This window comes from Thermobia domestica, chromosome 3 (genome assembly GCF_964235325.1).
Source record: "Thermobia domestica chromosome 3, izTheDome1.hap1.1, whole genome shotgun sequence".
Classification (NCBI taxonomy): domain Eukaryota; kingdom Metazoa; phylum Arthropoda; class Insecta; order Zygentoma; family Lepismatidae; genus Thermobia; species Thermobia domestica.
In genome coordinates, this window is record NC_137456.1 from 276,960,042 (window position 1) to 277,104,220 (window position 144,179).

Genomic DNA, 144,179 nt, shown 5'->3' on the forward strand with positions numbered 1-144,179 from the left:
CTGTAAAAATACACGTTTCCGCTATTTTTCTTGTTTTATTTTTTTTTATCTGTCAAAAGTATTAATTTTTGTTTACGTACCTTATTAATAGTTAACGAACTTAAAAAGTCCACTACTGAATTCTCTGTGTCTGTGTGTCTGTCTGTCTGTTATTTGCGAATTTTTCAATTTTGAGCCCTCCATCGTCATAGAGCATCAAAAACTACCTGAGGAAGTGACGGACTTTTTCGCGTCACTCTTACCCGTTTCCGAGATATTGGCCAAAGTATGTCCAATTTCGGGAGATTTAAGTAGCCATATCTCGGGAACCATAAGTTATAGAGAGACGATATTGGCATTGATCAATACCTAAGAGGGTGGTGAATATTTTGGTACCAATTGCCATCTATTAATATTGGTACGAAAATGTTTACCATCCTCTTACGTATTGATCAACACCAATATAATCTCTTTATGACTTACCGTTCCCATGATATTGGCCAAACTTAGCTCCGATTTCGGGAGATTTAAGGAGCCATATCTCGGGTACCGTAAGTCATAGAGAGATGGTATTTTGCGAATTTTTGCAAGAAACCGAAGAAAATGCTGAAAAAAAGATTTGCTTTTACATGTAGAACCTAGATTTTCTCGCATGGTCTCGCAGTCTCGCACATATTCTGGGTCAAAATTTTGCAATGTGTTATTCTATGGCTGTTAATGAATGATGATGTGATATTCTGTCCGAAGGCAGGTATTTGACCTAAAAGTCCCTTGGCAAGGTGAATTCATGGTGGTTTACCATTGCTTTCCATGGGATGAATGTTCATAACATCCTAAGGAGACGGAACCTAGAGTTCAACATGGTATCCAAACTTGTGTCCCCTCCGCTCCAAATTAAAAGAAAAGTTGTGCTGGAATTTGATTGCTGGACCATTAATTTTCGTCAAATTAATAGCATAATTTACAGCAAAACCAACATAAATTGTTGCTGGATGCAACATTGTTTTCCAGCTTAGAGGACTCTAGAAATATTTGGCTCTTTCTAAATATCGTCGCCACTATCAACATTTACACGTTTTGGTCGTTTCCTTGAAGGGTGATTTTCCATTATACAGATGTTTTTATACCACCAAAAGCGCTTGTAGACAACAAAAGAACTCCTCACAACACAATACGACCCAATTCTTTCGGTTCGTTCGCGCTTGTAGCAATGTTGCATTATCGCATTTTATCAACTTTCGCTTTCAACTTATATAGTGTTGCCAGATCTAGAAAATAAAATTACTGACAGATATAGGGCCATTCCTACCATCTCCCACCAAACCTATAGGGCCATCCTACCAAACCAGTGTTTGAATTAAACTTCTGAACTAGAGGGGGATGTTTTTGATAAATATATAGAAAGAAAATACTTATTCCATGTAAAAATATCATGTTATTTCTGCGAGCCGGGCCGGGGATAAACTTTGACGAGAGGGTATTTCCCCGCCATCCCCCAACATTAATCGCTAGTAGTAATGTGAAAAAGACAGAAACAACAGAAATATCACATTTCGCAGCAATAGGGAGTCTTATTCGCTTTTCAGACCAAAAACAGAAGTTCATGTATTCGTGCGCGCCCGCGTGTATGTGTTTGTGTCGCAAAATAAAGTCCTAAATCGATGCTGTAATAAATTTCCAATTTACAAAGCTTTTCTTTTTTAATGATGTTTAGAAACTAAAGAAGGCTTTAATTCTGAAAATCAACCTTAAACAATAATAAATCTCATAAAATGACTATTGCCCCAATCACTTTTTTGTTCCTGGAGGCATTAACGCTCAACTTAGAAAACTCAATAAATGTAAAATCACTAAATATACAATTAAATGTAATTCATAAATGTTGCGAGACTGCGAGAAGTCTCGCGAGACTTCTCGTGCGAGACTTAACCGAGTCTCGTCTCGCATGGTTTAGTCTCGTCTCGCGTCTCGCATGAAATTTTCACTTGTCTCGTGTTGCGATACGAGACGCGAGACGGGACGAGACTTCTCGCGTCTTGCGTGCATCCCTAGTCACTATATAGAGATAGAGTTTGTAAGTAAAGCTTCACAGCAGAGATTGATTGATTTAGGGTGACTATAATTTGAACAGCTAAAAACAGGATTCTATTAAAAAGAAAAAAAGAAAAGAAAGTAAATGCTTATTTGGAATAAATTAATATTTTAAAGTAAAACGGTACTTTAAAATGAAAGTGTGAAACAAAACCGTGTTTATAGTGTAGTTGGAAACACAATAAAGCAGTATTAACTAATTGATCTTTAATTATATTAGAACAAAACTCCATATTGATGTTTTGTAGTGACAAAAACATCTATGCTAAATTACTGTCATTAACTGTGAACTTATTAATAATTGAAGTAATCTATTTACACTGAGTTCTCCCATCATACTTGCTTGAAGTCCATATTATATTCAAGAAGTCAGATTTAAAGCGTTTTTCACAGTCCTTTGCACCTTTCAAAAACAAACCGCGTAACTTGATGTTGTATCACTGCGCGCACGACTATTTGCTGATTGGTGAAGAGGAAATTGTTTCGTCTGTTTCCCGCAATATTTCTGCTGCAGCACGTGCATGTATTTCTGCTACTGCGATGTGCATTACTCGTCTTACTCTCACACCATTGCCGTGATATAGGGCAAAATACCCAATACTATATAATCCCCCCTCCTTTACGAACAACTGAACATTGTTATTTTTCTCCAAACTGTAATTATAGATGAAATTAGAATGAGTTATGTCAAATTATCAACTGAACGATAAAGAGATGGCGCTGGTCTGTAACAGCAAGCATATTTATCATTATGGGAGATTATTTCTTTTTCATCTACTACCTAAATCGTTAAGCATATCTATGAAAAACAGATGGTACTTTTCCCCCTTTAGTTCAATTTATTGATGTGCTTTCTTAGCATGCGAATGTATAAATACTAACTTTAGTACTACAAAGTAAGTAAATAAATATTCTATGAGAACATGAAAATTAGCTATTATAGGTCTTAATTTCCTTCAAGTGAATTGAACAACGTTGATATCGTTTGATAAAGTATTTGCTTTTCTTCTGCATTTACGGGTTTGCCTTAATAAAAGAATAACTCGGAGCAGCAGGTAACCTGCTGGCTTCCTTGGGCGACATCTTTAAATTGTGGCGCGCACTTCCTGTGTTTTGTCATTTGTTGTAACACTTTTCCCTTACAAATTCGATTTTGGTTCAAGATTTCGATCCCATATAGATACATACTTTGAGTCAAAACCTAAATGTTCTTACTGTGCCTTAACAATACATTAATTACCATAATACATTGTATTTGTTGTGTACTATTTGCTCATGGAAGAATAAACTGTTGTTAGTCTCATTTTCAATGTTGCTAACTAATAGTTATTTTTCAGTTTTTCACAAAGAATGGTTGTCAAACAGTTGTCATTTCATGAAAATGGGCTAAGAAAATGAAAAAGAGAAATCAAGTGAACTCGCTGCTCTTGTTGAAGATAATAAGTTCCTTATAATATTTCAGATCTTTGTTTGACCTTTCATTAGAGATGAGGAAATAGTCAATTAAAAAAAAAAAGAGAGAGAGAAGTTAAAGAGGATAAAACCTGTTTTAGTGATTCATTACAAAGTAATATGAGGCTAATTTTTCAGCTATAATTTGTATATTGCCTTTTTAAAATGCGATCAGAATAAATGACCATTTAAAAGATGCAAAAACCGAATATTCGGTGCCAAAAATGAAATAATGTACAAAGGAATCTTCAACATTTAAGAATTTTTATAAAATTGGATAGGAATGTTCATAACTTTTGAGTCTTATTTTTTTATGGCTGCAGTGAAATTAAGAGGAGGTACTATGTGCATGTTAAATAATGTGTCTTTATTCCTATGTAGAATCTAAAAAGTTTCTTGGAATTTGTTGAATAAGATGTCGATAGAGTCTCCATACTCTCATGACTGATATTAGTTTATGGCGTAACTTTTCTGTTAGATATCAAATGAAAGGATAAGTCACGAGGATTCAAAATATATTTTATAGGTATTTTATTACATATAACAAAGGAAATAAAATAAAAAATTCTCTCTTCAACAAATAACTAAACTCAGTAGTTTTCAAGTTCTTGCAGAATGAACAATTGCTTGTTCCAAACACTCGCTCGCCGATAATGGAAACGTACAAGGAGCTCAATTTTGAAATAAAGTGAAATGAAATTTTTCGAGTTTTACGTCCCACGATTATGCAGGCTAGGCTAAAGGAGACGGTGATGATGAAAACAAGAATGAAATGTTGGATTGAAGAAAGTGGGAGGAAACTGAAGGACCCAGAGGAAACCCACGCACACGGGGTTTGTCTACCACAAGGTTCACTTGGCGCGAACTGGGATCGAACCAGGAACCCCATGTGTCAGAGGTGAAAGCTCTACCACTGAGCCACTGCGGCCCCCAAGAGCTCAATTTTGAATAGAAGTCGTGAGTACAACTGCACATGTTTCTAGATCTGATAATTAACTCCTTTGTGGCTATATGATCCGCGTACTCGTCGTCGGGCGCGAGACCCGCGTTCGATTTCCGGAGGAAGTTCATGTAGTTCGGATCACTCGTTCGGCTGTAGGTCCAAATCTTATAGAACCTTGTTGTTGAAGGGGACTATAAACTTTAATCCATCCATCCAATCATAGATCTGCTAGTAGGAACACTGAGTCATCATGTAATAGTGGCTATGAATCCTAACATTTTAGGTAGATTCTCAGCTAGAGGAAACGTTAGGAGTGGGGATAGTAAGTTTTAGTTATAATTTACACTGGTGGGAGAAATTCAACGTTCTGCCCTTCTTCCTCATGATGCGTGTATGAGTTTATATAGTAGTTCAAGGATTCAGGAGAGCAGTGCGTACGCCACTGCAAATGAGAGAAAATAGTTCCTGATTCTCTTATCACAAGCCCATGCCATTTAATTTTTAATCCCATTGTCCCCCCCCCCCTTCAGTTTGTTTATTCATTTCTTAGCACAAAATTGCATATAACATTTTAATTAGTTGGCAACATTTGTGCACTGCAGTCTGCATTGTTTACAAGGGGTGAAAAGCTTCGTGAAAATCAGATTAGTAACATGTAAGTTAGTTAAACTATACTTGCTAAAGTTGAAGCAAGCAGGAGTTCAGTAACCAATGCTGAACCTTCAACGTTGAAACTTTACAATAACTTCAGATGTTATTTTTGCACATGAATATTTGGGTTCGAAACATTTCTTGATGAGCTTAGAACCACAGTCTGTTGAACGAAATGAGAAATGATTGATTATGTATCACTGTGTGAAATGCAAAACATCTGCTGCCACGAGCATTTTGTTCCTTCTGTCCTTACTAAGAAAAAAAATCCTTCCTTCGAAAATAATGTACGTACAAACCGTTGCAATGGAACCAGTTGCACTAACCGCCGATTTATGGTTTTTCGGTTTTAGATGATTGTCGACAATGGAAAATCGACTTGAATATTTTCCACAATGTACATCACTGTCTGTCTTCCCTGTCTTAATAAATGGATAGAGAGATTGAAGTTCTGAATTTAGAACACATTTTTGTCTTCCAGGTATGGTATCTCGAAGAAAAATCACAAACTATAAAGAATTTTCGCAGGCTATACCTCGTCCTTTCTGTCTGTTCACACCCATGTACTTAGACAAATAACACTACTGAAGGAAGCGAAAATACTCCGCACCGCAAGTCACAAATAGGTAAATCAAAATCATTTGTATCATAATAAAAAAACAATAGTACACTTTTTTCATTTGTGTTATAATTAATTAGACACGTAATTCATATTTGCGCTTGTGGTTTATTTTTATGAACAGTGAAACTCCGCGTAGCACTAAAAATTTGTTGTTTAAAATCGATTTTCGGAATGTGAGATTATTTTAAGGAGAGCTTGTAGTAAACTTAAAAAGTAATGCCATTTGAGGAGGTATGGAGACAACAAATGTGTTTGATTGCACTTTAGCATCTTACTATACGGGTTTTCTACATATTTGTAAGATGTGGATGTGCACTTCTGTTTATGATCTTTTAAAAAAATTGAGCCTTTTTCGCTGAGAAAAATCAGTACTGTTTAAGCAGCTTTCTGATATTTGCCTCAAACTGCTTTGAAAAATAATTATACATATATTGCTATAAAAAAAATAAAGAATACGAATCTCTGAGTATAGATGCTGAGTTAAATTTTAGCCGGAGGTGGAAAATGTGGAACAAAATACACAAACTTATTGTCCTTATCTGGAAGTATGAGGAATTGCTACAAGAGGGAAACAATCAATCATCGTTGGAATTCACAGGAAAGGCGACAAAGTGGATTGTAATAACTATCAAGGTATTTCTCCTTTTACAGTATCCTATAAAACATTCTGAAACCATCTGTTAGCAAAATCTACCATCGACTAGATATTTACTATTCGCCAAGTACTCGGAAAGAAACGAGAACTCAACACCCTGGTAGGTACTATTTATTGATTTCGGATAGAACATCGACTTATCGAATTTGGTATTCCTAAAAACTAGGTAGATTAATAAAAAGTGTGTTTAAATTAAAGCCAAAGTAAAATCCGAATTCGTGTACACCAGCTTTGACGTCGAGAATAGCCTGAAACAAGGATTGAGTTATTGATATTATTGTTCAATTTTGTTCTGCAATACGCTATAAGGAAAACTTAAGATGGCAAAATAGACACGATAAGAAGAAGAAGAAGAAGAAAAAACTACTCCGTGTGGTACATTGGGTCGTTCAGAGCACAAGGGAATCAAGCCACATTTATAAAGTTTTGAGAAAAACAGAGACATACGTAGTTTGTATATAAAGCTTGTGTACATAAGAAAGTTAATACTGTTTGTTCTATTGTAACACTATTTTCTACATTATAGCTATCTTAAATTAAATTTTTAAGCTCTGAAAGAAGCTTCAGATTAAGATCTGAAAGATGAAGTGTGCCCAAAATAACCAAAATGACCAAAATAACAAAAATGACCAAAATGAAACTAGCTTCTTTTGTGCACAGAATACATCATATTAATAATCAAATGAAAGAAAAAATATTTATTTTAACAGAAAAAGAATAATAAGAAATTTACATAGCAGTTGCAAAATAGCCTTAAATGTTAATTAGTATCATTACCTCGCATTCATCGTTCAGCCAGGTAGATATTACTCAGTATGTTATTTGCAAAAGGATAGCGCTATCCTGTTCATTTCAGTGTCCCAGGTCAGAAACACCAAGAGACAGAATATATTAGCAGGTCGCAAATGATTAACTTCTGAAAATTTAACACGTATCTTTTCCCCACCGTTCTTTTTTATATGCCATTTTTTAAGGCAGTGGCAATGATATTCTCACTTAACATATCTTTCGCTGCTGTTCTAACCAGAGCTAGCCGTATGAGATATGTTTTCAAAAATACGTGACCACCATGCTGCATAGAAAGAAACAAATGGAGAGGAAACAAATCTTAAGCAACTCCTTTATCAACAGTGGTTAAACCACGGAATCTGTGATGCGTCAAATGAAAACTATTACAGAGCCGTAAATAGGGTATTTGATCCAGATTTCAAAACAAGTTCAGGTCACTGTGTTCACGCTGGGTATATGACCTTCAGTATAAGGAGAAAAAAAAAAGGCTATGAAGTGTTTGAAATGTTACAAAAAATCCTATAAAGTATCAATTTCACGTAGTTTGAGAAAAAGTAACGATCAATCTTTTAACGATTATCAATTAAAAATTAAAGTCCTGGAAAATTTAATTGATTAAATTAAAAATTAGTAGGCGGTATTCAGAAAGAATTCGTTAACCAAGCTTTAGTTAGTGTTGTACTAGCTCTGTACTAAAGAGGGTGTACTTTTTGGTATACAGAGTCTGCTTGGGGTCAGTGACGTAACTAGGGGCACAAATGGGCCTTGTGCCTCGGGCGCCGGATTGGGAGCGCGCAAAATTGGGCAAATATCTGGGGGAGCTTTTGGTTTGGTAGGTCAGAGGGGCGCTAAGATGAGTTCTTGCCCCGGGCGACAACTAGCGTGGGGTTCATCTACTAAGCTGATTTGAGTCTCTCGACTGACAAGTAAAGGGTCCAAATGGATGAATCAAGTTGCGGGATGAAACATAGTGCAGCTGATAGAGGATGTGAAAATATGTGTATGTGGAAAGTTATAGCGGCTGAGCGCCATAAGAAACGGAGGGGGAGGGGCTATGCTATATTATTGAAATACATCAAATAAACTGTTGAATCGTGAAAATAGTGAAAGATAGGCAATGCAAAAGGTGATAGTTTCACATATTGGCAAAATAAGAATGGGCATAGTTGATCATGAACCTCCGCCGCCATCTTGAAATCCTCCATTTTGAAATTGTGATATTTTATTTGCAATGGAAAGGTAGTCATATGATCTATCAAATAGGGCCAGCATGTTCTCAAAAAGTCAATTATGAACTTTAGTGATCGTTATCTGCAGTGCCGTAACAAAACTGTTCGGGGCCCCGGTGCAAGAGGATATTTGGGGGCCCCCACAAGCGAACGAATTTTTCAATATAATAGTAAAAGCAGCGAACAATATTACACACACATACACTGAAATACTTTTCTCCAAAGCAGTGGTTCTCAACCTAATTTCTATCACGATCCCCATTTTATCACATCCTCTTGCCAGCAATCCCCTTTTTCTGGTTTGTAATAAGCTTGTGTGGGATTTTTAATATATCTGTTTCGGAGATCTTATGATATCCATCTGTTTCTATAATAGTAGAAACCATTTCTTGTATATAGTGGATACAGTAACTTATCTAAGAGCGAATGAATTAAAACCAAATTTGGTCAGTTCACTCATATTACAAATATCGAATCCGATCCTCTTTCATTCAAATTGATTTTTAAACAACTCTGCACCTGTTGAAGATGTTTAGTAGACCTATTTGTTGTTCTAAACAGTATGTATAAAAATAAAAATATGCCTATCAGAACAAAATTCAAAATTCTAATTACATTTATCTCTTCCGCTATCTTCGCGACTCCCATGAAACCGTCCCCAAAATAATCTTAACTAATAGAATAACATAAGATAGAAAACTTATATTTACATACTACAGCATTTCACAATTTACGATAATTTTACAGGGCTTTTAAAAAGAACAGTACCATATCAATCGTGCAAAGTAAGTGAAATGTCTTTTCAATATTAGTCAAAAAAAAAAAAAAAAAAAAAAGGTATTAATCACATACATTTTTTAAGAAAAAAGTAAGAAATTATATTTACAGAGAAAAACATCAATGGTTAAGAAATAAAAAGGAATATCAGGGATGCTGCACAACTGCTGAAACAATTTCAAAATAAACTTATTGTAATGGATTTAAATATTCAAACATGCAAGGTACCTTACAATACAACAAAAATTTAAAGTCGTTTCAGAAAGCTTTTTCTTCTAGCTTTAGCATCAGCAAAATCTGAAGCAAACTTGTCTATGTTTAGTCTTGAAGTTTGTTTTTGTTCTACTTTTAATATAGCAACATTTGTTAACCGTTTTTGTAAGGTATTACTTCTCAAGTAGTTCTTTATGAACTTTAATTTCGAGATCGAGTATTCAGCAGAAGCCACACTTACTGGATTTGTTTGAAAAGTTACACACAAGCCCGCATTTAGGTAAGTGCTATTCTATGCTCGAGCACTGGGCGGCAGAATTTAGGGGACGGCAAAACTTCGGATTTTTTTTTTTAAATCCATATTTTATTGTTCCAATGATAAGAGTAAATGTTCAAGAAATTCAATCATAATGCAAGTGAAATTATAAAATATAAAAATGATTTAACAGTTGATTAAGAATTAATTGAATGCATTTTCTTCGGACAGTAAGTTAAAACCTACATGAATAAATTACATGCCGGTGTTGAGAGAATGTGTTCCCAATGAATGAGTAGTTAGGTTCGTTGCCTTGTAATCAAGGGGTGCCGAGCTCTATTCCTCGTGGGGACACAAGTGGTTCGGATCCCAAGTTAAGCTGTAGGTTTCGTCCTTAGTACATAATCATCATCCCATAGAAGGCAACGGTAAACTACCATGGGTTCACCTTCCCCAGGGACTTTTGAGTCAAACACCTGCCTTCGGGCAAAACACGACATCATAATCATCATTGAGAGAATTAGGCCATTTAAAATTACGTTGCAACTTTTGTAAGTTGTTATACCTAAGCTGCTACTCAAGAAGAGCTGGTATGTTTGCAAAATCACGACTTGTTTTCTTGTTTGAGGCATAAATTTGTGCAGGTAAGGGGGGAGGACAAATTATTTAGAGCACATGAGCACACAATATATAGATACGGGCTTGATTACACATGCAGTAAGCACAACAGGAAAAGGTGTAGAATACCCATTCTCCACTAAGAATAAAGCTATTTTCGAAGGTTACCTATTTTAGCCCTTTTATAATCTCTGAATACCAGTATTTCCCGTGGAAAATCTGAGCTTACATCACTACTGTACTTTGCAGTAAAGTCATATTCAGATTTCTGAAGGTCTTCCTCAAATACAGACAACAATGTTGTTGGGGTGAGAAAAGAAAAGCTATTGAGCACTTCAATCATTCCGTGGAAACGGGTGCTAAGTTGTGACACAATACATCCAGAATAGGATAAAATACAATGACACGAAATATATCTTCCGATATATCTAGTCTACTATCCGTAGCCAGTTCATCAAAATATTTCTTCGCAAACATTTTGCGTTTCTCTTGAAATGTTTCTGAAATACTCAATTCCGAGCACAGGTCTTTTGTAGATTTTACAAGCTTGTCATACTTTCCTCGCAAATCTTTCATTTGCTGAAGTGATTTCTTCAGATTTCTCCGCAGAGCAATACCAGACTGCAAACTTTTGTAAGTTACATACATGGACATTAGTATCTTTTTTAAATGACTAGCATTAACATAAATTCAAATGTCTCTGTCATCTTTAATGTCTCACCTGCTCTCAACTTACCTGTTCTTTTTTTAATACTTTTCAGAGAAATTGCTGTAAGGGATTTTTGAACATCAGCAATTCTGTCTTCAATGCAGCTAACAGGTTTTGTTTCCCACCTAATTGTTTTTTTCACAATTTTCGTCTTTAATTTTGAAGCCATTTCATCACCAAGAGTTAAAAGTGACCATCTAGGAGCACAAGTACTCAGTGCCGGTCTGGCTAGGTCGGCTGCTCGGCGATCGCCGAGGGCCCGAGAGCCTTTGGGAGGGCCCGGACGCATAGGAAAATAAATATTTAAAACAAAAAAACTTAATTATCAGTTGTTTAGAATACAAAAACAGAATTAACTACTGATAATTTTAAAACACAACAAAATAGTTTAATGTAATGCTTGAAAACCAGTTAAAAAAACAACCAGTACCAGATTTACACATAACAAGCTATAGCTTAAGGCGCCAGTCTTGTAGGGACCCCCAAAACATTAAAAAAGTAAATTGGATATAATGACATTTTTTCCTATCTAACTTTAATTTTCAGTTCACAGTTCATACGGTATTTTCTCTAATAGCATTACCTAGATACAGTACCGAAAACTATTTATCTGTTATACTATTTCCCTTCGGACTTTATAGTTGCCGCATTTTCCTTTGTGACAGTTTTCATAGATTTATTGTTCCTTTCTTTTCGTATTATTCACAGGTTTTCCTAACATTCTCTAACATTAACATTGTATTAATTCCCGACAAAAACGACTGAAATAGTTTACTAAACTTTTTTTTTTTTTTTTTTTTTAAATTCCAAGATATACAAGAACGGTTTGTACCAAACAAGACTCTACTGCTTGATTGTTCCTGGTTAGACCCAAAAAGGTACGAGGATATAGTTGCAATGGAGGTAGAAGATTTTCCAGATGATTGCTTGCAAACTGTTTCTCAATTAGCAAACGTGAATAGAAGTGAGTTGTTGTTAGAACTGAAACAGTTTGCAAACTAGTATCGTAATTTGAGTGCAGATTTTAGTGGCAAGTCTGAAGAACCAGAAGAGAAAGAAGTGTGTAAATTTGTGAGAATTACAAGTAATGATGGTGATGGTGATTCAGATGAAAGTGTGACATCTGAAGATAAAAAGAAAAAAGTCTGAAACTCAATGTGGTACTAAAAGGAAATGTTTCAGATGTCTCTCATGTATATTTCCCATTCTCTAGAACTATCGTCACACTCTGGATTATTTAGTAATTTATATACTGTGTTTAAATATAGTATAATGACCATTCCATCCACTCAGGTGATTTGTGAACGAATTTTTTCGAAATTGAAAATTGTAAAAAACAGACTCAAATATTCTTTAAGCGAGAACTTACTATCTCCTTTAATGTTGATGAATGTTGAGAGAGACTTGTTTATAAATTTGGACAAAATAAAGTCATTGATGGAATTGCGGTGACAAGCAAAGTTTTGAAAAGAAAATTAATGTATTGAAATGTTCCTGATACTTTGTAATTCCTGTGTGTGTGTCTGAGTCATTTACAATTTTACAATTATGTGCTTTATGATATTGTAATCATTCATTAGTAGTAATCAATAATTTGCCTGTTTGTATTAATATAAATCTAGAATAAGCTTCACTTTGTTAGTGCATACCAATATTTTCGTCTTTTTACAGTTATGTGATCATATACATGTTGTAATACATGTTAAATATTTGTCATTAGTTCTCATAGAATAAAAAAAATGTTTATAACTATACGGGTTTCGCATAATTTTGCCATATCAACATATTTCTCTTTATTTCACTCATAGCCTCATTACATCATATAGTAGAATGCTGAACTGACGCCGAAACCTATATCATGATTTATATCTACGTTATATTGCTTAAGTATGTTTTAACTTGTCATTTATCGTAACATAGATAGATTTAAGATACTTCAGAAACTTTTTTTTTTCGTAAACAAACCTTTAATCATTGTTGTAAGTACCGAAGATACGCTGTGAAAAGTTTCTCGGTCAGTGGGCCCACAACCAACTTTAGCCGAGGGTCCGTGCTTGCTCCAGACCGGCACTGCAAGTACTAAAAAAAGGAAAATATATTGAAGAGCATAGAAAAAAAAAGGTAAACGTATGTGGAGACTTTCGCAGCATCGGCAATAATAAGATACAGATTATGCGCACAGCAATGAACATACGGAGCGTTGCGTTTGGAGTAGTATTACTAATTCTTGCTTGTAAACCCACAAACTCCACTCATTACTGATACTCCATCAAATCTCTGCCCTTTGCACCGTTGTATGTCGATTTGATTGCTGAGTAAAATTTCCCGAACGAGATGTACATAGTTCTCCACATAGGAAACAAATAACATAATACAAGTATTCAATAATAAACAGGTTAGCATCGGCTACTGGGCTTGGGGGCCCCAGAAACAGAAAAGAATGTTACCAAAATTGCTAGTTATCTAGAATTTCACAATGATTATTTCTCACACATAAGAAACGAATAACAGAATATAAGTAGGTCTACTTATTCAATACTGAGTAATAAACGAGTTCAGTGGGTCGCTAGGTTTGGGGGTCCAAAAACAGAAAACATGTTACGAAAATACTCATAGTCTAAAATTTCACAATGATTACTTCTTCCACATAAGAAATAAATAACAGAATATAAGTATTCAGTACCGAGTAATAATCGAGTTTAGCGAGGATCCCTGGGCTTGGGTAGCCCAAAAACGAAAAAACAAAAGCTACGAAAGTTGTAGTCTAGAATTTTACCACAATGATTATTTCTTACATATAAGAAATGGTCCTATAGGTTTGAGGGGCCCCAAAACAAAATATATATGTTACTAAAATTGTTGGCAATCTTAAAATTGGCAATTATTTTTTTTTCAAAAAAATGAAGTGGAGTAATAACAATATAAGAAGTGAATGACATTAGAAGTATTAAGTACTGAATAATAAAAGGGTTCAGCGAGGACTCTAGGCTTGGGGGCCTCAAAAATAGGAAAAAAAATATTACTAAAATTGCTGGCAATTTTAAAATTGGCAGTTATTTTCTCTCGCACATAATAAAATATAATATAAGTTTAATGTATAATGTAAGTATAATAAAATACAAGTATGAGTAATAAAATATAAGTATTCAGTAGCCTACTGAGTAATTAACGGGCTCGACGGGGCCCCGATGCGTTGCACCGCTTGCACCGCCCATTGTTACGCACTGGTTATCTGTGCTTACAGTTCATCTTTATAGTTACTTACAAAAATCTAGGAGACTGACACTTGTATGTTGAAAGTTTGGATTATCATTAAAACACATGTAAGTTAAACATATCCACAAACCACGAAAACTAACCGTAAAATATGATATCCAACAGTGAAATTTGATGATAATAATAATTAGAGACCGGATTTTAAGGTGCAAAAATGTGGTAAGAAAAAGGGAATAAAAGGTGCTGAGAAATCATTCAAAAAGGTGCAAAAAAGGTGCTATAATAGGATATCTTTATCAATTGGTATAGTATACAGTTACGTGAACATTCTTTATTCATTACACCAGCAAATGTTGTTAAAAACTTGGCTTTAAACATTTGACATAAATTGCAAAATTGTTTTATTTAATCTCAGACTTGTACAACATTCAACATTCTTGTAGTTAAGACCAACTCGGTGTTAAAAAAATAAAAATAAAAATAAACATTAATTTAGCAATGTTGTGGCTTGAGATATCGTTACATACTACTGGGTTTTCAGAAACTGGTTATACTTGAATATGCATAACATTTCTATGTTTTCGAATATAGTTTCTGTCGGTTGGAGCTCAGGAGATCCTTGTATGTAAACCTTCGCTCGAAATCAACGGAAACCAGTGATGCATATCTTGTAAGCACATGGACGAGAAGCTCAGTTGACGTTGCAAAGGTTTCTACGTCCTGAATATTTCGCAAATTCAGTTCAAATTTGTCCCTAGCAAATCCGTCAAGATTGCGTCTAAATTTATGGAATATTATGTGTAAACCAAATTGAAAATAGAACATACTGTTTTGTACAAATTAAAAATAAAAGAAAGAAAAAAGGGGCAGTAAAGGTGCTGAAGGCTAAAAGAAGTAAAAAAAAAAAAAAAAAAAAGGAGAATTTCATTAATTTAGCAAAACAGGTAGCAAAAAAGGTGAAACATTCGCAAAAAAGGTGCAAAGACGCGCGTTCATTTCAGTTCACTTTATGCCCGAAAATACATATTTTGAACTTTGGTTGTTTAACAACTGCATTTTTAGGAAAGGTGCTGCACCTTAAAATCCGCTCTCTAATAATAATGTAATAGTATACAACTTGGATATAAATCCTGTAGTTTTTAGACTTAAAGTACGACTTATATATAACATCATAGCAAACATATAACTGAAAACGTATGTTTTGTAATAAATAATGCATCTACACATATTTTCCGTATAACTGTATACAGGGTGTTTCAAAACAACACCGACAACATTTGGGGAGGTGATTCCTGACACCAAGATAAGAAAAAGTATAGACCAACGTGGGTGCATAAATGCTTCCTTTCGGAGTTCTAGACTGTCAAAAACATGAAAGAAAAGAGAACTTTAAAGGCCTATAGCTTCGAAACTATGGGACCTATGTAGTCGGGTCAAGACTTCATTTAGGAACCAGTAGGTGCTCTATCCAAATAACCAGGATTCAGAATCCTGCGGTACTTCTGCAACAATTCTTATAGAGGTAGTTGGTGAGTACTTTAAATTATATGCTTGTAGCAAAACTCCCTCTATAAAAATTGTGCGGTAGTACAGCAGGATTCTGAAACATGTATTTTTGTATAGCCCACATATTGGTTCCTTAGTAAAGTATTGACCCGACTACGATAGGACCCATAGTTTTGAAGCTATGGACCTTTTAAAGTTCATTTTATCATGTTTTCGGCAGCCTATAACTCCGAAAGGAAGCATTTGTACACCAAGGTTGGTCTATACTTTTCGTCTTATCTTGGTGTCAGGAATCACCTCTCAAACGTTGTCGGTGTCGTTTTGAAACACCCTGTATAGGCAGTAAGGGTCTCACATATAGATGGACGTATATAACATATAGCTAACGTATGAAACATACGTATACGTATGTAGTATATGGAAGGCTGTTAGATGTCAGACTTCCTGCAGCGGCATATTGTAACATCTAAGCGAGAAAAAGGCAGTACGTATGTAGCATATGGATAACGTATGCTCCGTACAGATTTCCGTAGTAAACATATGGATTCCGTATATTTGTACAATATACCGCTGTCCGAATAATGGACTTTTCTCAGTGCAGCTTGGGACCAACGGGTTTACCTTACAGAATAGGATGGGCAACAAAAGCATTAAATAAAATTGAAAATCAAATCTTATTCCAGCCGTATTACGTACGATGCATAAAGTTATGAAATGAACAAAACTACACATTTTCTTTAGTTAGAAGCGGCCCGCCAATTGGTCATCATTGCTTTAGCAATTGAAAAACGAAAAATGAGTATATTAACGCTGACTTGAAACAACAACAACAACAAAAAAAACTTTCATGTTGCTTCTCAGTGAGGTGTCAATCTCGTTTTCGGTTGCTAGTTCCTAGACGTCTGTCTAGGCATAGAAAGAACGTCACAACTTCACTCGTAACTCGCGAGTTCTGGCATTTGTTTCGTATCTTTCTGACTTCAGTCCCTACTAAATCTATATGTTTCGCGTCCTACCACTTATTGTAATTACCGTCACTCAATTCCAATCGCAAAATATTATCTAATTATGCCATTAAGCAATTACCAAGAAATCTATACGAAAATTTCGCTGAAAAGATGGGTATTCTCGCTATGTATAATATCACTCATTCCTAGCTGTTCTTACATCTTCATTTTGCATCTTAAAAGAATTAGAAATCAATTTTAAATAAAGCATATCTTACAAATACCTAAATCGTATTTGTTGTGTTAATATAGCACATAATGACGCGTTGTGCTCTCGGGGGTGGGGGCAGGGTTTCCAACTCTAAAAATAAAAAAAAACCGGCACCCCCTCAAAATTCCCTCTGATATAGGTCTAAATGTGAAGTATCTTTGTTCGGACCCATCCATGGGAACGAAATGTACTATCGTGAACAAAAGTGAATTAGCACCTGTATTCTGCATATCGTTAATACATTCACTAAACTGAAATCGCACTGAAATACATTGGTCATTTTATTGTATTTACCAGTAACTGCCACTTCTTTAAAATTATCGCAACAGACGAAGAAAAGTATATTAATTCTTACGTGAAAATTTTGGATTTGGAAAATGAAATTTATTCTTTAAACTTGTACTTCAACTACCGGTACAGGCAATTGCTTTAAGAAGTCCTTTTTCAGTCTCAATAAATGTGTAAAATTCCTTATAAATAAATTACAATCCCTGTCATCTCTTTAAAATTATCTAAACAGATGATGGTGAAAGATGACAGTTTGGATTTACAGAATGAAAGATACTTTTTAAATCTATACTTCGAACTACATACACATTTGAAAAAAATCGGTCGTAAAGGGACTGGCTTTAATCAAAATAATAGCAATATTTCCGGCCAGGCCGGCCAATTGGCAACCCTTGGGGCAAGAAAAGTTTATGGGGGCCAGGCCTCTCCTCTAGTCCTCGCTTGGCTGCGGGATGCTGTACTATATTAAGGAATTTTACCAAATGTGCAAAAATTATTATTAATAATATAATAATAATAATAATAATAATAATAATAATAATAATAATAATAATAATAATAATAATAATAATAATAATAATATAACGTGCTAATAGTCCATCCCGGTACTGTTCGTCTGTTTCAACCGTATTTTGCACAAATGAGGGTATTGATATGAACTATTTCATTATACAATATCATAAACTAGATAGCCTATCAGAGCAATTGAAATAATAAATTGGAACATCATGAAATAAGATAAAACTACTGTAACCTCCTTACCATGGATGACCAAAGGGGGCAGGGGGACGCGCCCCCTGGCTCACGAAAATGTATGCGTAATATAGCAAACCACCGTATATTACCTAACAGAAATACCAGACGTAATTTACGTAGCAACCATGGAGATGACTCCCGCCTAGAAAAGTTTCATCGGGCGCCACTGCTCCTTACTGATATACAGCTAGTTCTTTCATGACATCATGTCAAGAGAGAGAAAATATTGCTCCGTCTTCTTTCTCTGTCTCTTTGAACTTATATGTTCTTCTCTTCCACCTTTTTCTGTGTGGAATTCTTTGTTTATTGTATTAGTAAAAATCGGGACAATATTTTGTGTTCTCTAAAAACGGGACAATCCCGACTGATCACAGGTCTTTTCCTCACCTTGGATTGGTGCACAGCTGACAAGCTGGAATAACCTGTAAAGCGCCTCTGGCGTTTCTCAATTACTTGCAATTTAAACAGTGTTGGCAGTCAAAGTTAAATAATAATCATACACATGATTTCCGAGTTTATTGTGCTATACTTTTATTTTATCCTTGAATTAAGGCACAATTCTTAATTGTTAAACGCATGCACATACAGTATGTGAAGTTGCTTAATGATTCATAGATCCTACCAAATTATATATATATATATATATAAAAAATACAGTAGTTGTTCTTCACTCATACGGTGTACTTAAAGCAGGGATAATTATAAGGTAATGACTAAAATAACCATGGAATTTACACTGAGAAAACTATGGTTTGCACTTATATGAACAAAAGTTTTTTTTTTTTTTTTCACACACAATTGTGGTAATTAGGTCATGATGAGAGAGCTTCGTGAATATTCCACAAGCAGGTATTGTTAGTAGTCGTAACTTATATAAAAAAAAAAAAAAAAAGATGGTGTACTTGTGATTTACACAACAAAAGTGAATCATTGACAGCAGTGATGTGCCGTAAACTGTAATTTTACGTCTACGCGATTGTCTACTGTAGGCTAATCTATACGTAATCTACATTACACCTTTTCCCGTGTAGACTATGTAGACAACCACTATCAAATGTAAGGAAGAATTTCGTTGCTCATTTGTTCATATTTCCTCATTCAGTTGTTTTGCTTCGGTGCAGCGAAAGATTAGGGAAACGACTAACATATAAAAAGTAGAGGGAATTATCTAATCTGTATGTTTACTCTGCTCTGCACATACCACTTCCTTAGATTTTCCACTTCGAGTACTGCTTTTATAATGAAATTTACAAAACTAATTCTCACCTGTGGGCTTTCAGTCTTGAATCTGCTGTGTTTGCCAATTTTTTCTTGCATATTTTACAAAATGCATAATATTTTTCATTTTCCTTCATCAAGACGAAACTAAGTATTCGAAAGTTACTATTCACAGATCTGGGCATTTTAGTTTGTACGCAATTTCGCAAGGTAACGACAAAAGAAAGCTCTTTTATTGTCCACGACGCCATATTAAATTACGTGTTGTTGACATATTCTACATAGTCTACATTGTTTACATTGTCTACGCATAGTTGACACGTGAACTTAAACTGTCGTTTTTTACGCGTAGACGCACATCTCTGATTCACAGACACAAACTTTTATCCAAGAATGTCTCATTAAAAAAGAAAAGAAAAGAAAGAAGAAACTAGTCACTCATATCACTTTGGAAACCAGTGGCGGATCTAGGCAGAGGGCGGGGGCCTTAGATAGGTCCCTCAGTTTTTTTTGAATGACAAAAATAATTTAAGCTGTTATTTATAAATTTTTGAAAGTTTATAGTAGACTCATGATATGCCTATCGTAGGCTGGGTTCTGGCTGCCCCCCCCCCCCAGTTTTTACCTTCTAGATCCGCCACTGTTAGAAACCTCTGAACCCATAGTTGAAGAATGTGATTCAAAGGATTACAGTACAACCCCTCAAATCCGAACTAATTGGGGCTGAAGCCTGTTCGGATTTCGGGGGGTTCGGATTACCCGGGACTGAATTGGCGGTAAAACAACGACTGAGGTTAGACAGGGTGGCCCAGTGGTCGAAAGGGCAGTAACCTTGACTGGCGGGTGTACACTCATGTCCAAAATGATTGTCGCATATCTATAACTGTCTTCTTGTAAGAATATAATTAGATAATGATTTTGAATAAGCATTAAGTCTAAAAATGTTAAAACCTTTAAAAAACTAAAATTGTGTGATTAAATCTATTTTCTTTTCCATTTTCCAGCTGTAGTTATTTTTTTCTTCTGAGAACGTGTTCGGATTTGCCGGGTTTTCGGATTTCCGGGGTTCGGATTTGAGGGGTTGTACTATATTTTCATTTCTTTCACAGCTTTCTTGCAAGTTTCATCCATAATATCGTATCTGTACTTGTGAATAGTAGTCCTTTAAAACAGCAGTGGATAGCTAGGATTTTCTTTTACTTTCTCTTCTTTCTTAACTTTGTTCTTCTTACTTAGGGGCACGGTGGCTCAGTGGTAGAGCGCGCACCTCTGGTGCGTTGGGTCTCTAGTTCGGTTCCCGACCAAGTAAGTTTGTGGTGGGAAACATCGTGTCCGTGGGTTTTTCCGGAGTACTCTCGTTTCCTTCCTCATTCTCATTCTACCAGTTCTATCATCATTCACTTGCCTTAGCCATAATCATATACAGTTTAATGTGAAATCCAAACCATATGAGTTCTCACCGGAAATTGAATGGATTTCGCGTGCTGAAGACGTATATGTTAATCATATATCCATGGGGAAACTATTGTTAAAATCAATAATGATACAACTTACGAAAAAGTAGAATGAATTTATGCGTTAGACTTTAAGTTATTTGAGACGTTACGCTAGGATTCGGGCCCTGCTTTGCCTTTGGCACAAATACTTTAATATTACACCATTTTATTCATTATTTTCTATTTCTCAGCTTTTGTATTAACCTGCAGAAGATACTCGTTGAATGTAAAATAATAATAATAATAATAATAATAATAATAATAATAATAATAATAATAATAATAATAATAATAATAATAATAATAATAATAATAATAATAAAATAGTGGACACGACTATGTTTTAAGGTCTTGACAACCTCGTCATCATTTAACCAAAGGCGCATCTAGCTCGGGGTCGGGGACCTACGACCCCAGTTTTTTGAGCGTCAGAAATAATTAAAGCTATTAATTATATATATTTGAAAGTTTATAATAAGTACAAATGAGTTATTATTGAACTTTATATTGCCTTTTATTCTTTATTGGAAAAGTTTGGAAAATTAGATACAATTTCAGTTGCAATTTTTCTGTTATGCAATGTGTAAAACAATACTCGAGGTTCACAATGTCAGCGTCCAATCTAGCCATAATATTCATCGAGAGAGAGTTGGAAACGTCTGCAGGATTCATGAAAAATTGTAAACTCATAATATACCTATCATAGTCTGGGTTCTGGCTTCTCCCCCCCCCCCCCCAGTTTTTACCTTCTAGATTCACCACTGCATTTGACAAGTTTCGCTATTGCCGCTCAACATTGCCTTTCTTGAACCCTTTTAAATGCTGTTTTTTTTTTTTTTTTTAAGATAAATTATAGACTTATTGTCAAGCAGCTACAGCATCATCCCTATTTATCCTAGGATCATGGCTCGTACCTCATTGTCTTAAGAATAGAACAGTCTTTCAAACGGTGTCATTTACATTTTCCTATCGTATCCCTAAGGCGGGAAATTTTTTAGAGAAACCGGGAATTTTTCCTTTAAAAAAATAAGCCCCTCTGAACCCCCTGCGTTAACACACTGATCTCAAAATCAACTAACAATAGTAAGGGGTGTACTAAACGTGTGTACAAAATTTCAAACTTCTCCCTTGAGTAGTAAGGTGGCTCAGTGGTAGAGTGTTCACCTCCGGTGCTTGGGGTCCCTGGTTCGATTCAAGCTCGCGCCGTTTGGACTTTGTGGTGGACAAACACCGTGCTCGTGGATTTTCTCGGGGTTCTCCCGTTTCCTCCCACTTTCTTCATTCCACCATTTCATTCATATCTCATCATCACCGTCTCCTTTAGCCTAACCGGGATAACCGTGGGACGTAAAACTTAAGATTTCCTTTCATTTTCATTTTGAATAGTAAGGGCGGGAAAATTATTTACCAATGAGCCCCACAATGCCCCAGATTACGCAGAAAGATCGAGATGTAATACAAAAATTTTCTGAGATATCTGTTTATCCTAGAGACATGGTTCATACATCATTCTCTTCAGAATAGGACAGCCTTTCAAACGGTATTATTTACATGTCTACGTCGTGTATCTCAGCATTAAAATCTCGATAAAAGGGATTTTTTGTTAAAAAATATCTTTTTTTAAATCTTTTTGCCTCTCTGGACCCTTTGTTTTAATGCAGAGATCTGATTTTAAAAAATCTGAAAAATCTGAGAAATTTCAAAAAATAATAAAAATAGGCCTAAAAATTCCCTCAAGTTATGACGTCATCACAACGCTGTCTTGACGCAGAAAGGCGTGAAACCGTACGTAACGTACTGTACGATGCCTCTATGTTTTAGAAAAAAAAAAAAAACGATGTACAAGGCTTTATTGGTACTTTTTTAACCGAATAATAAAGACACTACCCTAGTATCTAAAAATAGGCACTAAAACTTAAAAGGTTTTTAAAAAATAAAATAACAATAAAACTCACCGGGTAAGTCATTCTTGGAGGACTAGTTCACCGGTCATGGATTAGAGTTTTAGCGTCCCGTTCAGGGCCGATAAGATGTGGAACTACAGATTAATGTGGAATCTGAACCACATGAGCTCACACCGGGAATCAAACCCGGGTCTTCCGCGCCAAATGCAAGGATGTTAATCTTATAGTCACGAGGAAGCTTTTTATAGCAGAGATTATATCTACTACCGCTAACAATGAAACGTGGGTGAACTCGCTAAAGATGAAGTGAAAGAAGCAAGTATAGGTAACAAGATGCTGGCTGCCAAGTGACAAAATACTATTTTCCTTTGGAAATAGTTAAAGAAATCGAGAGCTAATGGATAATAAGTACTAGGCACTGACTGGCATAACTATCATGGCCGCCGTCTTGAATCGAAATCGAAACTCTTAATTAGGAAGTGATTATTCTGATATCACATTGTATTGAAAATTGAAATTCGAGTACACCTAATTACTGTCTTCAGTTTTCCATTTGTATTCTGATTAACAATAGACAATAGATCTAACATGAAATTTATATGGAAACTGGTTGAAGTGAAAACCAGTACAAACCATAATTTGATTGCAATTATATCATGGCCATGAGATAGAAACCAATAGTTAACATCACCAAGATTCAATTTACGGGAACAGTATTGAAGTAGAACAGTTTCAGTTTCACTGGAAAAGGGGCACCTTTCTGGATTTCGTATAGCTGATACAAAAAGGAATAATAATAATAATAATAATAATAATAATAATAATAATAATAATAATAATAATAATAATAATAATAATAATAATAATAATAATAATAATAATATATTTATTTTTAGTGCCATGAACAGCCAGATAGCAAAAATACAGCACTTAGTCATAGAACTAAGGGTTATAACACACATCTTATATTCCTTTTAATATTAATAATATATTTGTTTCGACGATAGGAGGTCATTGTTTATCCTATAATGTACACATAATTTTATGACTTGTGTCTTGTCTGAACAAACATAATTACTTCATTCTTCATTAAAATAGCTAGTCAATTATCTTAAAATTGTCCTTAAAACAAGGATACCGTCAAACATACAAATATACTATAAAAAATATACATACCTATTAAAATCTATACGTCTGTTCAATAAATACAATTATCCCGATAATATGTTAAAAGAACTTGTCAGTTTTCTTAAGATTATAGAATAATAATAATAATAATAATAATAATAATAATAATAATAACACCTCTCTCGTTTGCATATTCTAGACACTAAATTTTTGAAACTTTTTCAAAATGAACTTTCATTTATCTTGAAGATGTTTCGTACATTAACATTAACATTAATCTCCATCTCCAAACTTCGAAACTCGACATATATTTATACACACACACTATTGATGTAGTATAAAGTTTTGATCTTATACTTTATCTGTACTATTCTATTAAAAATAATGTACTCTGTAATTCTATAATTTTTTTTCTGAGAATATAGGGAAAAATTAACAATTACTTATCGTCTTTTCGGGTGTAATATAACATAGATTCAATTCTACATAGACATAGTGTCTTATTGTATTGGACCCCTCAAACTTTGGGTCACTCTCAACAGAAATCTCTGGGCTTGCACTTCTAAAGGGTATAGATTAATTAGGTGGCCACATACCGCCAGGCCACACCATCACTGCGAGCCTGCCCTCGCAACAGTTGCAACAGGTGCAACATGCATTGCAGCAGGAGCAAGCGTTGACTAATAGGAAAGATGTTAAATGCAAGACCACACGTGGCAAGGAGACAATGGATACCATTCAGAGACTTGGCTGGGAGACACTGCCATCCACCATACTCGCCGAACCCTGCGCCATTAGGTTACCATCTCCTCCGTCCCCTGGACAACCGCGTCTGTAGGAAATCCTTCGACAATAAGGAAGAGCAGCATGCACTCACAGATTTCTTTGCATCCTAGATCATGAGCGCTCGAAGGGGGGCAGGGGACCTGGCTCACGAAAATGTATACGTATATTAAATACTAGAAATACCAGACGTAATAGAGCAACCATGGAGATGGCGCCCCTAGAAAATTTTCTTCGGGCACCACTGTCCTAGACTCACTGTTTTATATAGCCAAGACAATGGGCAGTTGTATGAATGCTAGCAAAGAGTGCTGGATGCGGATGCCTAACCATGCTCAGTTATCTGTTTCTGACAATCACGAATGGCAAGAAAATTTTAGCCACCTTGTATTGATATATATGTATATATATAAATAGAAGAAATGTATGTTACAATCGAAACCGTAAAGTTTTCTTTTATTTATTTATTTATTTATTTTGGTAATTAATAGACTGGTTTGCGAGGTATTTTGTTCCTTAACGTTGGAGTATTTCTTCTTGTACAAATTTGAATTACACTGTATTAGGCTATAGCAACTTTAGGTAATACCAACACATAATAAATGTTACATTACATTTATTGCTTGCTCTCACTTACCATTTCCCAAAATAAATAAGACTCTCAGTTTATTTATGTTCGTAATTAAGATTTTGGACCTCTATGCAATTAGCTATCCTTTGCAAATGTATTTATTCACACGCCTTGGTCCTGGTGACTTCAACTTTCGCCTATTCAAGATTCGCCTAATAACCCCAGGAATGGAATTTACAGATGTTAACTCAAGAGCAAGTGTAGGCGAATCTTGAATTCAAGATTTGCCTAATGCGAAATTATGTTGGTAGCACTGACAAGAAATGACACAAAAATTTGTAGTTTCTCTCTCTATATATATATGAAAAGTACATATTAAAACAGTAAGCACAATTATAGTATATGACTAGATATTACGGGTCATATGCAGAGTCGTTCTGACGCGTGATTAATGCCACACTAAAGAGTTCGACTAACATATGTTCTCTGCAGTAGTCAGTCCTTTAGCATGACGCTAATCATAAGTCAAAACGACTCTGCATAAGGTGATACATGTTTGACATCGAGATATGAAAATGTTACATGAAGTTACAAAATGTATTACGGAAAATATAAAATGAAGAACATAAATTCTACGAGATTTTGCATACATCATAAAATAAAATTAAACAAAGCACCAAGAATCAGTATAATCACTGTTACGGTATATGAATAGATAGTATACGCTTGACATCGTGCACTGACATTAAAAATGTTAATTTTTAATTAATTGCAAACTTGTTAATCCAGTATGTAGGGGTCTGAACCCAGAAAGAAAATAGTAACTTAATGAAACTTGCAGGACAGCTTCTTTCCATCAAGTACATACATATACTAAAACTGCCCAGAAAATCTGCATTAAACTTCACCCAATATGACTTCCGTATCTAATTTGGTCGTCACCATCTATAGAATAATCATATTTACCTTGATTTCTTACCTTAGGTTCAATTATACGGCCATGAAACATAACAAAATATTTTGAAAATCAAATTTTCTTTTGTTTGATAAATGATACATCTCTGTAGGTTAGATAGATATAAAATTACAAATGATAGAGTAGCCTTGAGTCCCTTAATCTTGTATCTGTTTCTTTCAAGCGTATTTTTCTGATTATTTAAAAACTCTTGCATAAAGAAGGCAATAAAATACGATACATGAAAATACAGGAGGAAACATGGATGATGCTATATTGTTTTTACATGAATTTTCAGGAAGTGACACGACTTTGTCTCTGATCCAGAGAGGAAAGAAAACTTAGAAACTACTCGAGAGATAGGCAAGTCAATTGCAACAGTTTGTGAGTTTATTCTACAAGTCTACTGCGAATTCTCAAGAACTAGTAAAAGTGGGATAGCATTTCCAATTATATTTTTATGTATCGCATGATTGTGACGCACTGGCTTTCTGTCGATATTTTACATACAGAAGACTTATTTCACATCAGTCACTCTTCCCTCAGTTTTACCTATAAGAGCAAGTGCGAGCAGACGACTCGTTCGTTTTGAAGGTGTATCATTAGGAGCAAACTTGGCTTGAGCAAGATATTTGCGCAATTGATTAGGGATTGGAGGAGAAAATGAAGAATGCTACTGAATTACTTGTACTGACATACCAGCCCCAAAATTCTTTTCTGAAGCTGGTGCATTGCAATTGCAAATGTAAACTCTTATGTACTTACTTCAACAGTTCATATTCTAGATTATTTTATTCAGACATGTGCATTAATTGTACGGAATCATATTTTGGGAATCAAAAAACAACAGGATCAAGGTAACATGTTGGCGTTATCTTGGCTTGAACTACCCTCCAATTATATGCGTACATTACTTTTATGAATCTTTCGAAAATCCTTCTTTCTTTTTCTGTTTAGTTTTTGAGTGTAATATGTGTTAATCAAAATTATATGCTAATCAAATTATTTATTTATCTTTCCCACAAGAACGTGTGTACTATGTAACACAGAGTCCAAATAAACATAAAACCAAACATATCTTACTGGACACAAAACTCACTATTGTAATCTAGCTCAATAACTTAATCTCATTTACTCCATTTCGTACAAAACCCCGAAATCTTGATTACGAATTAATCAATCGTCTTAATCGTAACAATTCTTCTTTTTCATTTCTACATACTAACTCCTCTTAACTTAGCAACGATCAGTGCAATATTAATAAGCACTTTGTGCCACTCTTCAATTCCAACAATATGTATGAAATAACTTTCCTGTTCTGAAAGAAACAAGAGTTTTGTTATATGAAACTTAGATTACTAAAATATAAACGTTCTCCTTAAAACTCGTTGTTTCACAGACATTTTTCATCTGAAGCAGCAGTGGGTTTGATCCAATCCAACCATATCATTCATGTCCCAGTAAGTATGTGCCAGAGTTGGGTTAATTTTTGTGTCTTTTATGTTATAAATTATTTCTATCGTTTACATAAAAAAATGAATTTTACTTAAATAACGTTTTCCCTACGGATTATTTTGCTCGTAAATAAGTTTACAGAAACTTCCGTAGGGGCGGATCCAGGATGGACTTCTGGGGAGAGGCGATGGCTTGTAATACTGCTACTTAGAGCTACTTTTAAGAGCTCAAAACTCTGGGATGAGTTTTATTTATATATAAAATAAGAAAATTTCCTCTTCTGGGGGGAGGGGGAGCGATCGCCCCCAGGATCCGCCCTTGAACTTCCTTATAATGTCCTATTATTCTGGAATGTATATACCATGTTCTGTATATATCAATCGTAATTATGGCATATTGACATATTTTCTTTAATTGTTTCTAGGCGGTTAGCGTACGCGCCATTGGCGTGGGAGACCCGGGTTCGATTCCCGGCGGGAGCTCATGTGGTTCGGATTCCACGTTAATCAGTAGGTCCACGTCTCATATAGCCTCGCTGCTGAAAGGGACGATAAACTAAAATCGACTCAACTCTTTAATTGTTTCACTTATGTAAATATTATATGTATGTAGCCTATAAACAGAAAAATACGCTTAAAAAATACAAGGTTAAGCAACACAACCCTACTCTATCATTTGTATACACAGATGAATTATATATCAAAGGGAATATTACTTACAAAATATTTCGTTTTAAGTTCCAATACCGCAGAATTGAACCTAAGGTAAGACTTGATCAAGGAAAACATGATTGTTCTATAGACGGTGGCGGCTAAATTGGATATGGCAGCCATATTGGATGAAGCTCAAGAGGGAAGTTCGGGGACTTCTATGATATACTTTATTTGATAAAAGGAAAATATCCTGAAAATTTCATTAAGCTACTAATTTTTGCTGGGTTTGTCAAAATTTTCCCCTAAATGGTGGACTATTTAATAAGAGAGCAAAAATAGTTTCAAGAGGAAATGTTAACTAATAATGAGATGCAGGACTGCCAACGTATGCGAGCTAAACCAAATGTTTAAAAAAGTTCAACTTTCGCCTAAGAAGAAAATTAACTCTGTGCCATCGTTTTGATTGGCGTTTGCATAGCTAGTAGGTATTAGGCGAAAGTTGAAGCCCCTTTGGCCCTTGGATGCTTATCATGGTGCAATAATAGGGTATTTGGTATTGAAATCCTTCTTGAAATTGATAAAGCCAATGGGAGATATTTTGTACATCTAGCAAGAAGCAGAATTGAGTAAAATAGACTTAATTAACTGTAATTTGGTAAATTAAAATGCAGGAATTTCGTTAGGATTGGGAATTAGACTTCTGGGCTTTCGGCTATGTTAGCCCGTAATACATATCGTCGCAAGAGAACCAGAGGGACGTTACTCCAAAAATGCTGTTTTCGTTTTCTTTATGTTTGGACATAGTTATGAAAGCCCCTGTTGGTGTAAATGGAACGTAACGCCATCTGTTCTCCTTGTCAATTATCTGTTGTAATGAAGCTCAATTACCATCTTATTAAAAACACATCTTTCTAAGAAAGTAATATTTTTGTCCTCTCGCCTGCAAACCTACGAAAATGTAGTTACGTTCTTCTGATTCTCATGCAACGATATGGGAGATGCTGTTTCTCGCCGATTTCACTGCCCGGGGAATTTGGGAGGAAGAACAGAATGGGGAAGGAAAGTGCGAGCTGAGAATACTATGTTAGGTACCATCCCGGCATTTGCGTGGTGTGCATGAGGAAAACCCGGAAAAAACTTCATTCAGGACAGCTGGCTGGCCTAAAAATCTGTAACACCTTTTCGAACGAGTGTCTTCACCGGGAATCGAACGCGGAAAGTTTAAGACGAGCACCGCCCGCTTTAGCGCTCCCTGGCTACGGGTCTGGTGATGATAATAAGCAAAATGATGGAATGAAGAAATTGGAAGAAACGGGAAGAACTCATACGAACCCCCCCTTCCCACACACACAATGATTTTCAAATACAAATCTCACACAATATACTATTATGATGAACATTTTACTTCAGATACATTATGATATACGATTATTTTCCTGTGCTTAGGTCATGTTGTTGTTGATTGAGTTTAACGTCCCGTTCAGCAGCGAGGCTATATAAGACGTGGACCTACTGATTAATGTGGAATCCGAACCATACGAGCTAGCGCCGGGAATAGAACCCTGGTCACCCACGCTAAAGGCGCGTACGCTAACCGCTTAGCCACGGAGAATCTCCTGTGCTCAGGTCAAAAGATAATATTGTTGGGAAAACCGTAGTTGCGAAAGCATTAAAAAGAATTATGAATGTTTGATAGTACAAAGTTATTATCGACCAATATTGTGGTTTCTAACAGTTTAGTTAGTACTAATAACATAGTCACTACTGAGCAGGGAGGCCATTTGGTAGGCCAAGGTTTCGAGCAGGGAGCTCGACCCCTACGCCCTCATCAAGCTCCTCTATTGCTACATCAGAGGTTTGAAAAATCTTTTTTTTTTTTTTTTTTAAATACAATTTACACTTGTTTTCCATTCTAATGTGCTTGTGCTTACAATATTCGAAAGAGTTTGATATGCACTTCAAAAGTTTCCTAATCCACGCCGGTAAGGTTTCTCTCCCCCATTGTCAAGATTAGTAACAAAATAATATTTGTATCCCATGCTTGGACATTCGATTCTAGCTACAACTTTATATATGGGAATAAAACTTACCTGATGCCCTAATTCTTGCATGCAAAAATTAGAACTTCAGGATAAAGTTTTCTTCCTTTAGTTTATAGAGACGAGATTATAATTTTTAACGATATGACTTTCCTAAGGAGCCAGCACTACCTCCAATTAAAATAAATAAATAAATAAATAAACTGTCGCTTGCTTCTAAAATGCATAGCATCACTAATTTTATTTGCATACAATGTGAAGTTTACGCATACAGTAGCGTTTTTCTAGAGTACTGGCAACGATGACTGGGAAATCGCAAACCAACTGCGTCTTTGTATGACCTTGACTGGCGTCTATGGAATCTAAGCGTTCATGCCGTTCGCTGGTGCACTCGGTTTGTTTTGATTAAATGTCCTGCATACAACAAACAGCTGAGTGTCATAGGTTATTTATCTGCACATAAACAATATCTACACGACATGAAATGAAGAATCTCATAATTAGATGAGGGAAGTTGTAAAAATGCAATTAAAATGAATATTTTACAGTAATCTTCATTTTCTTGCACTTTAGTCTTAAACTTATTTCTATGGGTGTGGTGCATCGTTCTTTGTTCTTAGATTTTTGAGTCGTCCCACTTCTGATAGAGGGGAATAATTTACTTTCCGGGACTCCGACAAGCATGGCATGTTTCAGTTAGTGATGTCAACCGGCTCGGTTGCGATGAGCCACCGGCTCGGTTCGGCTCGGCTTGGGTGAGCCATCGGCTCGAACCGGTTCGGTTCGGGTGAGCCATCGGTTATGCTCGGTTCGGTCCAAATGAGCCGAGGGCTCGAGCCGGCTCGGTTTGATGAGCTGTTGGCTCGGCCCGGCTCGCACTAGTTCAGTGCGCTCTTCGAAACATCACATTATAACTAAAGGTACAATTAAAAAAAAAAAAAAAAAAAAAAAAAACTACAGTTGTTGTGGGTAAAGAACCCATGAAAGATACAGTGCACCTTTTACATACGGCGCTCCTGCGAAAACTACAAACATAAACGGTTTTTATCAGGGCGGGATTAAGGGGGGCTTATGGGGATATAACCCCGGACCTCCAGGTGGATTGGGGCATCCACTCTGATGAAAATCTCAACTGGCTATCTAAAAAAAATCGTGAAGATACAATCATCATCATAAAATAAAATATGACCAAAACTATTGAAACATATTCCCTTAACATTTTTTAATATAATTTCACAGAAATGTATTAGGTGAAGTCAGCAGGGCCACATATTTTTTCTAACCCTGGACCTCCATATGAGTTAATCCAGCCCTGGGTTTTATTTATTCTTCTGCATAGCACAGTTCTGTGATACAGTGAATACTTCAAGTTACTGATAGCGAGCTAGGATCGGACTAGGAATCTCACGCGATAAAATTCAAAATGCGTGTATAGAACTATAGAGTTGAGTTGAGTTGATTTTGAGTTTAACGTCCCCTTCAGCAGCGAGGCTATATGAGACGTGGACCTACTGATTAACGTGGAATCCGAAACACATGAGCTCCCGCCGGGAATCGAACCCGGGCCTCCCACGCCAAAGGCGCGTACGCTAATCGCTTAGCCACGAAGGAGCTCTATAGAACTATAGAATAGGGTTTTTATACATATTAGTTCATTCCACAATTATGCTCCTAGGGTAAGGGAGACGGTGTTGATGTGAAATTGTTCAATTAAGAAAGTGGGAGGGAACTTGAGAACCAATGCACATGTTGTTCGTTCAAGTTGGCGCGGACCAGGGACTTCAAGGACCATAAGTGAGCGCTTTACGTCTGAATCACCGTGAACCCCCTAATATATATATATATATATATATATATATATATATATATATATATATATATATATATATATATATATATATATATATATATGTATGTATGTATGTGATGTATATTCTTAATGTGCTTGAATTTATGCTTACGTAATCCATTCAATAAATTAATAACATAACACAAATAAGATTTGCACGGAATTAATGCGTAAACCACAGTAATGGAAGCATTACACACAGTAGACTCTGAGATAATATTTGAACTTACCGAAGAAAGTCTGTTTAATGTGTGTACTGTAACTGAAAGTGACTTCGTATATCTTTCACCTCGGTGCGTGTGCGTCCGAAGCTTGTGTGGTTCATGTGTGTGTGTGCTCACTTCTGTCCGCGGTGATATTCTAAATATATCTCTTCTTGGAAGCTCATTTTTTAAAGCCACTAATAGAACATGAGCTTTTATAGTTACTGTGTTTATTGTCATTATATGTATGTAACACTATTTTAGATCTGCAGGAGTTTGTTTTATCAAAAATAACACTTAAAATGTAATTTTTGGTTTGGCGTTCAATATTTATGCCTTTTAAGCTTAAAAAAGACAGATGATTAATGGAAATGAATAATTATGAACTAATTGGTGGAATGATAATGTAAGAGGAGACGAGAAACCCTGGAGAGCATATAGACACGATGTTGTTCATTACAAACTCTCGTGGCGGGGATTGAATCAGGGACCCATAGGAGAGCGCTCTAAGACTGAGCCACTCCACCTTCTTTATTAAACGGGACATCTCTAGCGCGTAAACTGAAAGCTATTCTTGAACACAGGAAACATGCTCTAATGCAGTGTGCCGTTTCTTTCTAAATTTTATTCTTAATATTTCCAAAATGAGAGATATTTGCAGACTGTCGAAGAAAAAACATGAAATGAAATCTTTAAGTTTTACGTCCCACGATTGTGCCGGTTAGGCTAAAATGGTGGAATGCAGAAAATGTGAGGAAATGGGAGAAGCCCGAGAAAACCCACGAGCACTGTATTTGTCCATCACAAAGTCGACACGGCGCGCGCTTGAATCGAACCAGGGACCCCAAGCACCGGAGGTGAACGCTCTACCACTGAGACCCCACGCCCCCGCTGTTGTCGAAGAATACGTCAGATACACATTTATTATGCAGAAGAGAATGTAACAATCGAAGGCTTGACCTTTTAATAATTATTCATTCTGTTTTCTGATTCTAAAAAGTTTTTCCGAAAGCAATGGCCTACTTTGTTTCTCTGCTTTATGTCAATAATGCACTATTAAATTCGCTAATAGGGGGCATGGTGGCTGAGTAATACAGCGTTTACCTCTAATGCGTGGAGTCCCTGGTTCGATCCCAACTCGCGCCAAATGGGCTTTCTGGTGGACAGGCACTTTGTTCATGGTTTTTCTCGGAGTTCTTCTGTTTTGGAGGCGGGGAATGATGTCCCCCGCGTTCCCCTTCACTTTTATCTCAGGAAAGGGCCAAAGAAAAAAAGAACACTTTAGGCATATCAATTTGATTTATTAAAAACACAATTTATTAAAAAAAAAATATCGAGATGCACTGCTTCTCAGAAGTGAAGCTATAAATTGTCGCCTGTCAGTTGTTGTTAATACTGCTCTTTCGACATAACCCTGTTCTTCATTTCGTTCGCCAGATTAAAAACATGCCGCGGGCGGATAGAACCTTTCTGAGGACCGCATCTTGCCCGTGCCCAACACTGTATTAAAAGTTCCTTCCTGTTTGGCATAAAGACCCTGCAATACTTTGTAGAACATTTTTGATCTTGTTAGCTTTAGGCAGAACAGGATTCCTGTTCTGTCTAATCTTCATAAAAAGGAATATTTAGATTTCAGGGAAATTTAATAATATTTTTCTTCCCTTATAATTGCAGTTGTTTTCAAGCCTCCTTTATTTAATTTATATCACATCACGCAACTTTAACTTCATTTTAAATTTGGAGACATGTAAATTTTACTTTCTCTATTAGTCAGAAACTCTGCTTCAATTTTCTTTTCCCGAAAAAATAAACAAAAGGCGCTCTGTTATTGGCTGGGAGCATGGCCTCTTTTCCAATCAGTGAATTTGATTTGAAATAATGAATATATTGATATGTGTCATTATCGAACCACAAAGTAGTGAACAAAATTTGAAAATAGAATAATTAATATAAGAGAAGGTTATCGATTTGTTCGATATTGTTTTAGGAATTCGACTTAACTTACTCTTATGGAATAAACACAGTATTTATTCAAGGTAATATCCGAAACTATTCAGCATTTTTACATTTTTTTAAACCATTAGACAATACGATTTTTTCCGAATAGTGAAACACTACATTATTATAACGCTTGACCCCCACACAACTAAACTGAGTTTTTATATGCACACAGACCTTACTGTGCTCATACTAATAATGGTTATTAGGCGGTGGGCAGAGATCAGTAGATTAACTATACCGCAAAGGAATGTTTGTTCGTGATTGATCTAGGGGGCGCGGTGGCTCAGTTGAGCTCGTCGTCTCGAGCTGTTCACATCGTGAGTAGTGTTGGTCCCATTAGAGTGCCTGATATCGCTACTCATACGTTAGTTGAAAAGACTCGTGCTTTTTCCACAAGTTTGTGCTTTAGTGTGCTCGGTGAATTCTCACCCTGTGTGTACAGTGTTTTGCAGTGTAATAGCTTGTAGTAGTATGGAATATAAGAAGGACTTACAATTTCAATTAATATTTGACCGAAGATATAGAAATGTAAAACCTAATGCTAGTCAAGTATATCAGTGGTTGGAAAATAAGTTTCCTCGTATCTTCGACAACATTTGTGCGCTCCAGTTACATGCGGAATCATATAGCATATATGTTAAGTTTAAAGATTTACAAGCCTATGAACATTTCGCAGCAACAGCTCCTTCGTCTGTAGAATTCACGCATGTGTCTGGGGAAACAAGCACAGTAAGGATAGTCCCCGCTGATGACCCCATTCGGTTGGTGCGTATATATGACTTTCCTCTTGAATTACCGTTATCATTCCTAGAAGATCATTTCAAAAGTTATGGTAAAGTGCGCAAAGTGGAACCACAATTATGGAGTGCCCCTTTTCCCCCTGGCATAGACAGTGGCGTACGTATTGTTCATATGGAAATACATAAGCATATACCATCCCGTATCATAGTGCACGGTTGTAAGGTGAGTGTGTCTTATGAAGGGCAGCCTATTACTTGTTTCAGATGTCAGAGCAATTTTCATACGATAGCCACGTGCCATTTGAAGAACGCAAAACCAACTACGGCCGCCCCTGAACAGACGTCTTTACACATGACGGAGATTGGCAAAGTGCATCGCTCTTTTCCCTCTTCTGGCCCGCCTTCGCTCTCTGTCCCTGCCCCCCGGGCCCCTGCTCAGAGTTCCTCAGGCTTGCCTTCATTGACTGATACCACCGAGTTTCCAGTGTTAGTACGAACCCCCGAAGTGAATTCATCTCTAACAAATAATGTTCTAGTTATGGAAGATTCTGAAGTGAAACTGCGACCCCCGCCTTTACAGAATACGCCTGTGGATGTCATGGAACTTGACTCGACTCGTCCGTCGGAGCAGGAAGTGTTAACAGTTCAGTCTGGTTCTTCGTCTGAAGTGCAAGACAATAATGTCCCGTCTTCAGCTGAACATACTGTTACTTCTGTGCAAGCTGATTTTTCTTCACAACAAAAAAGAAGGAAAGTTACTCGAACGTCTACACGAAAGAAGGAACAGTGTGCCCTTGATGTTACACGAGGGATAGACCAAGCTGAGCCACGCGAATTACGATCACAACATCGGGCAATATCTGACTCAGAATTGCCCTGAGGCGTGGTGTGTTTACTCTTCGCTATTGACCTTCACACCTGCTTTCCAGGGCTTCGTCCGCATTGTCTGTTATGAGGTATATGGCAGTGTTAGTTTTTGTGTTCGTACAAAAAAGTTCACTCGGTTTGTTTTCTATTCGTCTCAAAATGCGTCACTTTACTAGTGTTCATGGGAAAGAATTCCTTTCACCTTTGTAAGTACTTTTTTCTTTTTGTTAAAGTTTTCTTTTTGAGTGCTTTTATAATGTTACCAGTAAATTCATTTAAGTTAATATCACTCAATATTCATAGAATCAGTTCCGATCATAATAAGGCCCTTCTAAAACAGTTCATCGAAAGCCGCCGACCAGACGTGTGTTTTCTACAAGAAATAAGTTCTCTGCTTACATCTTTGGATTTTCTTACCAATTATCAAGTTATTATTAACCGCGACCAAGAGACTGGGGTTGCGATTTTGGTGCGAAAGGGTCTGAGTTATGATCGTATTGTGTTAGCCCCCGAAGGAAGGGCTATACGTTGTTATATTCAGAACATTTGTTTTATAGCATTATATGGTCCTTCTGGCTTTACACGTACAAAAGAGAGGAACGAGTTTTATGCAACTACCATTCCTTCTTTACTTCCTCCGGGAATTCCTCATTGTATAATTGCCGGAGATTTCAATGCAATTGTAGATCCCCGAGATTCTCTGACGCCTACCACGCCTTGTCCTACTTTGTCAGAGCTTATTCGTGTCCTAAAGTTAAAAGACGCTTTAGTTGTGTCAAACTCTAAGCATGTATTCACCCACTGCACTACTACGACGAAGAGTAGAATCGACCGCGCTTACATTTCAGAGAGTTTATGCACTGCGGTGATACAACAAAATACAATTCCTGTGGCGCTGTCCGATCATGCCTCGATTGAAGTAGCCTTTAAAATGCCTTTCTTGCTACCACCGGCCCGGGGCCCTTCCTATTGGAAGATTAATAATGACATCATGTCTCGCCCGCAGGTTGTAGAGGAATTCTCGCGTCGCTTACCTTATTGGTGCAGCATGCAGCGGTACTACCCCTCTGTTATTTCTTGGTGGAATTTATATTGTAAACCTAAATTACGCAGTTTTTTTCAATGGCAAGGGCGGGTCGCGAGGGAAGACGACCACCATTTACATGAATTTTTATATCAAGCTCTCTGTGAATTTTGGAATGCTCCGCCTTCTCTGGAGAACCTGGCTTGTATTAACGGTATCAAACACCGATTGAAAACTATTTACTCCCACACGTCGATTAGTGCGTATTTGTCGGAAGACTTTTATCATCGCTTTCCGGAGGAGACTATAACTATTTATCATGTTGATAGGATTTTGCGACAACGGCGTTCCACCGCCATTCATTCTCTCATTCTGGGAGATGGCACTACTACTACTAATTGTTCGCAGATTTTACAAGAGTTCACGCGCTACTATACAGACTTTGCACGTGCGCGTCCCATAGACTACTCATATGCCCCGGAGTTTTTGTCCACGTTATCTCACCATCTCACGGATGACGAGTGTCAGACATTGATCAATCCCATTAGTGCGGAGGAAATTTTCGCAGTCCTCAGGCGGGCAAAGGGCAGTAGTGCCCCCGGAGAAGACGGATTAAATATCCAGTTTTATAAACAGTATTGGTCTCACCTCAGTCCCTCTATTACCGCTTTATTCAATGCTTGGTTACAAGGCGAAGCAGTGGGTCGTAATACCGCTATCTTAGTCCTCATTCCGAAATCCCGCACAGCGCATTATGTTCAGGACTATCGACCTATTGCTTTATTGCCCGTCGATCTTAAGTTGTTCACTAAAGTGCTTACAGCCAGACTTCGACCAATCATCCGTCACTACATTAGTCCTTATCAGGCAGCACTCCATGGTACGCATAACCTGTCATATACTCTTCGTTCTTTGCGCGATATTTTTGCTTATTTTCATTTTCGGCAGGTGCCTGCGGGTGCATTAGCTGTAGATTTAGAAAAAGCGTACGACAGTTTGGATCACAGTTTTTTGTTGCAGGTGCTGGAAGCCTGGAGGTTTCCTTTAGCCTTCCGCACAGTCATTAACAATTTATATACCACGGCCAATTTCCGTATACAGATTAACGGACACCTGTCCCCTCTTATTCCGCTGAAACGTGGATTAAGGCAAGGATGTTCTTTGTCAACGATACTTTTTGCACTTGCATTAGATCCTTTACTTCGACAGTTGGCCACCCTGCACCCCCCTGGACCCTCCCGTTTTTTGAGTCAAAATATATTCGGGTATGCGGATGACGTCACCATCACCGGAGTGGATCCTGTTCTTATGGCGCGGGTTTTTGCAGTGTTGCAACGTTTTGCACTTTGTTCCGGATTACAGTATAATGTACAGAAAACTAACCTATTAAAGTTCAATGGTTTCCATTTACCTGCTAACGAGCCCGGGGTGCCGTGTGTACCTCACGTCACTTCCTTGAAGATCTTAGGTATCCCGTTTACGTCACAACCTACTCCCCTTTTCGAGGAGATTTGGTCCCCGTTGTTGTTACAAATTCGGCAGCTTTTGTTTTCACAGCGTTTCCGTCGCCTTCATTTAATTCATCGTATTCACTTTATCAATATTTACATTGCACCCAAGCTGTGGTACCGGGCTCGAATTTTCCCCTTACCGGAATTGTTCGCTAAGCGGTTTGACTCCTTATTCCTATGGAATATATGGCGTGGCTTCTATTTTCGTATTCCACGTGCAGGACTCTATCTTCCCCGTTCACAGGGAGGGTTGGGTCTAGTACATCTCAGATTGAAATGTCAAACTCTGTTTATGCTCGATTTCTACGCGGCAGTTGCTATTAACGAATCCTTCACACAGCAATGGATACGATGTTTTTGGCCTAGTTATGAATACCCTGTGAGCCCCCCGTTTATTAACTTTGCTGATTGTTGTCCGACGTACATTACTTCACTAATACGTTATTGGACATACAGTGGTGTGGTTCTCTGCCCTACAGGATACAATTCTCGCACTTTGTATAACTTCCTTCTCTCGTTGCCTAACGATCAGATTATTCTCCGAATTCCTCACCGATATCCTCAGACTACGTGGTCACAGGTATGGGCTAATATCTTTGCCCCGGTATTACCTTCATACCTACAGGTTGAATGGTTTCAAGTGGTGCATCAGTTGGTGCCTACGCGCTCTCGTTTATTTGAGCTGAAACGTGTTCCTGACCCACTGTGTTCTCGATGCACCAAAGAAGATACTCTATCCCACCGGTACGATCAGTGTGTGGGTGCTCCAGCTATCTGGAACTGTCTCACGTCCTTCTTAGGACGAATTTGTCGTCGACCTCCACACCAGTTCACAGTATCCTATGTTTTGTTTCCGGATTTTCGTTATTTTCCACAGACCAAACACCACGCTGTGCTTTTTATACTGGCTTGTACAATTGTGTATATCCATCGCCATGTGCCTTTGCTGGATGCTCGCACCTACTTGGATTTTTTAAAACGCACTCGCCGAAAGCTCTTTTCCCCCGAGTTGGACAGGCAGTATTTTAGTAGGTTTTTAGAAGTGGTGTTGCAGTAATCTCCTTCCTTCTCGTTTAAAAAAAAAAAAAAAAAAAAAAGAAAGCTACAACTCAGGATGTAGGTTTATCTTTTCGTTTCTATTTTTTTGTCGTGGTTATTGTTATACTTACATTTTCCTTTTCTTGTATGTAAGACATATTGTATTGTAGTACCCTAGGAGTCAGTCTGGTTCTTGTACACTTTTTGTATAAAGACAAGCATATGAACAATTAAACTAGTGGCTCAGTGGTAGAGCGTTCACCTCCGGTGCTTGGGATCCCTGGTTCGATCCCAGCTCGCGTCGTGCGGACTTTGTGGTGGACAAACACTGTGCTTGTGGGTTTTCTCGGGGTTCTCCCGTTTCCTCCCACTTTCTTCATTCCACCATTTCACTCATTTCTCATTATCACCGTCTTTTTTAGCCTAACCGGCATAACTGTGGGACGTTAAACTTAAAGATTTCATTTCATTTCATTTCGTAATTGAAATACGTAATATGCAGTGTTATCTATTATTCCCATTTATACAACTACAAGTACAATATGACAGGTAGGTATATACTGTATTTCTAGGTAGATAGATCTATTCTTTGAACGCTGTATACTACCTATGATTTGGATAAAATGTTTGTAGAATATCATTTAATATTTCATTGTAGCAATTAAAATCTACATCATTTTAATTACGTTACTACACGACATTTATATTTTTCTTCTTAACTATTTAATATTTTTGTTAATTTGTGTGTGCTTAACCTTTTAGTGCATGAAGTTACCTAAAGGTAAATTCTATGAGCGTATAGTTTGTTATTTGGAACAAGATTTACAACATTTTAAGTGACTGTTACGGATTCCACCTAAGATTTAGTGGATGGGAGGTGCCACCCGAATAATTGCATCGCATCCACAGGAAACACTTGCAGTCATACATTTTACTAACACTTTTAATAAATAATTTGTCTTTCATACAATATTTTCACTTTGCTACTTTGGTTAACAGTTTTAGTTGTTGACAACAAACTAATATTTCTTTATCAGTCGTGTATTTAAAACGTTATTGTCTTTTCAGTAACAATGTTAGACTTTAAAGCACTTGCTCTGCAAACCCAAAATTGCCAGATTTCGAGAGCAATAACGCTCTCTTAGGACTGTTAAACGATCGCGCAAGCGCAATAATATTATGTCCGCAAAAGTTGTGGATGAGGGGTTATATTAAATTGAAACTTAATAATCACATCTGATTTTCGAGATCACATACATTAATGGGCTAAGTGAAGCACTTATAGTCCCACATTAATATTAGATGTATAGTTAAATGATGCTATTGGCAGATAAAACTGTCGATGAGGGGAGTTCTGTCTGTCATTCAGCTGGTTCGTCTGAACCGCTTGTTAAAAAAATCAATTCATCTTTCTCTAGATCGGGATCTTTCGAAAAAAATATTCAGTTCTATTATTTTTGAAAATCAATATACGAAACAAAGATACTATATGAGTTAATACTAGTCACTGTGACTAGTACCATAGTATCATTGGACTACTACTACTACTACTACTACTACTGCTGCTGCTGCTAATAATAATAATAATAATAATAATAATAATAATAATAATAATAATAATAATAATAATAATAATAAGTCAACTTACTATACTGATCATATGATAGAATCAGTTGTTAAATATTAATTATAGAACCAATTGTTATATTTTATTCATAGAACAGGTTGTTAAATACTATTCATAGAACCCGTTCTTAATATACTTATCATGGAATCAGCTGAGTTATACCGCTCCAAACACATGTATGTTGCAAGAAAATACGGCCCATTTCGCGTATAAGGGTGAAAAAAAAAATGACCGTCACAACAAAGCCTTGCATGATGAAATGATTCTGATTACATGTTTGAATTCAGGAGGACGAACTGGATCATGATTAGCATTGACTTCTTTTTGTAAAAATAAATAAATAAATAAATAAAATAAATATGTTGATAAGTTTATGACTGGCTGTAAAAATTAGGTGTTAAATTAAAAAAAAATATTGTTTTGTTTTCGAACAAAACAATCAAACAAAACAAAAATAATAGAAAGAACTCATATTAATCAAAGTGATATGGAAAAATTTTAATGTCTAGATCAGGCTTTCCACGACTTCCCTTTTATCATATTTTCTTGACAACATATCTTAAATCATGTAATTTCGAGGACTTGTTGTAATTACATCTACTAAAAGTTATTCGTGCAATGCTATAAAAGAGAAGAAAATCAACAATCAGTTTAAATATTGTCCAGAAATACGCCATTTTCAGCAGTGTTGCGAACTTCATCAATGTTTATCGTATCTCCGGAACGGTTTGAGATATCGAAGTTATGTAAACGGCAAAATGATTTGTTTGTCAATTGCAAACCACACAAATAACTAGATATGGTACTTATCTAAGCATTTTTTTTCGAAATAAAGCCTTTCGAAAAAATCAAATTTGAAGCCCTTGTAACTAAGTTGTTATTCATTCAAAACATGTCATACCATGACCATAGTATCCAACGCTAAGGTAGACCTACTTCCGATGTGCATTGTCTTAGAGGCTTCCAAACTTTTGATATTTGTGATATTATAACATCCTTAGTTTGCAACGCTGAATATAAATGCAATATTTTAAGTTTTCGTTTAACATGTTGATTTGAAATATGTAATAATCTGACATAGTGCCATTTGAAAAAAAAATATACTGTAATGGCAACACTGTTCACCGAGTGGTGTTGTTTAATACGTAAAACGATGTCCCCCTTCTTATAGTTGTTTCATGAAAAGTTTCACTTTTCTCCCTCTTCTGGTTTCTCCGTTATCATGGATGTTCCAGGTAAATTATCCACCCTGTATATATTTACAAACACTTTTATTAGTTATTAATATTTAACTACGTAATATGAATACTCTACTTTCTGTCACTTACTTTTGGTGGATGTTGACCAATTATTAATTCATTCTAATATTCCAGGAAGAAGCAAGTGCATAACTATGCCTATATTGTAAATCAAACGGCAATAAGTGTTGTCGGATATTTCTGCTTCTAACATCTTGATGATGGAGATTTTTTAAAGAGGTAACTAGGAACAAATCCATAGTACTAATGATCAAGTTTCGCAATACCACATTCTGCCTAACTACTGTACTTTTTGCCTACAAATACTTTAACTTTAGTTTATTAATAATTTTTATTTCTTCAATCAGACCCACCCTCTTCTTTTACGCACATAACTCATTTGTTTACTTTGTATATAAAACTAGCAGCGTTCACCCCGCTTCGCTGCGGTCACCCCCGAACGCAATAAACTTTGTTACTTAGATAATTTTTACTTTTTCGCTTTCAAATTGCAGTAAATTTTAACATTATAGCGCCTGTCATTTATGTTAACCCGCCGAGTCACACGGTCATGCGGGTTGCATATAAATACGTTTATTTTTATACCTATGATGAACTAACAAAGGATTTGTACGTAATGGACACCTGAATGGTCAATTATCTCAAGACACTGGTAATTAAAAATTAAAGTGATATGATAAAAACCATCTAGGGTCCAAATCCTAATAACCCCCCAAAAATGAAAGAAATTGGTTCAGCCGTATTAGCGTGATGAGGGAACAAAGGATTTGTACGTTCTCTTTTATATATATAGATTATTATCTTATAAGAATTAAAATGTTTTTGTAAGATATGCATTTCTATTTTAGTTCTTACTTTTCAGCTGAACACAAACAAGTTGCTGGCTCGAATATTGCGACTTCCTTACAATCTGTCCTGCATGGTTAAAGAAAAATTAGTTTGATAGGAGGCAACAAGCGAAAAAAAAGATAGTTTACAGGAATTTGTACCAGAATTTCGAGAGGTGAGTCTCGTCTTGTACGTAATCTAATAGCTAAGACTGTTTCAAATGAGACATTGTGGGCCTTATGCAGAGTCGTTTTCACGAATGATTAGCGTCATACTAAGTGCCTGACTACTGCAGGAAATATATGTTAGTCGAACTCTTTAGTATGGCACTAATCACACATCAGAATGACTCTGCATAATGCCCTATAAGTTTAGAAGTATCTAGGTTTGATAGGAACATCCTTTTAATATGATTTCGTTCTTAAGCCCAGTACACAATAATAGTAATAAGAAGCAACAGTTAAATGATTAAATCCAGATTGTGTTTAAATTTTGTTGGGATTTACTTCGTTTTGGTTGTTTTGTTAGTGGAAAGCTCAGTAAATCAATCAGTAATCGAATACACTATATGCAGAGTTGAATGCCAGAGTAGTCTATGTGCCACATTCAAACTTTCAAGAGAATTTGACCTTAAGTCCAATAAATTTCAATAAGTTTTAACAGTGTAACAAGAAATCACCATCTTTTCAGTATTGAATAAGTCATATTCGCAGTGATTCCAACCTGAAACTTTAGAAAATCCCATCTCAAGAGGCAGAAATTCCCATTTTGCTCTTGAATTTCCCACGTGACACTGCTTACGAAAATTTACAAACTTAAGCTACCGTATGACTATTTTTTTTATTTATCCGTATGCTTTGACCTTCTACATTTATGAGTAGTTTAGGGTTAAGAATTCCTTACTAGAAAGAAAAAAATAATATAAAAAATCCCACAAAATGGAATTTTTCCACGGGTTGGCATCACTGTATGTTTCGCAATAGGTTAACGTCTTCTTGGTTAAAGAATGACATCTAGGAGCGGTTCGTGAATCTAACTTGGAAATTTCTGTTTTCGTGCTTAGGAGACTTAAGCACTAAATCCTCCATATACCGTTAAGAATTAATTGAGAACAAGATGAGATCACTCGACCTATATTCTCATTTGAAATTTTCAAGTTGGTCCCGGAGCCCCATGATGGGGGCCCTGGGGACACCGCGACAACACCATTCCATGTTGCCTATGGCGTTTTCCTTTCTCAGTTTTTGTTTCATCTTTTTCTACTCAGCCTTTTCCGATTTAAAGTACTGGAAATTTTATCTGATACAGGACCATTTTGAGGGTCCATCTTAAAAACGGTGGCCCATATCAAAAATTGTTTCTTTCAAAAATTGTTCAATTTTCCAAGCTCTTTCGAACGAGGTATCGAATGTAGAAGGTCAAAGCTTACGGATAAATAAAAAAATAGTGTCATACTAGCTTAAGTTTGTAAATTTTCGTAAGCAGTGTAACGCGGGAAATTCAAGAGCAAAATGGGAATTTCTGCCTCTTGAGATGGGATTTTCTAAAGTTTCAGGTTGGAATCACTGCGAATATGACTCATTCAATACTGGGAAGATTGTGATTTCTTGTTACGCTGTTGAAACTTATTGAAACTTATTGGACAAGGTCAAATTCTCTTGAAAGTTCGACCTTTGTTCCCATTTGAAAATTTCACGTACACCCTCTCCCCTAAATATTGGGGGCTAGGGGAACCTCGTGTTTGACTCATTTTTTAGGCCCCTCAGTATTGTACATTAACTCGTAACATTTTTCTTATTTGATGAATAGTTCGCAAGATATTGGCTTGTAACCCTGTAGATATATATACTCACCCTGTAGATATATATACAGGGTGTTTCAAAACAACACGGACACCGTTTGGGAGATGATTCTTGACACCAAGCTAAGACAACAAGTATAAACCTACCTGGGTGCACAAATGCTTCCTTTCAAAGTTATAGGCTGCCGAAAACATAAAAAAATGAACTTTAAAGGTTCATGGCTCCAAAACTATGGGACTTACCGCAGCCGGGTCAAGACTTCACTTAGGAAGTAATATGTGTGATATCCAAAAATCCATGTTTCACAATCCTAAGGTACCGGTACTCACTCAACAATTTTTATATAGGGAGTTTGGCTACGGGCATATAATTTAAAGTACTCACCAACTACGTCTATAAAAATTGTGTCAGAAGTACCGCAGTAATATATATTGTAATGTAGCACGTACTTGTGTTTACAAACACCTAATATACATGTGTGTGTTATTTATATTATATACATTTTACATTTTCTCAATGAAGTCTTATTTTGAAGAAAATGCACAGAATAGGCAATATTAGGCACTAGAGCAATTATTTAGGCAGTAAGGGGCGAAATAGGCAAAATAAAATAAAATTGGCTTAAATAGAAACTATAACCCTCATATAAACTTTAAAATGTTATTTTTGATCATATCTTTAATATTAAAGAAAAATGAAATGAAATCTTTAAGTTTTACGTCTCACGGTTATGTCGGTTAGGCTAAAGGAGACGGTGAATAGGGATGCGCTCGAGTCGAGACATGTCTCGAATCTCGACTCGACTCGACTCGAATTCGAGTCGAGACACACTTTGTAAAATTCGAGACGAGTCGAGACAAACGTATTTCTCGACTCGAATTTTCGAGTCGAGACACGAGTCGAGTCGAGACGGCTCTTAAAAATCTCGACTCGACTCGAATGTCTCGAAAATTTTTCTATAATTTTTAATATTATTTTGAAGAAAGTATTTACTCAGAAACAGCCTTGAAACCAATTCCAGCTTTTATTCCTTCAGAAAGGTACAGAACGCATAAAATTAATAGTTAATCTTTAAAGATCAAGATTTAATTTTCAGCTTAATTCAGTTAATTAGAACTAATAGTTAATGTTGTTGTATTTGGTTGTACTGCAAATATAATGATAATAATAATAATTGATTATCTAGTTTGTATAAAACTATTATCCGTAGTTTAAATCTAGTTTGTATAAAACTATTGCGATAAAGTGAACTTCATAAATTCTCTGAATGAGCAGTTGATAGTCTATAGTAATTTAGCATAGTTATAATTATTGTTTTTGTTCCCATGAACGCAATAGGGCTACGTAACTTCTGGATTATTCGCTTGCCCAACTATTTTGAGGCTTTAATATGTTGCAGCATATCAAGAGCTACGGATAATATATAATGAAACATTTGTTGTACATCACATATTGTGATACGAGACTATTTTACATAGTATATCTTATCTAATATAAATAAAATAAAGAGTTTGTTTGTGTGTTTGTCTGTCTGTTTGTGTGCGACCTGGGGACCAGACGAGTGGACCGGGAGTTCCCAAAATTTGGTCACGGGTACCTTGGTCCAGGCCCCAGATCAAGACGAAGCGTTTATTTTTAAATTTCGAACCAGGGGGGTCTCGGAGGGGACGTTTACTGGGACCGACCTGGGGACCAGACAAGTTGACCGAGAGTTACCAAATTTTGGCCACGGATACCTTGGTCCAGGTCCCAGTCTAAGGCAAAGCGTTTTTGTCAAAATTGTAACCAGGGGGGTCTCAGGGGGGCGTTTACCGAGACATGTAGTAAAAGTAATCCAAATTGATCGACATTAGTGTCAAATCCATAGTTTTCACGGTCGCTGAGATCAATGGTGACACTTCCATCAGCGATGACTTGCAAATTCAGCTACCACTGTATGCGGGCCGGGTGTCAGCGGGTGAGGAATACCAAGACATGTATAAAAAGCCCATATTGATTGATACTAGTGTCAAATCCATAGTTTTCGCGGACGCTGAAATGAATGGTGATACTTGCACAGGTGTTGACTTCCAAATACAGCCCCCATGCGAAGAATGGGTATATTAAGCTAGTATTACAATAAATGGACTGCTTGGATGCCAAGAACTAGTACAGATAAGTACCTTTCACTTCTGTGAATAGGTATTTTTTAAAGGATTTTTGCAAACACTAAATTATAAAACAATGAACTACATACAGTAGTTATGGTTTTGGTTCCCAACATAAAAGAAATATGAATTGTTCATGAGATATTGAACTTTAACTTTCACTCCTGGAAAATTTCAATTTTGGAGTTAGGCCACTTGGCATCGAAGCAGTTCACTGTAAGATAAATACATTCCGCACATTAGTAACATAGTTGTTCAGGAGCCTTCGATTTCCATCCTCTCAAATGAAAGCTGAACGATTGCTTGATACATGCTGACTATATAGGAGAAATAGTGTATTAAGTTTTCGAGCTTTGGTGCGTATCCGTATTTACACTCTGATATAACTTTAAGTTCACACTCAAATCGAGCTAATTGTTTAATACATTTCGAAAGCTTTTGTTTATATGCAGCTCATTAAGGAAAATCTATTTCATAATCGTAACATTTATGTAATAAGAAACTATGAACGTAAAGTGGACTCGACCTAGCCTCGTGGCTGCTGTGACTCAGTGGCACAGCTTTCACCCTTGGTGTGTGAGGACTCTGATTCTGTGTGTGTGTGTGAACTCCGTGGCTAGTGTACACGTCTTTGTCGTGGAAGACTCGGGTTCAATTCCCGGCGCGAGCTCATGTAGTTCGGATTCCACGTTAATCAGTAGGTCTACACTTCATATATCCTCGCTGCTGAAAGAGACGGTAAAGTCAAAATCAACTCAACAATATATATGTGTGTGTGCTTATGTGAATTTCCTCGTGGCTGTATGGTTAACACATACACCTTGATCACGGGAGACACTGGTTCGATTTACGGTGGAAACTCATGAAGTTGTTACCGGTATTCCACTTTAAACTGTAGATCCATGCCTCATATAACCATACATATAATATATATGCCTTTGATACACTTATTTTCCGACTTGGAAGCCATCGAAAATTTCCGGACACAGAGTCCCGTAGACCGAAAATGAGAAACATGGCTACAGAGTAAAACTGCCATAAAAATTTAAGCTTTTTAGGCTAACTTAATCCTTATATATAATGCAACTAGCTTGGCCAAGTTATAATGGAGGAAATGCTATCATTTGCAACACTCTGAGAATAGAAAATGTTCGCCAGGTATTACTATCCTCCCCTCTCCTGCAGAATGAAAACCCTGACTAAAACTCAATATTATATATATATGTAACTATTTTGTGCAATGTAACAAACAGTGGCGGATAGTATTCATGTTTTCTTGCAGAGGTCCTTACGAGGGTTCGCTTCCATCTTCCTCTCCCCAAGAACTAAGATAAATTAAAAAATTGCGATTACTTGTCAATCTTGTACAAAGGACGCAATTAAAGTCCCAGTGTAACACCCCTTCACATTTAGATTTTTGCCCTGGAAGAAAACCAGTTATTATTGTTTCTTGATTTCTCAGTCTCACCTACATAAACATACGAATAGAATTAAAGGATAGGACATGTTTAGAGTGCTTGCACATGACATCTAACTATATTTCTCATCAAATGTGTCACAGATGAAAATGTCCGTTTGTACTGCCTCTATTTTCTGGTACACATGTTTCATTTATGTTATGTTGCTAAAATTCGTTAGGAAACAAGTACAGACTGCGCCTGTGTGCCTGACAAAACGTAAATGTACTGGATAATTATTTCTTGGGGATGCGGCACAGGATCGACACGGCACAGGATCGACACGGCATACGACCGACAATTCAGCTCAGAAACCTGTTTCGGTCCTGTGCCGTGTCGATCCTGTGCCGTTTTGGTCCTATGCCGTGTCGATCCTATGCCGTTTCGGTCCTGTGCCGTTTTGCTCTCACGCCGCTACTCTGAAATAATTTAACTTTTAATCATGTGCCTAAAAAAATAATATTTTTATTATCTGTTTAATCTTTGCTCTTACAAATTATAAACTCCTGTCGATTCTATGCCTGTGCAAGTTATATGCATAGAATACGTACGATCGAAACGGCATAGAGCCGACACGGCATAGGACCAAAACGGCACAGGATCGACACGGCATAGGACCGAAACGGCACAGGATCGACACGGCATAGGAACGAAACGGCACAGGATCGACACGGCACAGGATCGACACGGCACAGGATCGACACGGCGCAGGACCGAAACGGCATAGGACCGAAACGACGCACGATCATCGCCACTGCGTAGGATTTATAAAACCAAAGATTTATTTCTCATAAAAGCAATGAGAGCCCTGTCAATTGATTTTAAAATATAAGAATTATAAGATATTTACTATATGAATATTAATAATTGTGAGTGACGAAAGAATGATAGTGCTAAATGGACAAAATATAATTTCTTGTGTGCTTGGTTAAAAGCATTTCTATATGTATGGGATACTTATATTTATTATTATTATTATTATCACTATTATTATTATTATTATTATTATTATTATTATTATTATTATTATTATTATTATTATTATTATTATTACGTTTTAACTCGTTTTGAAATCATGGCCTGATTACACTAGAAAGCGAAAGCCATGAGAAATGTAAGCTAAGTAGTAATATGGAATACTTTTAATGTTGCTCACTAGAGGAAACACTGCTCGCATGTCTTCTCGTCTCGATATCGAGACCACAAGAGATTTTTTAATAAGAAGCTCAGTTGGGAAGTAATAACTGAGCCGATGGCTCGAGCCGGCTCGCCTTGGGGTGAGCTGGCTTGGTTGGGATGCTCATCTGCTCGGTTCGGCTCATCTGGGCCGAAGGCTCTAGCTGACTAGGTTCGGTGAGCTGTTGGCTCGGCTCACTTCTCGGTTCGGGTTGATAGTGAGTGCGCTGTGAGCCGAGCTACTCAAGTTGTTGACAATTGTAAACTCGGGGCGAACAGTTTTGAAGATATTTGGCCAGTGCCCTATAACTTTTAACAATGTTTGGCTTGAGCCCGAATACTCAACCTAAATCCTCAACCCAAATTCACAAGCTCGTGAACAATATCCTTGACTCCTAGAATTCACGACTACCGAGGTTAGCAATCAACTAGTTTTTTAGTATTGAAATACAGACCGCGTATCTTTCATGTTTAATCACAGTGTTGTTATAATTATAATTATAATTATTATTTATTATTATTATTATTAATAATAAAAGTTGTACTAGTAGTAGTACTAGTATCATTGATAACCTATATTGTCTATGCAAGATACTTGAAGAGAATACTCGAAACTACACACCAGATTTGGCTCGACTCGACCCTAACGTTGGTATAAAGGAGAAACCAAGCTCTCTTGAAGCAAAGGAAAAGAATTCTAGGTGTAAATAGAGGAACCGGGCTCTATGTCCCGCCTGCACACTTGATTATAAAGAATTCTCCACATGACCCAGGGATTCCAAATATTGTGTGAATACATATGGGGCAAAAGTAAGCTGCATTAAACGGTTTCCTCCTCGTCATATGTAATTCCGTGGAATATGGTACTTCTGTGCACAGAAGCAACAAAAGTGGAGAAACAAGGGATGTTTTACACGTTGCATAACGATACCAAGAAGTGCGCTGGAACAGTATACTTGATTTATCCGTTAGATGAATCTTCTCCCAGGAATACTTTTGATGGCGTTTTCCCCTTCCTTCGAGTTGGCAAACCTCAACTTTTCCCTGAGCTATGAAAAACTTCATTGCTATTGTAAATATACCAAAATACTATCCTAGTGTAGACCACTTACATTTTGATTTTGTCATTGCTGGAGAAATTTTCCAAAAGGAAGCTCGTTGAAAGTACATTTTAAAAAAAGGATAGTCTTTTTTCGACATTCTAATGTACAGATGGTGATCAGAAAAATGGAAACACCTGTAGTTGGCAACATGTCAGATGTATGGGTTGGCAGTGGTGTCGTGCGCCCGCAGCGCCGGACCGCTGGTGGTGGTGTTAGGCCGGTCTCCATACTAAGTCAGGTGCAGTGGAACAGCAGTGTCCAGTGGCTGCAGCAGACGGAGGTAGTATAAAATGTGAGACCTCTCAGATTTTCAAAGAGGGCAAATTATTGGTGCGCGGTTATGTGGAGTGAGTATGACGGCAGTGGCTACTGTGTTAGGGTGTCGCGTGGGACAGTGTCGAAGGTGATGACGGCCTACACAACACACGGGAAAACTACATCGGGTAGGTATGGTATCGAGACGAGACGAGACGAGACTTTGTACAGTCTCGGTCTCGTCTTGGTAGATAAGTAGCGGTCTCGGTCTCGATCTCGTCTCGAGTCAAAAATCGCCGTCTCGGTCTCGTCTCGGTTAGCAGATGCTTGTCTCGATCTCGGTCTCGAAGGCCAAGTCTCGGTCTCGTCTCGAAAGTCTCGAAATAAATAGTGTGAAATTAAAATTGTGAAAGTATTATTATCGTACAGTCTGTCGTTTTCGCTTCTTATTTTTTGCCTTCATTCTTGATTTAGAATTATGGTGTGATGTACCTCTCCGTAGCTAATTTGCTATCGCTAATGCTTTCCATGCGTGTTCCAGGTTCAATCATCAGTGTGGGTATAATATACCTGGGATAAAACCCTAATAGTAACCCATATATCACTTTCAGTAATAGACTTTGTCTCATATAGCCTCAGTACTGCCTATACAATTAAAATCTATTAAATTAACTCCAGTACTATACAATAGTTTATTTCCTTCCTTTGAAACAGAGTTGTTCAATACCTCCTAACGGATAACGCAACACATAGCAACACGAATGTATTTAATCGTACCGAAATTGAAATTTTACAATTTCTCAGTTAGTATCCAATACATTCTGCTTTGACTATCATTTTAAAAACAGAATATAACGGTCATTATCTTAACAAATAGAGTAAATTATTACTACAATATATTTTGTTTCAAATTAATCAAATGCTTTATTACCGTTTCACATCTCAGTGTTTAATTGACACTTTAAAACAGGCAATTCCTTAATCTTGTGGTGGAAGCTACGACACTCATCTTTGCTGTCTGTGGTCTCTGGTTGGATCACCAAACAAGTTAGATTCAAAGTCCGATTCTTCGTATAGTATGCGTCTCACTTTAAGTACATTCTGTTTCTTATACAAGTTCATAATGTCGTAATGTGTTACATAAGCATATATTCAGTGTCGTAACATAGATTAAGCTTATTCCTGAGCTCTCAGCGCTGCATGTTATCTTTATTAGAGAAAACTAATCATGCGTTCATTACGCTGAAATTTTATATTGATTGAAAATTACTTGCGAAACATGGACACACATATTATATAAGTATATAGGTAATTCGAGCTATCTGTATCTATTTTCTCTGTCCCGGCAAAAGAAGTGATTCTTAACTTTCTAGTTTTCTTTTCTATTAATTTTTGTAGTTTTGCTGCAATATGAAGGATCAACAATATTTTATTTTCGCTGTACGAATTTCGTTAAATGTTGTATCCGTTTTTACCCTACCTTACCTAGTAAAAGTTATATATATATATATATATATATATATATATATATATATATATATATATATATATATATATATATATATATATATGAATTTTAAATTTTAGAGGTAGACTATGCTAAGTCACTTTTTGGTCGAAATTGAGTTAACTATACTTTTTTTAATATACTATGTTCTTTCCAGTGGTGTAATAATGTAAGCCTAAAAGCAACCTATTACTTTGTAACTGCTTAGTATAGTTTGAAAACAGTACTATAGGTCTTAGTTAAGGAACCGGATTTTCGCTTCTCCTGTAAAATTGCGAAATTGTGACTTGGTTTAGTTTACCTCTGAGGTCCAGATATAATAAAGTCATAGCCATAATCATAATCAACCATTATCAATCCACTGCTGGATGAAGGTCTTTCCAAGTCTTCTCTACAACTATCTATCTTGACCAATTCTTTTTCAGGTCACTCCCCAGTTGTTCTTGATTTCGTCAAACCTTCTTGTATAAGGACGTTTCCTAGGCTGTTTCTATCTCGTGGTATGCTGTCTAGAATTGTTTTTGTCCATCGATCATAATTTCTTGCAATATGTCCAGCACATTTTCCAGCCCATGCTAAAAATAATTTTATTAGTACCAGTCATTAATTGCCAAATAATTCTTTCTATTTTATACATTTGGCCTACAAATAGTTCAAATTCGCTACTCTTGGAGCACTGAAACGCTAGTTTTTGATCTTTGTGTTGAATCTGACAACACTGACTCAATTATTTAAATCAATACAATATGAGGACGTCCATTTGGTATAGCGGCTAGCACGCTTGACTTCGTTTCGCGTGGTCTCGAATTCGATTTCCGGTGGGGGTACAGTTGAACGACCGAAGTGGTTCGGATTCCATTATAATCGTTAGCTCCACGTCTGCTTTAGACGCTCTAGCATAATCGTGGGACATTAAACTAAAACAAACCAAACCAAAAATCAACACAGTGTGTATTACTAACTATAAGTCCTTAAATAATTTGCATATAGCTATATGGTATGGATCGAGTTTGAGGTGGTCGGTAGTCAAACAAAAAAACAAGTGAAATGTAAGTAGGGTGTAATTAGAACTTTTAATTAAGTATGGTTTTGTGTATATCAGGCCTAAGCCTAAGGGGAACAACTAGTGTTACTAAAAAGTTATCAGTTACATTTAATTTCAGTTACAATTTGCATTTACATGTATTGCTGGAACCAAAACTTTGACATTAACATTAACATTAGACTGTGAAAAGACTGTGAAAAACATCGTCTTTTGAAAACATTCTTGTACCATAAAACAAATTACGTGTAATTTAAAAATATTTTGCAGTTTAGCTACGTTATTTTCACTGTATTTAGAATAATATCTAGCATTTATTTAAGATGGCAACACTGCTTAAAATAATGGAACTGCGACTTGTAATTAAAACCACCAGAAACTATTGTTGTAATGTTATAGAAGCAAACTAAAGCACCAATCATTATAAAAATTTAACATAAATACGATATTTTAAGCAGTATAACAATCACTATCCAAGTGTTTGGTATCTCTGAAACGGTTTGAAATAACAATTGTTGTAAATGACATTATGATCACTTAAGTCTTTTGGAAGAATCTACATGATGAGACGTGATATGTCAGCACGTTTTCGAAGTAAAGTCTTCAGAAAAAGTTATTTTTTTCATTTCTTATAACTTTGTTCCTTCATTCGAAATGCATTATGCCATGATCATAGTATTTGACGCTAAGATACAAATAATGAGCATTGCACCATTCCATTTGAGTTATTAGTCATCTCCAAAATGTTGATGTTAGTGATACTGTATTGTCCTTTGTTACACGGAATAATGTATGTAGTATTGTGGTTTTATTTAATATCTAAATTAGAAATATGTAATACTTTACATAATACAATTTGAGAAAATAAAACTTTATTTTGCGTTAGCAACACTGCTTCTTTATCTAGTGGTATAGTAGGGTATCTAGAAGAATTTTTCCTTCAATATTTCACACAACATGGCACAAAATTTCAGCATTTTGAATATATATATATATATATATATATATATATATATATATATATATATATATATATATATATATATATATATATATATATATATACGTGGATCCAAGGGGCTATATTTCCCCTTAACGCTCAGGTATACACTGAATAAAATGAGCTTCATTTCTGCTTTACACTGTATAAAGAGGCAAAGTATAGTCCCTCCTCTCCCCTCCCGGCCTTCAAGCCCCTCCCTTTATCATATCCTAGATCTGCGCCTATTTAACTAGAGAGAGAGAGAGAGAGAGAGAGAGGAGATTATGTACAACAGCAGTGGATTTTGTTTCGGGAGAGGCTTGAGGAACGGGTAAGAAACCTTTGTGTTGTACGTGTAATGCGAAAAAATGATCATAAATATATTTCGGGAGGGGCTTGAGCCCCATACCTATCCCCTAAATACGCCACTGTACATCAGTCAACCATTCCCATATTAGCTCACACAGCAACGAAACAAATTTTGAGTAAAAGCAAAATAACTATCAATATTCGAGACTGACCAAGGTCTTGTCTCGATTTATAGATGTCTGGTCTCGATCTCGGTCTCGTCTCGGTATGTAAAAGTCCGTCTCGGTCTCGGTCTCGTCTCGGTATATAAAAGTCCGTCTTTGTCTCGGTACCATCCCTAACATCGGGGAAACGGTACAGTGGGCGGAAGAAAATCATGAGTGACAGGTCACGCCGGGTATTAAAGCGCATTGTCACGCAGAACCGTCGTGCCACTGCGGAGCAAGTGACGGAGGAACTCAATCAGCATCTCCCCACCTTGTTTCGACAATCACAGTCCGCCGCGAATTACATGACATGAACTTACGGGGTCGTGTTGCACGGGCCAAACGCTCATCAGGGACCATAACGCTTTCGCACGCCGCAAATGGTGCCGCGACCATGCAACTTGGACCGTTGAGGACTGGAAACGTGTGATATGGTCGGATGTCATCCTTCACCCTATTCCCAACCACGGGCTGTGTTTATGTGTGGAGAACGCCCAAAGAAGCTTATGATCTGCAGTGTCTCCACCCAACTGTGAAACATGGCGGAGGCTCGGTGATGCTGTGGGCTGCCATATCATGGTTTTCATTGGGTTCTGTGGTCACACTTAGCGGAGGAATCACTACCAACAATTATGTCGCAATTTTAGGAGACCACTTGCATCCTATGGTCCGGATGTTGTTCCCGGACAATGACGCCATCTTCCAGGATGATAATGCACCCATTCACACAGCTGGCGTTGTTGCAGCATGGTTTGAGGAACATCGGGATGAAGTTCAACACCTCCCCTGGCCCGCCCAATACCCAGATCTCAACATAATTGAAGATCTGTGGTCCGTCTTGGAAACACGACTCCAGCGATGATTTCCCCTCCATCCTCTCTCACAGAACTGACTGATGCCCTGCACGAGGAATGGTGTAAAATTCCACTTGCTACCATTCACGACCTCTATGCCTCCATCCCACGTCGCATCAAGGCTGTTCTGAAGGCGAAAGGTGGCCCAACACCATATTAATCTGGTTGCAATTTCGTTCAGGTGTTTCCATTTTTCTGATCACCATTTGTACCTTAGAGCTGTATCGAATACCTACACGGAGGAATACCTACGGAACTATCGTCCCTGGTGTGTCAATTGCGAGTGGCTTGCAGAAGGCTGTCTTGCAGTTTTATTGTGGAATGGCATCAATTAGCATGGCTGAGTTGTAATAAGCATCTACGCAACTTGTGAGTGATATACATAGTCAGATGCTCTACTGTTACACGTGTAATTGCTGTATAACAGAATGGGAAGTGTTGCGTTCAACGGTAGAGAGTTGTGTCCAGGTATTTAAGGTCGTGTAAAAGTGTAGACGTTGGTATTTAAGTAAAATTGATTGTGTTAACCTGTACACGCCTGCGCAATGGAAGATTACCCTGTCCACGAGCTGACAGATATGCAACTCATTTATGGAGTAGCAAGGGGCAATAGCCCAGAGGCGAGGCGTTTATATCGTGACCGTCGCCCTCAAAAGAGAGTAACTTTCCTTGTATTTTTCCACGCCTTCATATTCGACTTCGAGAGAGGGGTCCCTTCAGTTTCTCGTACGTGAAATCGGAGGAAATAGCCCCATATGGACAGCTGAACTTGAAGACAGCGTACGTCGAATGACCAGAGACCGTCTTGAAACTATCATGTGTATGGCGTAAAAATCCACATGCAACTCTAGTAAACGATCAGCAGCAGAAATTTGGTGTGGTATGGTGGATAATTTTGTGGTAGGATCTTATTTATTACCGGCCTGCCTGTGTGGGAGTACGTATCTTTTATTTTTACGTAATTTTCTCCCAAAATTGATAGAACATGTGCCCTTGAACATAAGACAGCAGATGTGATTTCAGTATGACAGTGCACCTGCACATTTTGACAGGAATATGCAGACTTACCTAAATGAAACATTCCCAGATCGTTTGATTGGGAGAGAAAAACCTGTGTTATGACAACCTCGTTCATTCTACCTCACGCTGCTTGATTTTTTATTTCGGGGATACGTATGAAACTCCGGCCACGACAGTCGAAGAACTTGTAGCTCGATTTAATATAGCTGCGGCAATCATCTAGGAAATTTTAGATGTGCTTGACCACACGCGGAAAAATTTGCTTCGCCGATGTCATCTTTCCAATTTGGTCAACGGTCGACAATATCAGACTGTGAACTGTTATTCTTCATAGCTGTCTCGTGTACACATACTGCATTGCACAAATACTGTACAAGGTACCTCTGAGTATTTCACAGTTATCCTACCTTGTACGAAACAGAATAAATCGATAATTTGAAATTGTATTTCTTTCTTTCCTTGTGCAACACGCGCAACACCTTGAGTATCGTCGAATTTCATTCCTTCTGTACTCGTAGTTATTATCTTCCACGGATTTACGCATTACGGGGAGGAAATCTTTTAATGCAGCTTACTTTGGCTCAAATTATATTCACATAATTTGTGGGAATCACTGTTGTTATGTGAAGAATCCCTTATACTCTAGTTCATCATACATGATCTTTTGCCCCTGACTGTCTTATGCACAGTCGTTATAAACCTACTCTGGATCAAAGTTATTTTTTCCATTTTTACACACTCTTAAGTTGAACAGGAAGCCGTTCATTGATCATCCGTTACCATTAGCATCTAGGAGTTATAATTGTGATAAGCTAAAGACTTCGTTTCATTTAAATTCTTCTTCCGAGTCCAGGAATCACCTCCAGACGTTCATTACATTAATTAAGTTACACCCTATATATATAATGATAAAAATAATACCGATATTAGTGTCGATGAAATAGTATTTGGAGTCACTCAGACGAACAGTAACACTTCCGATGCAATTTAAATCCATACTCAGATACCATTGCCCTTTATGCTCAAAATGAAACTATTCTCCCCGTGCGAAGAACGGGTATTCTGTTAATAATTTATTATTAAACATCACACCATAAAATACAAAGTGTATCACGTAATGTACACGTTATACTGTTACTTGCTTAATGTATAAATGGAGGATGAAGGACTATTATAGGATCAAAAGATCCAATATATTTCAGACAAAAAATTTCTTGTAGGCTTTATATCTGGAGAACAACATATAGTGTCCCCAAACCTAAACTATGACTGAACTCACAAGGAAGGGTCACATAGTGGCTCCGCTGAGATCCGAACGAGACAATTGTGTTTGCATTTGAAATGCTAAAACTAGATGAATCCCAAAGTTATATGTGCCACCGGGAGGAATATCGTGAGTTACAACATATTTTGTAATGTAAGAAATAAAAAAAAAAAAAAAAAAAAAAAAAAAAAAAAAAAAAAAAATGGCAGAATAGTTTGAAACGAGTCATTTGTTCGGAAACGGTTGGGTAAGTGGAAAACTCGGCCAACACGTATCCCATCATTTTCAACGACAAACTTTTTGGGGTAAAAAAACTTTGTCCCAGGGCCCTCCGCAGGGTCCCAGACGGGGTCCAACTCAAAATTTTCAAATGGCAAGGGGGGTTAAGTGGCACATCATTTGAAAGTTGTTGTAAAATGAAAGACAATGCAGCAGGTCTCGACTCTCTACAACAACCCTGTGCAAAATGGCGACGGGTCAAAGTGTAAACAAAAACTTAATTGAAAAGTCCATGGTCACCCCTATAAATCGGAAATGGTGAGACAAATGTGAAAATAGAAAAGGATGTGTGGTATTATTTTCAAAGTATAACGATTTAAGTGAAAACGTCTTGTCCCAGGGTTCCCACATGGTCCCAGGTGGGGTCCAACTAAAAAATTTCAAATGGCAAGAGAGGTAGGACATCGTTTGAAAGCTCTTGTTAAGTGAAAGAAGATGGAGCACGTCTCGACTTTCTACGACAACCCTGTCCAAAATTGCGGTGGGTCAAAATGTAAACAAATTGGAAAACAATCCAAGATGGCCGCTTAAAACCTATATCGAAAGGATAAGCATACCAAACTGCTGAAGCTAGGAAAACAAATTTGGCATTAATGTTGATTAGTAAATGACTAAAATGTGCAAAACGTTCAAAAACGCGACATCTTGAGTTCAAAATGCCACACTATGTATCGAACTCATATCCAGCTCACACCACTGGTGTTGGAGAAGTGAACGTTTATGGTTAATAGTCCACAAAATATCAAAGAGTATAATCTGTAATCCAATATGGCTGCCAGCGTGAAAAATGAGTTTGTATATAAACATGTTATTTCTTGGAATACTGTGACCAAGCTAACAAAGTTTGACGCAGTTCGATGTGCTGAAATGACTTACATATGTTTGGTACTACTTGCCAATCTTGCAAATGATTTTTTTTTATTTGATATTGTTTGAAGTATTGAGATCAAACCAACGAATGACATACAAATGTAACCATCAAGAATACGTTACAATAGAGCCCCCAACCTACTGGTGCAGCAAGTTCTTTCTGTATGAACTACGTATGACAAAATTAGAAAAATACCCGAAGGTATTCAACTTTTTTTTTATTATTATGAGCAGGAAGTCATAGTTGTGTGTTCATCGAATATTCGTTACATTCAAGTAAATAACGCCGAGAGAACCGTGACGAACGTGCATTAAGAAGAAACCATATATGTGTTGTTACCGAATGAAATAATAGTTGAAGTGAATCGAAATTCAATTGTTCTTTAGTCTTCCTAGTATTTCTAAATACATAATAGAGAAAAATAGAGATTTAGATTTGTACTGTTATGAATGGCATAGGTTTTAAGCGGCCATCTTGGATTCAAGGTGGCCATAGTTTTTAAATTAAGCTTTTATTTACATTTTGACCCGCCACAATTTTGGACAGGGTTGTCGTAGAAAGTCAAGACTTGCTCCATCTACTTTCATTTAACAAGATCTTGCAAACGATGAGCTTCTTAACCTCTCTTGCCATTTGAAACTTTTTAGTTGGACCCCACCTGGGACCCTGTGGGTACCCTGGGACAAGACGTTTTCACTTAAATTGTTGTACTTTGAACATAATGCCAGACTCCCTTCCTATTTTCAAGTCTCACCATTTCCGATTTATAGGGGTGACCATGGACTTTTCAATTAAGCTTTTGTTTTCATTTTGACCCTCCGTCATTTTGCACAGGGTTGTAGAGAGTCGAGACTTGCTGCATTTTCTTTCATTTTACAACAGCTTTCAAATGATGTGCCACTTAACCCCCCTTGCCATTTGAAAATTTTGAGTTGGACCCCGTCTGGAACCCTGCGGGGACCCTGGGACAAAGTTTTTTTTACCCCAAAAAGGTTGTCGTTGAAAATGATGGGATACCTGTTGGTCGAGTTTTCCACTTACCCAACCGTTTCCGAACAAATGACTCGGTTCAAACTATTCTGCCATGTAATTTTTTTGTAGTTCTTACATTACAAAATATGTTGTAACTCACGATATTCCTCCCGGTGGTACGTATAACTTTGGGATTCATCTAGTTATAACATTTCAAATGCAAACACAATTGTCTCGTTCGGATCTCAGCGGAGCCACTGCGTGACCCTTCCTTGTCAGTATGATGTGGTTAGTGCCTGAAAAATACGAAAACTCGATTTAGGGGCCCTCAAAAATTCTGTTGCCCTTGATCCAAAAAATCTAATATATTTCATTCAATAAAAAATAAATCTTGTACGTCTTATATCTGAAGAACTACATATAGTGCAGCCAAACCAAAACTATCACTTAACTCAGCATGATGTGCTTATTCCGAAAGAAATACGAAACCTTGATTTAGGGACCGTCCAAACGTTTGTAGCCCCTGATCCAAAAAGTCCAATATATTTCATTCAATCAATAATTTTATTGTATGTCTTATATATGGATAACTACATATACTGTAACCCAACCCAAGATATCACTTAACTCAGTGTGATATGCTTATTGCGTAAAAAATATGAAAAGTCGATTTAGGGACCGTCCAAAAATTTTGTGGCTCGTTATAAAAAAAATCCAAAATATTTCATTAATCGAAATTTTTCTTGTACTCCTTATACCTGGAGAACTACATATCTGGAGAAAACTCGATTTAGAGACCGTTCGAATATTTTATGGTAACTGATCCAAAAATTAATATTAGCCAAGATCATAATATTTTGATCCATTTTTTAGATCATTCCTAAAATTCTTGTTTTTATCCAATCTTTCTTTTAAACAGTATCACTCTCTTTGTTCTCAATTTGAAATGTATCAAGCAATTATAAAGCGTATTATCCAATTTGTATTCGGTGTAGAGCTTCAATTTTCTCAAAGTTTCAAATAAGATAATGAAATATGATTTACTATCGGAATTCGTGCCAGGTATTATTATTACCTTTATTGGTGTTATCCTTTCTTTCAATTGTTAAAACAAGAAACTTCCTTGCACTGTCATAAAATATGTGCTCTTTTCCAATAGCATAATAAGTGCTCATATAATTTTAAACTTTGAAATTAAGAATTGAATCAGTACAAGAAGTACAATTTGGATAACGAATGATTTATAATTGATGTTTAGTGGCGTACTGAAGGAAAGGGATTAAGGACTTTGAAACCCCCCTTGAGCAAGGTATTATGCAAAATTAAGCACGTTTATCATATTAGCACGTTTATATATATAAACACTTGATATTATATAAACTTGTGTTCCTAAAGCCCCTGAACCCCCTAAACATTTGCGTAGAGTACTGATTGTGTTTCTCTTATTATTTTAACCGTTTTATGCTTTGAACGAAATTTGAAGTGCAGGGACCTTGTGAAGGTGACCACCTTTACTATCAAAATTTCTTTAATGGTTCTCAGTTTTTCTTCAAAACAATCAATAACGAACGAAAAATAAATGATTGAGTTTGGTTTTGAATCGAAATTGGAAATACCACCAAAAAGTTGGCCCACCCAACCTTATTCTGTAAATGCCTCTTAATAATTTTCAAAACAAACTATTTTCTCTTCAAACCAATCAATAAGAAAGGAAAACACGTTATAGCTTGAGTATTGAATCGATATTTAAGAGCAGAAAAAACAGTATGAAGTTGACCACCAAACGTATCCTGCAAATAGATATATTTTACCGGTTGTTTTGAAACAAGTGATTTTTTCTTCAAAATAAGCAACCCGCCCGAAACAAATCACCTTCATCAACATTATTTCTTAATTATATTCTTATGTTTTTCGAATCAAATTACTTTTCTTCCAAACAGGCAACAACAAATCCATATCAAACGATTGATTTTGGTCTTGAATCGAAATTTGTAAGTAAAGGAATCAGATTGAATTTGATCACATTCTAAATTTATTTTGTAAATCTCTTTCTCTATTTTTTCGAAACAAGCGATTTGCTCTTAAAAACAACCAATAAGAAACGCTTGGCTTCGGTTTTGATTCGAGACTTTAAAGTGGAGCCAATATGAAATTCCATCACCCATTTCTCTTGAAAAGACTCTTTATGTTTTTCGAAACAGACTATTCTTTTTCAAAATAATTAATAGCATACGCATATCAAACAATTGATTTTGATTTTCAATCAAAATTTTAAGTGGAGGAACAAGGGTAAATCTGGCCATATACCAACTTTATTTTGTAAACATCTCTTTATGTTTTAAGAAAGATACGATTTTTACTATTTTTTCTTCAAAAAAGTCAATAACAAACGAAAAACAAACGATTGGCTTCCGATTTCAATTCGAAATTTGAAAGGAGGCAACTTCACATAGGTGCATTGATTCCCTTAAAAAATTCCAAATTTCCAAACGCAAATTCTAAGCCTACAGTTTTAAAATTGCAGTTACATGTACATACTTCAACTTAGTATACATAAAAAATTACAGCATTATAAAAATATCAGACAAATAATATTATTTATTCGGTATTGAAAACCTCGAATCAACTATTGGAGTTATTTAGCGTCATTTTTTTTAATATCACAAAATTAAAGGTGTGGGACATGGATATATTACGAACAGTATTTTTATACAATTTGTATATATATATATATATATATATATATATATATATATATATATATATATACATATTTTTTTAAAAAATAGACCATTTAGAATTATTAATCCTTACAATTTTTTATATCCACAAATTCAAGGTGAGGGATATGCGATATTGATATATTCAGAAAGTGTTGACCACCCTACAGAATGTCGATCCTATGCCGTTTCGGTCCTGTGCCGTGTCGATCCTGTGCCGTTTCGGTCCTGTGCCGTGTCGGTCCTGTGCCGTTTCGGTCCTATGCCGTGTCGATCCTACGCCGTTTCGTTCCTATGCCGTTTCGATCGTATGACGGTTCTCTCCTATATATCCTTAAGAAAATAATTGTTACTTAATATTGCGTAATTATAAAATAATGTATTTTTTTATTATTTCGATCGTATGAAAGTTCTGCTGTCGATCCTATGCCGTGTCGATCCTGTGCCGTTTCGGTTCTGTGCCGTGTCGATCCTATGCCGTTTCGGTTCTGTGCCGTGTCGATCCTATGCCGTTTCGGTTCTGTGCCGTGTCGATCCTATGCCGTGTCGATCCTACGCCGTGTCGATCCTATGCCGTGTCGGCCCTACGCCGTGTCGGTCCTGTGCATGTAACCCTTATTTCTTCACTTTCTTCAAAAAAAAAAGTAACCCATCTCATGTCGGCTAACAAAAGGAGGTAGCGAACCAAAGATAGCCGTTGTTTACCTAAGGTCGTTACACAGCAGGGGTTTCACTCAGTCAGAGAGAAAAAAATAATTTAAAGTTTCTACATTTGTTTTGAACTGCAATATACTTCTTCCTTTTATTTTAAGAACCATTTCCTTGTCATTTGTCTGCATCAGAAAAAAAAATGCAAAAAATCACTAGAATGTGCCTATTTACCCAAAGTACGTACTAGATCACTAGTTCAATAGTAAAATCACTAAATCTAGTATTATACGAAATCATAAATGTGGCATCCCTGGGTTGGAGCGAAAGTAATGGTTGGAGTAAAAACTAGTCCGTATTTCTACTGCGTTCTGTTGTTGAATTCACAGAAATGTTCAAAAATAAATTCAAGAAGTAAAACACGATCCTACAAAAGACTCACTAGTTTTAGTATTGTGAACTGAAACTCAAGTCGCAGTCATGTTGAATACTTCTGTCCCTTTCTAGTAGTTTCTACTTTACAACTTGAGGTAGGATGAGGGTCGAGTCGGAAGCGGTATGTATTGTTTATACTACTTACAATGTTACCCCCCCATAAAATATAAATTCACCCTTTCTCCCTTCCCTTTTTCGAATACAATGAACCGACTCTTTTGCTGAAGAAAGATGCTAAGAGAAAATTGAAACATCTGTGTCTAAACTTTCTTTGAAGCGCATTCTTTTGTATTTGTAGGGTTTTGCGAGTGTTTTCACATCAATATGAAGAGATAGTTAGCCAAATCTTTTACCATGGACTCCTGCTGCGAACTGACCGTGAGTAAACACCCGATCTCGCTGTGCTCAATTTCTCTCGCACACGTGAAATGGGTGTTGTTGTTTCCAAAACAAATAGGAAGTTATCTTGTGCTTTTGCATTTCTGCACGCACACAGGTACCATTGCTATATTTTAATGATCAGAAGAAATATCAAAACCATCCAATATATATGATACGAAACAGCTAACAGAGGGAGGCAAAGATTATAGTATACCAAGTTTTCCGCGTGGTACCATTATGGAGAATAAATATTTGATAAAGTCACGTAGATGCGCTTAAACCTATTCCATCTGTCCTTGTAATTTTTCTGGTCTCATCAATTTCTCAGGAGAATACGTACAACATATGTCCAAATTCCATATATACTCTTTCTAAACTAATGAGCAAACTCATTAAGAACACCAACTGATATCAATAAATAGGAAAGAAAACAATACTTTATACTTCTATCATTTGGTACACATCTCTATAATTTGGTACAGAATGAAGCATAGCTTGTTTCTTTTCGAAATAGCTCCTTCGTGTCACAGCTGTGGTTAGTTTTGTTTTGTGTTAGGATGAAAGAGACAAATGCAACATTTGCTTCGCGGTGAAGTTATATATATTATTAAGATGAGCGGTGATAAGCGAGGTTTAACAAAGAGTGCCTTTCGGATGCACAATTTAACGGGTAGTTGCAGTCCGTGTTGAGAATCGAACCAAAGCTATGTAAGACATGTCAATATTGATCTCTTTTGTGGAAAAAGTGAACTTCAGAAACACACAAAAGACTTGAAACTTCAAGCTAATGTAAAGCAATTGAAAAATAGCCTACCTATCGCTGCATCTTTTCTGTGGCAAGGAGCATGCAGTGCGCAACAACAAGAATCGTGTTAAGGACTTTTTTTTCGAACATAACATTCCCTCCCACACCATAAAAGACAATAAAATGTTTGTTAAAAGAAAGTGCACATAATATTTTAAAATTTTGTTTGTGATCCTATCATGCATAATTATAAATAATGCCTTTCATACTACGAGAATGAGTTTAACTATACGTCATGGCCCCTTTAAAGCGAGGCCGCGGTGGCTCAGTGGTAGATCGTTCACCTCTGGTGCTTCGGGACCCTGGTTCGATCCCAGCTCACACCAAGTGAACTTTGTGGTGGACAAACACCGTGTGCGTGGGTTTCCTCGGGGTTCTTCTGTTCCTCCCACTTTCTTCATTCCACGATTTCACTAATTTCTCATCATCACCCCTCTCCTTTAGCCTAACCGGCATAATCGTGGGACGTAAAACTCAAAGATTTCACTTCATTTTTTCCCTCGAAAGCGATATTTTTCAAAATTATTTATTGTTAGATATTGTAAATTTACGGTATCTATTTTAGTGGACTGGAAATTTTGCATCTAATCGGATAATTTCATGGCTTTTAACAGGAATTCGCAGTTACGAAATTTGCATCACTGTCTTTTGAAAGGATGCCTAGAAAAAATACTACTAGAAAATAACTGAAAACACAAAATGAATTTGATAGCCAAATTCACGTCATCTTGGTGCGTCATCATTTTTCTTTAAATATTTGTATTTAGTATTAGATTAGAGTTTAGTGTCCATTTCAGCATCAAGGCTATATGAGACGTGAACTTACAAATTAACGTGGGTTCAGAAGCACACGAGTTCCCATCGGAAATTGAACCTAGGTCTCCCGCACCAAAGACGCGTACGCTAATCATATGGACAAGGGTGTTCAATATTTAGTAATGTGTACATAAAGTTGTGAAATTGCGCTTGTATAATGGAATGCAATTTCTTCTACTGACATAAACCTTCACAATACTCAGCTGGACAAAGGATCTTTAAAAAGAAAATATCACTGTTTATGTTTCAGTTCCTGGTTCGACTGAAGGATGGAACAAATTGCAATGAGCGTTTTTGGATCCTACATTGTGTAGTTGATTCATCATAAACTTGGTATTTGATACGGATATGAACTAAAAACGTACAAATATAAATTTGAGTCATTCAAATACCTTTAAACAAAAATTGAATATATATATAGTGGCCAACTTCAAATTTTTAAATGAAAACATGTATTGAATCATACTTCATTCAATAGTACTTGAAAAACGAAACAACTTTTGTAGGAAACAATTTTCGATTTGGGGCACCGTTTTCAAAATGGCCGCAAAAAGTGGGTCCTATAGCAGATAAAACGTCCAGTGCTTATAAATCCGAAATGGCTGAGAATAAAAAGATGAAATAAAAACTGAGATAGGAAAATGTCATAGGGCGCATCACATGGTGTTGTTGTGGTGACCCCCAGGGCCCTAATTCAAGGGGGCCTAGGTGCCAACTTCAAATTTTCAAATAGAAACATGTATTGAATTATGCCTCATTCAATAGTACTTGAAAAACGAAACAACTTTTGTAGGAAACAATTTTCGATTTGGGCCACCGTTTTTAAATGGCCGCAAAAAGTGTGTCCAATATCAGATAAAACGTCCAGTGCTTAAAAATCCGAAATGGCTGAGAATAAAAAGATGAAACAAAAACTGAGATAGGAAAATGTCATAGGGCACATCACATGGTGTTGTTGTGGAGATCCCCAGGGCCCTCCTTCAAGGGGGCCCAGGGGCTAACTTCAAATTTTCAAATGGGAACACGTATTGAATCATACCTCATTCAATAGTACTTGAAAAACGAAACAACTTTTGTAGGAAACAATTTTCGATTTGGGCCACCGTTTTCAAAATGGCCGCAAAAAGTGGGTCCTGTATCAGATAAAACGTCCAGTGCTTATAGGCCTAAATCAGAAACGGCTGAGAATAGAGAGATGAAACAAAAACTGAGATAGAAACGATGATAAAGCATATCAAGTGGTGTTGTTGTGGTGACCCTCAGAAAACTCCGTGAATGGGGCCCAGGTGCCAACTTCAAACTGATACAGGACTTTTTGCGGCCATTTTGAAAACGGTGCCCCAAATCGAAAATTGTTTCCTACAAAAGTTGTTTCGTATTTCAAGGACAATTGAATGAGGCATGATTCAATACATGTTCCCATTTGAAAATTTGAAGTTGACCCCTGAGCCCCCTTGAAGGAGGGCCCTGTGGGTCACCACGACAACACCATGTGATGCACCCTATGACATTTTCCTATCTCAGTTTTTGTTTCATCTTTTTATTCTCAGCCATTTCGGATTTATAAGCACTGGACGTTTTATCTGCTATAGGACCCACTTTTTGCGGCCATTTTGAAAACGGTGCCCCAAATCGAAAATTGTTTCCTACAAAAGTTGTTTTGTTTTTCAAGTACTATTGAATGAAGTATGATTCAATACATGTTTTCATTTAAAAATTTGAAGTTGGCCACTGGGCCTCCTTGAAGGAGGGCCCTGGGGGTCACCACAACAACACCATGTGATGCGCCCTATGACATTTTCCTGTCTCAGTTTTTGTTTCATCTTTTTATTCTCAGCCGTTTCGGATTTATAAGCACTGGACGTTTTATCTGAAACACCCTGTATATATATATATATATATATATATATATATATATATATATATATATATATATATATATATATCGGTCGTGAAAGAGTCATGTTATTTCTTTAATACAAGTACATGAATACAGTTAGCTCCTCTTAATGCAAATAAGTGGTGGTTGGTCTTTAAAACTAGTGTGGAAAGATTAGTAAAGAATTTGGCATAATTTAGAAAAATATATGGTAATTCAGGCCCGTGTTTGGCATCATCGATTGTCTCAAGAGTGGCAACCCTGACTTAAAGGTTTCGCTTCGAGAATAATGGATTCTCTGGGATATATCAGATATACAACTCGAGTTGGAGCAGTATTCTCTATAACAAGCTTTGAAGCAGGCAGTATATCTGTTGAAATAAGTTATTTCTGAGTATATGAGTGGAATTCAGAACTATTTTGAGTCAGTTCGACTTGTTTCTAGTTAAGGCAAGTTAAATCAATCCCCGGATAGAGAAATAGATTACTCTTATGTTATTTCTTAGTAGGGAACATCTAACATTTTCACGGGAGACAATGTCCTTTTATGGGTATTGACATTTCCACGTATATTTAAGATTGCTAGCAATACCTGGTTTCCATAGTAACGGAGCAAGTCGTAGGGATTTTAGAGTGAAAGCCTTATTTGAATTGTGAGCAAGAAGGATGCTTGTTTACGAGGTTCAAAGACTGTTTTTAAACCACAGTCTGACTGTATTCAACTGAGTGTGAACTTAAAGAATACTGAACTAGTTCTCGATGCGAACCTAACCTCAAACGAAGATTCTGCTGAAGGCGCTTCACTTCTCTGGTGAGAGGAATTTTCTTATATTCAACCAACTCAATCCTATAAGTAACAGAATTAGCCTTTTTGATGGAGAGTCTGTTTATAGACCATTCCATGTTTAGGACTTTAGGCCAGACAGCTTTCTGATTATTGAAATTGTCTTTTAAATGTGAGGGAGTATGATGTAAGAAAACACATTTTCTGCTCTCTCATGATTAAAGCACAGCTTAGCTGTGTTAAAGAAAATCGATTTGAAGTTATAGTTTCATGAAGGCTTAAGTAGGCGACTTCTTCTCCGGACTGAAAAGTTGATCTATTTCATGACAGTTAACTTAAAGGAAATTCTTCTCAACCTGTATGGACTGTGGAAATGCTTTATTTATCAAAGTTTCCCTAAACATGTGGTATGTACTAATCTGTGCTTGTTAATTACCCTAGACAAACTTACCGGGCAGTTCAAATTTTTACAGTTAAAGAAAAGATTACAAGACTAATAGTTATTTACTATATGTTATTTTAAATGCGACACTAGTAGCAATAGAAACCACGAACTCATTTTTTTCTTTTCTTTCTTTTTTTAATTGCACACACAAGAACACCTGTATATCAAAACGGTCATGTTCGACAATGTTCCTGGGTTCATTGCGTGTTTCTATCCCTTTCGGGATCCTATGGTACAATTTGTACCATATGCACTTTTCATGGTACATTCCGTTATTTCTCTTCTATTTGAGCTTTTTTGTCCGGTTTTTTTTTTGTTTTCCAAATCCAGAGTCCTTGTAGAAAACATTACACATGGTTTCAGACCGTCCTGCGTCCAGACATAGGTAGTGATGACGTCACAAGTCAAAAATTTCTCTTCTCATTTTTTAAGCCTATGTTCAATATTTTTTGGCGGGCTTAGTTTTCTATGTAGAAGATTGAAATTTTGCACAAACATTCAGTCCACCGAGTACTATTTACCAGATTTTTTGTTCCGATGTCAGTGCTAAAACAGGGGGGGGGGGGACCAGAGGTGCAAAGGGGTAAAAATAGGGATTTTTTACCCCAAAAATCCCGTATTTCGTCATTTTCCCGCCAAAAAACTTGATAGGACCACGTGAGTCATACCGTCTGAAAGGCAGTTCCATTCTGAAGAGAACGACGGTCGAATTGTTATTCTAGGGTAATTAGGGCCGTCTCAGTGAATTTTTATCCAAATATACTTCTGTATAGGGTAAAAGTGCGGCATTGGAGGGAAATTTTTTCTGGCGGGCCTATTTTTTCACGTAGAAGATTGAAATTTTGCACAAACATTCAGTCCACCGAGTAGTATTTACCAGAAGTTTTTTCCGATTTCTGAGTAAAAACAGGGGAGTCCAGAGGGGCAAAAGTTGAAAAAAGGGAAATTTTGCCCCAAAAATCCCTGTTTTCAGGAATTTCCCGCCTTAGATACATGATGGAGACATATGAATGGTACCGCCTGAAAGACAGTTCTATTCTGAAGAGAATGATTGGCGGATTATAGTCCTAGGGTAATTAGGGATGTCTCAGGAATTTTTTTCCCTGAGATCGTAGTGTTTTATGGTACTTTGGGGCACTGTGGGAATTTGTGATAAAAATTCTCCCGCCCTTACTATTCAAGATAGAAACTTGAAATTGGGCACACACATTCACTATACCAAGTACTATTTATCAGATTTTTTTTAGATGGCTACGATCACACAGGGGGGGTCCAGGGGGGGGCCAAAGTTCGAGAAAAAAATTTTCCTCCGAAATTTTCACTTTGACATTTTTTTCCCGCTTCTGGTATATGGTATGAGCACGCAAGTTCTACCATTTGAAAGCCAGCTCTATTCTGAAGAGAATGAGGTATGAACCATTATCCTAGGATTAATAGTGACGATACAGTAGCTGCTTGACTGAAAGTCTAAAAAATAGCCCAAAAAGCCAGGATCCGGAAAGGGCTATCTCTTGGTAGATGAATGTTTGCCCAGAATCACTATTGGAAATCGGCTTGCAGACCGCGAAATGCATGTTTAACCCTTTGAGACCTGGTGGTAACATTTGCGTACATCATATTTGCGAACAAAAAATACTACTTAGTAAATAACCAGTGGTTTTGAAATAGTCTTTGTTACTACTTATATTATTATGTAAACAAATTAGATGGAGCACTATGGCTCAGTGGTAGAGCGCTTACCTCTGGTGCGTGGGGCTGTGGTTCGATTCCCGGCAAAGTAGTTTTGTAGTGGACAACATCGTGCTCGTGGGTTTTATCGGGGTACTTCCGTTTCCTCCCACAATTTCATTCCAACAATTCTTCCATCATCATTCACTTACTTTAATCATTATCTCCCTTAGCCTAACAGACATAATCCTGGGACGTTAAACTCAAAGATTTCATTTCATTTTTTAAAAAACCAATTAAATCATAATTAAATTGAAGGCTTATTCTTTTAGTATGGGAAACATATTGACACCCATGGCCGTAATCAGGCGTGAAGATTTGGTCGGACAGACATCATTTAGGGTCAGGCTCTTAAGTATTCTTTTAATAAACAATGCTGAACAAACTAGACAATCGTGTTTTAGGATTGTAGAAAACGACCGTGAATTATGTTCAAACACAATTATTATTATATTTATTTCTCTGACTATTGGATCTTTACACAACAGTGTTAAACAAAAGAGAATAATTGTTTGTATAATAGTATTCAAGAGTTTTCTCATCATGATTAGTTTTGTAAACAATTCAATTGCACTTATTTGGTGTTTATTTCTAAATAATAAGTCCTAATACAATTTCATAAAGTTGTAATTCTTCTTTAGTTTGTATCACTTTACACAATGACAAATCCAAAAGGTGTGTTGTATCGGTGCAGTACCAGTTTTTCACGTTTTTCAAAATTTTCCAAAACCCAAAGAATAATCTTTAATTTCTGATATTTTAGTCGTCACAAATTACAATTTTATAATGTAGTCAATGTTTATAATTACTGGGCAGTTGGGCGTTTAAACTAATGACATCATAATAAAGTCAAAACCATAATTTTGAGTTGAATTGATTCTGAGTTTAACGTCCCGTTCAGATAAACTTTCTTATAAATACATACGCACCTTACTCACCTTTTATAATTGCTATGCTTAAGTTCATAAAAACAGAAATTCTCTTTTAGTGATACTTTACACAAGATCACGAAGTGGATTCCAATTTAATTAAAGGCAAAATACAATACAACAATCCACAAATATTGCCTCAAGTGAGTTTAAATATTTCTAAACATTAGTGCGAAACCGGGCTCTGCCGTTGCGATCAATTTGCAGGTCTTGAGACGAAAGTAAGAAGGGACTTACGCACATAGTAAGTAAAAACAATTAATATGCTTGTAACTTTCCCCCAAATGGGTGTATCTTAAAACTAACCTCACAATTGTTTTCCTAATTAAATTCTAGCCCGAAATTATGTATCATATTAACCTATTCCCATTTTGAAAACTTGACCTTAATTCAAAATGGCGGATTTCAAGATGGCTGCCGTCAAGGTCATACCTACCATACGACTTCCCCCCAGGACTTATATGTATCCACATGGTTGTTCTTCACTTTTCTTCATTAACGCTCCGTTTACAAAGGGTAGTAAGGGACTTCTGTAGTAATCTCTAATAACCACATCACAACTCTTAAAAGTTATATAAAAAAAGAAAAACATGCACCATGGCAAAAATTTGTCATCACAAGTAATGCATAGCCGGACATTTGAGTGATGTCCCTTGTGGAATGTGATTGAACGTGACGTCAGAACGCATCGCCCCCCTTCCCGGAATTTACGGGAATTAGGTGACCTGAGTGTGCACATGTGGTGTCAGCTCTCTCCAGCGACCTATCAAGGATCATTGCGTGTATGCCAAGACGTGTCGCCGTTTTTATCCATGCCAAAAGTCGACATACTGACAATTAGGTAGGTAGTCATAATGGTCTGGCTGATATGTGCGTATATTTTAACTCGTACATTTTGTCTCGACTCGAATTTCGAGACGTCTCGACTCGAATTCGAGTCGAGTCGAGACAGAGACTGTCGAGTCGAGACACGAGTCGAGACAGAAACATATTTTCGAGTCGAGACACGAGTCGAGACAACATTTTCTCGAGTCGAGTCGAGACAGGCTTAAATCTCGACTCGACTCGACTCGAGCGCATCCCTAACGGTGAAGATGAGAAATGAATGAAATGGTGGAATGAAGAAAGTGGGAGGAAACGGGAGAACCCCGAGAAACCCACGCGCACGATGTTTGTCCACCCCAAAGTCCACACGGCGCGAACTGGGATCGAACCAGAGACCCCATGCACCGGAGGTGAACGCTGTACTAACTGAGCCACTGCACCCCCTTTTAATATAAAAGAATAGGCACTTTGCCTAACATCCGGTCTCTAGTTATAACTAAGATATTTCTGCATTTGTAGTTGTATTGCACATTTTTCAACATTATAATTAATAAATTACTCGGTTACAACAATTAGATAATTAGCAAAGTACAAGTATTTTCGTTTGAGTGTAGTACTGATGCAACTAACGTGATACTTGAGAGACTGCTTGTATAAGTCCAGATGATAAGGTTTAGTTGTTTTAAAACTAGCTTAAATACCCATTCTTCGCATGGGTCAGATAAAATATCCATGTAAACAAACTGAACAACGAAAGGAAGAAATATTGGTCATTTTCTACTACTTTTACATATCACGTTAAATGCCCCCTGCCCTGAGACCCCCTGGTTCGAATTAAAAAAAAAGTCTCTGTCCCGTCAGCCTATGGGGACTGTATTTGGAAGTCAACGCGTGCAAGAGTATCACCATTCACCTCAGCGATCGCAAAAACTATGACTTTGACACTAATATCGGTCATTTTGGATTATTTTTACATGTCTCGGTATCCCCCCTTCGGTGACCCCGGCTCGCAGCTGAATGAGGTGAATTTGGAAGTTAATGCGATAGGAGTTTCACTATTCATCATTCGGTTCTTGAAACTGAGGCAACTTCTGAAAGACTCAAAGACTCGGTCACGGGTTTCGAATTGCGTGCCACCCTAGCGCCGAGTCAAACCCCGGGATGCTAGAGATTGGACCAATGTGGCAGCGTCCATACCGTATTATTTTGAACTATGTCATAGATCTGATACAGTAACGTTTCTTGGTTATGGTTGACTCAGGATTTCAACGCAAGTAGTGCCTTCTAAAAAACATAACACAACCACCAACGAAATCTGTTCCATCATTAGTGCAAGTGGGATTTATTTTAGGGACGTCTTTTTCTTCAGTTTTAGTATTCGTATTGACTCTGTTTTTCTTGTCACGTTCAGATTCAGCCCTAATCATACTGCCCTAATCATTCATGCTGCCATAGTATCATCTCCAGTAACAGCTACCATACAAGTATTTATACTTTCACTACTTGCACTTCGATTTCTCTTTAATGCTGGAGTGAAATAGTTTTCAATTCTTCCTTGCTCTGTACGTTTCATAATCCCAATAGTTGAATTTAAAAAAATAGTTCACGTACAATTTAAGGAAATACGTTACAACACACAAGACACACAAAAATAGTTCAGAAAAACATGGAAAGCACACAGTACAATGATACAACGTACACCAGTCTTCACTCGTTAGATGTTCACTTCGCGTCGCGCTGATCCACAGCCAGTTGTCAACTAGTATTGCCAGGATTTATCAATCTCATGCACTACCCCACAAGCTATTAGAATTAAGTGTGTGGCTATGAGTTAAAACTATTTTTTACAATGAATTTTGTATTAACAATTTTCAAACGGATTTACGTTTAGCACATTGAATTGAAGAATCTGAATGATGTAAGAAATATAACCGATATTAGGAGGGAAAAATAGCATCCCTCAGGATTTTTTTCTGACTTCCAGCCAGGAATAAAAGCTTTCGAGAGGGATTTTTCCCCATTCCTAGCCGTAATTCGCACCCTGTATGTGAGAGGATCGACATCTAATGAACAATTCTGTCTTGTACTCATTCTTGTATCTTTCAGCGCCGTAAGTTATTTTTTTTTCGATTTCCTGAAAACTACGCACTATCGAATTGAATTTAAAGTTTAGCGTCTTGTTCAGCAGCGAGGGTATATGAGGCGTAGGTCTAGAATTTAACGTGGGATCCGAGCCTCATGAGGCCCCGCCTGGAATCAAACCCGGATCTCCCACGCCAAACGCGTGTATGCCAGTGATTGTATAGGTTTTCTTAAGAACATTTTCCTCGACTGATACAAAATTTATCCCTTTTCTTATAAAATTTTCCCTGGTTACTGGAGTGTCCAATTCCTATGACCGAAATTATATAATAAGATTACTTTAGCTATATTAGAGGAAGTGCCAACCACATTTATTTTATTTATTTGAATTTTGCTTCTGTTTTTCGTACTTTTTCCTTCACTATTTTTTTTTTTTTTTTTTTACAAAAATACACACAACTACACCCAGCCAAAAATGTGTGCAAATTATACTACTTTGAACACACACACACACACACAAAAGAGATTGCCTCCCGTATAATGCTGTAGCACCCCATTGCGAACAATAATGATATTGATATATGTTGTAGCGCGATCAATTCTGCATACGTTAATACCAAATGTAAGTACGATGACCATCTGGATCATACCTAAAAATCGGTTTGAATTAACATGGCGGTCTATGGGAGGAGCGAAAAAAAGTAGTTTTTTTTTACGATATTAGGTACGTGAACATCGGAAATGTTTAACAAAAACTAAAAATATGAAAATATGGACAAAGAGCTTTCTGAAAATGTATATCTTATTATCTGGAGAAAATCACGTAACATGAAAATCGGTAGCCAAACAACTGTATATGTACAGTTGATCCTTTTTTATATTTACATATTTTTATAGTTGCATGACTTTTTTGGAGTTTTTTATTTTATTTCTTTTTTGGATTTTCGTATTTTATGTTTTTTGGATTTCCGTAGTTTATTACTTTTGTGTGGATTGTCTTATTTTTTTGGTTTGTTTTTCTTTATCTACACTATTTACATCCTAGCTTCATCGTCAGGTTCGTATGGTCGCATTGCACTTCCGTCGAAGTGCCTATTTAGGAAGTCTGAAGGAGCGTGTATCGTTTCGTCAGTGTGTCTATAGTACCCGAGATACCATATTACTGCCATTACATGTGCGCAGCAAGCTGCAGTTCTTGCACCGTTGTTGCAAGTACAGTAGTGTGCTTTGATGGCTTTGTGTCCATTTAAGTCCAAGTCACTTAGAATGTACAGCATGTACTGCTTACTGCTCGAATGACACGATTGCATTTTGCCTCTTACAAGCATTGGAATTGCTGGCATATGTTCGGAATTGTCAGGATGATGATTATCTTTTACTATCGAGAACTCATATTCTCCATTGAACGCGTGGTCGAAGTAGTATGACTTGGCTAGACTTTTGATGTATGTCGAGCCTAGTTCGTTCATGTCTCGTTCACTCAACTCTGGGAATTCTGGTATTTCATCAGCTGTCATCTTTTGGAAGGCTGCTCTCACTTTGTTCATCGGTTGAACTAACGGAGCTAGCGAGTTGCGTTCATTGATCAAGCTGAGTAGCTTCTGAGCCGCCTGAGCTTCGTTCTTTCTGTATCTTCTCTTACCGTACGCGTTGTGCATGGCTGCTACAACTGTCGTGTCTCTAAGTGGACTTCGTATCATTCCACTCCTTAACTGTTTAGCCAAGTACTTATATTTTTTAAGGTCTTGATTCGTGTTTCCGATTACCCAACGGACAGCTGTGCATTCTCTTGATTTATTTGCCTGAATGTCATCCGACTGTTTATTTCCTTGTTGAGATACGGGTATTTCAACTACAAATCCCTTTTCTTCAAGCTCATTTGCTACATGGGAGAATCCTCGGTCTAGTACGAACACATCACCTGTTTTGTACAACATCTTGAACCAGGTTTGATTCATTATTATGTGGAGAACTGCTCCATCTGACGAGTTTCCATCCCAGAAGCCATCGTCCGATTTTCCTAGTACGGACTGTATGTATCCGTTCGGAGCACATATCACCATTGGCTTTACACAGTTTCGCTTTTTATGTCCAGAGTATGACATTCTTTGATATCGAAAATTGAGGCTCTTATTCAAATACAAGTACGTACCCTCCCACACCGTTATTATCGATTCATCGTTAGTTCCGTAAAATGTATTTGCGAAGATAGATTGGTTATTTTTGAGATTAGCTCGAAGAGCATCTGCATCTTCTTGTGTTTCTATTGTTACACTGATATGTTTTGGAACGAAGTTCATCCACATTGACTGACGAGCATTCTGAATACATCTATATACACGAGTCTTATCCATTTTATATCTTAGTCCAAGTGATCTTTGGGATTCACCAGTGTACAGCATTGTCAGATATACTCCAAGCTCTATCTTATTGCATTTCGATTGTCTAACTAAGCCATCAAACTGAGCTTTAGTTCTACCTGTAGCTAGTGACATTTCCACATCTGACATTTTTGAGAAGGGATCGTTTGCCTTCTCATGTACTGAACTACCGATTCTTAGTCCTGTCATGAGGTTTACTCATTCATTTACTGGCAGCTCTGAGTCCTCACTGATCTTGTGTTGAACCACTTTTTCAAGTGCTTCTTGCTTGAAGTTGTCATCTTTTTCGAAGTGATCACGACAGAACCTTGTAATGATAGGAACGACTATGGCCTTTTCAACCATCACTTGGGTTATTGCCTCTTTTGTCACGTTTCGTAGCGGTTTTCCCTTACACCCTAGTAAGCTCTTCGATTTCGTCTTTGATGTTCTAGAGAATGGTAGCTTTACAGATCCAGTGCCTGACTCCGAACTGGGTTCTATTTCCGAACCTGCACTTGAACCTGATTTGGAAGCTGATCTCGATCGGCTTCGAACATTGTCTCTTCTATACATTTTCATAGCACACGAATTACAGAACCACTGTCCATTCAAAATTCGCTTTTATGCACGTTTTAGCTTATCGATACGTTTAATATAATTAGCACAATGCATGTTTGATGACGATGGCACGATCGTTGACCGCGAAGCTTCCTCAGTGCCTTCCGGATGTGCGGGGTTTGATCTCTGTCGATGATAGCGACTCATGGTCGCGCGCCGTCGGAACTGCCCCGAGCGGCCACGCCCATGCTCCATGTTCTGCATGTGTGCCACGGCAGGAAGTTAGTCCCGTTAAATGCTCAATCGTTACTCATCGATGCATAATGGCCCCGCCTGTGAGCGAGTAGTTACTCGTACATTTTTTGGACAGGATATTTCGTATCCGATCCGGGTTGACCTCGGTCCGCAGACATCGGTCGGGGGGGGGGGGGACCATTTTTACGTGTCTACAACACAGCCAACTGAGCCAAGCTCACTCACCAAATATTCGTATATTCTCTGTAGACTTTATACTGCCTCAGCGAATAAGTTCTATAGCAAATATACATTGGGGTGCTGCCTATGGCAAGTAAGGCAATCTCTTTAAGCATTTATATTGGTGACTTAGTCAATTCGAGAATTTCCCTCGATTTTCACATATTATCAAAAATTTTCCGCTTTTCTCTTTTTGCTAAATTTATTTACGAAATTTCCCTTCCTCATACTACGAACACTGGTGTATGTTATCCACATAGCCACGAAGGAGCTCGAAAACTACATACAAAAGTTTACTACAAACATGTTTTGTTCAGTTGTATGTGATGTATCACTGATATATATCGTATCTTACGACAATATTTTAGTTAAGCAGAAATAACAATTCAAGAGTTTATTATGGTTTTAGGTAGTATCTCAGTATCATACCTAAGTATCTTAATATCTCAGTATTGTTATTCATCGAGATAGTCTGATAATGAAGAACTTAATGATGATGTTTTCGTTTCAGGTATTGGAATTGAAATTCGTTTTCTCCTTTTCCTCGAAAACTACCGATGAGTTTTCACACTCAACCACATCATTTTGTTCAGTGCAACAAGTCCTATTCTATTTCTTATCTTCTAAATGTTCTATGTCTTACCTTTGCACAATTTTTACCCATTAAACGCCAATCATGTTGTAGAATTACTTTACATTTCAATTTTAAAATAAAGAATATGTTCCTTACATGAGACTACTGTTTTTAAAAGGAAGTATCTATAGGCCTATGTGTACCAAACAACGATTGTTAGTACATATATATATATATATATATATATATATCATAGCGGTCAGATTTGTTACTGACATTATATAATGCTGAAGGATATAACGTAATCGTTATAGATCTTTTAAGGTTGGTTTAAAGGGACAAGTTTTGCCGCTAGATGGCACTACAGTCTTCGTACCTCTCCCATGTATTTTTTATCTTTCACGAAAATTCACAATTTCTCTTACAAATCTCAACCTACAGACTTCAAATTTTAAAAAAAAGGAACTTCATAATCTATCGAAGGCAATAATCCGTGACGACTTTTTATTTAGAATTTTCTTCATTGTTGAAATGGCTTTATTGTTGAAATGGATATACAAACCTTTAACAATGAAACAGTTTCAACAATGAAGAAAATTCTAAATAAAAATCGGCACGGATTGTTCCCTTTAACAGGTTATGAAGTTCCTTCTCTAAGAATTTGAAGTCTCTAGGTTGAAATTTATAAAAGAAATTGTAAATTTTCGTGAAGGTAAAAAATACATGGGAGAGAGACGATGACTGTAGTGACATCTATCGGCAAAACTTGTCCCTTTACACTAACCTTAAACTACCCTCGTATATGGAAGAGGATTTCTTGGAATCAACACGCAGCAGGACAAAATTCTTGGAAATCAAAAAGCTGCGCAGTTTTTCGCTCAATAGTCTTTCTATGTGTCTGTGTGGTTGCTCATCCACTTCTCTCTTCGCATGGCCTAATTTGGAAGAAGTATTCGGCTTAGATTAGCTCTCTTCCTCCTCCTTCGCAAACTGAATTGCGAGGCAAAAAGGTAGCACCGGACTATATGCTATAATTTGCATATTTTGTGATAAATACTGATTATTCATATTACCATGTGTTTAAATGTAATTAATGTGCTTTTAATAGTGCAATTTCTAATCAATCAGTTTCTATCAGTGAAGCAGCTTTTTAAAAACTTAACGTTGTGTGGGAACTATCTTTCGTTCTAATAGTGTATTCATCCGCCTTCATTGTGAAAGAGAATTGTGACGCTTTAAGAAAAGCGCGAACAGTGGGAAACGGGAGCTGACGAGAGAACGACAACCGTGTTAAGTGTCTTTGACAAACCCCACTCTAACGTATTTTGCACAATGCAAATATTACAAAAGTAGTGTTTTTGATATTATTGGATGCAGTGCTCCATTTAATTAGATATTTCCAGTTCAAACTTTATATAAAAGAAAACGAAGTAAAGCAAGTTTGATAGTTGAGTTGATTAGTTGTAACACCTGCCTGTAGCAAAATAACCATCTACTAGGCGACACTAGCAAAAGAAGAAAGGAATCTAAATTCCTCATCATGGAAGAATTAGTGGATTGTGTTCACATTTTCTATTACCGATTCACAATACTATGATCATGTGCGTAACGCGAACAGTGCGACCGGTAACAATAATCGCACGCGTATCTCGACCGTAATAATTGGGCCAATAAGTAAATAGTAACACCCATATTTGTAGTGCACTTTTATATTTGTGCTTACAAGTTGAAAATGTTATAATAAGTCAATTATTCCTACATCGGTTATTTTTTCTTTGGTTTTATTGAAGTGAATATGTACGGTAAAAGTCAACTAGTTTGAATTAACCAAATCGTGTACATAGTGTCATTGATGTATTCGGTATGTGATTTATCAAATATTTATTATTGAAATATGTTGTGATGTGATGCAAACTTTATATTGATTTGTGTATCGAGCAGTTGATGTAGTACAGTACAACATGGCGCTTCCTAGACTCAAGTAAATATGTTTTAATTCTGTGGATTTCTCCCCGAGGTTATGAGAGACATGATCGTTACCTGAGTCAAGGCTATTTGAGACGATTGGACAATGAAATTTAATGATCAGCCGTAGCTATACCGAGTGGTCTCGTCAATGATGGTGGCTACACGGAGAAAAACCTTTATCATCTCTATGTCTTGGCATATTCACACCGGAACACATTGGTTCGGATCCCAGTTTTTTTTTTTTTAGTATAACTTGACACCCAAACCCTGATGTCGTTATAAGGAAGTCAAAATGAGTCGACCCGCGCTTGTTCCATCTTTTGATACGAGTATTGCAAGCATCTATATTCTATTTTTATCTCAGTGTGATTAATGTAATTCTTCATGATTATAACGCCTATATCAGGGTTTCTCAATCTAGAGGTCTCGATCCCTAGGGGATCGTGAGCCATATTTTTATTTTCATACATGCTGTTAAGAACAACAAAAAATAGGTCTACTAAACATTTTCAACAAGTGCAGAGTTGTTTAAAAATCAATTTAAATGAAAGATATCCGATATGAAATTAATGAGAACTGCATATTGAAATACCAGGAAAAAACAAATGCAACCAAACTTTCATATTGAAATATAATTAAAATTGAAAGCTAATAAGATACCTGCCCATGGTGTGATTTCACTAGTGCCGAAGTGTCCGGTTCACTCTTCATGACGCACATTATCAAGTCATTTAAAATACTCAATATTTTTTTTTACAACTGTCCAAGTTTTTTTTAAACCAAGATTAGAAATCACTTTTATTTTTTTTATCGCATTACCCAACATTAAGGGAGTTATGAAGTTTAAAATTTTCAAACGGGTTCTATTTTGAAACAGTATGACTGATCGGATTCGATATTTGTAATATGAATGAACTGACCATATTTGGTTTTAATCCATTCGCTTTTAGGGAAGTTACAGTATCCATTATATACAAGAAATGGATTGTACTATTATAGAAATAGATGAATATCGTGAGATCCGCGCAATAGATATATTAAACATCCCACACAAGCTTATTAGAAACAAATTATAAGGAGGTCGCTAGCAAGAGGATGTGATAAAATGGGGGTCGTGATAAGAATGAGCTTCAGAACTACTGGCCTAGATGATATAAAACAAGAAAAACACTTGCTAGAGCTCTCTCGTGGCTAAGCGGTTAGCGTACGCGCCTTTGGCGTGGGAGACCCGGGTTCGATTTCCGGCGGAAGCTCATGTGGTTCTGATTCCACGTTATCAGTAGGTCCACGTCTTATATAGCCTCGCTGCTGAAAGGGACGGTAAACTGAAATCAATTCAAACTCAGAAACACTTGCTATTGATTGTTTTTAACGAAGCGAAATTTGGAGCAAGAATTTCTACGTTGTTTGTAAGTATACTGCAAAATCATTGGTTTGTTCAGCCTTACTTTGGAGGTATGCACCGTGTAAGGTTGATTCCATACTATCTGGCACAACTAAGACTTACTTTCAATGCATTGATCTATGTATAAATGTATAATTGTCGGTATACATTTCGAGTAAATTTAGATCAAAGTTTTACTGATTGCAATTTTTTATAATTTCACTTATATATATAAATAAATAAAACTTAATACTATCTTGAACCACCTAATCGACTCGATCAAATTTTCAACATAGATGAGGTTCGGGCCTGGGACGATTTTTTATCATTTTACTTTGACGGTGCAATGTAGGGGAGGGGGAAGAGGGAGATTTTTGTAAAAAAAAAAAAAAAAATAAGTGACTGCCTTTGTGACTTCATCACTCTTGAACTACCCATCGATCTCAATCAAAATTTCAACATACATGAGATTAAGACCTGGGATGGTTTCTATCATATCACTTTGACGACAGAACTTAGGGGAGGGGGAGATATATACAAATAAATCAAATTTAATAATTCTTGAACCACCCGACCACTACTGATAACAACTAATGTATTTATTTCCCAGATGGCTATTATTTTTCACGCAGTTTAGAATGGAAATGGAAGTGGAGTCTAAGAAACCACACTGTGAAGAGTAAACTGGACTATCACAGTTATGAATATTCATGATTAGAAATAAGACATTGAAAAAAAAAAAAAAGATCTGCACTTCTCGCAAGCCGTTGCGTCCGCTTTGAATATAACCTGTTGGAAATTCTTAATCGTCAATTGTCCTCCAAGTCTCAAAACCCTGTTGTCCAAAATTCCCTACAATTCTATTATGCATGTTTCTGAGTATTATTCTATGAAATTTACCACAAATATACATTTTCCGATTATATATATAGTATCAGTATTAAAAGTACCCTGCCAAATCATTATCAAATTATATTCTTACAAGAAGACAGTTATAGATGTGCGACAATCATTTTGGACATGAGTGTACAAGATGTTTTTAATAGTTACACTTACAAATGCCGGAACTCCCATGTAGCATACATATTTCAAAGTTTTTTTTCATAAACGATAAGTCATTGGAGTTGGAGGCCCGGGTTCGATTCTCGGCGGGAGCTCCCATGTATCGGATTTCACGTTAAGCTGTAGGTCCACGTCTCATATAGCCTCGCTGCGAAAGGGATGCTAAACTCAAAAGTCAAATTAATGATAACTCATTCATGCAAATAATGTGCCCATCGGAGGGACAGTCCTCTTTAGAGATTTTATTCTTTACCGAGACTAAGTAGATCAAAAATGTGTATTTATCCTTCTTTCAAGTTTCAGTATTTCTTTGGGAGTCATCCTTGTACCATTCCTGCACTACGTCCAGTTGTGTGTTAATGGAACCTATGACAAAAACCAATGGATATTCCTTTTTTACCTGACTTCGATCGACATTTTGTTCTTAAGTTATGACTGTTTTGCATTTTCTGACAAATTTTCGATTGGTCATAGTGCCGATAGGGAGCATTTCTACACTCAAATTGGTCTATAGCTTTTGTGTTCTCTTGGTGCCAGGAATCACCTACCAAATTTTGTCGGTGTTGTTTTGAAACACACTATATAAGCAGTAGTCAATTTTTAAAATGCTATAAAGCAGTAGATACAAAGTGCAAGATTAAACTCTCTAGATAGAGGTATTAGTTTTAATTTTGAATTGTACAGGCAAAAAGGACTTAAAATAAGTTTAAGTGTATTGTATTTACGCATTGTTAGTAGCACTGTTTGTAGGTGATGTGGATCGAAGTATAACATATTTTGGCGGTTTTGTTAACTATGGAAATTCAGTGAGTTTTTTTTTTAATCCAAGACGTATTGAGAATTTTACATAATTGTTGAGAATTTGATATTTTGTATTTGATCATCATAATTGGGTTAATGGACGAGGTTTTGTTAATAATTTCATAGTGCTGTAAGTAAAAACACTTGTCTAGGTTTATATAAAGTTTCTTAAGTTTATCTGATATGCTTCATAGCACGCAAGTAAGAGTTAAAATGTTCAATAGCATTTATTAGTGGTTATAAGAACTAATTGTGTATCTTGAACAAAATAATGTGAGTCTTAATGACGTGCAACAGATCCTTTGTGATGCTGTCGATCTCCTTAACTGTGTTTAATGTACTACTTTTATAATTTCAGATCGGTTTTGCAGAAAATCGGTAAATGTCATTATCTTCTATAGTATAGAGAGAGCGGTTTGAAGAGGTATACGTAGATATAAAAATGAAAGTGACTATGTTTGTAACTTCATAAATCTTGAACCACCCAATCGATCTCGACCAAATTTTCAACATAGATGGGGTTCGGGCCTGAGGTGGTTCTTCATCATTTTACTTTGACGGTACAACGTAGTGGACGGGGAGGGGAGATATATAAAAATAAATAAAAAATAATAACTCTTGAACCACGAGACCGATCTCGATCAAATTTTCAACATTGAAGACGTTCGGTCCTGGGATGGCTTTTATTATTTCAATTTGACTGTGCAACTTAGTGGTGGGGAAGATATATAAAAATGATCGAAAACGACCGATATTAGTGTCGAATCCATAGTTTTCGGGGTCGCTGAGATGAACAGTGGCACTTCCGATGCCGTTTAAATCCAAATTCAGCCCCGCAGCTTGGGGAAGGGGAAGATGTATAAAAATGACCGATATTAGTATCGAATCGATAGTTCACGGGGTCGTTGAGATGAACAGTGGCACTTCCGATACCCTTTAAATCCAAGTTCAGCCCCGTAACTTGAGGGAGGAGTGAGATATATCTAAAATGACTGATATTAGAGCCGAATCCATAGTTTTGGGGTCGCTGAGATGAACAGTGACACTTCCGATCCCGTTTAAATTCAAATTCACCCCTTTATGTTCAAAATGAAAAACATATTCTCCCCGTGCAAAGGGCTGGTATTCTGCTAATTATATAGACCGTCCTGCGTCCAGACATAGGTAGTGATGACGTCACAAGTCAAAAATTTCTCTTCTCATTTTTTAAGCCTATGTTCAATATTTTTTGGCGGGCTTAGTTTTCTATGTAGAAGATTGAAATTTTGCACAAACATTCAGTCCACCGAGTACTATTTACCAGATTTTTTGTTCCGATGTCAGTGCTAAAACAGGGGGGGGGGGGACCAGAGGTGCAAAGGGGTAAAAATAGGGATTTTTTACCCCAAAAATCCCGTATTTCGTCATTTTCCCGCCAAAAAACTTGATAGGACCACGTGAGTCATACCGTCTGAAAGGCAGTTCCATTCTGAAGAGAACGACGGTCGAATTGTTATTCTAGGGTAATTAGGGCCGTCTCAGTGAATTTTTATCCAAATATACTTCTGTATAGGTAAAAGTGCGGCATTGGAAGGAAATTTTTTCTGGCGGGCCTATTTTTTCACGTAGAAGATTGAAATTTTGCAAAAACATTCAGTCCACCGAGTAGTATTTACCAGAAGTTTTTTCCGATTTCTGAGTAAAAACAGGGGAGTCCAGAGGGGCAAAAGTTGAAAAAAGGGAAATTTTGCCCCAAAAATCCCTGTTTTCAGGAATTTCCCGCCTTAGATACATGATGGAGACATATGAATGGTACCGCCTGAAAGACAGTTCTATTCTGAAGAGAATGATTGGCGGATTATAGTCCTAGGGTAATTAGGGATGTCTCAGGAATTTTTTTCCCTGAGATCGTAGTGTTTTATGGTACTTTGGGGCACTGTGGGAATTTGTGATAAAAATTCTCCCGCCCTTACTATTCAAGATAGAAACTTGAAATTGGGCACACACATTCACTATACCAAGTACTATTTATCAGATTTTTTTTAGATGGCTACGATCACACAGGGGGGGGGTCCAGGGGGGGCCAAAGTTCGAGAAAAAAATTTTCCTCCGAAATTTTCACTTTGACATTTTTTCCCGCTTCTGGTATATGGTATGAGCACGCAAGTTCTACCATTTGAAAGCCAGCTCTATTCTGAAGAGAATGAGGTATGAACCATTATCCTAGGATTAATAGTGACGATACAGTAGCTGCTTGACTGAAAGTCTAAAAAATAGCCCAAAAAGCCAGGATCCGGAAAGGGCTATCTCTTGGTAGATGAATGTTTGCCCAGAATCACTATTGGAAATCGGCTTGCAGACCGCGAAATGCATGTTTAACCCTTTGAGACCTGGTGGTAACATTTGCGTACATCATATTTGCGAACAAAAAATACTACTTAGTAAATAACCAGTGGTTTTGAAATAGTCTTTGTTACTACTTATATTATTATGTAAACAAATTAGATGGAGCACTATGGCTCAGTGGTAGAGCGCTTACCTCTGGTGCGTGGGGCTGTGGTTCGATTCCCGGCAAAGTAGTTTTGTAGTGGACAACATCGTGCTCGTGGGTTTTATCGGGGTACTTCCGTTTCCTCCCACAATTTCATTCCAACAATTCTTCCATCATCATTCACTTACTTTAATCATTATCTCCCTTAGCCTAACAGACATAATCCTGGGACGTTAAACTCAAAGATTTCATTTCATTTTTTAAAAAACCAATTAAATCATAATTAAATTGAAGGCTTATTCTTTTAGTATGGGAAACATATTGACACCCATGGCCGTAATCAGGCGTGAAGATTTGGTCGGACAGACATCATTTAGGGTCAGGCTCTTAAGTATTCTTTTAATAAACAATGCTGAACAAACTAGACAATCGTGTTTTAGGATTGTAGAAAACGACCGTGAATTATGTTCAAACACAATTATTATTATATTTATTTCTCTGACTATTGGATCTTTACACAACAGTGTTAAACAAAAGAGAATAATTGTTTGTATAATAGTATTCAAGAGTTTTCTCATCATGATTAGTTTTGTAAACAATTCAATTGCACTTATTTGGTGTTTATTTCTAAATAATAAGTCCTAATACAATTTCATAAAGTTGTAATTCTTCTTTAGTTTGTATCACTTTACACAATGACAAATCCAAAAGGTGTGTTGTATCGGTGCAGTACCAGTTTTTCACGTTTTTCAAAATTTTCCAAAACCCAAAGAATAATCTTTAATTTCTGATATTTTAGTCGTCACAAATTACAATTTTATAATGTAGTCAATGTTTATAATTACTGGGCAGTTGGGCGTTTAAACTAATGACATCATAATAAAGTCAAAACCATAATTTTGAGTTGAATTGATTCTGAGTTTAACGTCCCGTTCAGATAAACTTTCTTATAAATACATACGCACCTTACTCACCTTTTATAATTGCTATGCTTAAGTTCATAAAAACAGAAATTCTCTTTTAGTGATACTTTACACAAGATCACGAAGTGGATTCCAATTTAATTAAAGGCAAAATACAATACAACAATCCACAAATATTGCCTCAAGTGAGTTTAAATATTTCTAAACATTAGTGCGAAACCGGGCTCTGCCGTTGCGATCAATTTGCAGGTCTTGAGACGAAAGTAAGAAGGGACTTACGCACATAGTAAGTAAAAACAATTAATATGCTTGTAACTTTCCCCCAAATGGGTGTATCTTAAAACTAACCTCACAATTGTTTTCCTAATTAAATTCTAGCCCGAAATTATGTATCATATTAACCTATTCCCATTTTGAAAACTTGACCTTAATTCAAAATGGCGGATTTCAAGATGGCTGCCGTCAAGGTCATACCTACCATACGACTTCCCCCCAGGACTTATATGTATCCACATGGTTGTTCTTCACTTTTCTTCATTAACGCTCCGTTTACAAAGGGTAGTAAGGGACTTCTGTAGTAATCTCTAATAACCACATCACAACTCTTAAAAGTTATATAAAAAAAGAAAAACATGCACCATGGCAAAAATTTGTCATCACAAGTAATGCATAGCCGGACATTTGAGTGATGTCCCTTGTGGAATGTGATTGAACGTGACGTCAGAACGCATCGCCCCCCTTCCCGGAATTTACGGGAATTAGGTGACCTGAGTGTGCACATGTGGTGTCAGCTCTCTCCAGCGACCTATCAAGGATCATTGCGTGTATACCAAGACGTGTCGCCGTTTTTATCCATGCCAAAAGTCGACATACTGACAATTAGGTAGGTAGTCATAATGGTCTGGCTGATATGTGCGTATATTTTAACTCGTACATTTTGTCTCGACTCGAATTTCGAGACGTCTCGACTCGAATTCGAGTCGAGTCGAGACAGAGACTGTCGAGTCGAGACACGAGTCGAGACACAAACATATTTTCGAGTCGAGACACGAGTCGAGACAACATTTTCTCGAGTCGAGTCGAGACAGGCTTAAATCTCGACTCGACTCGACTCGAGCGCATCCCTAACGGTGAAGATGAGAAATGAATGAAATGGTGGAATGAAGAAAGTGGGAGGAAACGGGAGAACCCCGAGAAACCCACGCGCACGATGTTTGTCCACCCCAAAGTCCACACGGCGCGAACTGGGATCGAACCAGAGACCCCATGCACCGGAGGTGAACGCTGTACTAACTGAGCCACTGCACCCCCTTTTAATATAAAAGAATAGGCACTTTGCCTAACATCCGGTCTCTAGTTATAACTAAGATATTTCTGCATTTGTAGTTGTATTGCACATTTTTCAACATTATAATTAATAAATTACTCGGTTACAACAATTAGATAATTAGCAAAGTACAAGTATTTTCGTTTGAGTGTAGTACTGATGCAACTAACGTGATACTTGAGAGACTGCTTGTATAAGTCCAGATGATAAGGTTTAGTTGTTTTAAAACTAGCTTAAATACCCATTCTTCGCATAGGTCAGATAAAATATCCATGTAAACAAACTGAACAACGAAAGGAAGAAATATTGGTCATTTTCTACTACTTTTACATATCACGTTAAATGCCCCCTGCCCTGAGACCCCCTGGTTCGAATTAAAAAAAAAAGTCTCTGTCCCGTCAGCCTATGGGGACTGTATTTGGAAGTCAACGCGTGCAAGAGTATCACCATTCACCTCAGCGATCGCAAAAACTATGACTTTGACACTAATATCGGTCATTTTGGATTATTTTTACATGTCTCGGTATCCCCCCTTCGGTGACCCCGGCTCGCAGCTGAATGAGGTGAATTTGGAAGTTAATGCGATAGGAGTTTCACTATTCATCATTCGGTTCTTGAAACTGAGGCAACTTCTGAAAGACTCAAAGACTCGGTCACGGGTTTCGAATTGCGTGCCACCCTAGCGCCGAGTCAAACCCCGGGATGCTAGAGATTGGACCAATGTGGCAGCGTCCATACCGTATTATTTTGAACTATGTCATAGATCTGATACAGTAACGTTTCTTGGTTATGGTTGACTCAGGATTTCAACGCAAGTAGTGCCTTCTAAAAAACATAACACAACCACCAACGAAATCTGTTCCATCATTAGTGCAAGTGGGATTTATTTTAGGGACGTCTTTTTCTTCAGTTTTAGTATTCGTATTGACTCTGTTTTTCTTGTCACGTTCAGATTCAGCCCTAATAATACATGCTGCCATAGTATCATCTCCAGTAACAGCTACCATACAAGTATTTATACTTTCACTACTTGCACTTCGATTTCTCTTTAATGCTGGAGTGAAATAGTTTTCAATTCTTCCTTGCTCTGTACGTTTCATAATCCCAATAGTTGAATTTAAAAAAATAGTTCACGTACAATTTAAGGAAATACGTTACAACACACAAAACACACAAAAATAGTTCAGAAAAACATGGAAAGCACACAGTACAATGATACAACGTACACCAGTCTTCACTCGTTAGATGTTCACTTCGCGTCGCGCTGATCCACAGCCAGTTGTCAACTAGTATTGCCAGGATTTATCAATCTCATGCACTACCCCACAAGCTATTAGAATTAAGTGTGTGGCTATGAGTTAAAACTATTTTTTACAATGAATTTTGTATTAACAATTTTCAAACGGATTTACGTTTAGCACATTGAATTGAAGAATCTGAATGATGTAAGAAATATAACCGATATTAGGAGGGAAAAATAGCATCCCTCAGGATTTTTTTCTGACTTCCAGCCAGGAATAAAAGCTTTCGAGAGGGATTTTTCCCCATTCCTAGCCGTAATTCGCACTCTGTATGTGAGAGGATCGACATCTAATGAACAATTCTGTCTTGTACTCATTCTTGTATCTTTCAGCGCCGTAAGTTATTTTTTTTTCGATTTCCTGAAAACTACGCACTATCGAATTGAATTTAAAGTTTAGCGTCTTGTTCAGCAGCGAGGGTATATGAGGCGTAGGTCTAGAATTTAACGTGGGATCCGAGCCTCATGAGCCCCCGCCTGGAATCAAACCCGGATCTCCCACGCCAAACGCGTGTATGCCAGTGATTGTATAGGTTTTCTTAAGAACATTTTCCTCGACTGATACAAAATTTATCCCTTTTCTTATAAAATTTTCCCTGGTTACTGGAGTGTCCAATTCCTATGACCGAAATTATATAATAAGATTACTTTAGCTATATTAGAGGAAGTGCCAACCACATTTATTTTATTTATTTGAATTTTGCTTCTGTTTTTCGTACTTTTTCCTTCACTATTTTTTTTTTTTTACAAAAATACACACAACTACACCCAGCCAAAAATGTGTGCAAATTATACTACTTTGAACACACACACACACACACAAAAGAGATTGCCTCCCGTATAATGCTGTAGCACCCCATTGCGAACAATAATGATATTGATATATGTTGTAGCGCGATCAATTCTGCATACGTTAATACCAAATGTAAGTACGATGACCATCTGGATCATACCTAAAAATCGGTTTGAATTAACATGGCGGTCTATGGGAGGAGCGAAAAAAAGTAGTTTTTTTTTTACGATATTAGGTACGTGAACATCGGAAATGTTTAACAAAAACTAAAAATATGAAAATATGGACAAAGAGCTTTCTGAAAATGTATATCTTATTATCTGGAGAAAATCACGTAACATGAAAATCGGTAGCCAAACAACTGTATATGTACAGTTGATCCTTTTTTATATTTACATATTTTTATAGTTGCATGACTTTTTTGGAGTTTTTTATTTTATTTCTTTTTTGGATTTTCGTATTTTATGTTTTTTGGATTTCCGTAGTTTATTACTTTTGTGTGGATTGTCTTATTTTTTTGGTTTGTTTTTCTTTATCTACACTATTTACATCCTAGCTTCATCGTCAGGTTCGTATGGTCGCATTGCACTTCCGTCGAAGTGCCTATTTAGGAAGTCTGAAGGAGCGTGTATCGTTTCGTCAGTGTGTCTATAGTACCCGAGATACCATATTACTGCCATTACATGTGCGCAGCAAGCTGCAGTTCTTGCACCGTTGTTGCAAGTACAGTAGTGTGCTTTGATGGCTTTGTGTCCATTTAAGTCCAAGTCACTTAGAATGTACAGCATGTACTGCTTACTGCTCGAATGACACGATTGCATTTTGCCTCTTACAAGCATTGGAATTGCTGGCATATGTTCGGAATTGTCAGGATGATGATTATCTTTTACTATCGAGAACTCATATTCTCCATTGAACGCGTGGTCGAAGTAGTATGACTTGGCTAGACTTTTGATGTATGTCGAGCCTAGTTCGTTCATGTCTCGTTCACTCAACTCTGGGAATTCTGGTATTTCATCAGCTGTCATCTTTTGGAAGGCTGCTCTCACTTTGTTCATCGGTTGAACTAACGGAGCTAGCGAGTTGCGTTCATTGATCAAGCTGAGTAGCTTCTGAGCCGCCTGAGCTTCGTTCTTTCTGTATCTTCTCTTACCGTACGCGTTGTGCATGGCTGCTACAACTGTCGTGTCTCTAAGTGGACTTCGTATCATTCCACTCCTTAACTGTTTAGCCAAGTACTTATATTTTTTAAGGTCTTGATTCGTGTTTCCGATTACCCAACGGACAGCTGTGCATTCTCTTGATTTATTTGCCTGAATGTCATCCGACTGTTTATTTCCTTGTTGAGATACGGGTATTTCAACTACAAATCCCTTTTCTTCAAGCTCATTTGCTACATGGGAGAATCCTCGGTCTAGTACGAACACATCACCTGTTTTGTACAACATCTTGAACCAGGTTTGATTCATTATTATGTGGAGAACTGCTCCATCTGACGAGTTTCCATCCCAGAAGCCATCGTCCGATTTTCCTAGTACGGACTGTATGTATCCGTTCGGAGCACATATCACCATTGGCTTTACACAGTTTCGCTTTTTATGTCCAGAGTATGACATTCTTTGATATCGAAAATTGAGGCTCTTATTCAAATACAAGTACTTACCCTCCCACACCGTTATTATCGATTCATCGTTAGTTCCGTAAAATGTATTTGCGAAGATAGATTGGTTATTTTTGAGATTAGCTCGAAGAGCATCTGCATCTTCTTGTGTTTCTATTGTTACACTGATATGTTTTGGAACGAAGTTCATCCACATTGACTGACGAGCATTCTGAATACATCTATATACACGAGTCTTATCCATTTTATATCTTAGTCCAAGTGATCTTTGGGATTCACCAGTGTACAGCATTGTCAGATATACTCCAAGCTCTATCTTATTGCATTTCGATTGTCTAACTAAGCCATCAAACTGAGCTTTAGTTCTACCTGTAGCTAGTGACATTTCCACATCTGACATTTTTGAGAAGGGATCGTTTGCCTTCTCATGTACTGAACTACCGATTCTTAGTCCTGTCATGAGGTTTACTCATTCATTTACTGGCAGCTCTGAGTCCTCACTGATCTTGTGTTGAACCACTTTTTCAAGTGCTTCTTGCTTGAAGTTGTCATCTTTTTCGAAGTGATCACGACAGAACCTTGTAATGATAGGAACGACTATGGCCTTTTCAACCATCACTTGGGTTATTGCCTCTTTTGTCACGTTTCGTAGCGGTTTTCCCTTACACCCTAGTAAGCTCTTCGATTTCGTCTTTGATGTTCTAGAGAATGGTAGCTTTACAGATCCAGTGCCTGACTCCGAACTGGGTTCTATTTCCGAACCTGCACTTGAACCTGATTTGGAAGCTGATCTCGATCGGCTTCGAACATTGTCTCTTCTATACATTTTCATAGCACACGAATTACAGAACCACTGTCCATTCAAAATTCGCTTTTATGCACGTTTTAGCTTATCGATACGTTTAATATAATTAGCACAATGCATGTTTGATGACGATGGCACGATCGTTGACCGCGAAGCTTCCTCAGTGCCTTCCGGATGTGCGGGGTTTGATCTCTGTCGATGATAGCGACTCATGGTCGCGCGCCGTCGGAACTGCCCCGAGCGGCCACGCCCATGCTCCATGTTCTGCATGTGTGCCACGGCAGGAAGTTAGTCCCGTTAAATGCTCAATCGTTACTCATCGATGCATAATGGCCCCGCCTGTGAGCGAGTAGTTACTCGTACATTTTTTGGACAGGATATTTCGTATCCGATCCGGGTTGACCTCGGTCCGCAGACATCGGTCGGGGGGGGGACCATTTTTACGTGTCTACAACACAGCCAACTGAGCCAAGCTCACTCACCAAATATTCGTATATTCTCTGTAGACTTTATACTGCCTCAGCGTATAAGTTCTATAGCAAATATACATTGGGGTGCTGCCTATGGCAAGTAAGGCAATCTCTTTAAGCATTTATATTGGTGACTTAGTCAATTCGAGAATTTCCCTCGATTTTCACATATTATCAAAAATTTTCCGCTTTTCTCTTTTTGCTAAATTTATTTACGAAATTTCCCTTCCTCATACTACGAACACTGGTGTATGTTATCCACATAGCCACGAAGGAGCTCGAAAACTACATACAAAAGTTTACTACAAACATGTTTTGTTCAGTTGTATGTGATGTATCACTGATATATATCGTATCTTACGACAATATTTTAGTTAAGCAGAAATAACAATTCAAGAGTTTATTATGGTTTTAGGTAGTATCTCAGTATCATACCTAAGTATCTTAATATCTCAGTATTGTTATTCATCGAGATAGTCTGATAATGAAGAACTTAATGATGATGTTTTCGTTTCAGGTATTGGAATTGAAATTCGTTTTCTCCTTTTCCTCGAAAACTACCGATGAGTTTTCACACTCAACCACATCATTTTGTTCAGTGCAACAAGTCCTATTCTATTTCTTATCTTCTAAATGTTCTATGTCTTACCTTTGCACAATTTTTACCCATTAAACGCCAATCATGTTGTAGAATTACTTTACATTTCAATTTTAAAATAAAGAATATGTTCCTTACATGAGACTACTGTTTTTAAAAGGAAGTATCTATAGGCCTATGTGTACCAAACAACGATTGTTAGTACATATACATATATATATATATATATATATATATATATATATATATATATATATATATATTATCATAGCGGTCAGATTTGTTACTGACATTATATAATGCTGAAGGATATAACGTAATCGTTATAGATCTTTTAAGGTTGGTTTAAAGGGACAAGTTTTGCCGCTAGATGGCACTACAGTCTTCGTACCTCTCCCATGTATTTTTTATCTTTCACGAAAATTCACAATTTCTCTTACAAATCTCAACCTACAGACTTCAAATTTAAAAAAAAAAGGAACTTCATAATCTATCGAAGGCAATAATCCGTGACGACTTTTTATTTAGAATTTTCTTCATTGTTGAAATGGCTTTATTGTTGAAATGGATATACAAACCTTTAACAATGAAACAGTTTCAACAATGAAGAAAATTCTAAATAAAAATCGGCACGGATTGTTCCCTTTAACAGGTTATGAAGTTCCTTCTCTAAGAATTTGAAGTCTCTAGGTTGAAATTTATAAAAGAAATTGTAAATTTTCGTGAAGGTAAAAAATACATGGGAGAGAGACGATGACTGTAGTGACATCTATCGGCAAAACTTGTCCCTTTACACTAACCTTAAACTACCCTCGTATATGGAAGAGGATTTCTTGGAATCAACACGCAGCAGGACAAAATTCTTGGAAATCAAAAAGCTGCGCAGTTTTTCGCTCAATAGTCTTTCTATGTGTCTGTGTGGTTGCTCATCCACTTCTCTCTTCGCATGGCCTAATTTGGAAGAAGTATTCGGCTTAGATTAGCTCTCTTCCTCCTCCTTCGCAAACTGAATTGCGAGGCAAAAAGGTAGCACCGGACTATATGCTATAATTTGCATATTTTGTGATAAATACTGATTATTCATATTACCATGTGTTTAAATGTAATTAATGTGCTTTTAATAGTGCAATTTCTAATCAATCAGTTTCTATCAGTGAAGCAGCTTTTTAAAAACTTAACGTTGTGTGGGAACTATCTTTCGTTCTAATAGTGTATTCATCCGCCTTCATTGTGAAAGAGAATTGTGACGCTTTAAGAAAAGCGCGAACAGTGGGAAACGGGAGCTGACGAGAGAACGACAACCGTGTTAAGTGTCTTTGACAAACCCCACTCTAACGTATTTTGCACAATGCAAATATTACAAAAGTAGTGTTTTTGATATTATTGGATGCAGTGCTCCATTTAATTAGATATTTCCAGTTCAAACTTTATATAAAAGAAAACGAAGTAAAGCAAGTTTGATAGTTGAGTTGATTAGTTGTAACACCTGCCTGTAGCAAAATAACCATCTACTAGGCGACACTAGCAAAAGAAGAAAGGAATCTAAATTCCTCATCATGGAAGAATTAGTGGATTGTGTTCACATTTTCTATTACCGATTCACAATACTATGATCATGTGCGTAACGCGAACAGTGCGACCGGTAACAATAATCGCACGCGTATCTCGACCGTAATAATTGGGCCAATAAGTAAATAGTAACACCCATATTTGTAGTGCACTTTTATATTTGTGCTTACAAGTTGAAAATGTTATAATAAGTCAATTATTCCTACATCGGTTATTTTTTCTTTGGTTTTATTGAAGTGAATATGTACGGTAAAAGTCAACTAGTTTGAATTAACCAAATCGTGTACATAGTGTCATTGATGTATTCGGTATGTGATTTATCAAATATTTATTATTGAAATATGTTGTGATGTGATGCAAACTTTATATTGATTTGTGTATCGAGCAGTTGATGTAGTACAGTACAACATGGCGCTTCCTAGACTCAAGTAAATATGTTTTAATTCTGTGGATTTCTCCCCGAGGTTATGAGAGACATGATCGTTACCTGAGTCAAGGCTATTTGAGACGATTGGACAATGAAATTTAATGATCAGCCGTAGCTATACCGAGTGGTCTCGTCAATGATGGTGGCTACACGGAGAAAAACCTTTATCATCTCTATGTCTTGGCATATTCACACCGGAACACATTGGTTCGGATCCCAGTTTTTTTTTTTTTAGTATAACTTGACACCCAAACCCTGATGTCGTTATAAGGAAGTCAAAATGAGTCGACCCGCGCTTGTTCCATCTTTTGATACGAGTATTGCAAGCATCTATATTCTATTTTTATCTCAGTGTGATTAATGTAATTCTTCATGATTATAACGCCTATATCAGGGTTTCTCAATCTAGAGGTCTCGATCCCTAGGGGATCGTGAGCCATATTTTTATTTTCATACATGCTGTTAAGAACAACAAAAAATAGGTCTACTAAACATTTTCAACAAGTGCAGAGTTGTTTAAAAATCAATTTAAATGAAAGATATCCGATATGAAATTAATGAGAACTGCATATTGAAATACCAGGAAAAAACAAATGCAACCAAACTTTCATATTGAAATATAATTAAAATTGAAAGCTAATAAGATACCTGCCCATGGTGTGATTTCACTAGTGCCGAAGTGTCCGGTTCACTCTTCATGACGCACATTATCAAGTCATTTAAAATACTCAATATTTTTTTTTACAACTGTCCAAGTTTTTTTTAAACCAAGATTAGAAATCACTTTTATTTTTTTTATCGCATTACCCAACATTAAGGGAGTTATGAAGTTTAAAATTTTCAAACGGGTTCTATTTTGAAACAGTATGACTGATCGGATTCGATATTTGTAATATGAATGAACTGACCATATTTGGTTTTAATCCATTCGCTTTTAGGGAAGTTACAGTATCCATTATATACAAGAAATGGATTGTACTATTATAGAAATAGATGAATATCGTGAGATCCGCGCAATAGATATATTAAACATCCCACACAAGCTTATTAGAAACAAATTATAAGGAGGTCGCTAGCAAGAGGATGTGATAAAATGGGGGTCGTGATAAGAATGAGCTTCAGAACTACTGGCCTAGATGATATAAAACAAGAAAAACACTTGCTAGAGCTCTCTCGTGGCTAAGCGGTTAGCGTACGCGCCTTTGGCGTGGGAGACCCGGGTTCGATTTCCGGCGGAAGCTCATGTGGTTCTGATTCCACGTTATCAGTAGGTCCACGTCTTATATAGCCTCGCTGCTGAAAGGGACGGTAAACTGAAATCAATTCAAACTCAGAAACACTTGCTATTGATTGTTTTTAACGAAGCGAAATTTGGAGCAAGAATTTCTACGTTGTTTGTAAGTATACTGCAAAATCATTGGTTTGTTCAGCCTTACTTTGGAGGTATGCACCGTGTAAGGTTGATTCCATACTATCTGGCACAACTAAGACTTACTTTCAATGCATTGATCTATGTATAAATGTATAATTGTCGGTATACATTTCGAGTAAATTTAGATCAAAGTTTTACTGATTGCAATTTTTTATAATTTCACTTATATATATAAATAAATAAAACTTAATACTATCTTGAACCACCTAATCGACTCGATCAAATTTTCAACATAGATGAGGTTCGGGCCTGGGACGATTTTTTATCATTTTACTTTGACGGTGCAATGTAGGGGAGGGGGAAGAGGGAGATTTTTGTAAAAAAAAATAAAAATAAGTGACTGCCTTTGTGACTTCATCACTCTTGAACTACCCATCGATCTCAATCAAAATTTCAACATACATGAGATTAAGACCTGGGATGGTTTCTATCATATCACTTTGACGACAGAACTTAGGGGAGGGGGAGATATATACAAATAAATCAAATTTAATAATTCTTGAACCACCCGACCACTACTGATAACAACTAATGTATTTATTTCCCAGATGGCTATTATTTTTCACGCAGTTTAGAATGGAAATGGAAGTGGAGTCTAAGAAACCACACTGTGAAGAGTAAACTGGACTATCACAGTTATGAATATTCATGATTAGAAATAAGACATTGAAAAAAAAAAAAAAAGATCTGCACTTCTCGCAAGCCGTTGCGTCCGCTTTGAATATAACCTGTTGGAAATTCTTAATCGTCAATTGTCCTCCAAGTCTCAAAACCCTGTTGTCCAAAATTCCCTACAATTCTATTATGCATGTTTCTGAGTATTATTCTATGAAATTTACCACAAATATACATTTTCCGATTATATACATAGTATCAGTATTAAAAGTACCCTGCCAAATCATTATCAAATTATATTCTTACAAGAAGACAGTTATAGATGTGCGACAATCATTTTGGACATGAGTGTACAAGATGTTTTTAATAGTTACACTTACAAATGCCGGAACTCCCATGTAGCATACATATTTCAAAGTTTTTTTTTCATAAACGATAAGTCATTGGAGTTGGAGGCCCGGGTTCGATTCTCGGCGGGAGCTCCCATGTATCGGATTTCACGTTAAGCTGTAGGTCCACGTCTCATATAGCCTCGCTGCGAAAGGGATGCTAAACTCAAAAGTCAAATTAATGATAACTCATTCATGCAAATAATGTGCCCATCGGAGGGACAGTCCTCTTTAGAGATTTTATTCTTTACCGAGACTAAGTAGATCAAAAATGTGTATTTATCCTTCTTTCAAGTTTCAGTATTTCTTTGGGAGTCATCCTTGTACCATTCCTGCACTACGTCCAGTTGTGTGTTAATGGAACCTATGACAAAAACCAATGGATATTCCTTTTTTACCTGACTTCGATCGACATTTTGTTCTTAAGTTATGACTGTTTTGCATTTTCTGACAAATTTTCGATTGGTCATAGTGCCGATAGGGAGCATTTCTACACTCAAATTGATCTATAGCTTTTGTGTTCTCTTGGTGCCAGGAATCACCTACCAAATTTTGTCGGTGTTGTTTTGAAACACACTATATAAGCAGTAGTCAATTTTTAAAATGCTATAAAGCAGTAGATACAAAGTGCAAGATTAAACTCTCTAGATAGAGGTATTAGTTTTAATTTTGAATTGTACAGGCAAAAAGGACTTAAAATAAGTTTAAGTGTATTGTATTTACGCATTGTTAGTAGCACTGTTTGTAGGTGATGTGGATCGAAGTATAACATATTTTGGCGGTTTTGTTAACTATGGAAATTCAGTGAGTTTTTTTTTTAATCCAAGACGTATTGAGAATTTTACATAATTGTTGAGAATTTGATATTTTGTATTTGATCATCATAATTGGGTTAATGGACGAGGTTTTGTTAATAATTTCATAGTGCTGTAAGTAAAAACACTTGTCTAGGTTTATATAAAGTTTCTTAAGTTTATCTGATATGCTTCATAGCACGCAAGTAAGAGTTAAAATGTTCAATAGCATTTATTAGTGGTTATAAGAACTAATTGTGTATCTTGAACAAAATAATGTGAGTCTTAATGACGTGCAACAGATCCTTTGTGATGCTGTCGATCTCCTTAACTGTGTTTAATGTACTACTTTTATAATTTCAGATCGGTTTTGCAGAAAATCGGTAAATGTCATTATCTTCTATAGTATAGAGAGAGCGGTTTGAAGAGGTATACGTAGATATAAAAATGAAAGTGACTATGTTTGTAACTTCATAAATCTTGAACCACCCAATCGATCTCGACCAAATTTTCAACATAGATGGGGTTCGGGCCTGAGGTGGTTCTTCATCATTTTACTTTGACGGTACAACGTAGTGGACGGGGAGGGGAGATATATAAAAATAAATAAAAAATAATAACTCTTGAACCACGAGACCGATCTCGATCAAATTTTCAACATTGAAGACGTTCGGTCCTGGGATGGCTTTTATTATTTCAATTTGACTGTGCAACTTAGTGGTGGGGAAGATATATAAAAATGATCGAAAACGACCGATATTAGTGTCGAATCCATAGTTTTCGGGGTCGCTGAGATGAACAGTGGCACTTCCGATGCCGTTTAAATCCAAATTCAGCCCCGCAGCTTGGGGAAGGGGAAGATGTATAAAAATGACCGATATTAGTATCGAATCGATAGTTCACGGGGTCGTTGAGATGAACAGTGGCACTTCCGATACCCTTTAAATCCAAGTTCAGCCCCGTAACTTGAGGGAGGAGTGAGATATATCTAAAATGACTGATATTAGAGCCGAATCCATAGTTTTGGGGTCGCTGAGATGAACAGTGACACTTCCGATCCCGTTTAAATTCAAATTCACCCCTTTATGTTCAAAATGAAAAACATATTCTCCCCGTGCAAAGGGCTGGTATTCTGCTAATTATATATATATATTTTATTTTATATTTTATACTTTCAGGTGATGTCGATACCCATAAATATTGAAATTTAATCTCTTTCGAACTGGTTGTTAATTCGTATAAAGGAAATTTAGTAACTTCTCATTGCAAGTATCTTTTCCTTTCTTCCAGAGATTATACATGGTGTGTTGGAGATCAAGATATTAGACAATTTTTATTTTAAAAGTAAGGACAACATTTCACTGACCAGTAAGACAATTATGGCTGAAAGTAACGAAAATAATATAATCAAAATTATGTGTTTAAATGTAAATGGACTTGATGCAAGAATGGCCAATGAAGACTTTGTTAATCGCATCAAAGATTTTAATATTCTAGTGTTTACAGAAACTAGGAAAATAAAAAATCTCATAATGCCATGTAGTTTACGAGAGGAAGGTTTTGAAATGTTTTGGTTGAAAGGTCAAAAAACTAGAAAAGTGAGAAAAGGAACAGCTTCTGGAGGTATAACTGTTTTATACAAGAACTCAACTGATGGCATGAATTTTAAAGAATTGAATCCGTTGTTTGAAAGACCTAAGGGAAAACATTTTCGTAACATTTTAGGATTACTTCTAACAAAGAACTCTATTCGTCTGGCAGTTGTTGGGGTGTACAGATCGACGAGTGCAAAGTTCTTTGACAAAGATTACTTCTGTACACTTAGTAACTATTTGAATTTCATCAGAAGTGAGTATCCGAATGTAAGTATTTTAGTGGTGGGAGATTTTAATGCGCATACGGGAAACCAGAATGTGAAACTGAAACCAGGTGTTTTAAATAGATGCAGCAGTGTCGTTCGTGAGATAACAAGAACCGACAGGCAAAGCCAAGACACAAAAATAGACGATTCAGGTGTGTCACTCATTCGCTTTTGTGAAGAACAAAATCTAGTTATTTTAAACGGGACTACTAGTGGTGATAAGGAGGGTAAGTTTACTTATGACTCTTTGTCAAAAAATTCTAAACGTGTTCTTGATTATGCACTAATTTCATCGAACTTTGAACCTAAATTAAATACATTTTATATTGGTTCAAATATGTTTGATAAGTGTGAGAAAAAGTCGGATCACAAACCACTTGTTATCAATTTGGAATTTCAGCCCAGTCTGGAAGCTCGATTTGAAAGCTTGAAAGATCAATTTACTAGCTTGGAAGGTCGATTTGAAAGTTTGGAAGTTCGATTTAAAAGCTTGGAAGATTGTTTTGAAAGCTTGAGTTCGTCGGTTCAGAAACTCAAGTTGGACAATGAAAGATTAAATAAGGACAATATAAGATTAAATAAGGAAGTAAATTTAATGAGACAAAAACTTGAAAATATGCATGAAACAGCGAGAGATTCCTAAGGTGCAGCGGTATGATCTATGTAATTCAGTAGTCTTTATTAATGTCCTTAAGTGTCCTTTGGTCTTTGGGTCAAAAGTATTAATTTTGTTTTTGGATAAATTAAAAGTCAAGCTACTTATATAGCACAGTTTGTTGTTCCATCAGCGAGGGACAAAACGCTTAGCGTGGTTGGTCAGTGCCAAAACATTACTAATTTTCGTGAGATAGTAAAAACCAAAAGGCAAAGTCACAAACTTGTTCTTTAGCAGAAAGTTTATATTCGCTCCAGTGCGTCATCCCAAATGGGAATTCAAAATTGTTGGCTACGAATATCACTGCAAAATATGTTTCCTTGTTGTGGAATGTACAGGCTTTTTCGGAAAGTCCTGCTATCCACATCTCATTAGAAAGTCCTGTATTCTTATTCATACGCTGAAGTAAATAAATATGGTATATATATCTTCGGCTGTTTTAGGATGTACTTTAGGGAAGGGGATTATTCACCGAGGGGGCTCAGTGGTAAAGCACTCACCTCTGGAGCGTGGGGTCTCTGGGTCGATTCCCGGCTAAGAAAGTTTGTAGTGTATGACATCGTGTCCGTGGATTTACTCGGGGTACTCTCTTTCCTCCCACTTTTCATTCCACCAATTCTTTCATTATCATTCATTTGCTTTAATCATCGTTTCCTTTAGCCGAAAGAGCATAATTGTGGGATGTTAAACTGCAATATTAAATTCCATTTTTTATTCACCGATATAAGTACAGTTTACTGTTTGCATTACTGTATTACTATACTATTGATTAAAAAGTAGTATATATTATGCAGGTTCTACGCCATTGCTCAATGCAGTTGCACGGAAAGTATGACGGAAGTATGAGGCATCTTGATGCCTCCAATGTAACTTCGGCAGCAAGCAATGGCAGAAAATCGGCATGTATATGAAACTTAGGGGGCAATTGTCCCCGTTCCCCGTAAATAATGCCCTGTGTTTAAGATCTACTTCAAGCACAACTCTAAGTTGTCCTAAGTACGGTTGTGAAAATACGATCATTTAATGGGACATGGGCGCTCATGTTTTCTTTTAAAGGAAGATTTGTATTTGAAATCGTGTATACTAACCCATACGAACGCTGAGCCAACAAAGTGGTGAAAGTTTGAACATGTCAGTACACTTTAGCTACTTAGTTATGAAGAGGCACTAAATAATAGTTACGTTTGTATACAGTGACTCCGGGAAAACTTTTTCCTTTGTATGAAATTGACCATAAGTGTACTAAGGTACTGATTGGTTTATGTCGTATAACAGTCAAGGTTACCCATAGAACCTAGTTGCCACATAACACGGCATACCTTCAGATACTTTGGTATGATGCGAACATAATGTTCGCCCATTGTGTAGGCGTAATGAACAATCTAGGACTTTAGGTGTAGCCACTGACAATGCAAATGTCTTAAAATGATTATTAGTTTATACCCAGAGTTTCTGTACTGTAGCTATAGTTGTAATTTAGAAAAAAATATTAAGTATTTTTATCTTATTAAATAGCTACATTAAACTTTCGATGCTCCATCCGTGTTACTCCGATGATAAAGACCGCCTTATGCAGAGTCGTTTTGACATATGATTAGTGTCATACTATAAGCCTGACTACTGTAGGAAACGTATGTTAGTCGAACTCTTTAGCATGTCACTAATCACACGTCAAAATGTCTCTGCATAAGGCTCATTATGTCTTGTTTGAAATATCTGTTACAATAAACACGGATGGAACGCCAAAAGTCTCATTTATGTACTTAGAGATATATTCTTGAGAATTATAAGGAATATATACAAATATTGTTATGTTAACATATTTGCACTGTGTAACAGACCATTCTGGTGCTTAGTTACAGAATAAAATAGTCCACAATTTTTGTAGTGTTATGTCAATCCTAGTGATCCCTGCATCCAGACGCATATATTTTAATCACGCTGGATCCTAGCCATAGGAGTTAAACACACGGTTCTGATTGGTTGAAGTTACCCGCTTCTTGCCAAGTAGCATGCATATAGCACAAATCAAACGCTCGCTGCTGTCGTTCCTCATGGCTGAGCATGCTAGCGCACGGGATAATTATAAAAATCGATTTTGGCGTGGGTTCAAACCCGGCCCAAGGATTTTTAATTTTTTTTAAATTTTCATAACATTTTTATCATTAAAATAAGAAAAAAAAAACAATACTGATTTGCCCTTGTACGTAATATATAATGAATAAAAAGTGATTTACTTAACGTTACGAAACAAATCTGACCGAGCATCAGCGAGCGAAGGGGGTTAGAAGCTCCGCAGGGCTCGTTTTGTTCTACCTTGACCGTCATGATAATACTACGTGACATTACGTCACACTCGGGTGGTGCAGCTTTGATGTAAATCTAACCTCACCCGCTTTCTTTTGACACGTTGAAACAGTTGGCTAGGGTAGCGCGTGAAAAAAATATTTGCAGCCAGACTGAGATAGTTTATTTTATTTTGTTACTAAAGTGTATTTACGTATAGACGAGACATTCCTTTATATTCAGCAGATTAAGAATAAAGCATTTTATGTTTATTATATTAACATGTACAAACTGTAAGTTATTTCTTTCAAATAAAACAGCAGTACTTGTCTTTATTTACTTTTCAGTATTATCTGATCGAATTATTTTCACAATCTGAGTTTTGTAAATTTTGAGTATTTTGTATAAAAAGGTAGAAAATGAAAAAGTTGTCTTGTCTTCTTCACTATGAATAGTGCTGATTTGTGCATCAGGTTTCTTTTCCACCCAAGTATGCTTCTAATGATTGTTATTGAGTATTTCGTGATTAGCTGTATTTCACTATCTATTTTAATGCTTCAGTTTTTGAAGCTATATGAAGTAAACGATTTTTTTGTAGTAAGCTGTATATTTCAATGAAAGTTTTGTCTGTTTTTTTAGTATATTTATATATATTTATTTTGTGAATGTTTGAGCCTTCCTGGGTCATATAGCTTCTTGAATGTTGATGATTGATTTGTATTTAGCTATGTATACATATGACGTGCTGAGTTAGTAATTATTATAAATATATTTTCTATAATCTATTGATATTGATCTTCTATGTGAGTAAACATATACATATATATATTTTTTCCTATAAGTTAACCCTATATTGCGCAGTGTTAATCCAAATTAACAAACCATGTTGAGTGTGATACTTTGAAAGTCATACCGTAGATGGTGCCACTTCTGCTTCAGATGGTTTCCTTTATGCCGTGCCATCTGTTATGAACACTCATAATTGCATCTCTTTCGGAAGGAGAGGTTTTCTAGAAGTTTCTGTTGCGAGGGCGGATACAGCGTGGGTGAAATGCATTGCTTTGTTTATTTTTGAAGCAAGAGGAGTCGAAAACAGGGAAATTTTTCTTTGAAAAAATATTTTTCTAGAAGGTATGTGTCTGTTGTTTATTTTAAGTGCTTGTAACTTATCACACTAATTTCGTTTTGTATTTGATCGCCCGAAATATGTTTGTATATTCTGATTAACATTGAGCAACTACGAACCTCTTTTACTAGGAATCAAACATTTCTTTGATAGGCCTAATGGAAAGTTTGAAAGGTTGATTTCTTACCTTCTTTTCTTTGAATTTTGTTGGAATTTTTATTGGCTCATGGAAAGCATTGTTGCGTGCAGTGTATGCTTTCAGTGTTACCAACTTATGAATAAAAATAATATGAAGTTGAACACGAAAAAAATACTAAACGTAACAACGTCATTTCAGACATCTTTCTCTATTTTTTTCGATTTTGTGTTATTTTGAAAACCTCAGTTACTCTTTCTCTCTCTTTCCTTTCTGTTACTCTTTAGTATTATTTACCGATTTATTGCCCGATAAAGATTCTTGAAGACTGTAAAAGCTTACATTACTTTAACAGATGAGCAAGAATATATTTCGGAAAAACGACTCGTTCAGCCATACATACCTCCTGACGACAGTGAGGATGAGCAGCTCCAGGTAAGCGATAGAGTTAGGAGTTCTAGATTCAGACGATGAAGAATGGCGTCCTAAATCTGAAACTTCAAATGGATCAGAAGATATGTTCAAAACTATTGTACTCCAGTATTTTACATTGATTTCATTGAAATAGATACTTTTAGATTAGTAAATTGAAAGAATCGTTTGCTTCTTTTCTTTCTTCAGATGAAACAGTAAATGCCAATTCCAGTCAGGCTACAACTGCTGCCAGTCGTCAGCCCCAATGGAAAAGAATAACAAGATATTATCCACCTCTTCAGTCACCACAATAGAAATCGCCTTTGTCTTCTCCAAATGAAATCAGATCTCCAATTGAATATTTCCAAATGTTTTTAGTGCTGATATTCTGGATTTAATCGTTCGTGAAAGCATTTTATATTCTAACCAGAAGGACCCCAATAATCCTTTGGAACTAACTAAGTTAGAATTAGAAATATTTAGGAACCGTAAGGTTCATGTCCATTTTCGCATACCAAGGACAAGATTGTATTGGAGTTCGTCCTATAGAATTCGCCAAGTTGCTAATAACATGTCTTACGGCATTGTGTTTCACTTCAAAGAAAAATTGTTTACTGTCATTCTATACATAATAGGTGTGATCCATGAAAGATATGTTAGTAATTTCAGATTAAACATACTATGTTTGAGCATACCTTAGAATACATATTGTTTACTAAAGCATGTTATGAAAATCTGCGCAATACTATGTGTAAAGAAAGTCTGTAACGTCTAAAAAAATTTTGTATTGGATATCAATGAAAAATTAAACAAATAAGGTTCATAATTGAGCAATGTTAATTCAAATACACAATTCTCTTGACGTCATATGGTAAATGTGAGTCAAAATTTATTATTAGTTCGGTTTAGATACGCGAATGCAGTAAGAAAAAAACATCTAAATATTTTTCTCGAAACAATTAATAAATTGCGCAATATAGGGATAATCCCGGTAGCTATCAAAAGTTGTATAAGTCGTATCGATGTCCAATGATTATTAGCCAATATATATTTATAAGATAGAGGAGTATATCCATGAATTTTAATTAATTGTTTTAGTAGATCTGTCCTTAATTCTTGATATGATTCATATTGAAATAATATGTGGTTGATTGTGCCGACTCCTTTGTCGCACCAGCAATGATACGTTTACTTTTTTAAAAAATTTGAAATAATTTGTAAGGAGCTAAAGCCGTTCCGAAGATTAATCTATAATATGTTATGACCTCTCTCCTGTTCCATGTTTTGAAAGTTTGTTCCTTTTTCATTTTTATTCGTATGTATGTTCCAATATAATTTTCCTGGTAGATTTGGTTGATGATTTTTCCACTCATTTAGATCTATTTGTGCTATTCTAGATAACTCTGAATAAAAATTTTGTGTGTTAAGTTTTATTAAAGTTTTGTTTTCTTCTTTACATGCACTCTTTGCAGCTCTGTCTATGATGTCGCTATTTTTAATGTTGACATGAGCCCTCATAAAACCAATAATTATTGAGTGATTTTGTTTCTTCATTGTAGAGTAAAGATATTTGATGTTGAATATTATCCATGAGACTTTGTTATTCCAGTGCGTGGTTGAAAGGGCCGTGATTACACTTAAAGAATCTGTGCATATTATTGCTTTTTTAATTTCCTGTTTTTGATGTATAAAAAGGCTTGTCTTATTGCGAATGCTTCGCCATCAAAAATAGACATGTTTTTTGGTAATTGATATTTGATAGTGATATCTTCCTCGGCTATGTAGATAGCTGCTCCGACATTGGTATTGGGATATTTGGATGCATCTGTATATATTAAAGAATGTTCCTGGGCAAATTTTTCTATGTTGTATTGCCAAGTGTTTTGAAATATTTGTTTTTTCAAACCTATATTCTTGATATTGATATATGATGGAATCAATGCTACTATTTGTACAATGTTTACTGAGTATTTCCATGCATAACAAGTAATAGATGGTAATTTGTGTATATATTGATAGTATTTATGTAATTTAATGTAAGCTTCCACAATCCACGGTTTATTTTTCGAATATGGGGTTTTCTTGTTTTCCAGTAGCATAATTATTTTTTGAAGTTTAGCAATTAAAGTTGAGTTTGCTTTGCTAAAACTATTTATGATAAACTTGTTGCCTATCTTTGAGATTTCCAATTGGATTGGTAAGCATTTGGATTCATTTAGTAAAGCTATTTTCGGACAAAATTCTGGTTGTGAAAAAATAATTTTAGCAATTTTATGTAAAATTTGTTCTATTTTGTTGTAATATTTGTTGCTTTTGTTATAAAATAAGTTTCCATATAGAAGTTTTGCTTGACTGACTTGTTTTAATATTTTGATTAAAGTAATCGGATTGATACCCCACTTCTTTGCAGATAAACATCTTAAAAGTTGTATATGATTTTCCGAGCTCCTTATTAGGTTTTGCATTTGTTCATTCCAATTAAGTTTCTTATCTAAATATATACCTAGGTATTTAATATATGGTTCCGGTTGTAATTTTATATTGTTATAAGTTAAGTGATGTTTTGGATTGTTCTTTTTTTCGTGAGAAAATTATATATTTGGTTTTGTTCCAGTTCAGTTCAAATCCATTGCTTTGCATCCAGGAAACCAGTGTGTTTAAATTATTTTCTGCAATAGTAATTCCTTTTTCGATGGTGGAAGCAGTAGTGCTGAGTAGGACGTCATCAGCAAATGATATTATTGTGCTCTCCTTCCATTTTATATTTATTAAATCAAGAATATATATATTGAAAAGTACTGGGCTAAGTTTGCTTCCTTGTATTAATCCTAATGATGTTTCTCTAGGCTGCGTGAATGTATTTTTTATCTTTATATCTACGTTTTGGTTAATTAGTGTGTTGTGTACAATTCTTGTAATTTTTCCTGGAATTTTTAGATTTGCCATTTTTCTGATTAATATATCCAGAATTACATTATCATATGCTCCTTTTATATCAAAGGAGGTTATTAACATTACATTCCTTGTGATGAAAGTTTTACATATGTCTAAGGTTAATAATCCTAAAGCATTGTATGTTGATTGTTTTTCCTGAATCCAGTAATGTTGTATGGGAAAATTTGATTATATTCTAGGAACCAATTTAGTCGATTTAATATTAAATTTTCAAAGATTTTGTAAGCGCAAGGTAACAGTGCTATTGGTCTAAAATTATTTGCTGGATTTAATGAGTTTTTTTATTTCGGTATTGGGATTATGAGTACCTTCTTCCATTCCTTTGGAATATTACCAGTATTCAATATTTGATTGTAATATCTTAGTAACATCTGAAGTTCCTTTAAGGGTAAGTTTTTGTAATGTTTATATCCAATTCCATCAATTCCAGGAGCCGAATTTCGGTGTATATTATTTATAACGAATTTTAATTCTTTCATATTAAATTCTGAGTCTAATTCTTTACAGTTACTGCTAAATAAGCAGCCTTTCACTAAGAGCCGATTGTTATTTACTGAACAGGGAGCGAATTTTTGATTAAATGTTTCTATCCAGGTTGAGTCTTGTAAATGTAATGGAGTTTCTTGATTGTAAGGATAGTATTTAAATTTCTTCCAGAATAACCAAATCTTATACGAAGATGTACGAACCGTTAAAGAATCACAAAAGGCTTGCCAACTTACCCGTTTTGTTTGATTGCCTATTTTTTTAAATTCTGCTTTTTTCTTTTAATATTCAAAAAATAATTTTGGATTTCTGTTATTAATAAATTCTTTGAATGCAGCTTGACAGGCATTAGCGCTTTGTTGAAAAATTTTATTCCACCATATAGGTTTCTGTTGATTTGTGAATTATATTTGAATATTTTGATATTTTCTTTTTTCCTCTGATTATTTATTTGGGTTGATGTGGATTTTATTATTTTGAATATATCTGATGCTGTTGTTAATGATGTGATTTTGTCGTCAATTATTTTCTGATATTCCTTCTGATTGAAATTAGAGTAGACGTGTTGAAGTTTAGATCCTGAATTTTTAGTTTTTTGATGTGTAGGCTTATCCATGTTTTTCAAATAATGGGTTTTAAATATTATAGGAAGGTGGTCGCTAGTACATGGATGATAGTAGGTGGACCACTCCGTTTCTATGTAGTGAGTATATTTGGTCAATGTTAAATCAGGTGCACCATATGAATTAATGCTTATACGTGTAGGAGAAACATCATTCATATATATATAAAGTTGGAGTTAATAAGTGATTTCATTAGTGCTTTTCCAGATTTATCGTTTCTATTTGATCCCCAAATTTTGGCATTGGTATTATAGTCCCCTATGATGTAATCTAATTTGTGATTTGGATTTAGTAATGAATTCCAAAAATTTAGATCAGGTTGGAGTTTTGGAGGAATGTATATATTTAGCATTTTAATATTGTGAATTATTATACCTATTGTTTGAATATGAGGATGGTATTTTCTGAAGTCTAATGAGAATGTTTGATATATGATGTTCTTTTCTATGCACACTGCTATTCCACCATAGGAGTCAAATCTAAGTTGATTAATACAATTGTATCCTTTTATATTTAAAGGTAATTTAGCGTTACACCAAGTTTCTTGAAGGAAAATGATATCTGGCGAGAAAATATGTATAAGTATTTGGAGATAGTATCCCTTTTCATATGCACTTTGTATATTTCATTGTAGTATTGTTAACCTTTTATATTCTGCCCTGCCCATTTTTTTAATTCTAAACAAGATTGAATGTTAGTAAGAATGATTTCTAGCTGAGGATTACTATTGTTTTCCATATTGGGATCGAACAAAGGTAGAAGACATGGCTTCCATTATTTTTTGTTTGTGTACTTTGAATCTGTCACCTGATGTTTGCTCATATTCTAAGTTTTCTGAAATTATGGGTCTGTCATATTGACTCTGACGCAATGGAAGGATTGTTGGCTTCTCCTTTAAGTCTGACATTGTAGATTCCTTTGTATTTGATTTTAGTTTTTGTGAATTTTGATTTACAAGGATTTTTCTTTTATAATTAAATTCTTCTTTTATTGGGTGGAGGTGTTGACGATTCTCTTCTGTTTTTTTTTTATTTTTTTTTTGCGAGATTGGGTTTTTTGGGAAGTTTGTAGAGAATGGATTTGGACGTGATAAGGTTTTCCGGAGTGGAGACTCTGGGTAATTGTTGATTGAAAACGTCTCTGTGTTTGATTTTATTGTTTTGAAATCTGTCTGATTTCGTCTTCTTTTTTCAGGAGGAATATCAAAAAACTCTTGTTGCGCTATTACTAATGGTGGCATATCTGCGAGGGATGCCACTGATGAATAAGACTTGTTAATCGTGTTAAAATTGAACTTTGTGTGAAAAGGAGGTGAGTAAGATGAGTTCTTACTTGGGGTCTGTATGTTGTTTGATATTTCTTGGTTTTTCTTTCCTAGTAGTTTGTTGGCTTCATTGAAAGAAAGTCTTTCCTTTGCCATTAGTTCCATAATTTTCTCCTGGCGAATTCTGGACATTGGGAATAATTAGCCAATGAAAAAGTAGGTTCAAGATGTACGATTTTGTACGGCGTTGCACATACATTGTGTCCAAGCTATTCCTTTGACAACTGGCAACAGCTAACCAGTCCCTGTCTAATCTGTAGTAACTATACACCAGACCCAGGTCAATTACTCCTACCAGTTTCCAAACCAATCCCAAGCACATATACAGGAACGGAACCCACGTTTCTTGTTTCGGTAGCAGAGAAGCCAAAACAATATTCTTTTTTTCTTGTAGCAACTAAGCTTTTTTAATTTCAGGAAATATATCCAAACACACCTTTTCAACTGTAACAAGTTTATTACAGCATCAAAATAGAATTAGCAACCATAACATGTAATACACCAACAAATAACGATGATTATAGATACTAAATTTCAAAGAAGTAATTTTTAAACGAATGTGTAAGAAATAAATTTTCAACTTCCGAAATCTCAAATATCAATTCTTAAAAGTATTATTTTTTCTGACACCGAAGTAACCTATTTTCCTTTAACATACAAAAAACAAAGGCTGCAACTACGATCAACAAATTTAGAATATATCTCAAAATTTAAACCTTCCTTCGTTAACAAATTCAAATCCAATTGTAATTATTTTAAACAGAGTTTTCAAGTAGTTCAAATTAATTCTTTCCAAAATTTTATTACTGCAAGAAGTTACGTAAGTATCCTCCACTAAATAATTCCGTCGTACCAAATCTTATCGGTTTTGGTCAAATAGTTATTGCGCTCTATATGACTATCAGTTGCTACCATCACTTACGTCTACCAAATTCACTTCTTTTGGATTTGAACCACATGGGGATCCGAACACAGAAAAAGGGAGTAACCCAGTACTCCACAGGAAATAAAGAGAGGGTGAAATTAATTTAAAATCTCCTTCCACTTACCAAAAAACGTTATATATTTCGACCTCCCGTCATTCCCCATACAGCACTAGAGCACTGCCCAATTTCTGATTTTGCCATTGACTCTACTTACCAGAGATCACACATATAATCACAATAATATTAAATAATTTAAAGCAACACTATTAAAACTTCCACCATTCAAAGCTCTTCCACATGTGTTCATCAGCTTTAACAATTTTTCAAACACGTCTCCAAACTAGAATTTTTAGGTTACATTATATCGAAACACCCATTTCACAAAATTTGAACCTTTCCTATTCACGTACGAAGTCTAGAATGATGTGGCTAACAAGGTTCACCCCGCAGCAAGCGTGCAATCAGTTGTCGGCACTAGTCCTGCCATCTCTTGACCGGTGAGAGAACTTCTCATGGCTATCAAACTGCTCCATAAAATGTGACCTCTACCGAGTAGAAGTGTAATTACATAACCACTTACTTACAATGTCTTTACAATACCATTCCTCGAAATCTCTCCCTTTTTCTTCCTTCGAACGCATATATTACGTTACAACGGGTTAAGTTTAGAGTTGGTACTCAGTTTTCTTTTATAATAATTAGGAAAATTTACAGGTGAAATGAGATAAGAAATGATGATTTGGAGTTCTTATGTGGGCGCAGTTTAATTATACGGATCCATAGATTGTAAAATGTACAGAAAAAAATTGGGTAAGTCTTTAATTTGTCCATTTCTTATCGAGAACAGAACCGAACCAACCCCTGCGGGGCTTCTAACCCGTTCCTACTACTTTTACTACTACTGCTACTTATACTATGGATCCGTATAATACAAGTGCACGCTTATGTAATATTTAGGCGTACAAGTGTGGCAGTAAAGTTATGTTTAATACAAGAAAAGATACGTAGAAGTGGGTGCTATTTGCAAAACCGGAAGGTTTTTATGAATTCAGCAGCATGGTAGTCGTATAGAATGGCGAATCCATTCTGTATGATATTTCTTCATTGTTTCATAGAATTATATAAGAAAAATGATAGTCTAGGCATCGGTTTAAAATTGAGTTCTAAGGGCAAATCATGTAACAATTGGCACCCGATATTTTTGAATATATACCCATCACTGATCAGAAAAATGCCGGATGCCAGAAAAAACACCTCACGGGAGGGGAAGGGGATTGGGAGAAAGCCGAAATTTTATCAATTTCTATTATTCACTATATATCCGTAACCATTGGAGGAAGAGCATCCAATCTTTTTTCATTTTGTTTGTCCAATGGTCTTCTACAATCTAATTCTAGTGTATTTTTGAGCTAAATATAATGGTTTTCATGTTATTTTCATTTTTACTCAATATTGGTTGCGCGTGACGTGAGTTTTTTAGCCACAGATTTTTTACAAGATCGAATTAGGAAAAGTGTTTCGTCTAAAAGATTTTCTTCATTTCGCGCTCTTTCAAAAAAAGTATACTTATATTATTGTAGGGCTAATAGTGCCTGAGTTATATGCGACTTTATTCTGTCATGTGCGAACTGATTAGGGCGCGGCCTAAGAGCTACCTTCCAACAAACGGTAGATATTAGCAGCTGATGATGATTAATATATATATATATATAAAATCTTGTCTGCCTGCAAGTATATAATCCTAATGATTAAGTCTGTCTATAATCTAATTAAAAATATCCCTTTGTTATATCAATTGAGGGACTTTTCGGAAAATAACCCTTGTAAAACACAAAATTTCTCAGGAGAATAAGGAGAGAGCTTTCTCTAGTACACAGTATGAGAAACTCTAGAAATCTGTTTGTTTATACGTGTCTCTGATACTTTCTAAACATGCCCGAACATGCGGCTTTCTATTCATTTTTCTGAAAAAATCTTGTTTCGACAAGGGCAATTTTTGCTACAAGTACTTCGATTTATGTACTACAATGGTACTGAGCAAAGTAGAACAGAAGCCAGATTTCAAAATTCCCTTCAAGAGAGAATCATGAACAATTTGCCATACACGTTTTTTTATATATATTACCACCTTTCCATTTTAATGCTTACTGTAACGGTAAGAAAAGAAAGCAAAAAATAAGATATTCCTAACACATTTTATAAATGATCAATTTTTAAACTGTAAAATCTTATTTACAGAAGAAGCACTTGCCTATCATTAAGATTGTGTACAGTTGCTACAATACAATAAATCTATGATAAGAAATGTAATAAAAGGAAGTCACATATAATATTTAAGAAATCTCTACACAAGAGAACAAATTATTTCATTTGTAGAATTAGTTCTCAATAATGTCATGCCTCTCTTATATAAAGGTAACCAAGAAAGTTCTCTCGCTTTTCCACTGATCACTTTCGAACATCGATTTGTCACCCAAGACGTACCTAAAAGATCAAAAATAGTTCCCGTCAACATCGACGACCTTCTGCCAACGTTCTGGAAGGCCATTGATTCCATCGCAGAAGAACTTGGTGGGTCGTGAAGCGAACATGTTAACGAGTGCACTTACACCTTTACTAGGGATTTGAACTGTTGTCCTCTAAGGTGATTGTCCAAGGAATGGAACAGGTAATAATCAGACAGTGCAATGTCCGAGGAGTATGGCGGATGCAATAGTATTTCCCATCCGAAACCTAGAATTGTGTCCCGCGTCATCCTGGCCATGTATTGCTTGTCCTGTAACAGGAGGACCCCTTTGCGCTTTAGAAGTGCTGGCTCCAGAATTTTGAGTTTTTCCTGAACACGGTCGACTGCTGACAGTACACAGTCGCATTGATGCTCTGACCAGCTGGTAGCAGTTCCCGATGCACGGTGCAGTCCACGAAATACACAGGAGAATCTTCTTCTGATGCAGTGCTGGTTTCGGCTGTTTTGGAACCGGTTCATGGGATGCTAACCAATGAGACGGCGCCGTGGAGCTTCATACTGGACCCACTTTTCATCACATGTCAACACCCTGTCCAAAAATGGCTCCTTCCTCAGACGAGACAGCAAAGAAACACAGGTGTCTGCTCGCATTGCATTCTGGCCCGGAGTCAAATCATGTGGGATCCATCGACCCAACTTGTAGTGGTTCCCAAGTTGATTGGGGTGCTGCCGAACAATTTTTCCACTCACACTGAGCTGTAGTCCCAGTTCCTCACATATCTGGCCACTATTCGATTCAATTGCTGCCTGAAGATCTTCATTTTTTATATGTGTTGGTCTTTCGGCAAGTAGTGCGTCTTCGACTGTTTCGTCACCGTCCCTAATCACAGATCTTCGCATTAACCTTGAGGAGCTTTGTGAAAACCAGTTCTTACAGATTCAATAGCGCTTGCTGATAAAGGAATCTATCCTAAGGAAAATACAAGGTCACAGTTTCCTGATATGAGTAAGTAGACGGTTTTTGATCTTTGATGTTCCAACTGGATATGACGCTTGCCACATCCAAGTGGAGCGTGATAAGCCATTACCTCTCTTCTCATTCTCAGATAAGCGGTGATAAAGGTGGTGAAATGGAATAAAACTTCTTGTCTTTGAAATGCCGCCATCATGTACAATCCTTTGCAAGAAATGCTGTCATAATGGTGTAGCAACAACAGGAATACATCGGTGTCTCTACTCATCACAACAATTCTTTCTGAATTGTGATTCACAGCATGAAGTATCATTCTAGAATCTGCTTCTTCATATTTCCCTTCAAAATTTTGAACATCGATCTCGAAGTTTGACTTAACAGTCTTCTGATCTTTAAAACTACCAGAAACAACAACAAAGAGTTCTGAAGATGATAATTCCAGCAATGCATTATCTACTTACGGTCTACTTACTCAGAGAACTGTGACCTTTTATTTTCCCTAGGACAGATTCCTTTATCGGCAAACGCTATTGAATCTGCAGAACTGTTTTTCACAAAGTTCCTCAAGATTAATGTGATTATCTGTGATAGAGCTGAGCTCCTACTGTTACGAAAATGCAGCCTGGAGAAATTACTTCCAACTACTGATGCTCTGAAACAACATATAAAAGATCCCATTATCAAACGGCAATTTGGAAAACGCTGATAAGTGTGATATCTATCTACCAAGGCCAGAAGACCCCGGATGGTACTTGAAGGACTAAATTCTGATACCAGTTTTGAAAACGCTCGAAGATATTCCCAAGGCTTGTTTAGAGATTATCATGTAGCTGTCAGAAACTTGAGTATGTAAGTTTGAAATGCAAATGTAAGAATCATGGCTTCTTGTGCACTCCAATGTGTAGTTGACCGAGCGAGTGTAAACATTCAGTATCAGTTAATGAACAGAGTGATGAGGACTGAATGATGCATTAAGAATATCAAAAATTTCTATATCTTCTTAGGATATATGAGTGCCATAACATTATTGAGAACTAATTATAGAAACCAAATAATTTGTTCTCTTGTGTAGAGATTTCTTAACCCGCCATTGGTCAGGTCAGCCAGATGGACGCGGTTGGTCGGGTGGTGAGCGCGGCGCTCATTCATGCATTTTGTGGTATCTAGCTTATACAGTTTATTGTTTCTATATATCTTTTATTTTCTTTTTATACAAGCATTTTTAAATTTTTATTTTCTTTATTTCTTTTCGAGAACACAACTTACAAAACAAGGTTTGTACTGGAACATTGCAATACAACATACCTGTTTCTGAAACTTGAAATTTTTAATTTTCTGAGAAATTTTTTCTCCATAATTTTTTTGGTAAAAATAGAAAAAATTATCTACAAATTGTGTAAAAACTACATAGCTATGTAAAAACTTTTTCTTAGGTACTTGAAAAAACAAATTAAGTTGACTGTTTTTACGCTTTTGAGTATATACTTTTTTACATAGAACATGTCGGTCTAAGAAATAGTAGCTAAGAATAAAAATGAATACGGTAAGTCACTCAATAAGTACTACATTGTTTATTGTTGTTCACCATTCGCTTCACATTAAGGGCAAATGTTTACTGTATGTTCCTCACAGATAGCTGCAATACATCTCTGACATCTTGCTGTCGTGAACCTGTCCTTCTTTCTTGGGCAAAATCCGCATTTCGCCCTCTGTCTGTTGTGTACAGGCTGCGGCTGTGGTCCTGGCTCTTCAATTGGCAAGCCAAGCTGGCTTTTCATTTTCAAGGGAAGACCGTTATACAGATTTCAAAAGAATGCTCGAACAGTCGTATGAGGTTCGATGAGCTCCAATGCCAAAGTTTCGAGAAACTTTCTTCTTAGTAATTTGTCTCCAGTGTTGGCATTGAGGATAATTTGTGCTTTTATTCCTCCAATGTTAAGAAGTGTAAAGAAAATACGAAGAGGCCATCTGAAGCAAATTCTTGTCGTTGAATACTGTTCTTTCATTCTGTTGACCACATCCACCCCACGTTTTGTAATGTTATAAAAGGTCACAATATTTTTCATTTGATCGCCAGTTGATTCATCGATTTCATCGGAGTCATGCATACTTAAAATAAGGATGACATTTTGATACTTCCTGGGGATGTAAGGAACCAACGGCGAATCGGTGTCAAAGACGAATCGGCTTCAGTAGCAACTGTTTAAATGTAAAATGGTAACTTAGTTTCAGTTTTAATTTAAAGTAATTATTTGATATTGATTTTGTTTAAAATTTTGAACGTTTGTAGCGATCCCTTTTTCTGAGTTTCCATTACAGTAAATTTTAATTTTTCATTGTAATTTTAACATTTTATAGCTAATTTCTAATTTTAGCTGTATCTAGTTATGTTATGAATATTATATTCCACGCTAGACATTTTTGTATTATGTCATCGATATAGTTCATGGATTTGTGCATTGATTTTAATATGGCGTAAGTAATTTTCCTTTAGATTACATCTATTTTAAAAATTATATTTATTTTAAACTAATATAAGCTAGTTTTAGTATATTATTACAAATATTCAGTTATATCTATTGGAACTAATAGTACAGTAAATGAAGCTCAAATTTTAATGAAGAAAGGAACAAATTAGTAACAAGCTGAAAATTGGCACAGATGGTGGGAATGATCTAAACAAGATACTAAAAGTCCCCTGAAATCTCACGTGATCTTCGCCGCCATATAGGAAAATGGCCACCGGAAGTGCCAAATGAACAATACGGAGATAAAAGTAGCAATATCTTCGCTATGGTTGAACATAAAGACAAAAACTTGTCATTCTATAGAACTTAGATAACACAATTTTTTTTATGCCGAAACAATTTTTCATAAAATGCATACTTTTAGAAATATTAAGCTCTATATTCTAAAATTCCGAAATTTCCAGTCAAACTGATTAACAATTTTATTGAACTTAGGAAGTAATTATTAACAAGTTAAAATTTGACATAGATGTTGGTAAAAATTATTTAAAAGACATACTAAAATCCCACAACTTCTTCGTTCGCCATATTGGAAAATATCAAAATGTCCGAAGTAATTGAAATATAATATTTGTTAAGTGAAATACAAAATCTGGACTGGACTAAATATTCGAGAAACTGACAATGCAGTAGATCTGAAGTCAATTGCGATCAATGCTGGTGAAAAGGGCAAAATATTATGACAGTTTTAAGGTTGTCTTCCACCACCTTGGTGGCCGCCAACTTTCTTAATCAACTGGTTTATTTTAAAGAGCAACATAGTCGTGTGACATATTAAACAACATCCTCTCAGCTCCACCACGTCCTCGACGGTGACATTCGGTAGGGGGCAGTTATGTAGTGAAATACGATGACTTACATTAAATAAATGGTAATACTAGTTTGAAACAAATGAGTTTTCTTGGGAGATATTGTACCCCATTTCCTAAAACGAGATAAAACCTCTTCAACTAGTTTTTTTATGACTTTCAAGATCCGGTCTGAACAATAAAATATCATCAAAAATATTTCAAGATTTTTACCAATAAGATCATGGAACACATTCATTATATTACTCAGAATGAATGGAGAAACTGTCAGTCCCATAGTTAAGGCTGTAAAACGATAAATCTTATTCTTGCTTACAAAAGCAGTATAATTCCTACATTCCTCCGACAAGGAATTGATAGAAACTACTTCTGATATCAAACATTGAAAAAATCGAATGATTTGAAATCCTAGAAATTACATTTTCCATATTCGGAGACGGAAAACTCTGCGCAATTATTCTCTTATTGATTTCACCAAACGCCACGACGAGCCTCTTACTCTTATCAGCATTTGTAACCAAGAAACAGGGAGAGGTAAAGGGGGAATAATCAATTTCTTCCACAATTCCTTCTTTAACTAAATTCTGAATATATTCCTCAAGTTCCATTTGTTTGTTGGTGGGTATGTGATACGGCTGTTGACGAATAGGAGTATTATCAGAAAATTCAATATTTTATGTAACATTGTTAACTTTTCCTATTTTAGTGGTTATAACATCAGCATAATTTTCTACTAAATTATCTACATACTCTTGCAATTCAGGATTTTTCTGCAAAAGTTATGATGATACCTTATAATTACCTTTTCTTTCTTCCCTTTCGGACTCCTCCGGATGTAAAACTGAAAGGTCAAACTGCACCTCTAGTTCAGGATCAAAGGACACCCTAACTGGAGCATATCTCCTACAGACACCTGAAGCCACAGTAGTCGGCAATGTTGATGTTGACGACATCCCCATCGTGTTCGCAAAGTTTGGAGTAAGATTATTGCGAGGTAAAGTTTTCGGCGAACCAAAGGAGCGTGCTGGTTGCTTTCCACTGACCTCTTCCCTAGAAGTAGATAGGGAAGAGCGAGGAGTAACTTCTAATAACGAAGTCTCTCGAATAGGTACAATTAATTTTCGAGATTGGACCTTATACACTCCATTTGGTATGTCAATTACGGCGTTATATTTGGAATGAAAACTGTTCCCTAGTAAGATGTCAAAATCCTTCGCTTCAACTATGTAAAAGAGTTCCGAAAATTGCTGCCTTCCTATTTTGAAGTAAATTCTAACACGTTGATTAAACATTTGTAACGTTCCTCTTTGAGCGTTACATTTTCTCAAAGAGATTACCTCATAGAATCATCGTAGTTAGTGTTATTTCTTTCTCTTTTATTTTTCCCTCAATTCTCGACCTTTTTGAAGGACTCAAAATCGTCGACAATTGGGCTGGCTTGTATAGCTGAAGCACGCTACTTTCTTTGTAAGTCTAAGGCCCGCATCGAGTTGGATTTTTCTCTATCCCAACAGTTCGCGTTAGTTGTTTGAAAACCGGAGTTTATATTTCGTTTAAGATTGAGTAATCTATTGTGGGTATACACTATTATATAACAATTTATATAATTTTTATTTTCGTTTCGTTATATCTAAGTTGATGTTAAAATCTTTATTTTAGTTTTGCGTTATGCTACGTAGTTAGGAGCAGCCAATCAGAGAGCGAGCGGAATCTCTGAGCGCATTCTCTTTGTTCTACCTCTCTGTACTGAAATCATGGCGTCGAAGAATAGTTGATAGTGTTTTTTTCCATCAATTGAGGACGAAGTTTCTCTATACCGGCGTAGTGATGTAGCCAATTCCCGTCAAGAAATTCTGTATAGTGAATGGTGTATTGAAGTGATAATGTAGGAGCCACGTAGTGCGTGATAAACTATAAAGGTTTATTTTTGATCCCGTCCGTGGTATTGGCATCTTTGGAATGACACATAAACTGTCTACCTGTTCCAGTTTGTTTTCGCTGCGTTTTAATTATTTCGTCATGACGTCAGTGTAGGCGTTTCTGCAGTGACTCTAGAACCCGTCCTTCTGTTGTAGTTTGGCCTAGCCGCGCCGCCTTTCCTTTTATTATTCGTCTGTGACATCGTCAGTGCAGGTACTCTCCGTAGTGGCCTCCCATCTTCCTCTTCCAGTTTTGGTCTGGACCCACTGTCTTTCTTGGATTATTGTATAAGGCCATCAGTGTGGACTATTGGCTACAACGATTTGACGCCTGCGGTTGACTTACGTCCGTCCAGTTGAAGCTAAGAATATGTTTCCAGTTGTCGTTGACTTTTCTGAAGGTTGCCATCGGTAAATCTGTGCCTGGCTGAAGTCTCACCTCACGTCGAGTGGCCTGGAGGACCATTGGAGATTGGTTGGTGTCCGCGATGCTGCCAGAGCTTTGCCCTTTTGAAACTGACCTACTGTGCTCGTATTGCTTTACCAGTGGGATACTGTAAGTAGCCGTGAGATTGGTTTTGAGGGGGTGGATTTAGTCAACCTTTAACCCAACCAACCTTCAGTGGCGGAGCCAGCGGTTGTAATGAAAATAGGAGTACTATTCAAAATACTTCCTTTTCTAATAATTTGACCCTAAATTTTTGTAAACAAGCTTCGGATGGTGTTTATCGAGTTCTAATTAATGAAATAAATTCACTCCCTATTATAGATGGTTCTAATACGGAACTAACTTTAAATTTCTTTTGAAATTGAAGAGTATTGTGAGGAAAAAAAAGTTTACCCTTAGATTTGGTTCTCATTGCCTGCCTTTCACGTTCTAGAGGTGAAACTCAGGAAATGATATGGTCCTTATCGGTGGTTCTTATTCGTGGCAAACTATTTGTAGGAGAATTATGCTCAGATTTTTTTCAACGGTTGCTCGTACCCAGTTTATTTCAAAATATTTTTACACAATGCAGAGTGAAGATCAAATCCTTTTTGAATTTGCAGATCTTAAATTAAGCATTATTAACGTCCTTGAGATGTCGTTTAGTGAAAATCCTGTTTGTGATCTTGTATGTAACATAGTCTGGCCTTCTGCCCATATGTTTTTGGTAGAACATTGGATGCCTAACACGTTTGAGCAATTAATGTCTTTGTCAGCTCGGTATGATATGTTGCATAGGTATAAGGCAGATTATTATAAATTGCGAACACCTATTAGGGGAAATGGGGATATAGTATCATCCCGGAAATCGTCTGCCATGCTAGGTGTTAAAATACTAAAGATCAGGTAATCATGCAATCAAGGAACCCTACTCAAAGGTATTATTATATAATCCCCCTCAATTATTAAGTAAGAGTGTTGATCATATTGATGTAAATAGTCAGACATGTGTAGAGGATTGTGTACAACGTTGTGATTGGTCAAGGGCGAGTAAAAACTTATGGGAGAATACCCCCTTTTTCCAAAATCTAATAACTGTACCGGTCTACATAAAAGGGAGGTGTGTAAATTGTTTGATAGATACTGGTAATACGTGTAATTTTGATGCAATTTTGATCAATTGCAAATACAGTGCAAAATTAAAGTGGAAAATATTAGCGTGCAGACAACTGGATTAGGAAATATCCAAGTAACGGTTAATCAACGTGTTAGAATCTACTTCAAAATAGGAAGGCAGCAATTTTCGGAACTCTTTTACATAGTTGAAGCGAAGGATTTTGACATCTTACTAGGGAACAGTTTTCCCTAGTATTAAGTATTTGGGCTTCCGTTTTGAAAATGGTACCATGAGTATAGATCCAGAGCGAATTAAGGCGATTTAAGATATTCCTCAACCAAAGAATCGAAAGGAGTTAATAGAATTTGTTCGTTCTTTAACTTCTTTTACAAATTTAAGGCTGTAAGGGATCCTACGATTCCCATGTTATACAAACAGGCATCTAAAGTGTTTCAAGTCCCCGAGCTACTCTTGAAAGTTACGTTAAATCGGAACAAACAGCTGAGCAATATGTTGAAAGAAAATAAGGACGAAAAACCGTTCTTTGTGATGAGATTGAGAAAAGTCTCGTTGCGTATTGCATTGAAATGGAAACTCACTACTATGGATTAACTACTTCAGATTTAAAAAGAATGGCTTACGAATTGGCAAACAAAAGCAATGTGCCTCATCCATTGTGTGATAACACAAAAACAGCGAGGGAAATTATCACTGAGAAAACCAAATAATTTGTCTTTGGCTAGAATACAAGTGTTCAACAAAGAAAGTGTGCAAACGTTTTTCGCGATACTCAAAGGTGAATTTCAGAAGATAAATTTCGATTCAACATGTATGCTTAATGTGGATGAGACCGCATATCTGTCATGCAGCGTAAGTCGTCTAAAGTTGTTACAACAAAAGGAAACAAGCAAGTTAGCATCGTCTGAGAAAGGGGCAATAATAACAGCTGTGACATGCATGTTAGCAACTGGCCAGTTTATGCCACCTCTTTTAATATTTCCACAAAAGAAGTGGCAGGCGGAACTTTTAGAACAAACATGTACTTTTTAATATCCGTGAAATCATGATTCCCGAAGCTATTAGGGCAGTCCCGGTGATCATTCGCTCAACGTCCAAAACTGCTGGAGCTGCACTGTTGGTCACTGGTTCACTACACAAAGAAACAATCATTGAATCAGATAAGAAGAAAAAGAAAAAGGAACAATCCAACAAAGCAGTGTTCAGTCTGCATTGCGTAGGAAACATCATTTTCAAGAAACGAAGGAACAGCCATCTACTGCTGCTAGACCATCTACATCTGGAACAAAGAAAACCTTTGAAGAAGAATATCGGCCCCGGACGAAGGATGAGAAGACTTCCGTCAAGCTCATCAAGTGAAAGTGATATTGAAGCTGCAGCACTGCAATGTGTTTCCGTTAATGAGGAAGACAGCAACATGACTTAACCTGTCCAATATGTGGAAAGCTCTTTTCATAGGATAAGGTGGCAACAAAGTGGATTAGGTGCGTTAAGTGTTTTGTGTGGTGTCACTAAGCATGTTCTTCATCTATAGAACGTAAAAAAAAATATCTGTGATAACTGTTTCTACGGATAAATGTGATTATCAACCTCTATTATGAAAGCGGCGCCAAAATTAACATTATTTTAAATAGAACTTTGTCGTGTTTTCTTTCTATTTTCAATACAAACAGTTTTCAGACTTTAGTTTGTTTATTAAACTGTAGCATCGTTGTGTGTTTTAGAAAAATAAAATTAACAGAAAACAAAATAAACGTTTTATGTTTTATTTCACTATTTTTCACCTCATTCTGCTTGTTTATGTTAAGAAAACATAGGTGGAACGTATTTGGACACGTTTTTTAAAAATTGGAAATTTGCAGTTTTTCATTTTTTTTCAATAAGTTAAGTAAATATAGTTTTTTCACATCGTGTTAAACACTTGACTAAAAGAAATGTTCATATTAACTGTCAAAAAATATAATGGGGACGATATCTGGGCACTTGACCTTATACTGTCCCAGCGCATTTCTTTGTATCGTTATGCAACGTGTACAATCTCTCGTGTTTCGTCCATTTTTGTTGCTTCTGTGCATGGAAGTATTATGCTCCGCGGAATTACATATTACGAGGAGAAAACCCTTTAATCAAGATTACTTTTGCCCAAAATATATTCACACAATATTTGGGAATCCCTTTGTCATGGTGAGAATCCCTTGTACACTCGTTCATCACTTATGATTTTTGCATTTTTGGATACTAGATGTTGTGCTTCTTTACATGCCGCCTGACTCCTATCCACAATAGTTTTAAACCTAATCTGAATCAAAGTTATTTTTTCCATTTTTACACACTCGTATCTTGGACAGGAAGTCGTTCATTTAATCATCCGTTACCACTAGCTTAGAACAGTGGTTCTCAACCTTATTCCTATCACGATTCCCATTTTATCACATCCTCTGGCCAGTGACCCCCTTATAATTTCTGTAATAAGCTTGTGTGGGATTTTTAATACACCTATTGCGGAGATCTTACGATATCCATCTATTTCTATATTAGTAGAATCCATTTCTTCTATATAGTGGACACAGTAATTTCTCTAAAAGTGAATGGATTAAAATCAAATTTGGTCAGTTCATTCATCTTCCGCTTATTTTCGCGACCCCCTCCCCAGATTAAGAAACCCTAGCCTAGAAGATATAATTGTGATACGTTAAAGACTTCGCTTCATTTAAATTCTTCTTCCAAGAGTTTATTCTGTACTGAGACAAAATATATCAATCACATACGTGTATCTCTCTTTCTTTCGAATTCTAAGTATTCTTCTAACTTGATCGATGTGTAATTATTTTTGATTGTTGAAATCTTGTACTTGATTGTTGTTCATTTCCCTCATTCAACGTTTGATAAAATACTCAAGAGAGTACTCCAGTTTCTTTGGAAGTCACCCTTGCACTGCTGCTGTACTATTTCCGATTGTACACTAATGGAATCTACGACTAAAAATAATTGACATTTTCTTTAACCCGACTTCGATCCGACGTTTTGTTCTTGAGTTATGGCTGTTTTTACATTTTTGCTTCAAATTTTCGGGTGATCAAGGCGCCGAAAGGAGGCATTTTTACACCCGGGCTGGTCTATACTTTTCGTTTAATCTTGCGGACAGGTTTGTTAAATTAATTAAGTTACACTCTGTATATATACGGGCACTCTTTTATGTATTAGATCTAAAACCAACAAATTTGTTTAGTAACGTAAATAACTAAACTGTGAAAATGTCTTTACTAGAGAAACACTTTTTAATTCTTGTAATATTTTTCTGTCAAACAATGAAGCTAAATATAACCCATTAATCGCTATTCACTCCAATCGCTATTGAAACAAGTGGTGCTTGGGGTGCAAGAAGTCTTGAATTCATTAGGGAGGTAGGAAGACGCATTTCTTGTGTTTCCGGTGAAGTTCGCTCCACATCTTCTCTAATACAGCGCATACCCGTTTCTATCCAACGTGGTAACGTCTCGTCGGTCCTGGGAACTTTACCACCTGACAAGGAACTAGATGAAGTGTTTATACTCTGAGGGACTATAGTTTTTCTTTTGACGTTATAATTACATAATTATTTCTGATTTAATATTTCTTGTTTCCGACAATGTGAAAAATAATTTCGGTCTAGAAATATTTTGGTTTACAAACAGCGTTACAGAACGGATTAAGATCGTCACCCATGGATCCACTGTATATTAATTTTATTGATTTGCAGAAATATTTTTCGAGAATATCTAGTATTGGATGCTAGGATGTCAGTATTTTTATCTAATGGTAAAGTAAATATTTTTACCCATTAATCAATATAGCTATATTTTAGAAATACAATAGGCTGATTATTCGAGCACAGCACTAAAACAATCAAATATGTAAATAAAGAGCTTTAAAAAATTTGAATTGTTGAAACTGCGCTATATCGATTGCGCTTGTTAGCAACATTTTTTTAAAAGTAAATGAGTAGTAGCACGAAAAGGTCCCATATTATCTTACCAAATAGATCTGCATGTTGCTTTACTGGTTTTACAGTACAGTAAAAGCTCCTTATTCGCGCTTCCTTCATTCGCGTTTTCACTATGCGACCCAATTTCTATATTCGCGGCTCAAGATTTCTTTATTCGCGGATCTAATCAGTACTACATACATAATAATAAAAAGGATTCCAATTGGTATCCAACCCAATATCCTTTGTAAACGCCGTCAAATGGACTAATAAAATGTAAAATAGACCTTATTACAACTTTGCCTAAAGTATGTTGTTAAATGATATCGCCACTGTATTGGTTTGGACTTTGACATAAGCCGTCTTCTCCGCAATCGATGTTTTTGAGAATGTAAACAAACAGAATGAAAGCAACCTTATTACTCATTGAATAAAGTATATTTTTAAATACCGCCACATTATTAGACGTTCCATCTTTTGGTAGGAGCCGCTTTGCGTGTTTTATTGTTTCGTCTTTCCATTCGTTACAAAAATTGTGATCGAGTAACACGTCTCTACCACTGTCTTCCTAATTTATACAGTGATGTCAAGTAAAAAAAATGAGAAACGCGTTTCGACACGAAAAAAATCTGTGTTACCGCTTAAAGTTAAAATAGAAATGCTTGATCGTTTACGCCTTGGAGAGCCGTTTGCATCCATATCACGCTCATTCAATGTCAACGAATCAACTGTACGATCGATAAAAAAATCCGAAGATACAATAAGGTCGTCTGTAGCTTCAACTTCACTGTCAGCGAAAATTGTTCGTGATCCAGAAATAGAAAAAACGGAAGTTGTGTTGTCATTATGAATCGAAGACCGCAACCAAAAAAGGGTGCCCCTGAGTGGTCCAATGGTCCGGGAGAAGGCAAAGCGTCTTTACGCTCATTTTAAAGAACCTGATGGTAATTGCAGTAGTGAATGTACAGATGGAGGATTTCAAGAATCGGAAGGTTGGTTCAATAAATTTAAGGTAAGACAATCATTGCATAACATTAAAATCGATGGAGAAACTGCATCTGCAGACACTGCTGCAGTAGAACGATATCCAGAAGAATGCAAACTTAGTAGCTGATGGAGGATACAAACCTGAGCAAGTATTTAATGCAGACGAAAGTGCACTGTTTTGGAAGAAAATGCCAAACAAAACATTCATCTCTAAAAGCGAAAAGTCTGCTCCTGGATTTAAGGCAGCAAAGGATAGAGTTACACTGCTGCTATGTTCTAATCCATCTGGAGATTGTGTCATTAAATCACTGATGCTTTACAGATCGTTAACTCCTCGGACTTTAAAAAATCAACAGAAGGACAACCTGCCAGTGTTTTGGCGTGCTAATAAGAAAGCGTGGGTTACAAGCGCTATTTTTTGACTGGTTCCGGAATTGTTTTGTTTCTGAAGTTGAAACTTATTTTAAAAAACAGAATTTAGACTTTAAAGCAGTTCTAGCTTTGGACAATGCACCAGGTCATCCTCGCAAACTTGAAACTATGCATCCAATTATAAAAGTGACATTTTTACCTCCCAACACGACGGTTTTGTTTCAACCTATGGACTAAGGAGTAATCCAGGCCTTTAAGCTCTATTACATTAGACGAACCTTCAAAATTGTATTGGATAAGACGGAATGTAATCCTGATATGAATGTTATGGAATGCTGGAAGAAATTTGACATAGCAAAATGCATTGTAAACATAAAAGAATCATTGGAAGAACTGAAGCCCCCTCATTGAAGACATGCTGGAAAGAACTGTGGCCTGCTCTGACTGCGGAAAGTGACGAAGAATGTGTGCAAATTCAAACTTTGACTGCAAACATAGCCGAAATTGCGAATGGGATATGACGAGATGGGTTCGAACAGATAGAATCAAGTGACATTCAGGAATTGCTTGAATCGCAAGATGAAGATTTGACTGAAATCGACTTGGAGGAAATGCTAAATTCACAACCCATTGAAGAAGAGGCTTCAACAAGCACTGGAAATGTGACATTTAATTTGAAAAATCTTAGTGAAGGTTTAAGAATGGCAAATGAGCTTTGTGATTTCTTTATGAAAATTGATCCGTCTATGGAACGAAGTCTTATTTTTAAGAGGCAAATTGCTAATGTCACTGCTGAATATCAGTCTGAATTGAAGGAGCTTTTAAAATCTGCCAAGCAAGAAAAAATTACAAAATTCTTTAAACCATTACCTAAGCCTGAAGATAATAATTAATCAATATGGTCAAAAACTTCAATTACAGTAAATTGATTTTTTTATATATGTATTTTGTCACCTAGGAACGTATCCCCTATAATCCCATATAAATTACCATTCCGTATTCACGGTTTCTGTATTCGCGGCATATTTATGGAACATATACCCCGCGAATAAAGAGCTTTTACTGTATACATTTTTTAAGTGATTGTACCCTTTACCTGTTTTCTACCAATAGCAACTGTATAAATGTATAATACAAAGCTGGTATACAGAAGAATTTTTTAAAAAAATGTTTTTAATGTGATATTTCGCAGGGCGCCGTTTTGTATCCTTGACAGAGTCTTTACCAATACCCACTATTTGAATTTACTATATAGAACTGATATACAGAACAACTAAAACCAATCTATGTCAGAAAATTGAAAGTGACTATGTTTGTGACTCTTAATCTCTTGAATCGCCCAACCGATCTCAATCAAATTTTTGACGTAGATGCAGTTCTGGCCTGGGAGTGTTTTTAGCTATTTACTTTGACGGCAGTATTTAGCGGCGGGGGAGGAGGAGGAATTATAAAAAAATAAATAAAACTTAATAACTCTTGAACCAAACAACCAATCTTGATCAAATTTTCAACATAGATGAGGTTCGTGCCTGGAATGTTTTTTTTATCATTTCGCTTTGACGGAGCAACATTGGGGAGGGGGAGGAAGGAGATACACAAAAATCAATATATATATAAATAAAAGTGACTATGTTCACGAGTTAATAACTCTTGAACCACCCGACTGATCTCGATCAAATTTCCAACATAGATGAGGTTTGGGCCTGGAAAGATTTATTTTTTTGTTTTCACTTTGGTGGTAGAACCTAGGGAAGGGGAGGGGAGGGGGAAATTTATATATAAAAATAAATAAAACTTAACTCTTGAACCACCCAATCGATTTCGATCAAATTTTCAACATTGATGACATTCAGGCGTGGGATAATTTTTATCATTTAACTTTGACGGTGCAATGCAGGGGGAGGGGATGATATATATATATGTAAAAATGAAAATGAAAGTGACTGCCTTTATGACTTCATCATTCTTGAACCACCTGACCGATCTCGATCAAATTTTCAATATAGATAAGGGTCGGGTCTGGGATGGTATTTATCCACTCACTTTGACGATAGAACTTAGGAGAGGGGAAGGGGAAGAGCGCTTTAGTAATACTAAAACGTGACTGACTAATGGAACATATTACTATTTTTTCAGCGGATAATTGGTGCTAGTTATTTCACGGGTTCTTTACCAATGGTAACAGCATGTATTGTATAAAACTGTGCTGAACAGAAGAATAAATAAAAACGTTTATCTTTGATGTGGTTTCGCAATGGCGCCTTATGTAAAGAAAAAATGAAAATGAAATGAAATCTTTAAGTTTTACGTCCCACGGTTATGCCGGTTAGGCTAAAGGAGACGGTGATGATGAGAGATGAGTGAAATGGTGGAATGAAGAAAGTGGGAGGAAACGGGAGAACCCCGAGAAAACCGACGAGCACGGTGTTTGTCCACCACAAAGTTCACTTGGCGGGGGCTGGGATCGAACCCGGGACCCCAAGCACCAGAGGTGAACGCTCTACCACTGAGCCACCGCGCCCCCCCCCTTATGTAAAGAGCGCACTGTACTTATCACAGGTTCTTTAACAACTGTAAGAATTTATTACTTAAAAAAAAAAATTGTACCTTTATTTATAATGTAATGTTTCAGAGGGTGCACCGGGACATGTCCCGGTGGGCCAGCACGGGCCTGGCCTATAGGGTACAGTTTGCGACACGAACAATCAATAACGACACTGCTTCTGAACGTGGTAAATGAAACGTACGTGTAATATCAACTATATAGATCATCAACTTCGTGCACACGATATTCAGGAAAGATATCACAAATACCGTTTAACTACACTATGCAACACTTTTAAAAAATTGTTTTATCCTTCGGTTGCTATTGTTGATTCCTTAAGCATATTCATTGAACATCTCATGAAACTTCGCTTTTGTAAGTTTAACATCGATTTGTTAGCAAAAACAGATAACGCTTTGAAATGTATTAAACTTTGCATTTAAATTAATTATGGAATTTGGTAATAAGTTCCTCAACACCTCTATTATAACATCAAAAGAGTAGGCTCCTTAAATACATAACTTGAGTACATAGATATCAGGGACGCCAGAAGATTTTTTAGGGGTGTATCTCCATGGTTGCTATATTAGTCTGATATTTCTGATATTTAACATACATGGTTTGATATTTTACGTATACATTGTCATGAGCCAGGGTCCCGGGTCCCTCTCTGCTCCCTCTGTGCGACCATGATAGATATCCTTGTGCACCTGTGCATACCTTAGAAATATGTCCTTTTCCTACATTTTCGTTGATGCATACAATCATTTTCATGAATTAGCCGCCAGATGTAATTTCTCATCATGTTCAATATATTGTCCTTGATAACCGCGTTCCAAAGTCATAATATTTTGGTGAAAGCGCTCATCGTGCTCCTCTGTATCCATATTTTCCTTAAAACTGTCGAAATAAGAGGCAAGAACATGTAACTTAATTGACATCCTATAACTCGTTTCGCCATAGTTTGTCACCATGTTCATAAGTTCCACATAATTTTCAGCTCTGTACGGTAATATCCTAAGAAAAACTGAACGACTGCCTCAAAACTTCTCCAGACTTTTATTTTAATCTCAGTTAGCAACGTTGAGAACTCAGTGAACTGGATCATCATCATCACTTGCGGTCCTATAAACACTCCAGCCTCCATCTTAGCACGAGATAGATGCGGAAACATGTCTTGTAGAAAACTTGAGTGTGTCAGTATCTTTGTTCAAAGCTTTCACAGATTGCTTGATAATGCCAAGTTTAATGTGTAGAAGTTGTAACTATATCATTTTAGGGTCAACAAGTGGCTCGTATTTTACGTTATATGTTCTAACAGTGTACTCCTCCCGTTGTGGCCAGTACTTCCTCCGGTAGTGGGCCTCGGTGTCACTACTGTCTAACAAACAATATATATATATATATATATATATATATATATATATATATATATGTGTGTGTGTGTGTGTGTGAATGTTTTCATCTTTGTTGTTCATGATTTTACTCTTTTACAGTGAAAATGTAAGAATTTACTACCTCAAACAACTAGGGTACATTAATACAATTGATTTCTAATATAAGTAAGTAGTTATTTAATCACGGCGTTTAAAACAAGTGTGGCTTGTTGATTTAAGTGGAAACAGAGAAATACACTTTTACAGGTCAAGAAAATAACGTATAGGTTCATGCTTCTACTTAATGAGGATTTTTCTATTCTTGTAGGCAGCAGCAAACTTAACAACAACTTCATCAAGATCTAACCATTTAAATTCATCAAGAAATCAACTTTGGGTTTCTCTCGTCTTCATACAACTTAATTGTTTTGGGGGGATTTTGTGTTCACATTTGAATATTTCCAGATCACTTCCATAATGCTAGTCCATAGGCTCGACAATGTTGTAATGTAGGAAGTTTTTACTTTGTGGATGTGGAGCGGTGATTGATCTAATGATTCTGCTACGTGATCCAAAGCGTTTTTCCGTCTCAGTGATTGCCTTATCAATAGTAGGTAGAAAAATGCCTCTTAGTACATTATCTTTAGAAAATTCTGCTATTATCCTGTAGTCGATACTAAATTAATATTGTAAGTTTTCAGATTAGATTTGAAGGATGGCTATTAGTTAGAATATCCTGTTAAAAATTCGTCACTACTGATTTACTGTTCTGCATAATTCCTACAATGTAATTTTCTCAGAAATGCTGAATGCTTAATTCTCTTAGAAATTCATATTTTGACAAAGAATAAATATAAATCTGCGATAAAATTGGATATTCACTGACTGAATTCACTGTATGGAATATCCGTGGACCATTCCCACAAACTCCTCATATCTCTCTGATTACTAAACATTAGAAAACGGGATGAACCAACCTGGTCACGGGACTGACTACCACTTTTACATAAAATAGCATTACTGCCGCGACCAAGTTGTATCATCTCGGTATCTTACCTGATGGTTAGTAATCAGGATATTGTAGCACTGGCATTGATAAACTTCGGAATTTCTGTAGTAGTAGTTTTTTTGGGATTAGGGTACAGTTAAAATCGTTTAAAACAAAATAGTTCTGAACGATTTATTTTAAAAAATCACTGATTTTTACTACATTTCCCCAGGCTTTAGTTAGTAATATAGGTCCACCAAACGCTGACATCCTTTTCCTTGGAATTCGCTAGTATCGCTAGTTAAGTCATAGCAGAAGGTTTCTACAGAGTTGCCAACGGCTAAGAGCGTTAGGAAGGAAACATACTAGAGACAAATACAGAAGGTAGTCTAGAGGGAGAATCATTATCGGTAGCAAGTACAGTACAACCCCTCAAATCCAAACTAATTGGGGCTGAAGCCTGTTCGGATTTCGGGGTGTTCGGATTACCCGGGAAATAATATTACGTACTTATTTCGTCACTGAATTGGCGGTAAAACAACGACTGAGGTTAGACAGGGTGGTCCAGTGGTCGAAAGGGCAGTGACCTTGACTGGCGAGGGTACGCTCATGTCCAAAATGATTGTCGCATATCTATAACTGTCTTCTTGTAAGAATATAATTAGATAATGATTTTGAATAAGCATTAAGTCTAAAAATGTTAAAACCTTAAAAAAAAATGTGTGATTAAATCTTTTTTTTTTTCATTTTCCAGCTGTAGTTATTTTTTTCTCCTGAGAACGTGTTCGGATTTGCCGGGTTTTCGGATTTCCGGTTCGGATTTGAGGGGTTGTACTGTACTAGGTGTAGGTAGTATTCAGTATCTTATTTTTCTCAAGCGATCTGGATACGTACAACAGAGAGAATGATTATTGCAGAAATAGGACCTGATAAAAACTTTTGTTCTCTTCTTTTACTGTATATTAAACAAGGCAGTTCGATATTAAGATTCTTTGAAAAAAATAATAATAATACCAAATTATTTAATGGATGCTATGCATTTGTTCCGTCGCCATAATCAATGGAAACTAATTACTTAGTATACGAATTATAATAAGTAGTGTACGAAGACCTTTCGTTCAACGCAAATGTCATGTTTTACTGTAGTGTATGCTATTTGTAAGCAAGCATCTATATGACTTTCAACATTCAAGTGAATGAGAATGCTGACTGATTTTGCTTTTTTCTGATTCTTTGTTGAAAACAAAGAAGATAACCAGATAAGGGACAGAGGTTAAAATGAACGTTTAGATGGTGACGTCAATGCATGTACAATACAGATTTCGATGAATTAGATCTTGCTGTACTACAAACAAAAGAGCTGCCTGAAGCTTTTTACTCGGAACGCAGACTACTGCAACATACGGTATTCTGCAGTTGGTAACTCTGCTGTTTCGGTAGCAGTTTCATTTGTGGCGACTATCAACTAGGGGACTTGTGGCGACTCCGTTTGTCGACCTATAGCAGTATCACTCTGTGTGTGTGGAAGGGGGGGGAGCACTAGGGGGCCAATAATTTAAGCAAGGGGGCCTGGCCCTCCCCTGGCTCCGCCACTGATGTACCCTATTACTTGCAAACCATATTTTGTAAATTTTAAATTGTCCAATAAGGTCCTGAAGCTGTTAAAGTCTTCCTTCATAGAGACGGAATGAGTCACAAAAATAGACATGCTTATTCCCATTATGCAGATGCACATCCTTGAGACTTCTGGACGAGATGTCTATAAACAGACGCCACGCTTTCAGAATGCAGGGTCTCTGTAAAGTATAAACACTTATAAGCACCATCCAGCTTTCATACAAAAAATTCGGAAAACTTTTCGTGCCGTCTCCTTTGAGCTGTTGCGTTTACTGATTTATCAACTATGTTCCACTATTTTACGCACCATTTTTACTCAGACTTAGATTTCGAATAAGATCATTCAAATCTGTTTGGTTAGGATTGCAGGGTTATCTATTAGTAGTTCATATCTGCAATGTTTAATAAGAAAGGCGTGCTGTGACACAATTGTAGTTTAACAGGATATTTTAGGGTTATAAATATACAAGGTGGCTCAAAAGTGTGTATATAGTACCGTACACATCAGCTCATTTATATCATTTCTTATTGTTAGCCATCAGGTAGGTTTCTTTAATATTTGTTCTTAATGTATTTTTACTTACATCTTAAGCTCAGAAGAGTCGAAGCAAATACACTCATAAACTAAAATGTTACACTTGATCAATGCGGGGATGTATACCTACTTTTCGGGCATCCTGTATATACACATACCTTTAAATCCTTACGAATATCCCTAAAACACACTGCCCGATGCATGTTGATTATAACGCGAATCTCTCAGCGTTGGCAGATTCTTCAATCAAATTTAAATGCAGCTTAACGCATCAAACGTTTTAAAATGCGCATATAAATTCATTAATATAGGACATATTCCATATTTTCGACGCTACTACTTACATAAGCGAAGTTTCAGGGAAAAGATACACCTTCTCTAGTTACTTTCAAGGTAGCAATAGAGGAAATCACTATTATAAGACAAGGACAAAATGAGTGTTGCATAGTGCTATTGATAATAAACAAAAGCTACGTTCTAAACTTGAGATATTTTTTTCGTAAATTGAAGCATAATAAATTTTAATTGAGGAAGTAATTTAACAGATACAATGTTAATCTTTTTATTCAAGAATGATAAATTAAGATGACGAAAATTGGAGATCTAATGAAATGTGCATAAACGAGAATAACCTAAGAATATTCACTTATCCCTTTAATTGCCTACATTTCGAATAAAGTGTTCTGAACTTGTAGCCCCGTATTCTAGAATCCAGCACTTTACAGGAATTTGTCCTGAGCTTTTTTTTTTTTTGTTAGGAATCTCAGTATTTCGACATGGACACAATTTTATCGAGCGTGTTTCATGTACTATTTTCCAGTGAATTTTGAAATGCAAGATATGGCGCTATTTGAATTGAAGACTAAACTTTTGCCAAAATAAATCCCTATAAGAGTCATTAGCCAAAATTGGTTAGCATTTTAAAAGTCGGTGTTCATTTTGATTGCAGATTTGGGCATTTTATTCAAACTCTACGCTACTAGTTTGTTTCTCAAGCTTATAGCAACTTTGTCCCTCACGCTGACCAACTTTTTTTTTAGTGTGCTAATGTATCTGGAGAGGTGTTGAATTGACCTATTTTCTATCTGTTTGTAGCTCCATATTTCCACTTATCTCTTAAGCTATAATTCCTCCAAGCAGCATTGCACTTCCCTTGGTTATTTAGATTATTAATACTGAAGTTCTTTTCCTTTACTAGCCCTTCCGTCGGCTAAGTAATTCTTCCAAGTTATTGATATAAAATCTCCGTATTGGCACTTAGCAAAACCCCCTTCGTTTCAATATTTGATCGATATGTTGCTTTTAATGTAATCCCTCAAGGGTTGAAAGATTGTAGTTTCTTTTTCATCGAAGTTTCGCAAATAAAAATAAGCTAGCATTCTTAGTACCACAGATTTTCTCTATGCTGTTGTCTATGTTTAAATAGTACCTGCATCTTTTTTTACTGGAAGGAACTGGGATGGGTAAAGGAAATGGGGATGAAGAAGAAACCTTAACTATATGGAAGCATAAAATTTTAGTGAAACATAATAATACAGTTCATCTTAACGGTGTGACATCTGTTTACCAACTCTAAACATCAATAAAGTGCTTGGTGACATATCTTTCGTTTGAATATATAATGTGAAGTAATTTGCTGTTTTGCAAAATCATGTCATGGAATCCACTACAGATACAATTATTTTTACATATGCTATTATTAGATGTTAAGAGTTTCAGTTTTTAACTGAGATTTCTCATCACTCTACAAATTATTCATTATACAAAATATTCTTTCAGTGAGAACATTTGTGGCAGGGAGGCTTGTACTGAACTCCACATTATCACATAATTGGGAATATAGAATGAATTTTCTTCAAAATGCTTGAATAATTCATTCCATCTTAAATTTACCCTAATTTGAGCAGTGTTTCAGAAATAGCATACTTTTTACATTTGTAATCTCATCAAACAGGTAGGAATCGTTTGTTTCTTTTCCTGACTATTTATTAGTGTACTTCAAGCTGCTTTGGACATTATCCCATTCAATTACTGAGTTAAGAGTTGAATTCAAAATGTTAATATCTGCGAAAGGTGTGGACCACTACTCAATATACAAGTTGAATAAAATGAACACTGTTATTTCTTAAAATTCGATTCAGAAAGAAAGAATGCTTGTGATTCGAAATGTTGTGGATGAAGAATAAAACATTAAAGTATTGGAAATAAGTTAAATCAGGACATTTTGCAGGACATTTAAAAAAAAGGACATTTCTCAATTTTCTGCAACACGCAGGACAGCTCTTTGAAAAACAATGCTGTACTGCGAAAATCAGCAGCAACCCTAGGGTAGCAAGACTAAAAATTAACTTATGGCAGAATCCGAACTAGGAACATAATTTCAAGGTTTAGTGGGATGGTGCGGCAGCAAGACTCTACCGATAAACATATCAAACTCAGAACACCTGATTACTAAATGACGCTCTCTGATACGAACCACTACTCGGGTTTATGTCGTAGGAAAGTACTTCCTATCATGAATTAAACATGAAAACAGAAAGCACACGCGCCAGCCACTTGGCACTTTACTGGATCGGCGTTCATTACTTTAACTAAACTACTTTCTCATTTTTTACTCAATGCTAAAGAAACATTGAAAACTAAGCCCACCACGAATCGAAATCAATACCATGTATGCCAAATCACACGTGTTAACTATTCAGCCACAGGCGACTATATTCTATGATCATAAAATTCATGGAGGCACGGTGGCTAACTGGTGGAGCTCTTACCCCTGGTCCGATCCCTAACCAATCAAGTTTGTGGGTTTCCTCTAGTTACTCCCGTTTCCTTCCATATTCTAGTTCCACCAATTCTTACATCATTATTCACTTTCTTTAATCATCGTCTCTCTTAACTTAAAGGGCATAATAGTGGGACGTTAAGATGAAAGATTTTATTTTAGAAAATTTATTAAATTAATTTCGCGTAGTTTCTAATGGTTAGTGTATGTCGCTTTGTAGCTCGTGGTTCCGGATATGTATTGAAGATATATAATAAAGTATCGCAGCCATAAGTGGAAATTTGGGTTTTAGCTTATCGATGGAACTATAGAAGAAGGAAATTCAGAAGACAGAAATGAAATATTGAAAATTGCAATAGTACATATCCTTATTAATTCAAAGATACACTTCAAGTTGGAACCACATCTGATGTCTGGATGGGCAATGGCCATTCGGTGACCGCAGTGCCGGGCTTTGGTAGTGGTATGTTAGAAAAAACTTCGTGCTACATGAGAAGGTGTAGAACGGCAGTATGCAATGCAATGAGCAGATAGTGATAAAATAAAACGGGTGATCTCTCTAATTTCCAAAGCCGGCAAATTATTGGTGCTCGGTTATGTAGTGCAAGAGTGATAAAAGTTGTTTGGTGAGTCGACGAGAGACAGTATCCAAGATTATGACGACCTTCAAAATTTACAATAAAACCATATTGGCGAGAAGGAACAATGGACAGAAGAACCTTTCCTCTCCCTCCCCCCCAGTGACACTTTTCGCCAATTATTAAAGGGAATTTAGAAACAGTGATCATAACCCTGATGTGACTGCGGTCCAAGGGATGGACGAAGCCAAACATATTCTTCCACAGCTTGTGTCGACAGTCACAGTCCGCCGCGAGTAACACGACATTAGCATACGGAATTGGATTGAACAAGTGAAAGAGTTTGTAAGGGACCAAAACGCTTTAGTATGATACCATTGGCGCCACGAGAATGCAACATGGACTGTTAATGACTGAAAACATGTGATATGGTCAGATGAGTCATTGATTTCCTTATTTCAAATCTAAGGTCGTATTTATGTGTGGCGGACGACCAAAGAAGCGTTGATGCACAGTGTCTCCGCCCAACCATGAAGCATGGCTCTGTGATTTTATAGGCCCCAATATCCTGTTTCCCCTCAGTGGTAGAGCGTTCACCTCTGGTGCTAGGGGTCGCGGGTTCGATCCCAGCCCCCGCCAAGTGAATTTTGTGGTGGACAAACACCGTGTGCGTGGGTTTTCTCGGGGTTCTCCCGTTTCCTCCCACTTTCTTTATTCCGCCATTTCATTCATTACTCATCATCACCGTCTCCTTTAGTCTAACCGGCATAAGCGTGGGACGTAAAACTCAAATATTTCATTTCATTTTCATTTTTATCCTGTTTCCCAGTGAAATTTGTACTGACGCATACTGGCTGATGATTATGTTGTCATTTTAGGGCATCTTGTCAATTATCTGGGCAATGAAGCCATATTCCAAGGTGGTAATGTCGATGTGTTGATTTACACAGTTCGTTCTGTTGCGGCATGGTTTGAGGAACATTGGAATGACATTGACCACCTCCCCCTGGCCCGCCCAATCTTCCGACCTGAACATAATTGAACTCCGTTTTGGAAACAAAGTTTCGGTGCAGATTTCCGCCTTCCTCCTATCTCACAGAAATGAGTAATGCAATGAGTGCATACGGAATAGTGTAATGTTCAACTTGCTACTATTCACGACCCCTGGGACTCATTTCACGTTCCATCGGTTTAACGTTGTATTAATCGGGTAGATTGCACTTTTCTTTTAAAGAAAGATATTTCCGTTAAGCTGATAAGTATTTTGTTCTTTTATCACTGCATGATTTAAATGCATTAAATTAGTTATTTTTAATTATATTTTATTACTAGAATGAATTAAGTAGAGATAATGTATTGAAAACAAAAACATGGTATTTTTTCCTTCTGGTAAGTTTTTCCTGTTCACGAATACATGGCTGTCAATAGTAAGTACAGTGGTACAATCTTTAATTATAAAAGTAACCAAGAAAGTTCTGTCGCTTTTTCATCCACCACCTCCGAACATCGATGTGTAACCTAAGACGTACCTCAAAGATCAAAAATAGTCCCCATCAGCATCGACGACCTTCTGCCAACGTCTCGGAAGGCCATGGATTCCATCGCGGTAGAACTTGGTGGGCCGTGAAGCGAAGAAGGTATCAAGTGCATTTGCACTTCTACTAGGGATTTGATCTGGCGTCCTGGAAAGTGATTGTCCAAGGAATGGAACAAGTGATAAACGGACGGTGCAATGTCCCGGGAGTATGGTGGATGCAATAATGTTTCCTATCCAAGGTGTAGAATGGTGTGCCGGGTGATCCTTGTCAGGTGTTGCTTAGCGTTGTCCTGTAATAGGAGGACTCCTTTGTGATTCAGAAGTGCTGGTTCCAGAGTATTGAGTTTTTCTTGAACACAGCTCAACTGCACTCTTGAACACAGTGGCATTGATGCTCTGATAAGCTGCTAGCAGTTCCCGATGCACGATGTCGCGGGCACTCCACCAAACACACAGGAGGGCTTTCTTTTAGTGCAGTGCTGGTTTAAGCTGTTCATGGATAATGGCACAGAACCCACTTCTCATCACATGTCAACACCCTGTCCAGAAATGGCTCCTTCCTCAAACGAGACAGCAAAGAAACCAGGTGTCTTCTCGTGTTGCCTTCTGGCCGGGAGTCAAATCATGTGGGACCTATCGACCGAACCTGCAGTGCTACCCAAGTTGATGGGGATGCTGCCGAATGGTTTCTCCACTCACTCTAAATTGTAGTCCTAGTTCCTCACAGGTCTGGCCACTGTTCGCCCCAATTGGTGCCTGAAGATTTTCATTTTGTACATTTGTTGGTTTTCCTGCATGTGGTGCGTCTTCGAGTATTTCGTCGCGGTCTTTAAACTTGTTAACCCACCGTTGCACTGTCTGCGTACTCACGCCACTCTCACCAAAGTTCTGGCATATCTTCCGCCTCGCCGGAGCTGCGTTTGACCCCAGGGTGTAACTGAACTGCGACAAACAGTATGTTGGATATGCCCACACCAACAACTAACGATCGCCTTACCTCCATTCGCATTCAACTCACGGTGTGAGGGCCAATTGAACACAGACTCCAGAAAAAGCGACAGAATTTTCTTTGTTACCTTTAGACCCCTAAACTGCACTCCAGCTTTGAATGACACGAGAATAAACATTGTAAGGATTTTAAAATGTAAAGCATCTTATATATAGTATATTAGTTAACTTAATCGTTTATATAAATACGTTTATATAAACGACTAAAATTATCTAATAGATTTTTCCGGTCCTAATAACTTCTTTTGCTTACCTATAGTGTGAAAACTTACAGCTCTGCATTATTTGATATAACTAGTAAGGTTTCCTTCCGTGGAAAAAATAGTAAATTTCCGGCTTTTTAAAGCAAATTTTTAATAATAAGTGCACAGTGCATTTAACATAGCTAATTAAAGATCCCTTCATTTGTTTTTTATGCCTTAAATTAATATTTAGTAACACAATAATTATTTTGTTCTATACGAAATGAAATCTTTAAATTTTACGTTCTACTGTTATGTCCTTTAGGCTGTGAGTTGAGTTGATTTTGGGTTTAACGTCCCGTTCATCAGCGAGACTATATGAGACGTGAACCTACTGATTAACGTGGAATCCGAACCACATGAGCTCCCGCCGGGAATCGAACGCGGGTCTCCCACGCCAAAGGCGCGTACGCTAACCGCTTAGCCACAGAGGGCCTCCCGTTAGGCTGTGAATAAATTGGTGGAATGGCAATGGCGGAAACCCTTAGAAAATGTACAGCGATGGCTATAACACAGAAAATAATAATAATAAAGAACTTAAAAGTAGATAATGATTTACTGCTATGTATATTTACTACTATATTATTTTGTGCTTTTAAGAGCTTTGTTATTATTTTCTACATTTTGCGCATTTGTTATTTTTTCTTTTTTTAGCGCTTTTGTTGGAATTGGTTACTATTTTTGTTCATCACGAACTGAAATGGCCTGGGATCGAACCAGAGTCTTCTCGCACTAGAGGCGAGAGTTCTACCACTGAGGCACTGCACTCTTTGTTTTTTGTTGTAAATCGCATTCGGAGACTTTTTTGTACTAAAATTTGACTAAATCCAAATCCTAAACTTTTGATGTCTCATAACTCGGGCATCAAAGACCTGCATGCCCTAATATTTTATGCGCTTTCTAATCTCGTCACGATCAACTACCATGCCAAGCAGTAGCGTACGCAGGAATTTATTTCGGGAGGGGTCCAAACTCAATACGAGGGTCTTTTATATTAAAATTCCTAAAATTGCCCCTAAAATTAGGCTAAATTTACACAAAACTAGAAATTTCGGGGGGATCCGGACTCCCAGGACCCACCCCCTGCGTACGTCCCTGATGCCAAGTATGGTTAAAATAGGTTGAGTTTGATCGATTGCGTACTATTTCTACTGTCATTATGAATAGTCTTCCTAGTGCTGGTTTAGTGGGTAGCGCGCGCGCCTTTGATGCATGGGATCCTGCATTCGATTTCCGACAGGAGACCATTGAAATTTGAACATATTATGGTGGTTCGACCTTAAACTGAAATCTATGTCTCATGTTGCTTCAGTGTTGAAACTATAAACTTCAACAAAGCAAAAAAAAAATCTTCATTTATTTATTATTTTAAAAGTCAAAAATATAAAAAATGCCTGAAAACAAATATTAGTTCATTTAAAGAACATTTCAGAAGTATTACATCACTTACTTTCCAAAATTATTTTGAAAAGTGCTCTTGTGTTATTAATCAAAGAAAAAAGGGGAAAACCCTGGAACGTGTCGAAAAATCTTAAAGAAATAAAATCAGTTTCATTAACCGATTTCAAAGAAAGGAGGTGATACTCTATTAGACCCGCTGAGGTAAAGGTGTGTGGATGTGTGTAGGGTGTTAATGAAATATATCGACAAACTGTTAGAGGTGATTCCTCACATAAAAATATATATTAAAATATATTGGCACGATATATTTTCACGATTTTTTTTCACCTATAAGTTTGAAACAAACCATCCAGCATGCGTTATCCAGAAGCATGGTGCTAGCGGTCCATAACACTTTCGTCATCTTGCCGAAGCATTTCGTGTTCACTGCTGTCAAGGCTAATATTTTTGCCTACTTTGGTCAGAGCATATCTAAGAATTCTGTTGAGAGCATATTTGGGAATTATACCCTGTAGGGGATCCCCTATACACACATTCCACGTTCATGAAATAAGCATTTTTGAACTGCATATGCATGACTTGCTTTATGCTGATGTGGACTGCCACTTCATGTTCTACTGAATTCAAATTAGAGCGTGTTGAAATTTAGCTTTTTCACTGTTTGGACAACCTTAGCTCTGAAACTGTGCACTTCTCTTCACAGATCCATGTGAACTTTTAATCTTCTTTTGATATGAGTAATTACCCCATGTAGTTTGTCGGTGTAGTTTATTAACACCCTGTATATACAGGGTGTACCATTTGTCGTGATAAGGTCTTGTAACCTTTAAAATAATGGATGAAAAACGCTGTAATTTTCTACCGTGCTAATATCATCAGGGGACGTTTTTGGCATACTCTCTTAAAACTCAAAGTTGACGGTGTTGCCAACCCAACAAAGTTGTATTGTTTCAAATGGCATTACTTCAAGTTATTACATATTTCAAATCTACATGTAAAAGATAAACTTATAATTCCACACTTGTCATGCAGTGTTACAAACTAACTAAGAACGCTACAATATCCCGAACATCGAAAACCAATCAATTTTTGGAGGGTTTGAAAATTTGACCAAGGAATTGAAAATTTGAATTTTTTCAAAAGATTTTATTTCGCAAAAGTGTTTAAATAAGTATCACATCTAATTACATAGATGGTTGTTAATATACATAAAGTTCATAATACCATTTACAGTAATTTGATATTTTAAACCATTTTGCAGATATAAAAAAAATGCAACAAACTATGATATGTTGCTTAAAATGCCGTATTTCTGCCAATTTTTAGAACACTTTTTGATTTACTTTGCTTCTGTGGCTTTACATTATTACTTTACGGTAGATGTAATTGCAACAAATGCTCGTTTTACAGAATTTTAGACAGTGTCGCAAATTTTACCAGTATTTACCATATCTTCAGTATGGTTTGAAATATCAAGTTGCTAGAAACGACATTGTGATCTCACATCTATTGAAAGCCATCTATGCAATTGTAAGAGATATTTATCCAAGCAGTTTCTAAAATAATAATAATAAATAAGAAGGCTTTTGAAAAGAGATAACATTTCAATCATTTGTACGTTTCCATCGTATTCATTCATA

At 36.5% G+C, this 144,179-nt stretch overlaps 1 protein-coding gene across 1 annotated transcript; it reads left to right on the forward strand.

Moving 5' to 3' along the window:
- The first annotated feature begins 42,410 nt into the window (after positions 1–42,410).
- On the forward strand, positions 42,411–104,976 carry LOC145681083 (uncharacterized). Its single transcript, XM_081752455.1, has 3 exons — positions 42,411–42,508; positions 43,152–43,292; positions 100,848–104,976. Exon 3 carries the CDS (start codon positions 100,937–100,939, stop codon positions 102,059–102,061), a length of 1,125 nt encoding a protein of 374 aa, XP_081608581.1. The 5' UTR covers positions 42,411–42,508; positions 43,152–43,292; positions 100,848–100,936; the 3' UTR covers positions 102,062–104,976.
- Positions 104,977–144,179: the final 39,203 nt, after the last annotated feature.

Excerpts from the sequence above, each read along its gene's own strand:
- LOC145681083 (XM_081752455.1), top strand. The coding sequence starts at position 100,937 with ATGGCTGAAAGTAACGAAAATAATATAATCAAAATTATGTGTTTAAAT.